Genomic DNA, 144,179 nt, shown 5'->3' on the forward strand with positions numbered 1-144,179 from the left:
ATTGTAATTACACGCCCCTGTTAAATAGGGGCAGAAAAATTGGGTCTTAGGCAGTGGTGGTGGTGGTGATGGCACAACACTGTAACCCCTCACAGATACTCTTGTTGGGTGCAGGAACAGGCCCTGCTGTGAAATATTAGATCAAAAATTGTAATTACACGCCCCTGTTAAACAGGGGCAGAAAAATTGGGTCTTAGGCAGTGGTGATGGTGGCACAACACTGTAACCCCTCACAGATACTCTTGTTGGGTGCAGGAAATGGCCCTGCTGTGAAATATTAGATAAAAAATTGTAATTACACACCCATGTTAAACAGGGGCAGACAAATTGGGTCTTAGGCAGTGGTGGTGGTGGTGGCACAACACTGTAACTTCTCATAGATACTCTTGTTGGGAGCAGGAATGGGCCCTGCTGTGAAATATTGGATCAAAAATTGTAATTACAATACAGTGCAGCCGTAGTGCAGTTGCTACTACTTTTCTGGTGCTGTACACAGTACACAATACAGTGTAGTGCGGTGTTGCAAAGCAAAATATACATCATTTCCAGGCCCCTAAGAGAGGCAGATGCTCACAGCAGGCCACTAAAAGAGGGCAAGCAGGCTCTGTGTCTACAGTCAACAGTGCTGGTCATGGACATGGTGCATCCTCTGCTGGTGGCCGTGGGGCACACTTGTCCTTTTGTTTCTGCTGCTGGCCATGTTATTGAGCCAGAACATGCAGAAGAGTTGGTGGAGTGGATAACAAAGCCGTCCTCATCCTCCTCATCCTCTGTCACCCACGCTCAGAGTAATTTTCCTCCCTATGCAGCTGCCAAAGCGGCCTATTCCATCGGCTGCTTGTCCACAGTCACTCCTTCCATAGCCCAATCATCATGCACGGAGGAGTCCCACGAACTATTCGACCACAGGGTCGGGTACATGCTGCTGGAGGATGCGCAGCGATTTGAAGGCTCCGATGTTGGTTCCCAGGTTGAGGAAGGAAGTAACGTGAGCCTAGAGAGAGGGGGTGCCCAAGAAGGCCAAGAAACTGGCAGTCATGTTTCCCCAGCTGCAGCATAGTGCCAAGTTTGCTCCAGTGACGAGGACGGAGGGGATGATGAGGTCTCTGACTCTACTTGGGTGCCTGATAGAATAGAGGAGGAGGAGGAGGCACAACTCCAATGAGGTAGGATGTCCTCTAGGGGGCAGCTTAAGGGCAGCCACCCTACTGCATCACACCGCAGAGCTCCGCAGGTGCAGGGCGCTGCTGACTCCTCGCTGATTTTGAAAAGTTCCTTGGTGTGGGCGTTTTTGGACACGTGTGCAGTAGATCACACCGTTACTGTTTGCAACCTACTGTCTGAAGCGGATCAAGCGTGGCCACAACCGCAGCCGCTTGGCAACCACATTCTTGACCAGACATATGACGACCTCCCATGCAGTCTTTTTCCCATATATTATATTTGAAATTTATTATCTCTCAGATATGATTTGGGTTAAATGAGAGTTCTTTGACCATGAGTGAAAGCTTTAACACAATAACAACATTTATTGGTGAGTAGTTGAAAGTCTAATACACAACCATCTATCTATAGTCTACAGCAAGGAAGAAAATATTATGTTAAAATAAGAGAATTACATGAAGGAATACAGAGTATATTCCTGAAAACATTAATCTGCAAACATATTGAGTTACTTACAAGTAAAATGCAGACCTTTCCTATAATTACCCATTCTGATGGTTGCTCTCCCATAAAAGTGTGTGTTTCCCTCCCATCTAGTCTGTGTATATGATTACATGCTAATGTCTCATTGGTTGGCATAGCATGGCTCTGATTGGTGAGCTTCCCTATTCCTGGTTAAGGACTGACTACATCTCCAATCCCTATACTTTGCATAATTCAGCCCCCTTTAATGCAAATCCTTGTGATTATTCTGAGCAGGAGTTTAACTTTAATTTTCCTGGGAAATTAAGTATTGATTATGAGTTGGTCTCCCTTCATTGCATATCCCAGCATGGGATCCTTTGAAGTGAGTATGTGTAAAACAATGAGGTTTGGATCCCATTGTTTGTATACACAAGCCTAGGCACCGACTTGTCTGGTCTACCAGAGATTTCGGTGAAGATAATATGTTCCGCCCTACATAGCTACAAGCTAAATTGAATATATTCATTAAATATAAATGAATTAAACATAAATTAAATATAAATTAAATATATTAATTAATTATAAATAAATTAAATATAAATTAAATCTATTCATAATTACAATATCCTACAGCAACAGCACTTCAAAATACACACATCAAAGAAAAATGCAGACTTCTCCTTGCTCCTCATCTGGGATTTCCAACCCTACTCCAGTCCTCTGGAAAACCTGTACTGAGAGGAATGAAGGTCTAGCAATAGGTGTCCCAAGTACTTGCAGCCAATCTGCTAGCAGTACTTCACCATCTGATTTTAGCAGGGAAATTACCCTACCCCAGTTGGTAAACATTAAAAAAGAAATTGGGCCCCAGCCATCCACATGCTCACTGAATGCTTCTGAATGCTAGCTTGAATGCCAGCTTTGCCAAATTGCTAGCACTACAACTACTGCCTTTTCAGCTGGTAGACTCTGCCCCCTTTCGTGAATTTGTGGAATGTGTTGTACCTCAGTTGAGGGTACCAAAATGCACTTTCTTTTCATGGAAGGCCATTCCAGCTCTCTACCGGCATGTGGAAGGCAATGTTTTTGTCTTGTTGGACAGGGTGGTCAACAGTAAGGTGTATATTACCACAGACTTATGATCTAGCAGGCATGGGCAGAGATGTTACCTTTCCTTCATGGCACACTGGGTAACTCTGCTGGCTGCTGGGAAGGATGCAGGACAAGGTTCAGTATTGTTGGAGCTTGTTATGCCACCATGCCTCTAAATGCTAGCGGTGATTCTGCCACAGCTCTCTCCTCCCCCTCCTCTTCTTCTTCCTCTATGGCCTTTTCTGCAGATTTGTTCTCTGAACAAGCTGTGCTCTGTAAGCATTCAAGGGGCTACGCAAGCACTCAGGCAAAAAGATGCCATGCTGTGCATGAGTTACATAGTAGGTGAGGTTGAAAAAAGACACAAGTCCATCAAGTCCAACCTATGTGTGTGATTATATGTCAGTATTACATTGTATATGTTATGGTCGTTCAGGTGCTTATCTAATATTTTCTTAAAACTATCGATGCCCCCCGCTGAGAGTGACCACTGCCTGTGAAAGGGAATTCCACATCCTTGCCGCTCTTACAGTAAAGAACCCTCTACGTAGTTTAAGGTTAAACCACTGCTTAGGGGACAGGAGCCACACTGGGGCAGAGATTCTGTCAGCTCTGCAGGGGCAGGCTAAGAGGTAGTTGACACCATGCCAACTTTAGCCAGGAAAGGTTGTATGCGACAATGGCACCAACCTTCTCTCCACCCTCCGACAGGGACACTTGACCCATGTTCCATGTTTGGCACACATCCTGAATTTGGTGGTACAGCGGTTCTTGAGCAGGTACCCAGGCTTACAAGATCTCCTGAGGCAGGCCAGAAAAGTCTGTGGTCATTTCCAACGGTCATACAATGCCAGTGCTCGGCTGGCTGACATTCAAAGGAAATGCAACCTGCCCACCAACCGCCTCATTTGTGACATGTCCGACAGGTGGAAGTCAACGTTGGCAGCGCTGCAGCGGCTGTAGACGCAGCAGAGGGCCATCATTGAGTACCTGTGTTAGTATGGCACCAGGACAGGGTCAGGGGAGCTTGGCTTCTTTTCATCACGCCAGTGGCTACTGATCAAGAATGCATGCACTGTCCTGTCACAGTCTTCAAGGGATGGTTTTCAGTCCCCAGAATCCCAAGGAGTTGTATGTGGCTGGGAGGAGGTTGTTAAGGATCATGTGATCCTTAGTGACCCAGAGGACTCGAATGAATCTGGAAACTTTCACAGGCTTTGCAGAATCAGGGAGGCCATGCAGCGTAAGGACCCTAGGATTTATGGTATCAAAGTTAAGGAATAATTACTCGCTGGCAACCCTTCTTGATCCATGTTACAGGGGTAAGGTTGCAGAACTCATCCTGCCTTCGCAGAGGGAGCAGAGGATGAAACATCTTCAGGAGGCCTTGAAGAAAGGTTTGAGCAATGCATTTCCAGACCCTGTGAGGTTTCAATTTCCTGGTGCTGGACAACGTGTTGCTGAGGCTTCTGTCAGGTCACCTGAGGTCAGGTGACAGATGCACACCGTTGGGGTCAGGAGTGCACAGTAAAGTTATTGGACCCTACAGCTGACTGCTGTGGGTGGGAGTGTAGGTGGTTAAGGAAGGCAGGTCTGCTGGAACACCAACATGGATCCCACAGGGGCTAGAGCATAAGATTCCCCAGGGCTCAGAGTCTAAGAGCCAGCAGGTGTTCACCAGAGCCTCTAGTGGTGAGGATGGACTGGGCTGCAACTGGATCAAGGTTGTAACCCCTAGGGTCTCCCAGCTCATGCCCACTGTAGGCTACAGGAGGACAGAGATAGTAATGGAATAAGCCAAAGGTCAGGGCGACTAGCAGTAGCAGACAAGGATAAACATAAAACACGCCAAAGGTCAGGGTCACAAGCAGGCAGGGATAGTCGAGAACAAGTCAAGATTGGTAACTGGAATCAGAGTTAAAGACACAGCAAGATGCACACGGAAGCTAAACACGCAAAGGTTGATCAGCAAGGCAGGCTTGCAATGCACAGGTTAATATAGCCAGGTGAGAGTGGCTGGCCTCTAAAGGTGAACACATGGAGGAGAGGTAAGCTGATAGACAAAGATTACTGCATAACCATGACAGCTTTGTCCAGTCAGAGGAAGAGCAGTGGAGAAGGTGGCCGGCTGACCGATGCCTTTAGACAATTTTTCAGTCCTCTGCGCCAAGGTCTGATCAGTTCAAGCAACCATCGCCAGCGTCTGCATTACATGGTTCAAGAATATCTAGGGGCAAGAGCAGACTTGGAGACATTTCCAGCAGAGCATCCACTGGGTTACTGGGTCTTGAGGATGGACCACTGGCCAGAACTAGCTCAATATGCAATTGATCTACTGGCCTGTCCTGCATCCAGCGTTCTTTCTGAATGCACATTCAGTGCTGCTGGAGGGTTTGTAATGGATCATAGAGTGTGCCTGTCCACAGACTCCCTTGATAGCCTGGATCAGCAGCAGCTATCAAGCACCTGATGCTGAGTGACTATCCTATTCCTTCTCAATCTTCATGATTCTAGCTTCCAACAATATTTTTAGTTTAGGGCACCATCACCACTGCCTAAGACCCAATTTTTCTGTCCCTGTTTAACAGGGGCATGTAATTACAATTTCTGATCTAATTTTTCACAGCAGGGCCCATTCCTGCACCCAACAAGAGTATCTGTGAGGGGTTTACAGTGTTGTGGCACCACCACCACCAAAGGCCCGATTTTTCTGCCCCTGTCCCAGCAGCAGAAAAAAAGGACAAGCGTGCCCCACGGCCACCTACAGAAGATGCACCATGTCCATGACTAGCACTGTGGACTGTAAACACAGAGCCTGCTTGCCTTCTTTTAGTGGCCTGTGAGCGTCTGCCTCTGTTTGGTGGATTTCCATACATGATGGGGATTTTGTATATATATATATATATATATATATATATATATATATATATATATATATATATACAAAATATATATTTATACGATATGTATATATACAAAATATATATATATACGAGACTGACTATATAAATATATATTAAATACACTGCAGCTAACTGAATTACCTGCCTGCCTGAAGTATATTACAAAGAGTACACCATGAACGGACTGCAGTGAGATATAGCTAAACTGTATGCAGTGGATATATACAGTGGGGACGAAAAGCATTCAGACCCTCTTAAATTTTTCACTCTTTGTTATGTTGCAGCCATTTGCTAAAATCATTTAATTTCATTTTTTTCCTCATTAATGTACACACAGCACCCCATATTGAGAGAAAAACATAGAATTGTTGACATTTTTGCAGATTTATTAAAAAAGAAAAACTGAAATATCACATGGTCCTAAGTATTCAGACCCTTTGCTGTGACACTCATATATTTAACTCAGGTGCTGTCCATTTCTTCTGATCATCCATGGTGGTTTATGGTTCTACACCTTCATTTGAGTCCAGCTGTGTTTAATTATACTGATTGAACTTGATTAGGAAAGCCACACACCTGTCTATATAAGACCTTACAGCTCACAGTGCATGTCAGAGCAAATGAGAATCATGAGGTCAAAGGAACTGTCTGAAGAGCTCAGAGACAGAATTATGGCAAGGAACAGATCTGGCCAAGGTTACAAAAAATTTCTGCTGCACTTAAGGTTCCTAAGAGCACAGTGGCCTCCACAATCCTTAAATGGGAGACGTTTGGGACTACCAAAACCCTTCCTAGAGCTGGCCGTCCGGCCAAACTGAGCTATCGGGGGAGAAGAGCCTTGGTGAGAGAGGTAAAAAAGAACCCAAAGATCACCGTGGCTGAGCTCCAGAGATGCAGTCGTGAGATGGGAGAGAGTTGTAGAAAGTCTATCACCAGTCAGGGCTTTATGGCAGAGTGGCCCGACGAAAGCCTCTCCTCAGTGAAAGACACATGAAAACCCGCATGGAGTTTGCTAAAAAACACCTGAAGGACTCCAAGATGGTGAGAAATAAGATTCTCTGGTCTGATGAGACCAAGATAGAACTTTTTGGCCTTAATTCTAAGCGGTATATGTGGAGAAAACCAGGCACTGCTCATCACCTGTCCAATACAGTCCCAACAGTGAAGCATGGTGGTCGCAGCATCATGCTGTGGGGGTGTTTTTCAGCTACAGGGACAGGACGACTGGTTGCAAATGAGGGAAAGATGAATGCGGCCAAGTACAGGGATATCCTGGATGAAAACCTTCTCCAGAGTGCTCAGGACCTCAGACTGGGCCGAAGGTTTTCCTTCCAACAAGACAATGACCCTAAGCACACAGCTAAAATAATGAAGGGGTGGCTTCACAACCACTCCGTGACTGTTCTTGAATGGTCCAGCCAGAGCCTTGACTTAAACCCAATTGAGCATCTCTGCAGAGACCTAAAGATGGCTGTCCACCAACGTTTACCATCCAACCTGACAAAACTGGAGATGATCTGCAAGGAGGAATGGCAGAGGATCCCCAAATCCAGGTGTGAAAAACTTGTTGTATCTTTCCCAAAAAGACTCATGGCTGTATTAGATCAAAAGGGTGCTTCTACTAAATACTGAGCAAAGGGTCTGAATACTTAGGACCATGTGATATTTCAGTTTTTCTTTTTTAATAAATCTGAAAAAATGTCAACAATTCTGTGTTTTTCTGTCAATATGGGGTGCTGTGTGTACATTATGAGGGAAAAAATGAACTTAAATGATTTTAGCAAATGGCTGCAATATAACAAAGAGTGAAAAATGTAAGGGGGTCTGAATACTTTCCATCCCCACTGTATATATATACTAGACTGACTGTACATACATATATGATATACACTGCAGCTAACTGAATCACCTACCTGCCAGAAATATAGTAGAAACAGTGAGTACACCAGGAACAGACCGCAGTGAGATCTAGTTAAACTGTATGCAGTGTATATATATATATATATATATATATATATATATATATATATATATATATATATATATATATATACTAGACTTACTGTATATACATTACCTTGCAAAATATTCACCCTCTTGGCTTTTTACCTATTTTGTTACATTACAGCCTTTGGTTCAATGTTTTTTTTTAATCTGAATTATATGTGATGGATCAGAACACAATAGTCTAAGTTGGTAAAGGAAATTTAGAAAAATATAAACGTAAAACTATTTTTCAGAAGTCACATAATTAGTGTAATGATGTCTACTGTGTGCAATCTAAGTGTCACATGATCTGTCATTACATATACACACCTTTTTGAAAGGCCCCAGAGGCTGCAACACCTAAGCAAGAGGCACCACTAACCAAACACTGCCATGAACACCAAGGAACTCTCCAAACAAGTAAGGGACAATGTTGTTGAGAAGTACAAATCAGGGTTAGGTTATAAAAAAAATCCAAATCTTTGATGATCCCTAGGGGCACCATCAAATCTAACATAAACAAATGGAAAGAACATGGCACAACAGAAAACCTGCCAAGAGATGGCCGCACACCAAAACTCATGGAGCAGGCAAGGAGGGCATTAATCAGAGAGGCAGCACAGAGACCTAACGTAACCCTGGAGGAGCGGCAGAGTTCCACAGCAGAGACTAGAGTATCTGTACACAGAATGACAATAAGCCGTACGCCCCATAGAGTTGGGCTTTATGGCAGAGTGGCCAGAAGAAAGCTATTACTTTCAGCAAAAAACAAAATGGCACGTTTTTAGTTTGCAAAAAAGGCATGTTGGAGACTCCCAAAATGTATGGAGGAAGGTCCTCTGGTCTGATGAGAGTAAAATTGAACTTTTTGGCCATCAAAGAAAACTCTATGTCTGGCGCAAACCCAACACATCACATCACCCAAAGAACACCATCCCCACAGTGAAACATGGTGGTGGCAGCATCATGCTGTGGGGATGTATGTTTTTCAGCAGTTGGGACTGGGAAACTGGTCAGAGTTTAGGGAAAGATGGGTGGTGCTAAATACAGGGATATTCTTGAGCAAAACCTGTACCACTCTGTGTGTGATTTGAGGCTAGGACAGAAGTTCAACTTCCAGCAGGACAATGACCCCAAACACACTGCTAAAGCAATACTTGAGTGGTTTAAGGGGAAACATGTAAATGTGTTGGAATGGCCTAGTCAAAGCCCAGACCTTAATCCAATAGAAAATCTGTGGTCAGACCTAAAGATTGCTGTTCACAAGCGCAAACCATCCAACTTGAAGGAGCTGGAGCAGTTTTGCAAGGAGGAATGGGCAAAAATCTCAGTGGTAAGATGTGGCAGGCTCATAGAGACTTATCCAAAGCCACTTGGAGCTGTGATAGCTGCAAAAGGTAGCTCTACAAAGTATTGACTTTGTAGGGGGGTGAATAGTTATGCACATTTACTTTTTCTGTTATTTTGTCCTATTTGTTGTTTGCTTCACAATATAAAAAAAAATCTTCAAAGTTGTGGGCATGTTCTGTAAATTAAATGAAGCGAATCCTCAAACAATCCATGTTAATTCCAGGTTGTGAGGCAACAAAACACGAAAAATGCCAAGGGGGTGAATATATATGAAATACACTGCAGCTAACTGAATCACCTGCCTGTCAGAAGTATAGTAGAAACAGTACACCACCAGGAACGGACTGCAGTGAGATCTAGCTAAACTGTTTGCAGTGGATATATATATATATGTATATATATATATATATATATATATATATATATATATATATATATATATATATATATATATATATATATATACTAGACTGACTGTATATACATATATATATATATATATATATATATATATATATATATATATATATATATATATATATATATATATATATATATATATATATATATGAAATACACTGAAGCTAACTGAATCACCTGCCTGCCAGAAGTATAGTAGAAACAGTACAACCAGAAATGGACTGCAGTGAGATCTAGCTAAACTGTATGCAGTGGATATATATATATATATATATATATATATATATATATATATATATATATATATATATATATACTAGACTCACTGTATATATATATATATGAAATACACTGTAGCTAACTGAATAATCTGCCTGCCTGCCTGCTCAATCTAAATGACACTCTCTCCGTCCATGCCGGCAACGACACACTACACGAGGCCGACGTGCAGTCAGCCTTATATAGTGTGGGCGTGGACTTAGTCCACCTGAGCCATGATTGGTGAAAGGCACCCTGCCTTTGGCCAATTATGGCTCTCTTAGCTGTGATTGGCCAAAGCATGCAGGTCATGGTACATGCTCTGGCCAATCATCATACAGCAATGCACTGTGCTCCCGCAGTGCATTATGGGCCATTACGTGCCGCTCGAATTTGGTGCAAACGGCCCATAATGTTTATTTTTTAAAAGGCAAACTTACAATACTGTCGTCCAAGTAGGGACTAAGCATATGACGACATTTGGCGTCCAGATGAGCATAAACAGTGTCAAAGCAACCTCAAATGCAGCAGTGAGCAGTAGTAAAGTTTAACCTACTGAGTGCTGGAACTATACTGCCAAAGCACATTTATGGCAGCAATGCTAGTCCTAGACCGACTGGGTATGCACTGTCCAAAAGAAAAGGAGGATGGTAGTGTAGAAGGCAGGGGAACAAAGGGGGCCTGCAGAATAATTATTATGGGAGGGGAAGTCCTTTGAGATGTGTATAGTGATCCTCTGCGCTACTACTAGTACCTAGTTACTACTAGTACTAGTACTAATACCTGCTTACATGAAAGAAGCAGCAAATGTGCCAAAGAGAAACAAACATTCGGCGTTCACGCCACCTCACATGTCACTTCCAGTCCACGGTATACTCTGACCCCACCCTACACATTACATCATGTCACGTGACTTCCTCAGGGACCCCTTATTTTTATTGATGGTCCATCTTCACTACTTTGAGCAATTGGACTACTTTTATCTATGGACTTCACTGCACACAAATAAATAATTTTGTCACTATTGTTTGGATGAACATCAGATGTAATTTATTTCACATTATTGCATTAATTCATTGTTTTTGTTGATTCACTTTATATATGGAAGTTTGTAGGATATGTGTAAGATCACTGTAAATTGTAACTAAGTCCTTTGAGATGTTCTTCTGTTGGTTATAGTTGGGGCCCTTTAGGAGCATTGGTGCACTTATTGACAGTCCAGGTAACCTGCATGTAGTAAAGTTACAGTATAGTCTTAGCACAGATGTATGATAGGTGCGATTCAGATATGGTAAAGGTTTTGTATAATGCGGTATAATGTTGGTGTAGATGCAGTCTAGGTTTGCAATAAGTGTGGTATATATTGAAGCATGGGTGCTGTAAGGATTGGGTGCACTTGATGTCCTGCTCTCAGTGGCTCAGTCCTTGCTAGCAGTATGAGCAATGGGCAAATAGCCATCTCACCAGAACCCAGAAGGCTGCAATGTCTGGAAAGGCACATTCCTGTTCTCAGGAGCAGAATGCCAAGAAGCTCGGTCCGTGGCCAATTCATAGGTGCGCATGCGCGCGAGAATGAGTGTGCAAACACATACACACGCCAGGCGGGCTATTTAAGCTGCACTATGACCTTGTGTCTCTTCTCTTTGGTCTACTACATTTCCTGAATGTCTGCTACCTGTTCCTGTGTTGACCTGATATGTTCCTGACTCTGCCTGAATGCTGCTTGTACTGACCCCTGATTTGTCTTTGGGTTTCATCTCTGCCTGCTCCTTCTGCTTATCCGCCCATCTGCCTGCTGGTACCGAACCTGGCCTGACTTCTGACTACTCTTCTGCCTGCTGCATTGTACTTGATCCGTCTATCAGTTGCTGACCCGGACTGCCTGACCTTGCTTACAGATTTCTTCCCTGCATCTGAGTCTGCTGATCTGTGCCAGTCTCCTGCTCCGGTCTACCAGCCAATACAGTTTCCAGCCTGTCTTCCTGCTACACCGGGACCCACAGCCCAGAGCCTGCTCTTCAGCAATGCACAGCCTGCTCTTCAGCAACACATGGCCTGCTGATCAGCATCCCGCAATGGAAGACCAGTCAGGCACTCATGGCCACTCTGTGTTCTGGTGGTCCTGTCACTTTACCAAGGCTCCTGAGCCAGAGGTTTAAGAGAAGCCTACCTCCACATATCAGGCTCCTCCATCAGATATGTTACATGCGGTGACCTTCTGCTGTAGAAGGGGGGCCACTCAGTCTCTCCCTAAAAGTCTCTGGTGATCAGCAGTGGGAGGTAGAAATGGGAAGACACTCTTTTATGTGTTTAAATCAGTGTTTTGCTGTACTTAATCACATGAATTGCATTATTCAATTAATATTTGGCAAAATATACATATTGATAATCAAAGTTCCAAAACCTAATATATTTTGATAAATATAAAAAGTCCCAATAGTCCAATCAGGTGAGTATTACAGACCGCGACTTCCTTATAGTGCTTCAACTCCACCAAGATACTTCAAGATAATTGTGATCCACCACCTGCCAAAGTGACCTCTCATCTTAATTGAAGACCGATACTTTCGGTTTAAATTCCTCCGGAAGTGACGTCACCCGGCTCCACCAGACGCATTGCATCACTAGACATGTGACTTCCTAAGGGTAAAGAATAGCAATTACTTGCCTACAATCCCCAGGCAAACTCTTGATCGCCATCACCCACAATTCTTCTTTTTGCCTGCCTTTCAGAATCTGGCTCACTTCTGGGTTTGGACACTGTGAGGAGTTACACAGGTGCACATTGTGCTGCACAAATTAATCTCAGTAAACAAAGTTAAACCTCTCCTATCCTTTCTGAAAGATATGAAGCTTCCTGGCATGGAACGGTTTTGAAATCTTCAAATTAAACACTGGCACCACCCATGTAACTACTACCTATATACAGTATACACAACAGTGGGCCTCTGACATAGGCATAGGTGAAACAACACCAAATCCAGTTTGCATAATATATTGGTGACTGAGACCCAATACTAGATCATCACATACTGTCATGTGTTGCCTGTTTGCCCACTATCTACTTAGATTTTCTCCACTCTTTCCAGGTTGAGCACATCTGGGAACTTTCTACCAAGTTTAGTCGATATGCCCTGCAGTTCAGCAATTTTGGGTAGAAGTCTTCCGTACACTGACCAAGTTGCTTGGGACCAGGATCTTCCCCAAATTCATACTTTTGAACATGTGAACATCTGGCCATCTAAAGGTATTCCATTTACCCGTCCATGTCCTGTCAGCTGCCAAGCAAAATCAGAAAACTATAGAAGACAGCTACTTTCTCTACTGCCAATACCAAGCCTACAGTCACTTGGGTCATGAGCAAATTGTAAAAAATTATGAAAAAAATTAAAGCTAGGGTCTCTGACATAATGAAAAAATATATAAAACACACGTTTGTGTTCACATTTGTGTCAGACAAAACCTTTGTTTGAGGGAGCCAAATGTTATTTTATACCTGAGCATTCAGGTGTGTGTTGAACTGCACAAACTGCTGATCTATCTTTCTATAGTTCTTTGTGTAATTCCATATGGAAAAGTACTTTTAAACTTTTGTCTGTGTGGTGCTACTGTATTACCTTTACGTTAAGCTATTGATTTGCCCTGTTATGTCTATGCACACAATACATACATTTGTATTTTCTTAGAAATTCAATAAAAAATATTAAATCATAAAAAAATGCCCAAAGAATCAGACTTGTGGAATCGGAATGATTGTGCAGAGCAGAAGAATACAGCAGAGGGAGCTGAACAGCAGCAGGTCCCAGAAAGTACAATAGTGGAATTCTGGGTATGCATAGGAAATTAAATGGAAAGTATCCACAGAATAAGCCAGCAAAGTCATTATAGTTTCCCTTTGAATTTCTGTTTAGGGGTTAGCTGCTAAAAGTGACACTGAGCCTTCATGATTCAAAGAACTGAACTCTAAATGATTAAAGGGGCAGGACTGGAATTGCAAGGCTGAGCGGGAAAAGCTAGATGATGATGCACTAAATGAAGCTGGATCTATCAGACTTTCTGCAGCTTTTAAAGGGTTAGTTCACCTTTACCAAAAAGCTGCCTATGCAGGTAGACTGAAAACAAACTGTGCAGCTTTGACTAAAATTGAGCAATACCCTTGCTATAGGTATAGGCCATTTATGTACTTCCTGAAGCCTGGCTGAAAAACTCCCAGAGATGGCACCTTTCTTCCTGCCTTTTTTGCTAGGATGTCTTGCATATGCTCTCTCTGCCCTGTCACAATATCTCTAAGTTTAGCAATGCTGCGATATTGATGATAGTGGACCACATGTTTGAGAGCTCAATCCTGTGATGGTGGAGTGAGTAGTAATGGTTGGGAGTGTCTTAGCAACATCCTAGCAACAAGGAAGGATGAGATGATGCCATCTCTGGGAGTTTTTTCACAAGGATTCAGGAGTTACATAAATGGCCTACACCTATAAGAAGGGCTGTATCTAACTTTAGTCAAATCTGCACAGTTTGTTTTTATCGACAAGGGTCCCTTACCTGCATAAGCCGTTTTTTGGTAAAGGGGAACTAAATTTTTAATGTCACTGTGAGGACCTCGGAGTGTGCAATTAAATCTGAGAAACCAATTTGTATACAGCAGAAGATATTGTATAAGACTAAGGGTAAGGGTGGATTTCAGCTTTAACCCCAGTCTCAGTTTCAATCAATATTAGGATCATTTTGTCACTAGGAAAAGTATAAAAATTCTTGTAAAAAGTTACAGTAGAATAATTTGCATGGCAGATGAGTAGGCACTAAAATCTACCACGTTCTATATTTAGGAACAAAAAAATGATATGCTTCTGGCAGGTTACCTAATCCAATAATTAATGATCTCTAAAATGTAGACCAGGTGTTGACTACCTGAAATAATTACATGTCAAAGAATAACTTGAATTTGCCGACAGGAAATAAAAAATAGCATATTGTTAGAAAAATAAAAAGGTACAATTTCAGTAAAACTTATGACAAGGTATTGCTGCTTTCCTTTCTTATACTGTATTTACATTGTGCAGGCTTGCTGATGACGGCTAACCATTCCTTATGCCTGTCATGCAACAGCCATGTGAATGCAGAGTCTATTGTCATGGCAATTAAAAAAAGCACAGAATTTATGTAAGCATTACTCAACAGATTTTGTAAGCAGCTATAGAAGTGGAAAGCATATAATGCAGTCAATTGTTAATCTCTGTGCATGCTTGGCTAGATCCACACTCCAGCAACCCCCCCCCCTGTTCACCCATCCTTTTTCTGCTCTATCCTACCCTGGTCTTCTTGCAAGTTGTAGTATAGCACTCTAATTCTCACACTGCAGGGGGGTCCTACCACCAATGTCCATATATATTAAATACCATAATGTCTGAATGCCTAGAATGTCTCAATTGGAGATTAGGGATGAGCCGAACACCCCCCCGGTTCGCATCAGAACATGCGAACAGAGAAAAATTTTGTGTGAACATGCGAACACCGTTAAAGTCTATGGGACACGAACATGAAGATTCAAAAGTGTTAATTTTAAAGGCTTATATGCAAGTTATTGCCATAAAAAATGTTTGGGGACCCGGGTACTGCCCCGGGGGAAATGTAACAATACAAAAAAAAGTTTTTTAAACTGCCGTTTTTTCAGGAGCAGTGATTTTAATAATGCTTAAAGTGAAACAATAAAAATTAAATACTCCTTTAAATATGGTGCCTGTGGGGTCCCCTTAGTCTGCCTGTAAAGTAGCACATCTTTCCCATGTTTATAACAGTAATGCAGAAAAATTACGTTTCTAAAAGGAAAAAATGTCATTAAAAATTGCTTGCGGCTTTAATGTATTGCCAGATCCTGGGAATATACATAAAAAATAATTGAAAAAACCAGCGTGGGTTCCCCCCCCCCAGTCCATACCAGGCCCTTCGGGTCTGGTATGGTTATTAAGAGGAACTCCACACCAAAATTTTAAAAAAAATGGCGTTAGGGTCCCCCCCAAAATCAATATCAGGCCCTTCAGGTCTAGTATGGATTTTAAGCGGAACCCCGCGCCAAAATAAAAAAAAATGGCGTGATGGCCCCCCCAAATCCATACCAAACTCTTATCCGAGCATGCAATCTGGCAGGCCACAGGAAAAGGAGGGGGAAGAGAGAACGCCCCCCTCCTGCACCATACCAGGCCACATGCCCTCAAGATGGGGAGGGAGTACTTTGGGGTCCCCCAAAGCACCTTGTCCCCATGTTGATGGGGACAAGGGCCTCATCCCCACAACCCTTGCCCGGTGGTTGTGGGTGTCTGCAGGCGGGGGGCTTATTGGAATCTGGATGCCCCTTTAACAAGGGGGCCCCCAGATTCTGCCCCCCTATGTGAATGGGTAGAGGTACATTGTACCCCTACCCATTCACCAAAAAAGTGGCAAAAGAGTAAAAATGACAGGAGACAGTTTTTTTAAAATAAAGGAATTGTCAAAAAGTGTCCCGTGATGTCCATCCATCTTCAGTCACGGCAAAAAATATAAAAAAATAAAAACAAAAATACTCTGCCTCAATGGGAGTGTCCCGACGACTGCTGTATTTTCGCTGTGACAGCTCTTATATAGGCAAGGGCAGGGCCACTCGCTGATATAAGCGGTTGATCCTGCCCCCCTCTGATGGCACATGACGTCAGAATGGGCAGGGTCACTTGGTTACATCACCGGGTGGCCCCACCCTTGCCTATATAACAGCTGTCACAGCCAAGAGACAGCAGTCGGTGGGACGCCTCCAATGGAGGTGGAGGTTTTTTTTTCTATTTTTCGGGTCTGTCTGGGCCATGAAGATGGATGGACATTGTGGGACATTTTTTTTTCTTTTTTAATAAAGCACTTGTCAAAAACTGTGTATTGTGGGTTTTACTTTTTCACACTTTTTTTGGTGAATGGGTGAGGGGAAAAATGATACCTGATACCCATTCACATAGGGGGGATCTGAGGGCTTCCAGATTCCGATAATCCCCCCACCCGCAGACCCCCACAACCACCAGGCAAGGGCCTGGTATGGTTTGGGGGGGCGCCTCGCCCTTTTCCTGGGCCTGCCAGGTTGCATGCTAGGATAAGGGTCTAGTATGGATTTTGGGGGGCCCACACCAATTTTTTTTAAATTTTGGCATGGAGTTCCCCTTAAAATCTATTCCAGACCCAAAGGGCCTGGTATGGACTGGGGGGGACCCATGCTATTTTGTTCTTATTTCTTTCAGTGGTTCCCCTTAACCACTTCAATACACTATATAATATATTGTACACTGCACTATATACCCTGCACTATTATATATACTACACTGACTGCACTATATATTCTGAACTGCAGTATATATACTATAGGCAGCATAGGCAGTCTTCAAGGATCCCAGATCCATAGCAAATTTGATCAGTTACATCAGTATGAGGTGCTTGATAGCTGCTGATCCAGGACTGATTCATTTTCATAAATGTGAGCCTATCAACTGTCTGTGGACAGGCGCACTCTTTGATCTGTTACAAACCCTCCAGAAGCACTGAACGTGCGTTCAGAAAGCACGCTGGATGCAGAACAGGCCAGTAGCTTGATTTCATATTGAGCAAGTTCTGGCCAGTGGTCCATCCTCAAGACCTAGTAACCCAGTGGATGCTCTGTTGGAAAGGTCTCCAAGTCGTCTATTGCCCTAGATATTCCTGCACCATAGAATGCAGACGCTGGCGATGGTTGCTTGAACCTATCAGACCTTGGCGCTAAGGACTGAAAAATTGTTTAAAAGGCATAGGTCAGCCAGGCACCTTATCCACCGCTCTTCCTCTGACCGAACAAAGCCTCACAAACACGTTGTTCAGCACCAGGAAATGGTAACTTCCCAGGGTCTGGAAAGACGTTACACAAAGTTTTCTCCAAGGCCTCCTGAAGATGTTTTATTCTCTGCTCCCTCTGCGAAGGCAGGGTGAGTTCTGCAACCTTACCCTTGTACCGTGGATCAAGAAGGGTTGCTAGCAAGTAATGGTAATGATCCCTCTCCTTGATACCACGAATCCTAGGGTCCTTTCGCAGGCTTTGCAGAATCATGGAGGCCATGCAGCATAAGTTTGCAGAGGCATTCGATTCTGAGTCCTCTGGGTCACTAAGGATCACAGTAACTAACTCCTCCCAGCCACGTACAACTCTTTGGGTTTCAGGGGACTGAAAACCATCCCTTAAAGACTGCTGCGTGTTATCTCTACATCCATGCTGACACAATCCTCCTCCTCCTCTTCTTCCTGTATGTTTGGCAGCCCCGCAGGAATGCTATTTGGTTAAAGGGGGCCTTGAGAGGAAAGGAAGTCCTCTTCTTCCTCCCGGTGTTCTGTCTCAAGTGCCCTGTCCATGATTCCACGAAGCGTGTGCTCCAACAGGAAGACTAGAGGGACAGTATCACCGATGCATGCATTGTTGCTGCTCACCATCCTTGTGGCCTCCTCAAATGGTGACAGGACAGTGCATGCATCCTTGATCAGTAGCCACTGGCATGGCAAAAAGAAGCCAAGCTCCCCTGACCCTGTCCTGGTGCCATACTTGCACAGGTACTCATTGATGGCCCTCTGCTGTATGTGCAGCCGCTGCAGCATCACCAACGTTGAGTTCCACCTGGTGGGCATGTCACAAATGAGGCGGTTAGTGGACAGGTTGCATCCCCTTTGAATGTCAGCCAGCCGAGCACTGGCATTGTATGACCTGCGGAAATGATCACAGACTTTTCTGGCCTGTTTCAGGATATCTTGTAAGCCTGGGTACCTGGTCAAGAAATGCTGCACTACCAAATTCAGGACGTGTGCCAAACATGGAACATGGATGAAGTGTCCCCGTCGGAGGGCAGAAAGAAGGTTGGTGCCATTGTCACATACAACCATTCCTGGCTGAAACTGGCATGGCGTCAACCACATCTGAGCCTGGCCCTGCAGAGCTGAAAGAATCTCTGCCCCAGTGTGACTCCTGTCCCCTAGGCAGACCAACTCAAGCACCGCATGGCATCTTTTAGCCTGAGTGCTTGCATAGCTCCTTGAACGCTTACAGAGCACTGCTGGTTCAGAGGAAAATTCTGCAGAAGAGGCCTTAGAGGAAGAAGAGGAGGGGGTGGAGCAGAGAGCTGTGGCAGAATCACCACTAGCTTTTTGGAGGCATGGTGGCAGAACAAGCTCCAATAACACAGAACCCTGTCCTGCATCCTTCATAGCTGCCAGCAGAGTTACCCAGTGCGCCGTGAAGGAAAGGTAACGTCCCTGCCCATGCCTGCTTGACCATGAGTTAGCGGTAATATGAACCTTACTGCTGACTGCCCTGTCCAATGAGGCCAAAACATTGCCTTCTATATGATGGTAGAGAGCCGGAATGACCTTATATGACAAGAAATCCAGTTTTGGAACCTGCCACTGTGGTACAGCACATTCCACAAATTCACGAAAGGGGGCAGAGTTTACCAGCTGAAAAGACAGCAGTTGCAGTGCTAGCAAATTGGCCAAGCTAGCATTTAGATGCTGAGGATGTGGATGGCTGGGACCGAATTTCTTTTTATGGTTCAGCAACTGGGGTCGGGAAATTTGCCTGCTGAAATCAACTGGTGGTGTGCTGCTAGCAGGTTGGCTGCAAGTACTTGTGACATCTATTGCTATACCTTTATTCCTCTCAGTGCAGGTTTTTGAGAGGACTGTAGATATAGTAGGGTTTGAGATCCCAGATGAGGAGCAAGGGGAAGTCCGCTTTTTTTCTACGATGTGGGTCTTTCAAGTGCTGTTGCCAACTGACTGCATGGCAGGACATCATATGTCTAGTAAAGCATGTTGTGGCCCAGCAGCTGCTGTTCTGGTCACGCTTCATCCGCTTCACACATAGGTTGCAAACATGGTACAATCTGCGATGAGCTCTGCGGTGTGATACAATAGGGTGGCTGACCTTAAGCTGCCCCCTAGAGGACATCCTGCTTCGTTGGAGTTGTGCCTCCTCCTCCTCCTCACTTTTCTGATCTCTTCTCTCAGGCACCAAAGTACAGTCAGTGACCTCATTATCCCTTCCCTCCTCATCACTGGAGCAAACTTGGCAGAAAGCTGCAGCTGGGGGAACATGACTGCTAGTTTCTGGTCCTTCTGTGGCACCCCCTCTCTTTAGGCTCATGTTACTCCCTTCCTCTACCTGGGAACCAAAATTGGAGCCTTCAAAACGCTGCGCATCCTCCATCAGCATGTAGCTGACACTGTGGTTGAATAATTCAGGGGACTCCTCCATGCATGATGGTGGGGTTACGGAAGGAGTAACTGTAACTGTAACTATTTTTCATGTTGTGGCTTAATAACACGGCCAGCAGCAGGAAAAAAGGACAAGCGTGCCCCATGGCCACCTGCAGAGGATGCACCATGTCCACGACCACCACTGTTGAGTGTAGACACAGAGGCTGCCTGCCCTCTTTTAGTGGCCTGTGAGCGTCTGCCTCTCCTTGGTGACCTTCCAGACATGATGTTTTTTGTTTTGTAACACCTCACTACACTGTATTATATACTGTGTACACCGCCTGAAGTGTATTAGAAACTATACACCACCGAATGCACTGTATATACAGGCTATATTGAATGCAGAGTATATATATATATATATATATATATATATATATATATATATATATATATATATATATATATATATACTGGACTGTATATACAGTATCTCACAAAAATGAGTGCACACCTCACATTTTTGTAAATATTGTATAATATCTTTTCATGTGACAACACTGAAGAAATGACACATTGCTACAATGTAAAGTAGTGAGCGTATAGCTTGTATAACAGTGTAAATTTGTTGTCCCCTCAAAATAACTCAACACACAGCCATTAATGTCTAAACCGCCAGCAACAAAAGTGAGTACACTCCTAAGAGAAAATGTCCAAATTGGGCCCAATTAGCCATTTCCTTCACCGGTGTCATGTGACTCGTTATGCCCCGTACACACAGTCGGATTTTCCGATGGACAATGTCCGATCAGAGCGTGTTGTCGGAAATTCCGACCGTGTGTGGGCGCCATCGGACATTTTCCATCGGATTTTCCGATACACAAAGTTGGACAGCAGGAGATAAAATTTTCCGACAACAAAATCCGATCGCGTCAATTCTGACCGTGTGTGGCCTGTTCTGACGCACAAAGTGCCACGCATGCTCAGAAGAAATTCCAACACGGGACAGCTCGTTCTGGTAAACTTAGCGTTCGTAATGGATACAGCACTTTCGTCACGCTGCAATGTTAAAAATGGTTTAATACAGCGCACTCTCTTCTTCTTTATAATGTGACAAGAATTAAGTCGTTTTTCTGCTCATATTCACACACACTTCTCACAAAGTTTTATTTGTGTTTTTTTAGTGGGATTCCCTCAATATATTGTTATTAGTTGTCACATCTGACAGTTTTATATATATATATTTTTTTTTTTTTGGATTTTCAGCCTTTTTTTTTCTTTAATGTTTGGATTTTTTCCGAGGCTGATCTTTGTTTAATGTTATTTTTATTTTTACTCCAGAATATTTTTGTGTGTGTTTTGTGTGTCAAGTTACCCCAACACCATTGATATCTTTTATTATTTAATCTCCAGGAGATTGTTTGGTGTTGGTGTCCCTTGTTCATTTCACATTGTATATTTGAAATGTACCTGAATCCTCACAAACCAACTGTCATTTTTGAAGTAAAACACATAGGAGAGTATAATTCAAAACAAAAATCCTTTATTAAGGGATCAGAACCAAACAAAGAGGAAGGCAACACTGGATCAACATGAGAAATTAGTGAAGCCTGGGACCCCCAGGGCAGACATCAATTCTTCAACATCAAAATTGGTGGCCTGAGGAGTCCAAATGTAAGGGAGGGCAATCTGGTCCAGAATTCGCAGAGATCCGGATAGTAGCAGATGACATCTTTGTCCCCAGGCTGTGGTACCACAAGAGGCTGCATCTTTTGGCCAACCAGACTGGATCCAGGGCAATCACTGTCTGGTCTTCCTTCCACGCTTCCTTCCGGGCTGTGGCTGTGCAGTTGGAGATGTGGCAGGAGGAGGAGTAGGACCTGGAGGAGGAGGAGGAGGACTGGGAGGACCTGGAGGAGGACTGGGAGGACCTGGACGAGTGGGAGGAGGAGGAGGAGGACCTGCAGGAGAAGGAGGAGGACCATCTCAAAGCTGTGTGTGAGGTGTAATTTGGCCCCTCATACCTTTCTCCAGAGCCTCTGATATGAGGGCCTCACACATGGCTTTTTGGCCCTCCTCCATCCTCTGCATTTTATATGCTATGAATGCAGCAATGTTCTCCTGCATGGTGTGGGGTGCTCCCAGGACCTCTGTAGCCCTCCAAAAGAATGCTATAGCCACCTCCTCTAGGGTACTCATCCTACTGCCACTTTCTGTTTTCAGGTGTGGTGGAGGGACCTTGATATCAGCCAGCCGGCTCGGCCCGGCCACCTCCTGGCTGAGACTTCCCTGTGTATGAATAAGGGACATGGTTGTAATGTTTTGCATCATCAATCACAATCCTAAATTAGTACTCCCAACTAACATCTAGTTAACATCATTGATTGGACAAGCAGAAATATTTAGAGGAATGCTATAACTGGCTCAATTTGGGCTCCTCCACATATGGCCTGGAAGGCCCAGGTTGGGCGTCAGAAGCCTCAGCCAGGGGGGAAGGAAGCGTGGAAGGAAGACTGGAGAGGGATGGCCTGGGTTCAGTCTGGCCTGCCAGAAAGTGCAGCCTGTCGTAGTACAACATCCTGGGGACATAGATGTCATCTGCTGCTCCGGATCTCTGTGAATCCAGGACTTTCTTGTGCTCCCTCAGATATGTGCTCCTCAGGCCACCAATGAAAATCTTTAAATAAGTGATGTCTGCCGTGGGGATCACCTGCTTCACAATTTCACACAATTGCTCCAGTGCTGCCTTCCTCTTTGCTTGGTTCTTGAAATGGGGGTGGGTAATCTCCCACAGACAGGGCAGCTCACTTAGCATATCAATGAATAGTGACATGAAGTCAGTATCTCTCATTAAGATATCCATGTTTACTGCAAGACACAACACAAGACAAAGCCTAATGTCAGACAAAACTCTCCTAATCTTGTTACAATATAGGCCTCAATCTAGAAGCAGTATAGGCACAAGTTTGTCTCTTACCTTCGTTCTTACGATCGGCGCGTCCAATGCTCCTTCCTCCGCTCACAGATCGTACGTAATACGCACGCGTGTTACGCTTTATACACACTGCGCATGCGTGTAACTCCGCCCGCCCCTGACATTCTTTCTAGTCTATTCCCCGCCCCTTTTCGTTCGGCGCAGTGGGTGAAGAGCACATGGCGGAGTTACAGCAGGTGCGTGCTAATTCTAGCAACGAGGAGGAGGAAAACCCGGATCCAGGCACGTCCCGATCCAGAAGGAGACGTTTTAAGGCCACAAATATTTCGTTTGGGGAGATGTTGGAGATGGTCGACATCATGAAGAAGTCCGACTATGACGGAAAATATGGGCCTTACCCCAACCCCAACATCCGAAAGGCCAAGATCATGGCGAAAGTGGTCAGGAGTCTTGAGAGGAATTTCGGGGTACGACGATTGAAAGATCAGCTCAGGAAGCGGTGGTCGGACCTGAAGTTGAGAGAGCCAGAGCAGTACCGAAAGATCTGGAGAGTGCTGCAAAAGAGTAAGTAGTTGTGCTGTGTTCCTATTCTTTCTGTCTTTATTCCGTTCGTTCTGCTCCATATGCTTTTAGTAATTGTAACGTTTAAAAAGGTCAACTTTAATGTTCATGGGCCCATTATTCGTTCGTATCAAACATTTTTCTTTCGGCCTCTAGAACACCATTGCATTTTCACACATTTTTGGGGGCCTACTTGGATGCCAAATATTTGTTTGTGTAGATGGGTTTGTTACTAGAATGAAATGCCAACTAGATTGTGTGTAAGGAGAGGACACTGAGCAGCTGTTTTCACATCTGGACACTGGAGCACTAGTGTGGGACCCCAGAACACCCTTTTTATTAGGGAGGCCACACAGGTGCTCCAGTGTATACTATAGGGGGGGCTACATCTGTGAAGCTTGTACCAAACAGGTAAAGTATTGCAGCTTGACAAAGGGCAATAAAAAATATACATCTTGGAACTCGGCTAAAATAGACAATTGTACCCCACTTCCAAGCAATGTTTCCTAGTTCTAGTTCTGCCATCAAATATCTGTGTGCTAATTATACCATTTTTGTTTTACATAGGGGAGAAAAGACTCGGAGGACACCCCTCATCCCAGGAGAACACAGACCCCCCCCTCTGGAAGAAGGGGAAATACCGCAAACCCAAGAAGCTGAGCAGGAGGAAGAAGAAGATGTGGTGGAGATTGGCACCACAACAGGTGAGTGTCTGCGACCACAGACTCAGGTAAAAGAGATGGATGGTGGCAGATTTTTGAGACCTTTTTTTTTTGTTCTTTATCTCTTTTTAGGTGATCGTGATCCAGAACGCTTTACATCTGAAAGTGCCCAGATACTCATCGGGGAGATCATGGGGTGTAATCTCCAATTGCAAAACATCCAGCAACAAATCACTGATGTTATTAAAAAAAATAATAACATCATTGATGTTTTGGGGCGAATTTAAACCCCACAAAATCACCTGTTTTATGTTACTAAAATTTTTACAATGTTTAGAAAAGCCAAATTTGGAGGATGCACACAGTGTGCCAACATGTGCTATCTGCCATCACGGGAGATCAATGGACGCGTTTTGGGGGTGCAACACCTTCCTCAATTATAAAGTCGCATTGAGGAAGGGCTTGCTCCCCCAAAACACGTCGCTTGATCCCCCCTGATGGCAGATAGCACATGTTGACATTCGTAAATTGGTGTGCATCTTCCAAATTTGGCTTTTCCAGGGGTGATTTCCCCCCATCTGAACGCTATATCAAACAAAGTTCCTAAATACTCATATCTGATATAGCCTTCAGGTTTTACCATATGTGAACTTTGTAAGTTCAAGTTTTTTGGCTTTCTTGTTGGTTTTACACAGGCCTGTTTTATCTGAAATGGATATTTCGATTTTTGATAATGCTACTGCAAACATTGTTATACAATAGGGATGAGCTTCGAGTTCGAGTCGAACTCATGTTCGACTCGAACATTGGCTGTTCGCAAGTTCGCCGAACAGCGAACAATTTGGGGTGTTCGCGGCAAATTCGAATGCTGCGGAACACCCTTTAAAAGTCTATGGGAGAAATCAAAAGTGCTAATTTTAAAGGCTAATATGCAAGTTATTGTCATAAAAAGTGTTTGGAGACCTGGGTCCTGCCCCAGGGGACATGGATCAATGCAAAAAAAGTTTTAAAAACGGCCGTTTTTTCAGGAGCAGTGATTTTAATAATGCTTAAAGTCAAACAATAAAAGTGTAATATCCCTTTAAATTTCGTACCTGGGGGGTGTCTATAGTATGCCTGTAAAGGGGCGCATGTTTCCTGTGTTTAGAACAGTCTGACAGCAAAATGACATTTTGAAGGAAAAAACTCATTTAAAACTACCCGCGGCTATTGCATTGCCGACAATACACATAGAAGTTCATTGATAAAAACGGCATGGGAATTCCCCAAAGGGGAACCCCCAAACCAAAATTTAAAAAAAAAAATGACGTGGGAGTCCCCCTAAATTCCATACCAGGCCCTTCAGGTCTGGTATGGATATTAAGGGGAACCCCGGCCAAAAAAAAAAAAAAAAAAAAAATGACGTGGGGTTCCCTCTAAATTCCATACCAGTCCCTTATTCGAGCACGCAACCTGGCAGGCCGCAGGAAAAGAGGGGGGGACGAGAGTGTGGCCCCCCCCTCCTGAACCGTACCAGGCCACATGCCCTCAACATTGGGAGGGTGCTTTGGGGTAGCCCCCCAAAACACCTTGTCCCCATGTTGATGAGGACAAGGGCCTCATCCCCACAACCCTGGCCGGTGGTTGTGGGGGTCTGCGGGCGGGGGGCTTATCGGAATCTGGAAGCCCCCTTTAACAAGGGGACCCCCAGATCCCGGCCCCCCCCTGTGTGAAATGGTAAGGGGGTACAAAAGTACCCCTACCATTTCACTAAAAAACTGTCAAAAATGTTAAAAATGACAAGAGACAGTTTTTGACAATTCCTTTATTTAAATACTTCTTCTTTCTTCTATCTTCCTTCATCTTCTGGTTCTTCTGGTTCTTCTGGCTCTTCTGGTTCTTCCTCCGGCGTTCTCGTCCAGCATCTCCTCCGCGGCGTCTTCTATCTTCTTCTCCTCGGGCCGCTCCGCACCCATGGCATGGGGGGAGGCTCCCGCTCTTCTCTTTTTCTTCATCTTCTTCTCTTCTTCTTTTCTTCTCTTCTTCATTTTCTTCTCCGGGCCGCTCCTCACACATGCTAGAATGGCGGGAGGCTCCCGCTGTGTGACGGCGCTCCTCATCTGACAGTTCTTAAATAACGGGGGGCGGGGCCACCCGGTGACCCCGCCCCCCTCTGACGCATGGTGACTTGACGGGACTTCCCTGTGACGTCACGGGGAATGCCACAGGGAAGTCCCATCATGTCCCGTGCGTCAGAGGGGGGCGGGGTCACTGGGTGGCCCCGCCCCCCGTTATTTAAGAACTGTCAGATGAGGAGCGCCGTCACACAGCGGGAGCCTCCCTTCATGCCAGCATGGATGCGGAGCGGCCCGGAGAAGAAAATGAAGAAGAGAAGAAGAGAAGAAGAGAAGAAGATGAAGAAGAAGAGAAGAGCGGGAGCCTCCCCCATGCCATGGGTGCGGAGCGGCCCGAGGAGAAGAAGATAGAAGACGCCGCGGAGGATATGCTGGACGAGAACGCCGGAGGAAGAACCAGAAGAGCCAGAAGAACCAGAAGAACCAGAAGATGAAGGAAGATAGAAGAAAGAAGAAGTATTTAAATAAAGGAATTGTCAAAAACTGTCTCTTGTCATTTTTAACATTTTTGACAGTTTTTAGTGAAATGGTAGGGGTACTTTTGTACCCCCTTACCATTTCACACAGGGGGGGGCCGGGATCTGGGGGTCCCCTTGTTAAAGGGGGCTTCCAGATTCCGATAAGCCCCCCGCCCGCAGACCCCCACAACCACCGGCCAGGGTTGTGGGGATGAGGCCCTTGTCCTCATCAACATGGGGACAAGGTGTTTTGGGGGGCTACCCCAAAGCACCCTCCCAATGTTGAGGGCATGTGGCCTGGTACGGTTCAGGAGGGGGGGGCCGCACTCTCGTTCCCCCTCTTTTCCTGCGGCCTGCCAGGTTGCGTGCTCGGATAAGGGACTGGTATGGAATTTAGGGGGAACCCCACGTCATTTTTTTTTTTAAATTTTGGCCGGGGTTCCCCTTAATATCCATACCAGACCTGAAGGGCCTGGTATGGAATTTAGGGGGACTCCCACATCATTTTTTTTTTTAAATTTTGGTTCGGGGTTCCCCTTTGGGGAATTCCCATGCCGTTTTTATCAATGAACTTCTATGTGTATGTCGGCAATGCAATAGCCGCGGGTAGTTTTAAGTTGAGTTTAAGTTTTTGAGTTTTTTCCTTCAAAATGTCATTTTGCTGTCAGACTGTTCTAAACACAGGAAACATGCGCCCCTTTACAGGCATACTATAGACACCCCCCAGGTACGAAATTTAAAGGGATATTACACTTTTATTGTTTGACTTTAAGCATTATTAAAATCACTGCTCCTGAAAAAACGGCCGTTTTTAAAACTTTTTTTTGCATTGATCCATGTCCCCTGGGGCAGGACCCAGGTCCCCAAACACTTTTTATGACAATAACTTGCATATTAGCCTTTAAAATTAGCACTTTTGATTATTCATGTTCGTGTCCCATAGAATTTAAAGGTGTTCGCGTGTTCGAACGAACTTTTTTCCTGTTCGCATGTTCTGGTGCGAACCGAACAGGGGGGTGTTCGGCTCATCCCTATTATACAACAAACATGTTGGTTTGTTTTAAAAACCTTTCATAAATGCACATGTGATTGTGCAGCTATAAAAAAGTGCCTTACTCAAGAATGTGTGGATTATTGTCTCAACACTACAACACTTTTGGGGTGATGTAATTGCTGTTTTATGCACAAATGGGGGTTATTTCCTAAGGGCAATTACACTTTGCACTACAAGTGCAGGTTCAGTGCAGTTGCAAGTGCACTTGTAGTGAAATGTGTTTGGCATTTAGGAAGTACCAGCCAACACTATTTTTTATAAGGTTACCCAATCACGACATTTTCTGCACTCAAAACATTTCTGTCAGGGTCAGCTAAAACAAACACAAGCAGTAAATGTCCACCAAGAATTTCTTTTGTTTGTTTTTTATTTGAAAAAGGTGTCACAGATTGTCTGGCATATTGATAGCCCCCCTACCCGCAAAGAACTCCAGGTAGCGTAACCGGACATCACGGGCATTCAGGGAGGGCAAGCCAGGACGGCCACTTTCAAGCGCCGTCAGTGTTGATGGATTTGGGATTCCGGCCTCAGGCCCAACTGAGCCAGCATAGTTGGCTGAATGTTTTCTTAAAAAATTATGGAGAACACAGCAGGCAAGTATTATATGGTTCAGTTTATACTCCGCCATATGGATGGGTGTCAGAAATAATCGGAACCGGCTGGCCAGGATTCCAAATGTGTTCTCCACCACTCTTCGGGCTCTGGCCAGCCGGTAATTAAAAACCCTCTGTTCCGGGGTGAGGGTCCTCATCAGGTGGTCCCCCAGCGCAAATGCTTCATCAGCAACGAACACAAATGGGAGACCTTCAACATTGTCCTCTGGAGGTGGCAAGTCCAAGCTGCCATTCTGGAGACGCCTGTAGAACTCTGTCTGGGCGATCACTCCACCATCGGACATCCGGCCATTCTTCCCCACGTCCACATACAAGAACTCGTAATTAGCCGACACCACTGCCAACATCACTATACTATTAAACCCCTTGTAATTATAATAGTACGACCCCGAGTTGGGTGGTGGGACAATGTGGACGTGTTTCCCATCAATTGCCCCTCCGCGGTTAGGAAAGTGCCACCGCTGGGCAAAGTGGGAGGCCACAGTCTGCCATTCCTGTGGCGTGGAAGGAAAATGTTGAGGAAAAAACAATAAACATTACTATTTTTTCACAGAAACATGGCAAGCAGATTATACACAAACATTATGGGGCAACCTCCAGATAGCATTTACTAAGGGGAATTTAACAAGGCCAAAGTATAAGGTACACCTATCATATTCCCCCTCCCCCCCTCTCATGGGCCATTTCTAACATTATAGGGGGGGGAACTCTTGGACAGGTAACCCTCTTCACTTCATTGAGAGATGAATGCCTAAATACAGGGTATTACTTGGAACAGCCCCTCCTTAGTTACACTATTAGCAGACCACTGGACAGGTAAGAAGTGTCTGAATACAAAGATATAAATACACATTGTACACATTTGAGGACATTTGGACATTCTGCTATTACCTATCAAGATAATAATAGGATACAAAAACTTTAAACAGTTCCATTGGAAAGTATACAGGCAGGCCCTTGCACTACATGCTTTGGGGAATTCATCCATAAATCTGACCAGTAAAGAGATGGGTATAGTGTGTATGGGTTTGGCAAAGTCAGCAGTTAGATGATTGAGGATAGAGAATTGGGATCAGCTGACTTAGCAGTTGGGGGGAGGGAGGGTTACCAAAAATTTGTGGACACCACAAAAAAAGCCTCTGGCACTCTGCCTGAATTTAAAGCTAAAATAACATTAACAAACATTTTAGGGGGTGTTTGGGGTAAAGCACTACTATAGAGCTGATAAAATACATTGTTAAGTGACTACATGAGGTGAATATAGGGCAGGAGACACCATGCTGGAGAGGTTATTGAAGGGCAAATATGTATGAAGGACATAAAATAATTATTACATAAAAATCCAGCATGCATGAGAACAAAGGGGACATTCACAGCATATTACAATCATGGTCGTTAGGGAATGAGGAAAGAAATACAATATATTAGCAAACATTCAATACAATAAAATGTGATATAAAAGGAAAAAAATCTTACCTTCATATACTCCTTCTGCAGGACCTGTATGATGGCAGAACAGGTCTCTGGGATGATGATACCCAGAGCCTGGGGGGGAGATGCCTGTCGAGAACTTCAAGTCCTGCAGACTTCTCCCTGTGGCCAAATACCGCAAGGTAGCGACCAACCTCTGCTCCGGAGTGATGGCTTGCCTCATGCAGGTATCCTGCCTGCTAATATAGGGGGTCAGCGAAGCCAACAAACGGTGAAATACGGGGTCCGTCATCCTGAGAAAGTTCCTGAAATCATCAGGATTATTCTCACGGATCTCACGGAGCAAAGGCATATGAGAGAACTGGTCACGCTGAAGCAACCAATTCTTGGTCCATGAACTCCTCCCCACCCTGTTCATGGACTGGACTTGTGTCAAGGTCAGGACCCCAACACCAAGCCCCCGCTCAGCACGAACTCTACGAGGAGTACGCATACGAAACATGGCTAGAAAACGGTCGGCTGCTCAGAACGAAGTAACAGAACGCACTGAAGAACAGCAAGGCCTGTGAAGAGCGACCTGAAAACCAGTAACGAACTAACAAGAATACAATGACTCCTTAAAGTCACGCGGAACTTGCTGCACGCACTGAAGAGCAGATACAAACCCACAAGCACAAACTGAACGGCAGAAAACGATCTGAAAGCCACGAGTCTGAAAAAGCGCGAATCGTCTCTCACCAGACTTTTACTAACACGAGATTAGCAAAAGGAGCCCAAAGGGTGCCGCGCTTGGTTCTGAACCGGCCTTTTCTAGTCTCGTCGTACGTGGTGTACGTGACCGCGTGGGGTGTCGATCGGAAATTCCGACAACTTTGTGCGACCGTGTGTAGGCAAAACAAGTTTGAGCCAACATCCGTCGGAAAAAATCCTAGGATTTTGTTGTCGGAATGTCCAATCAATGTCCGACCGTGTGTACGGGGCATTAGTGTTACAAGGTCTCAGGTGTGAATAGGGAACAGGTGTGTTAAATTTAGTGTTATTCACTCAGATCGATATGGAACGCATCCATAGAGCTCTCCGCCCTAAAGGGAGAGAATCGGACCCCCCAAGGGACATAATATGTCACATTGATGATTTCTCCATCAAAGAGGAACTCCTGCGGAAAGCCCGCGAAAAGTCTGTCTTGGAATACAATAGACAACCCGGCCACATTTACCAAGACCTTTCTGCTATAACGCTGCGCCATCGTAAAGATTTGTGCCCTCTACTGGACGTCCTGAAAACAAGAGGGCTAAGGTATCGCTGGAAGTTTCCTTTCGGTTTATCAGCTACACACCAGAGTCGCTCTGCCCTCCTCAGAGTACCGGAAGACTTGGAGGATTTCTGCCGTACGCTGGATATCCCTTACACCCCGGTCCCGAACTGGTACTCTGAATTCAACATACAATCCGACCGATCCTCACACGGAGAAGAACCCATGGATGCCCACAATACCAGCTTTCGCAGGCGGCGCTCTCCTTCCAATACCAGAACCGGCGCCTCTCCTGGATCACACCACCCACCAGCCAGCCCCATGACGGCACCCCTTCCTCGCAGAGCTCGCAGAGATCGCTGGTGATCCGAACAGAAGGTACCTAGATGACACTACCGTTCCTTCTCCCTTACAACTCCCCTGCCAATGACTGACATACAACGTGACAGATGAAGCAAACCAGAGGATTCTGAAAAGACATGACGAATCGAGACACAGGAAAATCACCTCGACCACCGGTAACCTTGACAGCCGATCCCTGCCAAACCAGCAAATCATCTCGACACACGGACGAGATTGACTCTCCCTCCACCTCCTCTACCCCCAGTGTTATGAACGCACAACCTCGGACTATGTCCCCGATCACATAATCCCCCTTGGACTGTTCTCTGACGACGCTAAACTTCAACAGGAAAGAAACCCATAAAATACAGATCAGCTTCATCGTACCCACACACTCCCCCTCACCGGACCACCGAGAGACATCACCACGATCAACCCCACCTCAAGAACCTACCAGACACCTCTCCGGAGTGCCATCAGACCAACCTTCTTTCATCTAGCAATCGATCCAAGTTTTATAGGTATTGTTTAGTATGCCTGCAACCTGTATACCATTCTATAAGATATTCTACCTCCCGATAAGGGAAGACACGTAGGCCCTTGGCCTCCTTCACCACATATAGTTTACTATCACTGTTACGTTTTTACTATAAGTTTTATATTGGTTAACTTCTCTGGCTTACCGCAACTTTTTAACTCAGCGATTGCGCCGGATGCCAGAGGTCAGGGCTATAGATGCCACATATGCACAGATACACCTCCCACCCAACCTATCCCCCCGGGATCGACCTGAGCTTAGCACACAATGTGGAAATGATGCTTATGCATCACCCACTTCATATCACCTTGACCGCACAAACGGGGGATGATGACACACATATTCTATTTCACCCCCATGATACTTACTATAATACACCTTCCACTAACAATAATCCCATTTACACTACAGTCCCAACAAAACTCCCTCGACACCCACACTTCTACAACACCCCTGTTTGGGTATGCCCAACAGCTTGCATACCTTCCCTTATCCTGTCCATACACACTGTACCGCTTCCAGTCCTATCATACGCGCACTAACATCATAACAAATCACCCTACCAGGGTTACTAACTGCGGAACCACACATGCCCCCCCCCCCAGGCTCCACCCACACCACAGAGACAGACACTAACACCATAAACCAGACCAGTTATCTCTATGAGGTCATCACACACTACACACCCCCCCGTCCCCAATCCGGGATTGCAGTCTGCAGACTCACTGCTAATCCATAGGTTATGCATTATTAAGTTATGCGATTATTGTTTGGTTTTATTTTACATATTTTCCTGTTTCTGTTTTAAAATATGCTGTCAACAAATTACCATATTAGATACCATGTTTTAAATACCTATTTGTTAAGCAAACTGTATTCTATCGCTGGTACATTGTCTATACATAATAACAGAAATTACCCATTATTAGGGGACAATACGTCTCCCCCAATGACCACCTCTATACCTCGCCTAACCCCGACCTCAATGCACTGAATCTCAGTGCTCTCCTATGGTGGGGTAAACATCAACCACGCAAAATACTCACCCCATCACAAACGTCTCTTTGACCTCCCACATGCTTTCCACCACTATTTGCTAACAGTGCCCTACATATTTTAATTCCCAACTTACACTGTTAACTCCCCGCCACACTCTTCGTACTTTAAGGCTGCAGGTGAGACAGACCTTTCAAATCTCTACCACATTCTTACTTTTTTCTACACCCAGATTCCTCGACAGACAAGCCAACCCCCACACGGTGGTATTAATACTTTAGCCAACTTTCGCACCCAACAAACAATTAGACCCACCGAATTTTACTGGCGAATATAATTTTAGTGGCATAGAACACCTGATTCGGTGATCTAATCGCCACACATTGCCAGTTTCGTCTACCCCTCCCCCCTGTTACGGCCCCTCTACCCCACCACCCTTTCCGCCACCCCTTCCTCCAGTGTCCTTCTCCCCCCTTACGCACCCCCCATCCACACCCAAGCTCCTTAACAAGACACTCTCCAATCACCTCAATATGATGCCGCAAACAAACGACGCAAAAACCCCAAGTCTTAAAATAGTCTCCCTCAATGGAAGGGGCCTTAATACCCCAGAAAAACGCTCCAAAATACTCCTCACCATGCACAAACTCCAGGCGAGCATAGTGCTATTACAGGAAACACATTTCCGCTCTGATTGTACCCCTAAATTGTCCAATGCCCACTACCCGACTGCAATACACGCTACCAACCCCCACCACAAAACTAAAGGAGTATCAATCCTTCTTGCAAAAAATTGTCCCCTGAATGTCACTGAAACTCTCAAAGACCCAGAAGGTAGATACCTATTCGTCAAAGGTTCAATGCCCAACAAAACTATAACATTGGCGAATGTATACGCCCCAAACAAACACCAAGTCCCATTTTTTAGATCTACCACTACAGCTCTCACGAATTTCCAAGAAGGTACTCTCATACTGGGAGGTGATTTTAATGTTCCCCTTAATCCTATCCAAGACACCTCAACTCACTCGTGGACACTGCCATACAAAGCTCTCAAAGAAATCAAATCTCTACTCCAACGACTATTACTTCACGACACCTGGCGCACGCTAAACCCAGACACCAAGGATTATACCTTCTACTCTACGCCACACGACCGCTACTCTAGGATAGACTACCTTTTCTTGACACAAAATGACCTACCCTTACTCTATCGAACTTCCATCGAACCCATGACTATATCTGATCATAATCCGATCTCCATGACCTTACGACTCCCTGATTCTACCCCCCGCTCTCGAATCTGGAGACTAGACTCCTCACTGCTTTCCGATCCCAACATCACATCGGACATAAAATCCACACTACAACACTTCTTCCAAGAAAATAACCCAGAAGACACGTCCTACCTTACTAATTGGGAAGCACACAAAAGCGTAATTAGGGGCACCTTCCTTGCAGCAGCAGCTAAACGTAATAAAGAAAAAAGGAAACAACATTCAGACCTATTGGACAGAATCCGCAAACTGGAAGGATTGCATAAACATTCCCAAGCACTTTCAACCCTTAACGACCTAATACAAGCTAGAAAAGACTTACTTGACCTACTGGACACTCAGATAAAACGTAAATACATACTCTCAAAAAAAAAATTCTATGAATTTGGCAATAAGGCCAGTAAAATGTTAGCGAGAGCATTACAAATCTCCCGGTCCAACAAAACGATACACCATATCACTGATCCCTCGGGACGCAAAATTACCAAGACACCTGAAATCGCTCACCAATTCGTACAATACTATAGCAAACTGTACAACCTAGCGCCCCCCTCTCTTGCCAATACTAGCACTACACGTCTCCAAATGATATCTGAATTTCTAAAACAATACAGCCCACGTCCCATATCAGACTCTATATCCCAAGACTTAAACGCCCCACTCACACACACCGAAGTCACTGACGCACTAAAACAAATGAAAGCGGGTAAAAGCCCGGGACCCGACGGCCTTACAGCTAGCTACTACAAGACCTACGCAGAACTACTTACACCCCATTTCTTGAAAGCATTCAACTCTTTTGCTCAACCCGTCCACCCTCCACGAGACCTCCTCACAGCTCACATAGCAATAATCCCCAAACCGGACAAAGACCTATCCCTAGTCACCAACTACAGACCCATATCACTGCTTAACGTTGACCTTAAATGGTATGCAAAAACTTTAGCCAACAGACTCCTACCACTGATCCCCCAGCTTATTGACCTTGACCAAGTGGGCTTTGTCCCCGGTAGGGAAGCGAGAGACAACACTCTCAAAGCAATCAATATACATCATTGGCTCACGTCCACCAACAACAAAGGTTTCATGCTCTCGCTCGATATCCCTATCCTCAGAAATATGCCAACAATGCAAACATAACTTCCCATTCACTTGGAATAGGAACTCAATCCCATATCTAGGCATTCAAATACCAACCTCCCTATCGGACCTATACGCCCAAAACCACTCCTCTCTCCTTCAAAAAATACGACTAGACTTAACTAAATGGTCATCGGGACAATTCTCCTGGTTCGGCAGAGCCGCAATCATTAAAATGAATATCCTTCCTAGAATTTTATATTTCCTGCAAACAATCCCGATTAAACTACCACCCTCATTCTTCTCCATATACCAAAAAACCTGTACGAAGTTCATTTGGGGGAAGACACGCCCACGACTTAGCTTCAAGAGATTGACAAACCCCAAACTTCTAGGAGGGAGAGGGCTCCCTGACGTACGCAAATACCAACAAGCATGTCACCTGGCTAGGATCGTTGATTGGAATGTTAATACTAAACATAAAGCTTGGATTCAAATAGAGCAATCACTCTCACATATACCCATCCACCACACACCGTGGATCGATCCTCAATTCTTACCCCCTGCTTACTCTCAACACCCGCTGATTAACCCTACATTAATATCTTTCCGAAATACATGTACTAAACACAACATCTCCTCAATCAAAGGCCCAATGACTCCGATACGCCTAAACCCAGAGTTCCCTCCGGGCATGCATATCTCCTTCTTAACGGATATCTGGCCCCATCAAACTATCAGAGCAAATCAATTTTTCGAGAACGATAGCCTCCTATCCCAAACTAACTTAGCCTCAAAATTACACATAGACGAATTTCCCTTCTGGACATATGTACAATTACGAAACTTCTTCAATAGACCTTCTCCTGCACCGAAATGGTCCCGACCTACAACACCATTCGAAAACCTATGTTTAAACGAGAACACGCTCACTCACCTGATCTCACAAAACTATAACTTCCTGTTTAACGACCTCACCCCTACAAAACACTGGACCAACCGCCAATGGGAACGAGATCTCTCCATTCAGCTGAACGACCAAGATTGGGCAAACATTTACACTTTGATTCACAAAGGTTTGATGAACGTGCAAATCCAAGAAAATGCATACAAATTATTCTCCAGGTGGTATAGAACACCACAACTTCTACACCAATTCAACCGAACACTTCCTTCTACATGCTGGAGATGTAACACAGACACTGGTTCCTTGTTACATATCTGGTGGTCTTGCACCAAAATCCAACCTTTCTGGGTGAAAGTCCACGAATTGATCACACATATAACCACTTATACCTTGGACTTTGAACCTCAAATGTTCCTTCTACACCATTCTAAGACACGACTACCGGCATACAGGCATTCTCTAGCCATGCATTTAGTGAACGCCGCAAAAATGTGTATTCCCCTTAAGTGGCGATCCACAGAACCGCCTACTATAAAAGAATGGTTCCGCCGCATTCAACAGACAAAGATCATGGAAGACCTTATCCATCGATCTAACGACTCACAGACTAAATTCACGAAAACATGGACATGCTGGATACATTTCACCACTACGAACGAATACAAACTAACAATGACCTAACTGACTATACCAGAAGGCAGCACACGCTAAAGTCATATCCCTTCATCACTGCCCCGATACTACTACCCATCGTTCACTTTACCCCCCCACCTTTTTCTTCATATGCCACAAGCATCTGCGCCATCCAGATAAACAGCACAAGATAACGGCTCATTCTTGGATACCTACTAACCCAGTGTCACCCCATAGGCTCTCCATCCTCTCTTCCCCGAGTACGTTTACCACCCCCTCTCCCCCTACGTTGTTTCCTTCCTTTTATTACATTATACTCTCTACATCCGCAAACACACTAGCAAACAAGATACGTTCAGTCTTGAAAGTATGGAGGTAACACTGAGCCATACATCCACAAAACCTCATAAAGACTTCCACCTCTCTCCACCCTACAATATAGTTATAATATTCCAGTTATGCATGACAATTTAAAAATCCCACACAATATATGACAAATGCTATACTTAACGTCTGCGTCTTGCCTTAAGAATGCACATACGAATGTAATATCTTATCACACAACTATTGCGGCTGCGCCCGCACTCTTGCATTTTCATGTACAATCATTTACTTCTTGCTGTACCTGTAAACTTTTTTCTGAAAAATTCAATAAAAACTTGTTTAAAAAAAAAAAATTTAGTGTTATTGCTCTCACTCTCTCATACTGGTCACTGGAAGTTCAACATGGCACCTCATGGCAACGAACTCTCTGAGGAGCTGAATAAAAGAATTGTTGCTCTACATAAAGATGGTCTAGGCTATAAGAATATTGCCAAGACCCTGAAATTGAGCTGCAGCACGGTGGCCAAGACCATACAGTGATTTAACAGGACAGGTTCCACTCAGAACAGGCCTCGCCATGGTCGACTAAAGAAGTGGAGCGCACAGGCTCAGCATCATATCCAGAGGTTGTCTTTGGGAAATGGATGTATGAGTGCTGCCAGTATTGCTGCAGAGGTTGAAGAGGTGGGGGATCAGCCTGTCAGTGGTCAGACCATACACCACACACTGCATCAAATTGGCCTGCATGGCTGTTGTCCCAGAAGGAAGCCTTTTCTAAAGATGATGCACAAGAAAGCCATCAGTTTGCTGAAGACAAGCAAACTAAGGACTAGGGATGAGCTTCGTGTTCGATTCGAACCCATGTTCGACTCGAACATCGTCTGTTCGCCCGTTCGCCGAATTGCGAACAATATGGGCCGTTCGCACCAAATTCGTGTGGCGTGTCACGGTCCATAATTCACTGCGACATCGCAGTGCATTTCTGGCTGATGATTGGCCAAGCATGCACTATGACCCGCAAGCTTGGCCAATCACAGCACCGTCTGAACAGAGAGCTGTAATTGGCCAAAGCTAAGGAGGCTTTGGCCAATTATGGCTCAGGGGATTTAGTACACGCCCCACACTATATAAGGCCACCTGCACGGCGGCCCTGTGTAGTGTGTGTTCCGGCATTGAGACAGAGATTGAGAGAGAGAGACAGTGTCATTTGATTTAAGTTAGATAGAGTAGGCAGGTCGAGTCAGTTAGCCGCAGTTGAGAGAGAGATAGATAGACAGAGAGACAGTATCATTTGATTTAAGTTAGATAGATTAGGCAGGACAGTCAGTGAGTTAGCTGCACTTACAGTGTATTGTGTATTTATATGCATCCCAGGTGTTGTATATATATATATATATATATATATATATACACTGTATTCAGTTTAGCTAGATCCGTTCCTGTTATCTTGCTACTGACTGGCGGGCTTGTGTTGTTACAGTATTTACAGCTACCTGAAGAAAATTGCTGGTGTTCTTTTGATCCTATTAGTACCACAGTCAGGCAGCTAGACTATTTAAAGTTAGTGTAGTGCGTCCTCCTCACAGTGTTCAGTTAAAGCTACAAGTTAGCTTAGTGAGACCTCTGCACAGTGTTCAGCTAAAGCTACAAGTTAGTGTGCGTCCTCTGAACAGTGTTCAGCTAAAGCTACAAGTTAGTGTAGTGCACAGTGTTCAGCTAAAGCTACAAGTTAGGGTAGTGCGTCCTCCTCACAGTGTTCAGCTAAAGCTACAACTTAGTGTAGTGCGTCCTCCTCACAGTGTTCAGCTAAAACTACAATTTAGTGTAGTGCAACCTCTGCACAGTGTTCAGCTAAAGCTACAAGTTAGTGTAGTGCGTCCTCCTCACAGTGTTCAGCTAAAACTACAAGTCAGTGTAGTTCGACCTCTGCACAGTGTTCAGCTAAAGCTACAAGTTAGTGTAGTGCGTCGTCCTCACAGTGTTCAGCTAAAACTACAAGTTAGTGTAGTGCGACCTCTGCACAGTGTTCAGCTAAAGCTACCTGTAGAAGGTTGGTGGTGTTTTCCTGATCTTATCATTACCGCAGGCAGCTAAATAAGCTACAAGTTAGTTTTTTGCGAGCTCTGCACAGTGTTCAGCTAAAGCTACCTGTAAAAAGTTGGTGGTGTTTTCCTGATCCTATCACTACCGCAGGCAGCTAAATAAGCTACAAGTTAGTTTTTTGCGAGCTCTGCACAGTGTTCAGCTAAAGCTATCTGTAGAAGGTTGGTGGTGTTTTCCTGATCCTATCACTACCGCAGGCAGCTAAATAAGCTACAGGTTAGTGTAGAGCATGCTCCTCACAGTGTTCAGCTAAAACTACAAGTTAGTGTAGTGTGACCTCTGCACAGTGTTCAGCTAAAGCTACAAGTTAGTGTAGTGCGTCCTCCTCACAGTGTTCAGCTAAAACTACAAGTTAGTGTACTGCGACCTCTGCACAGTGTTCAGCTAAAGCTACCTGTAGAAGGTTGGTGGTGTTTTCCTGATCGTATCACTACCGCAGGCAGCTAAATAAGCTACAAGTTATTTTTTTGCGAGCTCTGTACAGTGTTCAGCTAAAGCTACCTGTAGAAGGTTGGTGGTGTTTTCCTTATCCTATAACTACCGCAGGTAGCTAAATAAGCTACAAGTTAGTTTTTTGCGAGCTCTGCACAGTGTTCAGCTACAGCTACCTGTAGAAGGTTGGTGGTGTTCTCATACTACAGGCAGGCAGTTGATTTTGCTAGCTGCAGTTTCAGTATATATATATATAGCAGAGGGCCATCACTGAGTACCTGTGCGACTATGGCACCAGGACAGGGTCAGGGGGCTTGTTTTTTTTTCCACACGCCACTGGGCCATGATCAGGGATGCATGCACTGTCCTGTCACCATTTGAGGAGGCCACGAGGATGGTGAGCAGTGACAGTGAATGCATCGGTGACACTGTCCCCCTTGTCCACCTGTTGGAGCACACGCTGCGTGGAATAATGGACAGGGCACTTGAGGCAGAACAGAGGCAGGAAGAGGAGGACTTCCTTAGCTCTCAAGGCCCCCTTTATCCAGACAGTGTTCCTTCGTGCCCGCCGAACACACAGGCAGAGGACGAGGAGGAGGAAGAGGAGGAGGTTTGTGTCAGTATGGAGGTGGAGCCTGGCACTCAGCATCAGCAGCAGTCTTTAAGGGATCAGTCCCAAGAAACACATGGACTTGTATGTGGCTTGGAGGAGGTGGCTGCGGACCGTGTCGTCCTTAGTGACCCAGAGGACTCTGGACCGAATGCCTCAGCAAACCTACGCTGCATGGCCTCCCTGATCCTGCAAAGCCTGCGTAAGGGTCCTCGTATTTGTGGTATCAAGGAGAAGGACCAATACTGGCTGGCAACCCTCCTTGATTCACCTTACAAGGGTAAGGTTGTGGACCTTATCTTGCCATCACAGAGGGAGCAGAGGATGAAACATCTTCAGGAGGCCTTGCAGAAAGGTCTGTGCAACACGTTCCCAGAGACTGGGAGGTTACAAACTCCTGTTTCTGGACAACCTGTTGCTGAGGCTTCGGTCAGTCAAAGAAGGAGTGTTGGAGAAGGTGGCCGTCTGACCGATGCGTTCAGACAGTTTTTTAGTCCGCAGCCCCAAGGTATGATTGGTTTCAGCAACCATCGCCAGCGTCTGTTTTACATGGTGCAGGAATACCTAGGGGCAAGATCTGACTTGGACACCTTTCCCACTGAAAATCGTCTGGGACTGGGTCTTGTGGATGGACCACTGGCCAGAGCTTGCACAGTATGCAATTGAGCTACTGGCCTGTCCTGCATCCAGCGTTCTTTCGGAACGCACATTCAGTGCTGCTGGAGGCTTTGTAACCAATCACAGGGTGCGTCTGTCCACCGACTCGGTCGATCGACTGACCTTCATAAAAATGAATCAGTCTTGGATCACCACCAGCTAGCAAGCACCTGATGCTGATGTAACCAAATAATTTGTTTTGAAATGTCAGATCCCTTCAAAGACTGCCTATGCTGATGCTGTGACTATCCTGTTATGCTGAGTAATTATCCTCTTCCTCCTCAATGATCATGCTGATAGCTAGTAAGAAAATTGTTGGTTCTGGCCGCCACCAGTGCCTAAGGCCCAATTTTTAAGCCCCTGTTTAACAAGGGCATGTAATTACAATTTTTGATGCAATTCTTTGCAGCAGGGCTAGTTCCTGACCTCCAACAAGAGTATCTGTGAGGGGTTTCAGTGTTGTGGCACCAGCACCAGTGCCTAAGGCCCAATTTTTCAGCCCCTTTTTAAACAGGGGCGTGTAATTACAATTTTTGATGCAATACTTTGCAGCAGGGCTCGTTCCTGCGTTCCAACTAGAGTATCTGTGAGGGGTTGCAGTGTTGTGGCACCAGCACCAGTGGCTAAGGCCCAATTTTTCAGCCCCTGTTCAACAGGGACATGTAATTAGAATTCTTGATCAAATATTTCACAGCAGGGCCCGTTTCTACGCCCACCAAGATTAACTGTGAGGACTTACAGTGTTGTGGCACCAACACCAACACCACCACCACCAAAGGCCCAATTTTTCAGCCCCTGTTCAACAGGGGCATGTAATTACAATTCTTGATCAAATATTTCACAGCAGGGCCCGTTTCTGCGCCCACCAAGATTAACTGTGAGGATTTACAGTGTTGTGCCATCAGCACCACCACCACCACCAAAGGCCCAATTTTTCTGGCCCTGTTCAACAGGGGCATGTAATTACAATTCTCGATTGAATATTTCACAGCAGGGCACGTTCCTGTGCCCACCAAGATTAACTGTGAGGACTTACAGTGTTGTGGCACCAGCACCAACACCACCACCAAAGTCCCAATTTTTCAGCCCCTGTTTAACAGGGGCATGTAATTACAATTCTTGATCCAATATTTAACAGCAGGGCCCGTTTCAGCACTCACCAAGAGTAACTGTGAGGACTTACAGTGTTGTGGCACCAGCACAACCACCACCATCACCAAAGGCCCAATTTTTCTGGCCCTGTTCAACAGGGGCATGTAATTACAATTCTTGATCTAATATTTCACAGCAGGGCTCTGTGAGGGCTTACAGTGTTGAGTCCACAACAACACCTAAGGCCCAAATTTCTGCTGATTATATAGGGCAGGCCCCTACTTTCAAACATCCAACTTACAAACGACTCCTACTTGCAAACGGAAGGAGACAACAGGAAGTGAGTTGAAATCTACCCCCATAGGAAGGGAAATTCTCTCCTGTAAGAGTTAATATGGGAAAAACTTTTCTCCTTTCCACTGATGCTTTATCACCAATCCTTGTTTCACTAAAACCCCCAAATTTTCAAAAAACATTTGTCATTGAGACAAAAAGTAAGGTGAAATCTTCTGAAGAGGAGCACAGACAGCAAAACAAATGTAACAGGGGTGATAACCCTTCCCTATGTTTTCCAAAAAGCTTAAAAACAGATTTTTTGGCTGGAGCTACACTTTAAAAATGTACCAGTTCAAAATTACAAACAGATTCTACTTAACAACAAACCTACAGTCCCTGTACAGTATACTGCTGTTCAGAATATATAGGGCCTGGGGGCCCCACGCCTTTCCTTTTTTTAATTTGGGTGCGGGGTTCCCCTTAATATCCATACAGGACCCAAAGGGCCTGGTAATGGAATGGAGGATACCCATGCCATTTGTCTCACTGATTTTCATCCATATTGCCAGGACTCGACATTACATTAAAGCCGCAAGCAGTTTTAAATGACTTTTTTTCCTTTTAAAATGTCATTTTGTGCAGGGACTGTTCTGAGCACAGGAAACACGCACCACTTTACAGGCATACTATAGACACCCCCCAGGTACGATATTTAAAGGAGTATTTCACTTTTTTTTTTTTTTTTTTACTTTAAGCATCTTTAAAATCACCGCTCCCGAAAAAAACGGCTGTTTTTAAAAGTTTTTTTTGCATTGATACATGTCCCCTGGGGCAGGACCCGGGTCCCCAAACCCTTTTTAGGACAATACCATGAAAAACAGCCTTTAAAATGAGCACTTTTGATTTCGAACGTTCGAGTCCCATAGACGTCAATCGGTTTCTAACGTTCGTGCAAATTTTCAGTCCGTTAGCAGGTTCTGGTGCGAACCGAATCGGGGGGGTGTTCGGCTCATCCCTACTAAGGACATGGATTACTGGAACCATGTCCCGTGGTCTGATGAGACCAAGATAAACGTATTCGGTTCAGATGGTGTCAAGCATGTGTGGCGGCAACCAGGTGAGGAGTACAAAGACAAGTGTGTCTTGCCTACAGTCAAGCATGGTGGTGGGAGTGTCATGGTCTGGGGCAGACCATGAATGCCAACATGTACTGTGACATACTGAAGCAGAGCATGATCCCCTCCCTTCGGAGACTGGGCCGCAGGGCAGTATTCCAACATGACAACGACCCCAAACACACCTCCAAGATGACCACTGCCTCTAAAGAAGCTGAAGGTAATGAAGGAAGGTGATGGACTGGCCAAGCATGTCTCCAGACCTAAACCCTATTGAGCATCTGTGGGGCATCCTGAAACGGAAGGTGGAGGAGCGCAAAATCTCTAACATCCACCAGCTCTGTGATGTCATCATAGAGGAGTAGAAGAGGACTCCATTGGCAACCTGTGAAGCTCTGGTGAACTCCATGCCCAAGAGGGTTAAGGCAGTGCTGTAAAATAATGGTGGCCACACAAAATATTGACACTTTGGACATTTGGACATTTTCAATTAGGGGTGTGCTCACTTTTGTTGCCAGCGGTTTAGACATTAATGGCTGCGCATTGAGTTATTTTGAGGGGACAGCAAAAATAAAAACAATAACTCAACACACAGATAATAATGTCTAAACCACTGGCAACAAAAATGAGTACACCCCTAAGTGAAAATGTCCAAATTGGGCCCAAAGTGTGCTCACCATTATTTTCCAGCACTGCCTTAACCCTCTTGGGCATGGAGTTCGCCAGAGCTTCACAGGTTGCCTCTGGACTCCTCTTCCACTCCTCCATGATGACATCACAGAGCTGGTGGATGTTAGAGACCTTGCGCTCCTCCACCTTCTGTTTGAGGATGACCCACAGATGCTCAATAAGGTTTAGGTCTGGAGACATGCTTGGCTAGTCCATCACCTTTACCCTCAGCTTCCTTAGCAAGGAAGTGGTCATCTTGGAGGTGTGTTTGGGGTCGTTATCATGTTGGAATACTGCCCTGCGGCCCAGTCTCCGAACGGAGGGGATCATGCTCTGCTTCACTATGCCACAGTACATGTTGGCATTCATGGTTCCCTCAATGAACAGTAGCTCCCCAGTGCGGGCAGCACTCATGAAGCCCCAGACCATGACACTCCCACCACCATGCTTGACTGTAGGCAAGACACACTTGTCTTTGTACTCCTCACCTGGTTCCTGCCACACATGCTTGATACCATCTGAACCAAATAAGTTTATTTTGGTCTCATCAGACCACAGGACATTGTTCCAGTAATTCATGTCCTTAGTGTGTTTGTCTTCAACAAACTGTTTGCAGGCTTTCTTGTGCAAAATATTTAGAAGAGGCTTCCCTCTGGGATGACAGCCATGCAGACCAATTTGATGAAGTGTGCGGCGTATGGTCTGAGCACTGACAGGCTGACCCCCACCCCCACCCCTTCAGCCTCTGCAGCAATGCTGGCACCACTCATACGTCTATTTCCCAAAGACAACCTCTGGAAATTACCGCTGAGCATGTGCACTCAACTCCTTTTGTCAGCCATGATGAGGCCTGTTCTGAGTGGAACCTGTCCTGTTAAACCACTGTATGGTCTTGGCCACCGTGCTACAACTCAGTTTCAGGGTCTTGGAAATCTTCTTATAGCCTAGGCCATCTTTATGTAGAGCAACAATTCTTTTTTTTCAGATCCTCAGAGAGTTCTGTGCCATGAGGTGCCATGTTGAACTTCCAGTGACCAGTATAAGAGAGTGAGAGCGATAAAACTAAATTTAACACACCTGCTCCCCTTTCACACCTGAGACTTTGTAACACTAACGAGTCACATGACACCGGGGAGAGAAAATGGCTAATTGGGCCCAATTTGGACATTTTCACTTAGGAGTGTACTCACTTTCGTTGCCAGTGGTTTAGACATTAATGCCTGTGTGTTGAGTTATTTTGAGGGGACCTCAAATTTACACTGTTATACAAGCTGTACACTCACTACTTTACTTTGTAGCAAAGTGTCATTTCTTCAGTGTTGTCACATGAAAAGATATAATAAAATATTTACAAAAATGTGAGGGGTGTACTCACTTTTGTGAGATACTGTATATCAAATACACTGCCACTAACTAAATAACCTGCCTGCTTAATCTAACTCAAGCTATCTCTCCGTCTATGCCAGCAACACTACATGCAGTCGCTATGTAAACAGCCTAATATAGTGTGGGTCATGGACTTAGTCTCCCTGAGCCATGAATGGCCAAAGGCCACCTGCCTTTGGCCAATTATGGCTCTCAACAGACTGTGCTGTGAAAAAGTCGGATCTGAACTTATGTTTGGACTGGACATTTAGCTCATCCCTAGAAGAGAGAGGGGGGATGAGAAAGAGAGGGGGTGAGAGATGGGTGATAAGAAACAGAGGGGGCTGAGAGAGGGAGGGGGGCTGAGATAGAGGGGGTTAGAAAGAGAGTGAGGGAGAGAGAGAAGGGGGGCTGAGAGAGAGGGGTGAGAAAGAGGGAGGTGAGAGAGAGAGTGGGTGGCTGAGAGAGAAGGAAAGTGAAAGAGCAAGAGAGAGAGGAGTGGAAAAAAGAGAGAGAGGGGGTAAGGGGGGAGATGATAGGGGAGGATAGGTCTGTGTATGATGCCTGGTAACTGATGAACAGCAGCAGGCAAGGCCCAGTCTTTTTCTTGATCTGGGGGTGCTTTGCTCTTTCCATGCCTCCCTGGCAGCCTGAGCCTCCCGCCCTTCCTCATCCTCTGGGCCCTCAGTCAGCCTGTCCTCACTGTTGATGTTGGAGCGGAGAGGAGGTTGGAGTAGTCCAAGTTCTGGGAGGTGCTGGGGATGCTGTGCCCACTGCTGCTTGCCTCTTTTGGGGTCAGGGAGGCGGTGGAGCTCTTCTCCCACCCAGGCTCTTGCAGGTCTAGCTGCCCTCATTGTCCACCTTCCCCATGGCCTCCCGCATCCTGAGGATGCCCATTTTTGCCGCCACGCTCCCACCTTCACTAAACTCTCTATGATAACAAATGGCTCAAGGGGCAGTGCGTTAGGCAAATTAGACAGTCACAAGGCCCCTGTGAGTGCATGGTTTTAGGCGACCGCCTATTTTGCCTAATTAAGGAGCCGCCTGTGACATTGGATTTACATTGTGGGGCTTTTTATTTAACAAAGAAATAGTGTCCAAAGCTGTCATTTGCTGGCAATTTAAACTCCAATTTCTTTATTTTGTAAATGTCAGTTTTGCTGTATTAGGCTATATACAGTAGACATGTGCACACTGAAATATTTTGTTTCGAAATTTCGTTTTCATCCGAAAAAATACATTTATTTAGTTACTCCTGAAATTCATTTTTATTAATTTTGTTTTTCGTTAAAAATTGCATTCGTCCAAAAATCCAAATTAATTAAAGTTGAATCTGTCATTGAAGGCTCATCATGTCTGTTCAAAGAAGATTCGACTGAGCAGCTAAACTGTACGCGTACATTTCCGGTCAAATTTTCCACCTACAAGCTAGCTGTAGTAGAATATTAATGTTGTATGACTAGTAATAATTATATTTATTAATTATTTTATTAGTCAACCAACATTAGAATTTTTCTATAGCCTATGGGCGGATGCATTTGACCGGAAATGTACGATTGCAGCGTCGTACAGTTTAGCTGCTCGGTTGAATCTTCTTAGAACTTTCGATGTTCGTTGCTTTGTCAAATCTTCGTCATTCATGTTGAATGGTCTACTCTACCCAACAGTCAGCCAACTTTCACATTCGTTTCTCAATCTCCAAGTGCAATGGCGGGCGCGGCATCCAACGTTGTGTCAGATATTGATATGGCATTAACATATAGAATCTATAATAATAAAACACGGGCAGCCTCTGAGGATATCACAACACTAGCAACACCAGTATCACTATCAAGTTCAGAACACTAACACAATAGCAGCAGATTATTATGAAAAAGTTAAGTTGAACTGTAGCTTGCTTCACTATTGTTCTGCTGCTGTGCTTATGCTTAATTGCTAAATAATTCAGGTTCTCTGACAAACAGACCAGCTAAGATTGACTGTCTTCTGAAATGATTCAGTGTGTGTGTCTCTCTCTGCTAGCAAATCGTAAGTGAAAGTAAGTTGGCTGTACGTGTGTACTTAGTTCTAGATATTTTACTGCCCCTCCTCTTTGGTTACCATCGGCCAATAACATTCATCATCATCATTATTTTTATTTTACTTCCCCCACCCAATTCCAGCAGCGATCTTTTCTCTCTATGTCGAATCTTTTCTCTCTATGTCGAATCTTTTCTCTCTGTGTCGAATCTTTTCTCTCTATGTACAATAATCTTGGACTAATAGAGTTAAGGTTAGGCACATTCGACCACAGGTTCGATAGACACAGATTGTTATTGTCAGCGTCATGTCGAATCTCCTATCTATATCGAACTGTTGTCGCAATGAAAATGAAAATAAAGCATTTGTTTATGTCGGATCTTTCGGTTTTCGTATTCTGCACTTTCATTATCATTTGTTAAAACGATAACGAAAATACCTGAAATTTCAGACGAAAATGCATTTGGACGAAAACAAATGCACATGTCTAATATACAGTAGATTTTACAGATGTGCCATTTGACAGACAGGTTAAGGACACCCTTCAAAAATGTTATTCAAGAAATTTTGCAATTTTAAGGCTACCCTTAAAGGAATATTAAAATTGCTGCTCCCACCAAATGACACATTTTACATTTTTTTTTGTTTTGGTACATGTGTTCAGGACAGTGCCGAGCCCCCCATGAAATTTGTTTCACAATCCCTTGCATATTATCCTTTAAAATGGCCATAATTGACTTTCAAGATTAGTCCTCATTGACCTAAGGGGTTCTCATTAAAGTTTGAAGTTTTAGATGAACAGCAGATGTACAGAATGCAAGCACATTTGCTCACTCCTACACTACTGTACATGAATCCTACAGTCACTTCCTGAGAAAGTCAGGGGAGCAGTGGGATTTCCAGCTGATGAAATGTGTGACATTGTAATAAGGTAAACAGTGTAAATAAAAGAACAGACCCTTATGTGCTGCCAAAGTGTTGTCAAAATGGGGGAACAAAGCAGAGCAGAAAATGCCATTTTGTTTTCCTCAATGGGATTCCGATTCAGCATCTGAATTTCACTTAGCTTTCTGCGAACCTGTCTTGAACCGAACCCAGGTACATTCCATTCAGTTAATACCTAGTCTCTTGCCTTTTCCGTACCAAGGAGTCAAGGAAAATCCTTAGAAAATACGGACCACCACCTTCCTTCAGACTTGGAACTCAGTGTGCTGTCTGCATAAACTAAACTCTATACTGTAAAACTCAGTTTTCAACAAAATAACGTATCTGTTTCCATAACAAATTTAGAAGGGATATTTGTTCTTCTTTAAAAATGTTCAGTGGTTCTAATCTCCTCTAGAGGTAATGATTAGTTTCTTCTCTGACCTAAGCCTCTAGGAAGCATTCTTGCTCCTTCGAAGGGTGAGTTCAACCTAAATGTCACCTAAATGGTTCTTTCCTTTGACCTCATACTTGCTGAATAAATTTCTTCTCAAAAAACAGTTTTTTTTAAAGTGCTGCATTTGACTTCTCCAACAACTCTTCATATTCCCCCTTTGTAAGGGCAATCTGAGTTATAAGACACATCCTAATCAACAAACAGGGTGCACTCTACATGCATATATCAGGTCATATACACAAGTTCTATATGCAAGTGAATTAATCAGAGAGAGTAACCTCTGAAAACTACAGGGGACCAGGGGCGTAACTACCACCATAGCGACCCATGCGGGCGCTATGGGGCCCGCAGCCGAGTGGGGCCCAGTGAGGATAAGAGCACCGCCAGCACAGTCTCCCAGCCAGGGGAAGAGAGAGGAAAGGAAGAGGCGAGCTGTCCATATCAGCAGAGAGCTGAATTGCCCGCTGTAAGAGCTTTCATTAGAACTTCCAGTGTTCCCGGGGCTCACGTCACATAGCTCCACCTTTTGGCCCGGTGCCTTTGATAGACAGAACGCCGATCCAATGCGGGACATGTGACGTCATCAAAGGCGTCGGGCCAAGAGGTGGGGCTATGTGATGATGAGCCCCGGGAAGACAGGAAATTCAAATGAAAGCTATTACAGTGGGCAATCCCGCTCTCTGCTGATCCGGGTGGCTTGCCTCTTCCTCTGCATAGGTGGGGCTGTACAGGGCACAGGTCACTGGGGCACAGGTCACGCTGTATTGGGCACAGGTCACGCTGTATTGGGCACAGGTCACGCTGTATTGGGCACAGGTCACGCTGTATTGGGCACAGGTCACGCTTTATGTGGCACAGGTCACGCTGCATTGTCACTAGGGCAGCTGTGGGGGGCTGTTTTCAGGGGGGGCCCATACAACATTTTGCTATGGGGCCCTGCTATTTCTAGTTACGCCCCTGCAGGGGACCCAGGAGACTGACACCCTCAGACATATCAGTTTCCTTTTGTGCTTCAGCCTTGGATTTCTCACAAACTAAGCAGCATTTAGACATTGAAGGCAGTGGTTGACTCTTTTTCAGATTTGGTTATTTTGAATTTTTATATATAAAAAAATGGTAGCTTTAATAAGGGACTCAACAAGTATTTTTAAAGGCTTACTTGTAGTGTTTCCTTTTCTTAAATTATGTTTTAATTCACTCACAATGTGCCTTTGAACCTGTTACTTATTGAAGAGCCGTCTCCTTCCTTGCATGTCATAGCCCTGCCCTCTTATTGGATACTTTAATTAATGTTGGCCTAGCTCTTCTGCCTCTTCTCTCACCTTACTACATAAAATTTTATGTAGCAGCTGAGGAGGAAGTTAGGAGGAATACCATAGAATGTCACCTGAGTGACAGTCTGCTGAGGATGACATCACATCCAATATGGTGGCACCCAGAAGAAGTCTCAGTGCTTTTGGATATCTGCAGAAAATGAGATTACGGGTAATTAACATGTCTAAAATATGTGTTGAAATGGAAGTAAACCCATCCATAAAACACTTAATTTCCGGTACGTGCCGGAAATGTAACACTCCTATTGGTTGTGCTCTCAACCAAACTGTCAAACCATCCAATGGCTGATCACACGTGCAGCATCTTGGCAGTTGTAGATTAAATAGAGGCAAAAATGGCAGCTTCCTTGGCTGAAAACGATAGTGGGGTTTATTTACACCTTAAGTGCACCAATAATTTTATGGGAAGATTTTTGTTAAAATCAATTGTCTGGTGACAGGGTCTCTTTACTCCTTGCCTACTGGGGCAATTTTTTTTTTTTTTTTTTTTGCACACATGTTAAAATCTTCATTTTGGCTAGAAACTATTGTAAAGTCCCAAAAAAGTACATATTTTTTCAAAGCAGAGACCCCAGAGAATAAAATGATGGTAGCTGCACGGTATTTGTGCAATTATTTATCAAACACATATTTTCAGGAAAAAATACACTAAAATAAATTTTAGTTTAAACAAGCACAATAATTTACCCATTTTTAAGTAAAAATTTTGGGATGTGTCAAGCAAATAGATACCAAACATGTCAAATCTTAATTTGCTGTAATTGTAAATTACGTATGTCTGTTAAAATGCAAACAACTATAGCACCCACAATTCTCCATAAGCAATGCTTTAAAAGCTTTTACAGGTCATTAATGTAGAGATAACTGTGAAATACTAGAATTATCACTCTCACTTCAATGTTTGCTGCAACACCTCACACATGTGGCACATTGATGTTTACATACATGTGCTCTGCCTATGCTGCTATTTTTTTATGTGGTGTGTGTGGCGATAAAAAGGGGTGCTTTAAATGTTTTTAATAACTTTTATTTCTTTTATGTAATTTTTTTTTTAACCAGTTTTAACCCACCAAAATTCCCCACTCTAACTCCCTCTCCCTCCCCCCTGACACTTTTGCAGCATTTTAACAATTACAGAATCACATTCTATGCTAATAACTTTTCCAATAAGGCATTATTTTACCCAAGGAGTCTGTAGTGCACCCAATCATCACATAGTCAGATAATTATTTGTTCGACATTACATGGTCAATTTATCCAAGGATGGAGAGTGCTTTTGTTAAAGCACTCCCCCAGCGTGGCAGGTCAGATCAGCGTGTCCTTGGCATCAAGCCAGCATTGCCATACTTTCTCATATTTTTTTGGACAACCCCTACTTAAGTATGTTGCTTTGTAAAAGGGTATCGCTTTATTGATTATGTCTTTCCAGTAGGACAGTGTGGGTGGTTCAGGTTTTTTCCAACACAATAAAATAGCTTTTCGTGCATAAAAAAGGAGAGAGAAATTATGGTTCTTTGAGCCCTTCATGGCGCCAACTTCTCCACCAGGCCCAGCAAACTAACCGAGACCGTTAAAGGAATCGGCATCGAAAGCAATTTCTGTATAGTGCGTGTTGCCCCCGTCCAAAACTCCCATATTGGCTGGCACTGCCTGAATATGTGATCAAAATCAGCATGGTTAGTCGTGTAGTGCCAGCACTCTGCTGCACCAGTACCATATACTGTATACCAGCTATCCTCGCTGGGGTATAATAAACCCTGTGCAGCATTTTAAATTGAATGAGCCTATCTCTAGCCAACACCAGAGTCCAGAACAGGTGATCCCACATATCGTCCCAATCCTCCCCCCCAAAATCTGTTACCAGTGCACTCCATGTATCCTTGCATTTGTTGAGCATTTTTGGCCTTTCCACAAATAATTCTTTGTAAACTTCCGATAATGGTTTTTGTAAGACTTCATTACCCAGCATGTTCTCTAATGGGGAGGCACCCAGCTCAAGCGTATCTGAGCTAAGCTGAGTCAGGAACGCATGTCTTAACTGAATATATCGGAATAAATACCAGTTGGGATGATTCTCCTTAAGTTGATTAAACGTAAGTAATTTTCCCCCCTGACTATATGTTTCAGTTGTTTAATGCCAACCCTGGCCCATATTATTGAGTTAGGGATTGCACCAAAGTGGGGTAATCTAGGGTTGAACCAGAGGGGGTATAGTGACACGCATCGAGCCAGTCAGAGACTGAGAGGCCTGGGGTTCCCTGTATACTAGGTAAAACAGACTCTCATATGATCCCACGAGTGCTGCCTCTAACACTGTTGCTGAATACCCATCGTCTCTTGTAAGCCAACGTCTAGCAATCACCATTTGTCCCACTATAAAGTATTTGAACAGGTCTGGTAGCGCTAGCCCACCCTGACCCAAGGGCTCCTGCAGGGTACGGAGGCTAATTCTAGCGTGTGCAGTGGACCATAGGAAGGAGCTAAATAAGCTGGTCACCCTTCTAAAAAAAGAGCAGGGGATCCAGATCGGTGTGTTCCATAGGAAATATAGGAAGACTGGCAGAATCTTCATTTTAAGAAGGTTAACCCTTCCAATCAGGGACAATGGCAGATGTCTCCAAGCATCTAGCTGTGATTTGATCTTGGCCAGTAAGGGGAGTAAATTTAGGGACATGAAATCACCTACTCTAGGCTATATACATATGCCCAGGTACTTGAACTCCGACACCCAGGTAATGGGAACCATTTTGGTTACCAGAGCCTGGGCGTCCGTGTCAATAGCCATTACATTGGATTTCTCCTAGTTCACTCTCAGTCCTGAAAAGGTGGTGAATTTATTTAATATCTCGAACACCGCCTCTAATGATGACTTTGCATCTTGTAAAAAGAGGAGCATGTCGTCTGCATAAAATGCAATACATTCCCGCATACCTCCTACCTCTAGTGCTCTCACATCAGGCGACTTCCTCAAAGCTATAGCCAGTGGTTCTATTGCTAAAGCAAATAGGGATGGCAAGAGCGGGCACCCCTGACGCGTGCCTCTACCCACTGGAAACTGGGGGGAAACCGTGGTGCCCAACTTAATGGCCGCTTGGGGTTTACTATATAGTGGTGAGATCCAAGTCATGAAAAGTTCCCCAAACCCCATATGGCGTAGTACTGCTAACATATAATTCCAGTCCACGGAATCAAGGGCTTTGGCCATGTCGAGGGACACCACCACCCTAGTCTCAGGGTTAGTATGGCCAATCTGCCAGTGAGCAAGCAGTCTGCGAAGGTTAGTGTCCATAAACCTTTGAGGTATGAAACCCATCTGGTCTATGTCCACTAAGGTAGTAATAACTTGTGAGAGTCTTGTGGCTAGTATCTTTGTCAGAATTTTGAGGTCCTGATTTAAGAGTGCTATGGGTCTGTATTAGGAGCAAGTCAGTGGATCCTTGCCTGGGCCTCTAACAGGGAGTCCGGGAGGCATTTATGTTTTAGACAGTAATGACAAAGAGCCCTCAGTCTGGGAACCAAGTCCTCCAGATGTAGCCTGTACCATTCTAAACAGAAGCCCTCTGGGCTGGGTGATTTGTGAGGAGGGAAAGCTCTAATAGCCGTTTTAATTTCTTTTTCCGTTATCTCAGCCTCTAAAATATCCCTATCTGGCTCTGACAGAACCAGAACATTCAAAGACGATAATAATGCTTCTAAATTTTGATCATCATAGATCGGAATAGGAGCATACAATGCTTTGTAGTACTCCACAAACGTGTCCATAACATCAATTGGGTTTGTGAGAATGTCCCCTTGATCATTTTTAATACATGGTATATTCGTCTGTAATCTCTGTTCTACCACTAGTATAGCTAGCAATTTGCCGTTTTTGTCCCCCTGTTCAAAAATGGACTCAGCAGTTTTTGCCCTAGATGTATGTGTTAGTTCAGTGAAGTGTAGTGCCAGCGTGCAGCGTGCCCCTAATAATTCTTTATACGTCACATCAGACTGATCATTTGCATGAGCAAGTTCACAAGTCCTTTCCTTATCTTGCAATTCTTGTTCCTTTCTATTGTGAGCCCTACGCGCCTGCTTAATGGCCGAAATGTAGTGTCCTCGCATGCAAGCCTTGAATGCATCCCATACAGTAGGAAGGTCAGCCGAGCCTAGGTTGCCCTTCCAGTAGCCAGCAAAATGTGGCGCCACCTGGGAAGACACCTCTTCTACCTCCAATCAGCCAGGGTTCAACCTCCACACCCCCCCCCCGAGTGCCGAGGGAATGCCAACATGTACAGATAGGGGTGTACGATCTGAAATGCCGCCAGCTAAATAATTGGCTCCTTCCACTAATTGTAACATTGGTGTATTGGCAAAGTCAGATCAATCCTTGAGGAGGATCTATGTGTTTTTGATAGGTGCAAGAAGCTCCTGGTGGTAGGGTTTTTCCATCGCCACAATTCTGTCAAGGAGGACGTAGCCACCCCAGGGAGAAAGGTCGGCAGATGCTGCTCTAGATACAGTAGATGAATCCAATGCGGCAGACAGTATGGCATTGAAATCCCCTGCTATAATAAGAGGGAGATGCATGTAAGGGGCCAGTTTACCAAGGAGGTCATATAGGACCTGGACCTGAAAAGGAGGAGGTATATAGATGTTTACCAAAACCATCTTGCATCTGCTAATATCTGCTATAACAATTAGGAAACGACCACCAGGATCTGAAATGACATGATGTATGGTACAGGGTACCGCCTTGCTAATTGATTGACACTCCCCTGGCATAGGTGGAGTATATTGCGTGCAATGCCCACTGTATCCAGGCTCTATGCAAGGCCAGCACCCTGTTCCCATCCAAATGTGTCTCTTGTAAAAACACCACGTGGGGTGTGATTGTCTTCAGGTATTGGAACATCAAGGCTTGACAAAATTTCTCATTTAAGCCTCGGACGTTCCAAGAGACCAGATTAACCATTGATCCTGCCATAATCACATTTCAACTTAATATACATTGCATAGTGTACCAACATTATGATAAAAAAGTAATGAGGAAGTTTATGCGAGCCATGTGTGCACCAGAGCATTAGTGTGACTGTGGGTCTAGTGTGAAAAGCTGCACTTGTTGAAAAAAACAGTTCCAAAACCCCTGTAACTCCCTGCTGCTGTGTAACAAACCAAAACAAAAAGTACATGCAGCTTTTTCGAAAACTCGTCCAAAAAGAATCCTTGAAAGGGTGACCACAGAAAAGTTCAGGACCAAACATAAGGAAAAAGTCGATCAGTCTGAAGACATAGGGGTTGATTTACTAAAGGCAAATCCACTTTGCACTACAAGTGAACTCCAAGTGCACTCAGAAGTGCAGTCGCTTTTAATCTGACGGAAAGATCTGAAATAAGGAGAAGCTCTGCTGATTTTATCATCCAATCATATACAAGCAAAAATGCTGTTTTTATTTTCCTTGCATGTCCCCCTAAGATCTACAGTGACTGCACTTCCCAGTGCACTTGTAGTGCAAAGTGGATTTGCCTTCAGCAAATAAACCCCATAGTGTCCGTGCATTAATCGCTCCATGTCTCTGCAATGGATACCCGTCAGATCCCCAGTTGGGGGGAATGTGTCCCCCTCCTTCCTCCAGGATTTGTGTTGTTCCTACAGGGGGAGATGTACAGGGCCTTAAAAGCAGACCAGGATTAGTGGCGCAGTCTGCACGTTTTGTAGTTGCGTGAGCATGATGTAGTTCCCCCACCCCCCCACCCTGAACAGGAAAATCCAGAACAGTTTTAACAAATGATAGGAAACAAAACAACTTCAGCCTCAGTCACTGGCTTCCATAGGTGTGTCAAAGAATCGCACGGTGCCTTTGTACGGGATTCGCAATCTGCTGGGGTATAACATACTGTATTTATTGTCTTTTCTCTCGGCTTGCATCTCACCTCATTAAACAATCTGCGTCACTTCTGTACCTCAGCCGAAAAATCCAGAAAAACATTACTTTAGTATTTTCATATGGTAATTCTGGATGCTTGTGAGCCTCGGCTAAAATCATATCCCTATCATGGTAATTAAGGAACCTGACTAGGAATGGCAGCGGTGGGGCCCCTTCTGGGAGGCGGCCCGTAGGGACCCTATGGGCTCTTTCTACCACATAGGTGAGTGACATATCGGGCAAGTTCAGCAAACTTTTAAACAGGGATTCAGCAAAGATTACCGGACGGGAGCCCTCCTCACCATCTGGTAGTCCCACCATACGTATATTATTACGCCTCTGTCTGTTCTCAGCATTGTCCACTTTATGGACTAGCGAGTTCACCAGGGACTGCAATTCAGTGATCTGCGAGGAGTGGGATCCCTGATGGTCCTCCACATTACTTATCCGACCCTCAGCTTCGGTGAGTCTCCCTCTGATTTTTTTCTAAGTCATGGCGGATGAGAGTGCATTCAGATGCCAGATGTTCCACCTTTACCATGAGCATGGATTTAAATCCCTCTATTGCTGCCAGGATGGGCTTTGTGATTGCCTCTGGGGTTGCCTTTACCAATGCAGGGGATAGAGGAGCCTCAATCTCCACTGCAGGAGACGCCATGGCCATAGGAGATCTCGTTGGGCTCTGTTCCTTCCTCCCTCTGCGCTGTGCTCCAGAAGTAGAGCCTAAGATGGTGCCCGGAGAGCTTGCAGCCTGCCCTTCTGTCTTGGCGGCATTTTGTGCCTTTCTACGGCCTTTTGTGGACATAATTGCTGCCGTCGAGGAATCCAGGATGTGTGGAGAAGCTGAGGGGTGTTCTCCCAGCAGGAAACGAGTGGTTTAACAGGGCGAATCTACAGGATTATCACGGAGCTCTTCAGGCACGTGTCCTCTCTGGCTCACATCCCGGCCATGCCCTTGGCGCTGTTGCAACTTGAGTGACAATTGTGCGGTCATGCAACACTGTACTCAAACTACATTTTTATATAATTTTTTTCACACAAATAGAGCTTTCTTTTGATGGTGTTTAACCACTTCCGGACCACCTCCCGTACATATACTGCAGCAAGGTGGCTCTATTGCGCAAAATCCTGTATGTGATTTTGGCAATAGCCACTGGGGGGGCACATGCACGTGCTGCCGGAGCCACGATCACACGCTGATTGGCCACAGGGGGAGCCAATCAGCGGGCCCAGTGGACACGATGTCCGCTGGCCACCCGTGATCGCTGTCCACAGAGACAGCGGTCTGCCGATGTAAACAAGCAGACCGAGCATGCTGTCAGGCATGGACACAGTGATCTAGTGTTTCTGCTAATTAGGAACACGGATCACGGTGTTCATGCAGTGAGCCCCCCACCCACAGTAAGATAGCATGATTAGGCAATACATTTAACCCTTTAATCTCCCCTGATGTTAACCCCTTCCCTGCCAGTGTCATTTATACAGTGTCAGTGCATATTTTTAGCACTGATCACTGTAATAATGTCATTGGTTTCCACAAAAGTGTCAAAAGTGTCAGTTAGGTGTCCAATCTGTCCGCCACAATGTCGCAGTCCCACCAAAAATCACTGATCACCACCATTACATAAGTAAAACAAAACGAAAAATGCCATAAATATATATCCCCTAATTTGTAGACGCTATAACTTTTGCGCAAACCAATTAATATACGCTTATTGGGATTTTTTTAATTTGATTTTTTACATTTTTTTATTGGATGTGTTTTATAGCAGAAAGTAAAAAAATATTTTGTTTTTTTTTTTTCAAAATTGTTGTTCTTTTATTTTGTTTATACCGCAAAAAAAAAAAAATGCAGAGATCATCAAATACCACCAAAAGAAAGCTACATTTGTGGGGAAAAAAAGGACATCAATTTTATTTGGGTACAATGTCGTATGATCGTGTAATTGTCAGTTAAAGGAACGCAGTGCCACATCGCAAAAAATGGCCTGGTCATTAGGGGGTAAAACCTTCCGGGGCTGAAGATGTTAATCACCACTGTTTTTGTTTTTTTTTTTTTTTGCTAAATAAACAAATAAATACTGAAAAGTCTGAGAAAAAAAATAGTTTGTTATAAAATTTTAGAAGCAGGTAATTTTTTCTTTTAGGCTGGTTTCACACTGCCGACGCATGCAGCACGCAGCAGGGGTCCATTGCGTCCCTGTTCTCCATTTTAGGGATGAGTCAGGGCTGAATCTTTGCCTGAATTCGGCCCCGAAACAGAGCCAAAGACGCACAGGACTCATGTGCAAGCCGCTCTGCAGCCACAATGGAGATATGTGAACCGTCTTCATAGAGAGCCAGTCATCTTCTGTCATGCAAACTGGATGTTGGGAAACCCACATTCAATTCACACTAGTGTGAACCCAGCCTCACTGATGTGCATTGATGAGGTTGCATTTATGGGCACTGATAGGCTGCACTGCACTGACCCTTCTTTATACTTCTCCATAATGTTACCCCCGACCTGTCTGGTGTATTCCTTGGCATTGATGATGCTGTTTGTTCACTAAGGTTCTCTAACAAACCTCTGAGAGCTTCACAGAACAGCTGTATTTATACTGAGATAAATTACACAAAGGTGGACTCTATTTATTAATTAGGAGACTGCTGAAGGGAATTGGTTCTACTAGATTTTAGTTAGGGGTATCAGAGTAAAGGGGGCTTCATACAAATGCACACCACACTTTTCAGATATTTATTTGGAAAAAAAATTAAAAACCATTTATCATTTTCATTTCACTTCACAATTATGTGCCACTTTGTGTTGGTCTATTACTAAAAAATCCCAATAAAATACATTTATGTTTTTGGTTGTAACATTTCAAGAGGTATGAATACTTTTACAAGGCACTGTATATGCAGTAAAGCATGCTTGTTAAACTCACTGTGTAACCTAAGGGGTTAAACCTCGGCATTGTGTAAAAAGGCTGTTTGATCCTGTCTTCTCCCCTTCTTCCGCTGTCCCCAAGCCATCTCCTGATAGTAAAGAGCCTTATGAATCAGTCTGTACATGCTCAGTTTGGTGTGTTTTGCTAGAGAGTTTTTTTTTCTTGGGAGGGTACATGTGATCATCACGGGGCCAATCAGCACTGTCCAGACAGGAGGTCAGGGGTCCTGCAGCCTCATAGGACAGTCAGAGTATAATGAATACTCCTCCTACAAGCTTTAACCAGACACTGATAAAAGTAACATGACTGCTATATACTGCTAATGAGAAAATATATTTAGCAGTTTATATTTACTGAAAGATCATCTCTTCAGAGAAGCTAATCTGGCCCCCACCTAACAACTGTACATTTATTTTCTATATCAGCACATCCCCACAGTTATTACCTCTTGTATTTCTTGACCCGTCCTCTTAAACTGTAAGCTCCAATGAACAGGGCTCTCTGATTCCTACTATATTAGTGTATTGGATTTGTACTGTCTACCCTCATGTTGTAAAGCGCTGCGTAAACTGTTGGCGCTATATAAATCCTGTTCAATAATAATAATGTACTAAAATGTTGCATTTCATGTTCTGTGTACTGTGGGACAGCTGATATGGTGAATGCAGGGTTCTGGGTTTAGTAACACTTTAATTCCAAAATCAAAAATGTAATATATTGCAGTTTACTAATCATTAGAATTAGTGACTGCATCAGTTTTCTTTTCTTAGGCTTGCCGCTCGCATGGGCGTGAGTGATGTCATCGCAGCCCTGGCCATTCATACAGACAGAGCCCACGAACCTGGAAGGAAGACAGGGTGAAGATGGAAGCAGGAGGGAGCTGTGAAAGAGCTGCCCTGGAGGGCTCCATGTACATGCGGTGCATACTAGCATATTAGAACATTATCTTGCAGGCACCAGATGTTTTTTTTTTTACTTTTGTGGCGGTTTACTACCGTTTTAATAATACTTAAACAAGAGCTGAACTGTCAAAGCTGTGGCCAAAAATGCAGATAACAAGCAACACATTAGTATTGTCTGTGTTCTCCCTGCTGCTGATCTTTCCCCATTCATAACTTTCATACATTTTTTGCCATGAGTATGTCTCTGTGTGGAGACAGTCATCTTGATAAAGCCAGAGCATTGCTTCCTCACGCTTTCAGGAAAGAGAGCTGCACATTAGTGGCTTTACCATATTTGATGAGACTAGCAGTCAGAGGCAGCAGATGCCTCAGATCTCACAATGTAGATATACAACTAGCATGTGATTGCCTAGGCACCTTTGCATACCTGTAAGTGTACTATTTTCCAGCATGAAATCCAGAAAATAAGTAGATTTTTAGGGTACTACCTAGGCACAGTTAACATTTCTACATTTTCCGTATAACATAGCAAATTTGCACTTTTTAAGATCAGTTCCACTTTTAAAACCTTATGTTTTAACTCAGAGTTAACTCTGTAGCTAAGCCACCACAAGAAGCAAGAACACACCTTCAGCTTTCCTTGCACAGCTAAGCTTTGACTGAGACCCCCAGATATCTTATGCAAATATTAACTTTCAGAAAGTCAATAAATATTTGAACACTACTATGGATACTAGTTTAGGTAATGAGTGCTGCATTGTGGGAAGAAAAAATAGGCAGGATTGTTACCCCCATATTATGGAATTCAGGACTGCACTTGCATATAGAAGAGCCTTCGAGAACCACCAATGATATGGTCTTGTAACTGTACAGAATTTTTGTCAGTATACAAAATGTTTCTTAAAACATATCTTAAAGCACAACTACTTCTAGTGGGGAAGGATTGGAACTCCTGTCTGGTTTTTACTGCCTTTGCAGGTTTAGCTAGAGAGATTCTATAACTGCCTGCCTGGTAAAAAAAAAAAAGATGCCCCCAGGACAGGAAGTGAGGAAAAATTCTCTTTAACAGCAATACAGACAGAAGTAAAAATGCCTTGTTAAACCTTTTATTCCCAGGACAAATAGGTAAGGAGAAATCTCTATAACAGAGCTGAAATAGCTGTAAAACTTGATAGGGGTTTTACCCTTTCCTCATTCTGTGGCAAAAAAATTGTTGTAAATACACTTCAAATAAAAATTCACTTTAAATCAGTATCCAGATGTAATTCTGTTGGAAATTTTTTAAATAATAAAAAAGCTTAGGATCTCCAATTCATGTATAAAGTGTTACCACCATCATGCATGCAAGAAAGGAAAATTATTACAATTTTAATGTGCTATTTTTCAAAGGTCAAACCTTGCCCTAGTGAAATTCTACTGTCGTACAAACAAGCTCGAGCTTCTGCAGATGACTGATTGCACAGACACTTCTTGCATTTCTATTTCTAGTCCTTGAAATAAAATATATTCCACATTGTATCATTTCCATCCACCATTATGATCACTGCTTTTGAAAAACAATCACTTTGATTGGCTCATTTTCTCATCACAAATACCATACAATGTAATTCTTCGGATGCCTAAAAAAAAAAAAAATCGGAAAAAAGAAAAAGGGAATTAATAATAATAATGTACATTGTATATTTGGTGATAATAGTCATAGATAATCTTCCTCATGTATATAAAGGAGGACTATATGATATAGGTGACTTAAACAGAGTTGAGAACTCTTGATTCAAAACAGTGGCATGAAAGGGAAAAATGGGGAAGATTTCTGCTGCCAAGTGTGATTGGCTGACTTCCCAAGTACAAGAAATTATGATTACGTTAATTGCGTGACTTCCTTCAGTGTAGTTTGAAAAAGTGCTGGGCAAACAGATTTTCCCCAATGTGCTAAGTAACACCCCTAGGGAAATGTATTAAGACTATATTTAAATACTTGAATTAACTTTTTCACATTTTCATATAGATCAAAAGTTCTGGTAGGATGAACCGGGTGAGTTCATTTACATTGGAAATGGTTATGTGTAGATGAGGTTTAGAATCTTGCAGCATAGCTAGAAATGCCTCGTGTAGCTTAGTGGTGGCTGGAGGACATGTCGCCTAAAGGTAAATAAATCTTGAAAAATATATACCAAATTTATGCAGATATGTCTGTTCAATCTATTCCATTAGTGACATCTCTTCATGATCTTTCACATTATTTAAGTATTACCTCCAACTCCCTGATTCAATCCTTGTTCACAGTCCTTAGTGATAACTGTTACTTTAAATTCCCCTAAGCACTCTAAATTTGCAGAGACATATACAGTATACAGTATATACTGCATGACAGGTCTATTCTTAAAATTATCGAATGTATACATTTCTGTTATATTTTAAGATATACACATGTTCCTTCCTCCTTATTGGGAATGTATATCGTTTTTATAGATCTATTTAGGCTCTTTTTATGTTTTCCAGTTTCTTCTTATCAGAAGATGATAAAATTGTACTGTTAACAGGGATCAACAGCTCAAGCTGTAATTTAAAACAAATAATGCTACGCTAGGGATAATAAATGTATCCAACCACTTAGTGTATCAATTCTCCTGTGCAAATATGAGTGCCAACATAATAACATGTGCAAAAACAATTTGATACAATTATGTGTATTTCTTCTTGTAATAACATAAATCCCGTGCTTGAGTGCAGTCAGATATTAAATTAATGAAAATATCAGAAAAAAGTTGTAACTTGTCGAGTCTTTACAAATTCTCAAAAATCCATGCTCTGTACCTTTTCACCTCAGTGCTTCCCCATAAGAAATGCGCTCACCTCACAGAGTGTGACCTCACACTTAAGTTTGGTCAAATAAAGCTTTTTAGTAACAGATCATGCTTTCCTCCTTAGAGCTCCATTGATGTGCCTCCATTATGACTCGATATATATGAGAGAAAAATTTTTTTTGAAAGTATACATTTCTGATATATTTTAAGATATACACGGTGTTCCTCCCTCTTTATAGGGAATGTATATAGTTTTTATAGGTCTGTTTAGGCTCTTTTTATGTTTTCCAGTTTCTTCTTATCAGAAGATGATAAAAGTGTGCTGTTAACAGGGATCAACAGCTCAAGCTGTAATTTACACATACAAGTGAATGAGTGTAAGAAATGTCTCATTCCCTTCCCTCCCTCCTAAAGGACTATGTCTGATATTTTAATGAAAGACAGAATGCCCTAAAGGGGATAACTACTGTTGTTTTCTCTCTTTACAAAACCCACACAGGAGAATTTAAAAAATCATTTATGACAGGTTCCTGGTGATAGTTCCCTTTAAATCTACCTGCATCTAATTCAGGAAAGCAGTTGTGCCAGTTTTGGTACAAGTACTGACATGTGCAACAAAAAACACTTTAAGAACCTGTTGCTATGACACCATCAGATTCTTAAAGAATTACTGCCAATTTGCTGATTAGGAAACCAGCAGTAATCAAGACCAGTTCTGAGCTGGCATACAGAGGTACACCAGTGCTCAGAGTGGAGCATATTTTTGTGGGGAATCTGTCACAAATATAAAATCTTCCCACACAGGGCTTTATACCTGCCCCCATTCAACTGCCAGCTGGGGTATTCCCTGACTGAAATCTGGATGCAAACTAAGGAACTCAGAATACAGGTGAATTACGCAAATATCCATTACGCATATATGGCAATGCTCATAATGATTAGTAACAGGGGAGGCAGAGCTGATGGGAAGCTAGTCCCCACAGCTGCAACGCCTGTTGGGTGGGTTGGACCTGATGGGTAACTGAGAGACTTGTTCTCCATCAGGTTTGCCTTGCTTCTATATGTAGTGCTACCCCTGTAGGAGCCGCTGTAAATAACTCTCCTTACAAACTGCTCAGCATCTGCTATGCCTCTCTGCCAATCTCTCCATTAGCTTCCACTCACCCACCAAATTAAATTCAAAATACTAACAATAAATTACAAAGCCATCCACAACTCTGCCCCCAGCTATATCACTAACCTAGTCTCAAAATACCACCCAAATTGTCCTCTTCATTCCTCCCAAGACCTCCTGCCCTCTAGCTCCCTCATCACCTCTTCCCATACGCGCCTCCAAGACTTCTCCTAAACTTCTCCCATCTTTTGGAATGATCTCCAACTCTATCCACTTTTAGGCAATACCTGAATACTTTTCTTCTCAGAGAAGCTTATCCTGCCCTCACCCAACAACTGTACTTTTATTTTCTTCATCAGCTCATCTGCCACAATTATTACTGTTTGTATCAGTTGACCCTCCGTCTTAGATTGTATGCTCTACAGAGCAGGGCCTGCTGATTCCTCCTGTATTGAATTGTATTGTAACTGTACTGTCTGCCCACAACGTTGTAAAGTGCTGCACAAACTGTTGGCACTATTTAAATCCTGCAGATAAAGGTAATGATAACTGCAAGCGCATATACAAAAGATGCATACAATACTGGGTATATATTAAGTTAGCCAAGCATAAAGTCCATGACCACTGGACACTCTTTAGTGAGGGAGAGGGTAATGCCCACAATCCCACAGGACAGCTAGCCCCTTTTCAGCTTCCACTGGGCACTCTTCAGATCTTTTTTAGGTGAAAATCCCTTGATTAGCTTCATAAAGGGATTTTAGAAGTAGCCCCCCCAGCTATGCCACAGCTTGGACCTCAATGAATATCAGCCAACTAGAATCAGTAGAACAGCTGCTCGGGGAGGGGGGCTTAGCCACCTCCCAGACAGGTGGAATCCCTCCAACAGGAAGATCCTGCTGTTCTAAAGCTCAGGCTATTTATATCAAGCCACCTGCTGGGCACACATTCCCACGAATTGGCTGAAGCACAATAAATATTGAGGCTTCTCTTTTGAGTTTCTTGCCCACTATATTCTAGCAACCTATCTAGGAGGGTGCTACATCTAGACAGTGGGCAGCAGTAAAGAGATTCAAAAGCAGCTATTGGACTGAATAACGGCTATGAATCTGCCCACTGCTATGTGCTGTCAATCACAGGTAAGGGGGACCTGATAGGAAACTAGTCTCTGCAGGCTCTTCCTACCTCACGCTAAAATGCCTCAGTCAGGCATTTGTCTGTGTGAGGCACAGTGGCTTGGGAGGGAGTACACTGGAAAAAGAGTGTCCAGTATATATGCTGCTCTCCAAAACAGATTCATGTACTTGCTTCTGACGGGTACAGTACATGAACGTGAAACAAACATGAACAATTTTGGTGCAGAGGCTCAAGACTCTTTTTGAATTCTCTTCTAGCATTCTAGAAATCATTTGACATGTTTTAAAAAAGAAAAGGATATAAAACAAAATTATCCCCAAACCAATATAATATCCCTTTGAAGCAAAACCATATTCTGATTTAACCACTTCGGCCTCTGAAGAATTGGCCCCTAAATGACCAGAGCATGTTTTACAATTTGGCACTGTGCTGCTTTAACTGGTAATTACAATGCTGTACCCAAACAAAATTTGCGTCCTTTTTTTCCCACAAATAAAGCTTTCTTTTGATGGTATTTGATTGCCTCTGCGATTTTTATTTTTTGCAATATAAAACGGGAAAAGACCGAAAATTTTGAAAAAAAAAAAAGATATTTTCTACTTTTTGTTATAAAAAAAATCCTATAAACTCAATTTTATTCATACATTTAGGTCAAAATGTATTCAGTCACATGTTTTTGGTAAAAAAAAAAAAAAAAATGTCAATACGCATATATTTATTGGTTTACTCAAAAGTTATAGCATCTACAAACTAGGGTACATTTACGCAACTTAGTTTATGACTGACTATCTAATTTCTTGAGGTGCAAAAATGGCAGGGCAGTACAACCCCCCCCCCCCAAATGACCCCATTTTGGAAAGTAGACACCTCACACATGCCATGGTTATATGTGGAATTACATCCCAAAATACATTCTGCTGCTTCTCCTGAGTACGGGGATACCACATGTGTAAGACTTTTTGGGAGCCTAGCCGCGTACAGGACCCCAAAAAACAAGCACCGCCTTCAGGATTTCTAAGGGCCATAAAATACCAAGATAGCAAAAAACCTCTCCAAATTACCCCATTTTGGAAAGTAGACACCCCAAGATATTTGCTGAGAGGCATGTTGAGTCCATGGAATATTAATATTTTGCCACAAGTTTCGGGAAAATTACAAACTTTTTTTTTTTGCACAAAGTTGTCACTAAATGATATATTGATCAAACATGCCATGGGCACATGTGAAATTACTCCCCAAAATAAATTCTGATGCTTCTCCTGAGTATGAGGATACCCCATTTGTTGAGACTTTTTGGGAGCCTAGCAGTGTACAGGACCCTGAAAACCAATCACCGCCTTCAGGCTTCCTAAGGGCGTAAAATGGTGATTTCACTTCCTCACTACCTATCACAGTATCGGAGGCCCTGAAATGTCAAAGATAGCACAACCCCTCCCCCAAATTACCCCATTTTGCAAAGAAGACACTTCAAGCTATTTGCCGAGAAGCATGTTGAGTCCATGGAATATTTTATATTTTGCCACAAGTTTCGGAAAAATTATTATTATTATTATTTTTTTTTACACAAAGTTGTCACTAAATGATATATGGTTCAAACATGGCATGGTTATATGTGGAATTACACCGCAAAATACATTCTGCGGCTTCTCCTGAGTATGGGGATACCACATGTGTGGGATATTTTGGCAGTCTAACTGCGTACAGGACCCCGAAAACCAATCACCGTCTTCAGGCTTTCTAAGGGCGTACATTTTTTATTTCACTCCTCGCTACCTATCACAATTTTGGAGGTCATGAAAAACCAAGATAGCACAAACCCCCCCCGAATTACCCCACTTTGGAAAGTAGACACCCCAAGCTATTTGCTGAGAGACATGTTGAGTATTTTGCAGATCTCGCTTTTTGTAAGAAATGAGTGCTGCAAAATACTCACCATGCCTCTTAGCAAATACCTTGGGGTGTCTATTTTCCAAAATAGGTTCATTTGGGGGGGGGGGTGTTATCTTGGAATTTCAGGGCCTCCGTAACTGATAGGTAGTGAGGAGTAGAATCACCCTTTTACGCTCTTAGAAGACCTGAAGGTGGTGATTGGTTTTTGGGGTGCTGTACGCAGCTAGGTTCCCAAAAAGTCTCACACATGTGGTATCCCTGTAATTTTCCCAAAACTTGTGGCAAAATATAAAATATTTCAAGTGTCTACTTTCCAAAATTGGGTCATTTGGTGGGGTTTTGTGCCATCTTGACATTTCATGGCCTCCGAAACTGTGATAGGTAGTGAGGAAGTAAAAACACAATTTTACGCCCTTAGAAAGCCTGAAGGCGATGATTGGATTTTGGGGTCCTGTACACGGCTAGGCTCCCAAAAAATCTCACAAATGTGGTATCCCCGTACTCAGGAGAAGGAGCATAACGTATTTTGGGATGTAATTTCACATATGTCCATGGCATGTTTGAGCAATATATAATTTAGTGACAACTTTGCGCAAAAAGAATTAAAAAAAAAAGTGTATTATTTTCCCTGAAACTTTTGGCAAAATATAAAATATTCAATGGGCTCAACATGTCTATTAGCAAATTACTTGGGGTGTCTACTTTCCAAAAAAGGGGTCATTTGGGGGGTTTTGAACTGTTCTGGCAATTTATGCACAACATTAGAAGCTTATGTCACACATCACCCACTCTTCTAACCACTTGAAGCGTTGAAAATTGCGCAAAAACGTGCAGCGGCGACAAGCTACATACATTTTTAAAAGCCTTTACAGGTTACTACTTTAGATTTAAAGAGGAGGTCTACTGCTAAAACTACTGCCCTCAATATGATGTTCACGGTGATACCTCATATGCATGGTGCAATTGCTGTTTACATATGACACGAGACCGACGTTTGCGTTAGCCTTGTCGCTATCACGGGTTACAGGGGTGCCTTTTTTTTTATTACTTATTTTGCTTTTTTATTTTATTTTTAAACTGTTCCTTTCATTTTTCTTTTTTTTTTTTTTTAAATCATTTTTATTGTTATCTCAGGGAATGTAAATATCCCCTATGATAGCAATAGGTAGTGACAAGTACTCTTTTTTGAAAAAAATGGGGTCTATTAGACCCTAGATCTCTCCTCAAAGCATCTGACCACACCAAGATTGGTGTGATAAAATGCTTTCCCAATTTCCCAATGGCGCTGTTTATATCCGGCGAAACCTAAGTCATGAAATGCTCAAAGCTTCCGGTTTCTTACGCCATAGAGCTGATTGGAACCATTCTGGTCTCAGATCAGCTCTATGGTCAGCTGGCAGAACCACTGGCTGCAATCTAGGGTTCCCTGGTGGGACAGGAGAGCCCGAGAAAAACATGGAAGATGGCGGGGGGGGGGGGACGTTCCCTCCCACTGCTTGTAAAAGCAATCTAGAGGCTAATTCTGCAAGGAGGAATGACAGATCTAGATCTGCAAGGAGGAATGGCAGAGGATCCCCAAATCCAGGTGTGAAAAACTTGTTGCATCTTTCCCAAAAAGACTCATGGCTGTATTAGATCAAAAGGGTGCTTCTACTAAATACTGAGCAAAGAGTCTGAATACTTAGGACCATGTGATATTTCAGGTTTTTTTTTTTTTTTTTTTTTTAATAAATCTGCAAAAATGTCAACAATTCTGTGTTTTTCTGTCAATATGGGGTGCTGTGTGTACATTAATGAAGAAAAAAAAATAACTTAAATGATTTTAGCACATGGCTGCAATATAACAAAGAGTCAAAAATTTAAGGGGGTCGGAATACTTTCCGTCCCCACTGTATATTGTAATGTTCTTTTTTTCATGCAACCTGTGGGCTGCATGAAAAAAAAAGAGAGTGATCGGTGGGTATGCCCACCATTAGAATACCACCCTTCATCCACCCATTTCTAATGATGGACATACATGCACTATTTATTTTTTTAACTGTGGTGGTGGAATCACCTCCTACAGAGCTGGAGTCGCTGATTTACGTATGGTGAGAGCAAACGCCGTTGCTGTCAAGATAAATAAATCAGTACTGCAGCTGAATGGAGTAACTGTAAAGCAAACAATGGTAACAATAAAACATTAACTGAATAAAACTTATTTTTCTATCGCAATATGTGCCTAAAAAATATATGCCAAAGCATGGGGGCAATCCGCCTCTAATGTTAGGAGCAAATCACCCCTCCACCCCTGCCACCATGCTTTGACATATATGCTCTTTTTTTTAACTGTGGTGGTGAAATCACCTCCTACAGGCTGGAGTCACGACTTTACGTTTTGTGGGAGCAAATGCTGTTGCTGTCAGAATAAATAAACCCACGCTGCAGCTGAATGACCTACCTGCTAAGCAAATAATGGTTAACAATAAAACATTACAGTATAACAGTAAGACATAACATACCTGCAAAGCAAATACAATAAAACACAGTAAAAATAAAACATTACAGTTCCAAAATACAGTAACAATAGAGAGAGAACAAAATATATAAAACAATAGAGAGCAAACAATAGAGCGGCAATAGAGAGCGAACATAAGAGAGAGAACAATAGAGAGAGAAGAAAAATAAAACAACAACTTTTTTTTTTTTTTTTTTTAATAAATTGTTTATTTATCAATGTTTCAAAACATGCAGTTATAATTGCACATTTCAAAGTAAGATAAAAAAAACATCTATATAAACAGAAAAAGTTTCATCAATCGTAGCAATTACAGATACAGAGAAATATAACAAAGAAAAAACAGTAATAATAATACATCATGGTATAAATGGTTTGGCTGTGAAGGCATAATCAAAATGAATCTGGATAGCTCTTGATTTATAGAAACCTAGAAAAGTTAGCACTAAGGTTATATTATTAAGGCGTTGAAAGTTGCGCCTCAATGTGATATTTGGAGTTGTCCCATTTCCCCCATATGCCATCAAACCTCAGTAGGGAATATCTATAACTGCTGTTAGACGTTCCATTCTGCGTATGTCGGCTATGGCTGAGAGAAACTGCATAAAAGTGGGAGGGGCAGTGGACAACCAGCATTGGGGTATTGCTAGTTTGGCCGCTAGTAAAATGAATGGCATCACTCTTCTGGTAGGTTTGGGGGTATTCAGAAGAGGCAAACCTAGAAGAAGGTGCATGGGGTTAAAGGGAATGGGTATGGCAAGGACCTTTTCCAAAAGGTTGTGGACCTGTGTCCAGAAAGGTATGAGGGTTGGACATTCCCAAAATATATGATAATGGGTACCTAAGGTTAAGCCACATCTCCAGCAATGTCCAGATGGTGTCATTTTGCGAGCCAATAGGAAGTCTGGGGTCCTATACCAAAACATAAGTATTTTGTAAATAGTTTCCCTCTGTGCCACGCACCTTGAGACTTTAGATGTAGATTCCCAAATTTTCCCCCATTCACCAAGGGAGATAGGTCGTTGCAAAACGTGGGGCCATTTCATCATGCAAGAGTGACTATTTTCAGTCAAGGGGGGGTTTTCATGTAAGATTTTATAGATAGATGAGATCAGGTGGGGTTCATGGGAGCCTCTAGAACATAGCAATTCAAATTCGGTTGGCATATCTAGGGTCACACGTGGAGTCTTGGTGGCAAAAAAATGTTTCATTTGTAGATAGTAATATAAGAGGGATTTTGGAATTTTATGTTTGGTTTGTAAGTCGGAGAAGGAGAGTAGCGTGCGTGTCACTGGATGTACCAAATGGCGTAGCTGAAATATACCAGCTTGGGTCCAAGGCAGCATAGAATTATAAAATAAGCTGTCAGGTATTTCCAGATTAAAACAAACATTTACTAGTGGTGAGCATGTAGAGGAGAGGGAATATTTACTGGAGCAGCGTTTCCAAATTAAAATTGTAAATAGCATCAGGTTCAGGCAAACACTATGCAACTGAGACAAGAGTTTGTCAGATGATGACCATAGCATGTAGCATGGGTGGGCAGGGACTGTGATTCCCATTTCAATCTCTGACCACCTATTTGGAGCACATCTGGACATCCAGGAGGCAATAGCTCTTATGTCATAGTAGTATTTTAAGCCCCCCCCCCGGTCCGTAGAGTTTGGACTATTGAGCTTGCTATCCTATGGGAGGTATTGTTCCATATAAAGTGTAAAAAGTTCCTCTGAAGCGCTTTTAATTGGGATATTGGAATTGGTACTGGCAAGGTTTCAAAGAGGTATCGTAATTTAGGGAGTATTGACATTTTGAGGACATTGATCCTCCCAATAAGAGACAAGGGGAAGTTTGTCCATGTTTTCAGTAGTCTATTTATTTCTGTAAAGGGGGGGGGGATTGTCTTGAAAGAGTGTGGAGTATGAGGGGATCAAGTGGACACCTAGGTATTTAAGTGTGTGCGAGCACCCTCTATATTTAAAGTTCCCCTGTAGAGATGTGAGTGTGTCAGTTGGAATGTTTATGGGGAGGGCTTCAGTTTTAGTTGGGTTAACTTTAAATCCTGAAAGGCTACCAAATGATTGTAGAATATCATGGAGTGATGGGAGTGAGGTTTGGGGTTGTGTTATTGTAAAACGGCAGTTTTTTAAATTTTTTTATTGATACATGTCAATGTATAATAGGTTTCCAATCTCTAGCAAGGGCCAACTGGGGATTAGCACCGATGAATTGACCAGCATACAAATTGCTTTGGTCCACAAAAGATCTACAGAGAAAAACAGTGAATAAAAATCAAGTGACATAAAATCAACTGTTTCCACCTGAATTCCGGGTTGGCTACTGAATAGGGGAAGTGCTGCAGAAGTGGTGGGCTCCCAATTCAGATTGGCAAATGCAGCGGGAAGGGCACTATGGGCTCGATGGGCCTGCGTTTGTCTTCTTGGTGGCTGCGGGACACTACTTGTGCAAGCCACTGCACCAGCTTGAACTGCACTTATGGGACTCGCCACATCACCAACTGTTACAGCAGTGCTGAATGTACGACCACGATGTACTAGGCCACTGGTGCTTGCCAGTTCACCAGAAGGATGAGCGGCACTAGTACTGGCTCTCTGCTCCATACAAGAGCCCTGCGGTTCTTGCACCTCAACAACAGAAGAAGAATGGGACCAGGTATGCCTGACCTTGGCAGGGACCACTATTCCGTCATCAGAGCGATCTGTCAGGATGCCACTGCTGTCTATCGGTTCAGATACTGAGCCTGAATCTGACAGATGGGTAACTTCCTCTTCATTCTCATTTGTCATGCTCAGAAATGTGTAGGCCTCTTCACTAGTGTACCTTCGATTGGACATAGTGGCCTCTAAATTTATTGGTACAACTAGTGAAACTCACAGGAAAAAAGAGCACCTGATTGTCCGCGACTGCTTGAAACGCTACCAAAAAAACTGGTAGAGTTTGCAGGGATTAGGCCTGACTCTGCGAATGCTGCAGTTATGTGTTTTGTAAGGGACAGTGATTAATTGATACTGCACTTGGGTGGGCTGGGCTGGGTGGGAGGGGCTAAACACAGGTGCTAGCAGGTATCTGGGCCAATCCTGCTAACGCTTTGTTTTTTGGGAACCCTAAATTACTGGGGATGCTAGTATAGATCTGATCAGATCAAATATATTGATCTGTTCAGACACTATACTACTAAGGGAGGTGTATGGTACGTGCGTGGATGTTAGCGCTACTGGCACTAATCTGACGCTGCCTGGGGCTGACACAGACCCTGACATTAAACCTAGTACCCCAAGTACCCCAAACAGGTCAAGGAAATCCTGTTTTTAGGTTTTCCCTTCATCATGCACATTATTGTCATTTAAATAATTGTCAATGGCATTTATGACAGCTATTTTAGTCAAGGGAAACTCCCAAACATGGCCTATTAAAATGTATTTGAGGACTAAAGTTCAGGAACAATGTTCTATGCAAACACTTTGTACTCATCATAATTTCCCATTACTGATGACTTCTTACTAATTCCTGCTATGGCTTTCAATACCCGCACCATGTAATGCTTCCTTTTTGGGCCTAGTAACTGCCATCAGTGGACAGCTGGTTGTAGAATAGGAAACTGAGAACTTTTCAGTAGCTACTAGAAAATCAGGCTCCAGAGGAAAAACAGGTAGTTAGCCAAGGCAAAGGTCAAATCAAGACTATAGCACATGCTCACTGAAAAGGCATAGTTTTGACACAGAGCCATTAATCAAGGGAAAAAAAATGTAACTTAATTTGCCTGTATTATCCCCATTTCCTGATGGCACCATGGCAGCATACTAGTGATAGGCTCCGGCTCTCTTCCACTCCTTTAGCACCAGTGAATTGCATAAATGAAAGGCCTAGTTAGGCCCCACCCCATTCTTCTTTTTTTCCTCATACCTCCACGCACCAGTGAAGAGTAAGCAGTACTAGGTCCCCACCTCTGCCTCCGTGCAGTATCAGGCTGGGTTGAGCCTCTCCCAGTGCAAAGTCCCAGTTCTCGGGCCGCTAAATTGCACTAAACAGCCTGGGAACCCCTTCTGTGGGTCTTGAATGAAATCTGTCAATAAGTAAGTGTCTGTGGGTTGAGGCCTGGGGAAGCCAGCTAGTTCATTCATTTCACTCCTTTGGTCTGGTGTATCTCACAGGGCTGCCTATCCATTTTGTTTTTCTTTTCTGTCTCCCTATATATTTCCCCTTTTTTACTTTGTTCTTTTCCTTTTCTGTGCTTTCTTTGGCTCCATTTTTTGATTATGTTTGTCCTTTTATTATGTCCTTTTGTTTTATTTATTTTTTCAGGTACTTATATAGCGCTGTCAATTTACACAACGCTTTACATATACATTGTACAATCACATCAGTCCGTACACTCAAGGAGCTTACACTCTAAGATCCCTAACTCAAATTCATACATACACATACAAGGGACAATTTAGACAGGATCCAATTAACCTACCAGCATGTCTTTGGATCCTGTGCTGGACTGTTTTCTCTGTGCTGGAGGCGTTCTGGATGACATCATCGGGATGCGCCAGTCTGCACATGCACACTGGTTGGCGGGAGGAGAGTACTGACCGCTATTTTTCTTTTAGGAAAAGCTGCCCTCTTGTTAATAATGAGGGTCAGAGTCACAGGGTAGATCTATAGATCTCCAGGGATAATTGGAGGGACTCAAAATGGCCCCGGAGGTTTGGTCAGGCAGAGCCTCCTTTGCCTGGCTCTAGATCGCTCTTCCCTCTGCTTCCTGGGACAGGTGAGCTTTCCTTCAATGCCCCTGCTGTTTGTTTCAGGCATGGCACAACAAAAACCTCTGTATTTGTATATATGTGTGTATACACATATTCGTATGTGTATGTATGGGCAATAATTTATTTATTTCCCTTAGACTTTTGTTTAAAAAGAAAAAAAAGGAACACTTTTTAATTTTTTTGTATATTTTTCTCTTTCATCTCAAAACCTTTTGCTCTCTGATGCTATTTTCCTTTTCAGCTATCCTTGTTTTTTTCAGCTGGCCATCCTATTTGTCCTCAAACCATGAGTTAGTCACCATTTATACAAAAGACTCTTAAATTCAAAGGTGGAAGACCATCATATGGTAAGTTTCAGGAAAAGAGTGCCTCCCTTTGCGGATTGCTTTGAATTTTTTTCAGGCCCCTATGCGCATGCTCATGCTCTCTAAGTTCAAGAGCCACGGAAGGCGGATGTTCTTTGGAGGAATGTAGCGCTAGAGGCTGCTCCCTCTCAAGGGGAAAGTTCTAAGGATGATATCTTATTGCTTCTTCCTAGAGCAACACTACCATCCCAGCAAAAGTCCTGGAGTGCCTGTTTCGCAATACCTATGCCCAATAGGCTGGTGAGTAAAGACTGCCTGGAGTAGTCCGCAGTTGATAGGTAACACTCAAGTATCATTTATTGAAGAGGGTGGCGTGAGATTTTATGCTGTACTTATTTTTAATTATCTCAGCCAGGCAGATCCCTCCTAGTTGCTTGTCACTAGAAGAGCATCCTGGCACCTCAGCAGGTGACATTAACCCACTTAGTTCCGCTACTCTGGTGAGTGGACAGCCTATGGACAGTAGTAGCTCCTCTTCATCAGAGGAAGGCCTGGAACTGCTTGGCTTCAGTTTTCCCTCCATTGAACTATGTATCCAGACAGTCAAGCAGGCCAATTGTATGGGTAAAGTCATATTCACCCTTTCTTCAGAACGGCAAAGTCCGGAGAGAAAATCTCATTATTTGTCTATACAGGTTTTATAGTCGTATCCATTCCTCCATTTTGACAATGAGGACCTTGAGATTTCGTGGCCATTCATCTCATGTGACAGAAGCCAATTCCCCTTTGCACATACGCAGGTCGTGGCTGCAAACAGGAAGACTGATAGGGGAAGCTTGAGAACCTAGCCTGCAGCAGGATGATCTCTACCTTGTGGCGTGTGAGAAGGCACTTTACTAACAACATCTATGCCAAAATCTGGAACAAGTTTGCGTTATTTCTCAGCAAGGCGATATATTGACACTACTGCACCTCCTGTGACAGCTGTTCTGTACTTCTTGTAGACCAGATTAGACATGAGCCTTAGCCTATATTCCTTGAGATTGCAAATGTGGACTAGGTTGTCAATAACAAGGCTTGAATGTCCTGGAAATGAAATCCTTTTGTTTGCACTAATTTTGAAGACAGGAGGTTTCGACCACCATGAAGGAGGATCTTTCCCAGTGGAATCTGCTCCATTTGCTCCAACAGAACAGTGTTCAGTTTGTGACATTATCTACTAGGCAATATCTATCGCAAGATCTTCAAGCAGAAGGATGTCTGAGATTTAAGCTCCAAGAGCTTCAGAAAAAGATATTATTTTCTTTCCAGAAGGAGTAGACTTGTGTCTGATAGATCATCTTGTATCAAGGGTAGGGATGAGCCGAACACCCCCTGTTCGGTTCGCACCAGAACATGCGAACAGGAAAAAAGTTTGTTCGAACACGCAAACACCCTTAAAGTCTATGGGACACAAACATGAATAATCAAAAGTGCTAATTTTAAAGGCTTATATGCAAGTTATTGTCATAAAAAGTGTTTGGGGACCTGGGTCCTGCCCCAGGGGACATGGATCAATGCAAAAAAAAGTTTTAAAAATGGTCGTTTTTTCAGGAGCAGTGATTTTAAAAATGCTTAAAGTCAAACAATAAAAGTGTAATATCCCTTTAAATTTTGTAGCTGGGGGGTGTCTATAGTATGCCTGTAAAGGGGTGCATGTTTCCCGTGTTTAGAACAGTCTGACAGCAAAATGACATTTCAAAGGAAAAAACCCATTTAAAACTACTCGCGGCTATTGCATTGCCGACAATACACATAGAAGTTCATTGATAAAAACGGTATGGGAATTCCCCACAGGGGAACCCCAAACCAAAATTTAAAAAAAAAATGACGTGGGAGTCCCCCTAAATTCCATACCAGGCCCTTCAGGTCTGGTATGGATATTAAGGGGAACCCCGGCCAAAATTTTTAAAAAAATGACGTGGGGTTCCCCCTAAATTCCATACCAGATCCCTCAGGTCTGGTATGGATTTTAAGGGGAACCCCGCGCCAAATAAAAAAAAAAAAACGGCGTGGGGTCCCCCCAAAAATCCATACCAGACCCTTATCCGAGCACGCAACCTGGCAGGCCGCAGGAAAAGAGGGGGGACAAGAGTGGGCCCCCCCTCCTGAACCGTACTAGGCCACATACCCTCAACATTGGGAGGGTGCTTTGGGGTAGCCCCCCAAAACACCTTGTCCCCATGTTGATGAGGACAAGGGCCTCATCCCCACAACCCTGGCCGGTGGTTGTGGGGGTCTGCGGGCGGGGGGCTTATCAGAATCTGGAAGCCCCCTTTAACAAGGGGACCCCCAGATCCCACCCCCCCTGTGTGAAATGATAAGGGGGTACTTACCCCTACCATTTCACTAAAAAACTGTCAAAAATGTTAAAAATGACAAGAGACAGTTTTTGACAATTCCTTTATTTAAATGCTTCTTCTTTCTTCTTTCTTCTTTCTTCTATCTTCCTTCATCTTCTTCTTCTGGTTCTTCTGGTTCTTCCTCCGGCTTTCTCGTCCAGCATCTCCTCCGCGGCGTCTTCTATCTTCTTCTCCTCGGGCTGCTCCGCACCCATGGCATGGGGGGAGGCTCCCGCTCTTCTCTTCATCTTCTTCTTCATCTTCTTCTCTTCTTCCTTCTTCTCTTCTTCTCTTCTTCTCTTCTTCATTTTCTTCTCCGGGCCGCTCCGCATCCATGCTGGCATGGAGGGAGGCTCCCGCTGTGTGACGGCGTCTCCTCGTCTGACGGTTCTTAAATAATGGGGGCGGGGCCACCCAGTGACCCCTCCCCCCTCTGACGCACGGTGACTTGACGGGACTTCCCTGTGACGTCACGGGGCCAGCATGGATGCGGAGCGGCCCGGAGAAGAAAATGAAGAAGAGAAGAAGAGAAGAAGAGAAGAAGAGAAGAAGGAAGAAGAGAAGAAGATGAAGAAGAAGATGAAGAGAAAAGCGGGAGCCTCCCCCCATGCCATGGGTGCGGAGCGGCCCGAGGAGAAGAAGATAGAAGACGCCGCGGAGGAGATGCTGGACGAGAACGCCGGAGGAAGAACCAGAAGAACCAGAAGAAGAAGATGAAGGAAGATAAAAGAAAGAAGAAAGAAGCATTTAAATAAAGGAATTGTCAAAAACTGTCTCTTGTCATTTTTAACATTTTTGACAGTTTTTTAGTGAAATGGTAGGGGTAAGTACCCCCTTATCATTTCACACAGGGGGGGGGCCGGGATCTGGGGGTCCCCTTGTTAAAGGGGGCTTCCAGATTCCGATAAGCCCCCCGCCCGCAGACCCCCACAACCACCGGCCAGGGTTGTGGGGATGAGGCCCTTGTCCTCATCAACATGGGGACAAGGTGTTTTGGGGGGCTACCCCAAAGCACCCTCCCAAATTTGAGGGCATGTGGCCTGGTACGGTTCAGGAGGGGAGGGCCACTCTTGTCCCCCCCTCTTTTCCTGCGGCCTGCCAGGTTGCGTGCTCGGATAAGGGTCTGGTATGGATTTTTGGGGGGACCCCACGCCATTTTTTTTTTATTTGGCGCGGGGTTCCCCTTAAAATCCATACCAGACCTGAAGGGTCTGGTATGGAATTTAGGGGGAACCTCACGTCATTTTTTTAAAAATTTTGGCCGGGGTTCCCCTTAATATCCATACCAGACCTGAAGGGCCTGGTATGGAATTTAGGGGGACTCCCACGTCATTTTTTTTTTTTAATTTTGGTTCGGGGTTCCCCTGTGGGGAATTCCCATGCCGTTTTTATCAATGAACTTCTATGTGTATTGTCGGCAATGCAATAGCCGCGAGTAGTTTTAAATGGGTTTTTTTCCTTCGAAATGTCATTTTGCTGTCAGACTGTTCTAAACACGGGAAACATGCGCCCCTTTACAGGCATACTATAGACACCCCCCAGCTACGAAATGTAAAGGGATATTACACTTTTATTGTTTGACTTTAAGTATTATTAAAATCACTGCTCCCGAAAAAACGGCCGTTTTTAAAACTTTTTTTTGCATTGATCCATGTCCCCTGGGGCAGGACCCAGGTCCCCAAACACTTTTTATGACAATAACTTGCATATAAGCCTTTAAAATTAGCACTTTTGATTTCTCCCATAGACTTTTAAAAGGTGTTCCGCGGCATTCGAATTTGGCGCGAACACCCCAAATTGTTCGCTGTTCGGCGAACTTGCAAACAGCCAATGTTCGAGTCGAACATGAGTTCGACTCGAACTCGAAGCTCATCCCTAATCAATTGTAGCGACAGCCCTCCATCTAACAGTCATCTGGGCATTGCCTAACTTCCCAGAGGATCACTCGGGAGGGTCACACAAAGTGGACGTGTACAGAACTTGAAGTCCCTATCCACAATTGCCCTCTTCAGATCATGTAATAAGCCTTTCATCTATCCAGCTGGAATTTGTCAGGGAAAAGAGTTTACCTCCTGGACTTAGTAGGTTTGGTCTTGCATATAGGGCAAGGGGTCGTGAACCTCCTTCAGCAGTGGATACATACCCTCTCAGAGCGGTTTTCGGTCTCATGGGCTGCCTATTCAAAGGCGTCCATGGAATCCATCTGCAGTGAAGTATCATGGTCACCCCAGGATACCTTTTCAAGCAGTACGGAGTAGATCGGAGGTCTTGCCATTAGTGGACTGCGGAGGAAGGACTGTTCCGTCTTCTGTCCCATTCTAATTAAAAATTGATTCAGCAAGTAGAACCCACCCTGTCAACTAGTTATTTATCACCAGTATGCTGCCATGGTGGCATCAGGAAAACAGAAAATTGTATTAAATACTTATCATAATTTTCCTTTCCTGACGCCAGACCATGGCAGCATACGGACCCACCCTTGTACGTTTCGGTATGTAGCTAATAACAAAGAATGAGGTGGGGCCTAAATAGGCCTTTTATTTATGCTATTTACTGGTCCTGAGGGAGTGGAAGAGAGGCGGAGCCTATCACTAGTATGCCGCCATGGTTTGGCATCAGGAAAGGAAAACTACAGTAGGTATTTGATACAACTTTCCATTTTCTTTAGAACTTAATAGGTTCATCATTACTGAGTTAACTCAGAAGTAACCACATGAAAAGTCCTTCCTTTATGTGGAAAAAAAAAGAAACAGGAACTAGGAAAGCCCTTAAAATTGTCACTTGCAAAATTTAGTAAAACCTTTAGTGGAAGAATCAGATACAGTCTCCCTTCTTTCGACCAGTTCAAATGGCTAATCAAACAACCTAATCTTTGCTTGTATGTTTTTTTAGCAAATAATCATAGAAACCCCATGTACTAAAGATTGCTAGTTGCTAGAAACTGTTCCATAAATAAATAACATTTCTTTTGCAGTTGGAAAGGATGTCTGTCTTCAAATGGTTTGCAGTTCTAAATGAATGCCTTACAATTCAAGATAATGGACTTAATATGGTAAAAGCACTTACTTATTGTATGCCTCAGAAAAAAATAAAAACTCTCTTGTTGGTGTATTACACAATATAGGAATCTCCTGTACAATAAATCTGTAGATTTCTTTTTATCCGTTAGTTGTTTCTTTTCTTAAAGTATACACTCAGACTGGTTTGCCGCTGTGTTCACTTGCTGTCAGTGAAGTGATGAAATTCATTGTTGTGTTGCTGGGCCCTGCTGCTAGTCCATTAGCAAGTGTCTGTAGGAGGAAAAGACAAATTGTGTCAATGTTCTGTGTCAAAGGACCACACTGCTTCTTGCCACGTTGACTTTAAGATAAATAGTTATCTTGCAGTGTGACAGGTGCAAGGCTTGGAAGTTTAAAAGCACATAATTCAGCAATCCAGTAACCTTTTGATGTTGTCATTTATTGGATAATAACACAGGTTTAATCAATCCTCTTTGCAGTTTATAGTGAGCATTCTCGCCTTTGCAAGGCTTTCATTATTTCCCAGAAGATAAGTAGTAAGAGAAACAATGAATAGATAGTAAAGATCTCAACTATATTGACTTTTACATCAATACATGAGAATTTCTACTCATGACTATTTAACTGTATTGAATCTAACACATACACCAATGCTTGTGGTTTGACTTGCATTTCTACCACTGAAATAAAGTGACTAATCTTCTTTATAACTGCATATAGAAAAAATGTAACATTGAATAGGTTTTATTAGGCTTATACAATAATCAGAGATGTCCTTATGCACCAGACATATGTTAGATAGGTACAGTACATGTTAGTGTTTGTGGTAGCATTTGTGGTATGGTTAGCATGAGGGTAAGGTTTAGGGGTTAGGGGTTAAATTGGAATTCCAGCTTACATCTAACTAGCCTTAAAACTATCCCCTCCACTCTCCTAACACCTATGCTAACTAAACTGTGTAAAAAAGATGTACATTATATTGTCAAAAGTATTGGGATGCCTGCCTTTACATGCACATGTACTTTAATGGCATCCCAGCCTTAGTCTGTAGGGTTCAATATTGAGTTAGCCCACTCTTTGCAGCTATAACAGCTTCAACTCTTCTGGGAAGGCTGTCCACAAGGTTTAGGAGTGTGTCTATTGGAATGTTTGACCATTCTTCCAGAAGTGCATTTGTGAGGTCAGGTACTGATGAAGGCCTGGCTCACAATCTCCGTTCTAATTCATCTCAAAGGTGTTCTATCGGGTTGAGGTCAGGACTCTGTGCAGGCCAGTCAAGCTCCTCCACCCCAAACTCACTCATCCATGTCTTTATGGACCTTGCTTTGTGCACTGGTCCAAAAAATTTGGTGGAGGGGGATTATGGTGTGGGGTTGTTTTTCAGTGGCCCCCTAGTTCCAGTGAAAGGAACTCTTAAGGCGTCAGCATACCAAGACATTCTGGACAATTTCATGCTCCAAACTTTGTGATAACAGTTTGGGGATAGTCCCTTCTTGTTCCAACATGACTGCGCACCAGTGCACAAAGCAAGGTCCATAAAGACATGGATGAGAGAGTTTGGGGTGGAGGAACTTGGCTGGCCTGCACCACAGAGTCCTGACCTCAACCTGATAGAACACCTTTGGGATGATTTAGAGCGGAGACTGCGAGCCAGGCCTTCTTGCCCAATATCAGTGCCTGACCTCAAAATTGCGCTTCTGGAACAATGGTCATACATTCCCATAGACACACTCCTAAACCTTGCGGACAGCCTTCCCAAGAAGAGATGAAGCTGTTATAGCTGCAAAGGGTGGGCCAACTCAATATTGAACCCTACGGACTAAGACTGGGATGCCATAAAAGTTCATGTGCGTGTAAAGGCATGCATCCCAATACTTTTGAAAATATAGTGTATATACTTACCTATTTTGAGTCTTTTCCAGAAAGTCATGTGATCCAGCTTCCATATGCCAGCTAGCAAGGCTGCAGGGGAGAGGATGGAGCACCTACAATGGATGGTCCATTGAAGCCTTTGAGTGACTGCATGCTCCCAGGCATTACCAGCCGTTGTTGAAACGCTCTCTCCTCTCCCCTGCAGTTGCTGCTGGCTAACACAGGAGACTAGACCAGGACAGCCTGAAAGAAGGTAAGTATTTACATCTTTCTTACACAGGTTAGTCAGCATAGGTCTTAGGAGGGAGAGAGGACAGTTTAAAGGCTAGTTAGATGTAAGCTAGAATTGCACTTTAAAGTGTATCCAAACCAACGAACATACATTTAATGTATTGTAACTTACCAGTCCTTAGATGTTGTAGCTGCATTAATTTTTTTTTTTTTACCTGGTGATCCTGCCAGTAAAGCTTAATTCACACTAGCACTCCTGTGTTTAGCTTTTTTAAATGTAGGAATAGTCATCTGGAAAGTATAAAAAATTCTATGGCTACCCTGATCACTTTATCCTGCCTTTGGATATTCCTGCTTTAAAGCATATTTCCCAGTTTTTAGTAGCATTTACTTGCTTTAACATGCATGTAACTGTGTTTAGAGTGTCTAATTGGCTCCTGGATGCGCAGAATTCAAATTTTTCCAAACACAGTTATACTGATTGCACCTAAACCCATGTAAACACTCAGGTGAATGGCATTACTGAAAAAGCATTGCATTGTATTTATAAACAGTGTGCGTGTGTATAAAGGTCCGCTAAATGCTTATAAACACAGGTTTGACAGTGCCAGCGTGAAAGAGATTGAAGACACTTCCTGTCCTAGGATGACAATGCTCATTCACTATATTGTATCAACAGAGCAGCAATATTGACATCCCAGGCTGCTGATTTAGACTACAGAACATCCCCTCCTCATCTCTATAACATAAGAAGTTGATGTACTATAGTTCATAGAGGTAACAGGGGTAGAGCTAAAAAGACTCCTTGGGATTTCAGTGCAGCAGAGGCACCGGGGTGTCAGGTCAGGTCACTGGTTTTCTTTGCTCTTATTGAATAGATATAGTAAACAGCTTTCAATGTTATCTTCAACAGACCAAATGGAGGACACTCAATGTTCACTCAATTCCCTGCAAATTTGCATCTCCACTATAACCCTTTAAAGCTGCAGCAGTTATCTTGAGCCCACCTTAATTTCCTGTCTAAATGCCTATTATTTGATTTAGAAATGTGTATAATTTATTGATGGGAGGTTTGGGGGACAAGGGAAGGTAATATATGTGTAGCGCTACCCCCGGAGGAGCCGCTTAAGTATGTTTGGTTCCGTACTCTGCCTCTCAACCCAAATAACAGTCTCAGCCCCCTCTGGCAGCACCTGGCAATAGTGTAAGTGCAATGAGAAACACACACATTATAATAAAACACAGAATTGTCTTTACTGTGAGGTTTCTCGGCTTTTCGGACGAAAAGATTATTGGTGTCTCTCTCCCCTCCATCCTGGACATTTTCCATACACGGTGCTCCAGCAAAGCTACCAGTATCGTGAGGGATCCTATCCATCCCTCCCACAGTCTCTCTCAGCTCTTGCCATCAGGTAGAAGGTAACGGAGTATCAAAACCAGGACTGTCAGACTGCTCAACAGTTTTTTTCTCCCAGGCTGTGAGAGCCCTCAACTCAATCCTCTTTGAAACCTTTTCTACAACCTATAAATTGTGACCAGGAACGTCTCACGTCCCCTCCTTTTTAATCTTGAATATGCACTAGACACTTTTATAAACACTTGCTGCTACAAAGACTTTTGGAAACATATAGTATATGTACAGTTACATAGTTCCCAGATGTGTATAGGTTTTTTTTTATTGGTGTTTTTATTCTTTGCATATTTATTTATAATTATGTTTAATTTGTATGTAGCACCGTGGCCCTGTGAGATACGACATTTCATTCTACTGCATGTTCTTACGTGTAGTAGAATGACAATAAAGCTTGACTTGACTTCTGTGGAAAAGTAATGAACGGTAACAATGCACATATGTCAAGTGAATCAGTTGAAAAATAATAACTAAGACCCAGAACAATAAAGCTCAATACTGAATTCAGGCTGCTATCAGGGGATTCCCAACCAGAGAATATCCCCAAGAGCAGAGGTAAACACTTAGCAATGACAATCCTATAGCAGATTGGTTACCTCTAAATGAAGTGGGCTCTATGAGTTCAGGCAGGAGAAGAGCAGAAGAATGACCCTTTTTTATGTCAGACCTCTATCTTCTGACTCCTGGCACCACAGGCCCAACAACAAACACTGTATTCAAATAAACATTTAATGGCTTAGCTTCCTAGATAAACTATCCTGCTCACCGACTACATATACAGAGCCCTGAATATGTATGTGCGTGCCTGTGTGGCACCAGTAACTTCAGTCCCTTTAAAGAAGGATGAGGCCTTGGATCTTTAGTTAGCCACTCTTGTTTGTGCACTTAAAATCCTGAATAGCAGGGCCAAACAGTACAACTGGCCCAGGACATCAAATAAAGGATGCAGGATCTTCCTGAGCGAGGTGAATAAGGACAATGGTGTCTGTATACAGTGTCTTTGATTCTGAATGGCCTTGTGTCCTGTGGCACTACAGGTGTCAGAAAGGTGACTAAGAGCAATGATGTCTGTATATAGTGTTCATAAAGCTGGATGGGCAAAGTGAAACAACTCTGTCTGTGTGCAGTGTCCTTGTTTCCTGCAAATGGGCAAATGCCCTCTCATCAAAACCTGCGGTCAGGCACAAAACGAACCTTCTGGAAACAGACAGGCTTCTCTGGTGACTCGGATACCAACAAAGCCTGGGGAACGCTCAGGAAAAAATCCAAGCCTACTTACCACCAGCTCGCAGACAACCAATTAACCTGTCTAACAGTATGCGTTAAAAACAGGGGTTTAGTCCGCACGCATTTGCAAACGCATGCGTAAGTCAAAAAGCCTTGTCACGGCACCCTGATATCTGTGGTCCTAACACTAAAATATGAGTGTCCCCACAGTGGAGGCACATACATTCTGATGGATAAATGAGGGCAGGTGGACTGAAGGGGAGCCCACCCCTTCTTAAAGGTACAGGAGCACACCAAACACCCAGCAGGTAGCACAATGGCTGCAAAGGTGCTGGTGCGTTGCTGGACCAATATACACACCAACCTGATCATGAAAAACTTGCCACCACCCTCATTTATAGCTGGCTATTGCAGTAAGCGGCATTGGAAGGCTACAAACAGATACCAACAAAGCCTTAGGGAATGCCCAGGAAAAAATCCAAGCCAACTTACCACCAGCTTGCAGACAACCAATTAACCTGTCTAACAGTATGCGTTAAAAACAGGGGTTTAGTCCGCACGCATTTGCAAATGCATGCGTAAGCCACAGAGCCTCGTCACGGCATCCTGATATCTGTGGTCCTAACACTAAAATATGAATGTTCCCACAGTGGAGGCACATACAGTGGGGACGGAAAGTATTCAGACCCCTTCAATTTTTTACTCTTTGTTATATTGCAGCCATTTGCTAAAATCATTTAAGTTCATTTTTGTTCCTCATTAATGTACATACAGCACCCCATATAGACAGAAAAACACAGAATTGTTGACATTTTTGCAGATTTATTAAAAAAGAAAAACTGAAATATCACATGGTCCTAAGTATTCAGACCCTTTGCTCAGTATTTAGTAGAAGTACCCTTTTGATCTAATACAGCCATGAGTCTTTTTGGGAAAGATGCAACAAGTTTTTCACACCTGGATTTGGGGATCCTCTGCCATTCCTCCTTGCAGATCCTCTCCAGTTCTGTCAGGCTGGATGGTAAACGTTGGTGGACAGCCATTTTAAGATCTCTCCAGAGATGCTCAATTGGGTTTAAGTCAGGGCTCTGGCTGGGCCATTCAAGAACAGTCACGGAGTGGTTGTGAAGCCGCTCCTTTGTTATTTTAGCTGTGTGCTTAGGGTCATTGTCTTGTTGGAAGGTAAACCTTCGGCCCAGTCTGACGTCCTGAGCACTCTGGAGAAGGTTTTCGTCCAGGATATCCCTGTACTTGGCCGCATTCATCTTTCCCTCGATTGCAACCAGTTGTCCTGTCCCTGCAGCTGAAAAAACACCCCCACAGCATGATGCTGCCACCACCATGCTTCACTGTTGGGACTGTATTGGACAGGTGATGAGCAGTGCCTGGTTTTCTCCATACATACCGCTTAGAATTAAGGCCAAAAAGTTCTATCTTGGTCTCATCAGACCAAAGAATGTTATTTCTCACCATCTTGGAGTCCTTCAGGTGTTTTTTAGCAAACTCCATGCGGGCTTTCATGTGTCTTGCACTGAGGAGAGGCTTCTGTTGGGCCACTCTGCCATAAAGCCCCAACTGGTGGAGGGCTGCAGTGATGATTGACTTTCTACAACTTTCTCCCATCTCCCGACTGCATCTCTGGAGCTCAGCCACAGTGATCTTTGGGTTCTTCTTTACCTCTCTCACCATGGCTCTTCTCCCCCGATAGCTCAGTTTGGCCGGACGGCAAGCTCTAGGAAGGGTTCTGGTCATCCCAAACGTCTTCCATTTAAGGATTATGGAGGCCACTGTGCTCTTAGGAACCTTAAGTGCAGCATCAATTTTTTGTAACCTTGGCCAGATCTGTGCCTTGCCACAATTCTGGCTCTGAGCTCTTCAGGCATTCCTTTGACCTCATGATTCTCATTTGCTCTGACATGCACTGTGAGGTGTAAGGTCTTATATAGATAGGTGTGTGACTTTCCTAATCAAGTTCAATCAGTATAATCAAACACAGCTGGACTCAAATGAAGGTGTAGAACCACCTCAAGGATGATCATAAAAAATGCACAGCACCTGAATTAAATATATGAGTGTCACAGCAAAGGGTCTGAATACATAGGACCATGTGATATTTCAGTTTTTCTTTTTTAATAAATCTGCAAAAATGTCAACAATTCTGTGTTTTTCTGTCAATATGGGGTGCTGTGTGTACATTAATGAGGAAAAAAATGAGATTAAATGATTTTAGCAAATGTCTGCAATATAACAAAGAGTGAAACATTTAAGGGGTTCTGAATACTTTCCGTCCCCACTGTACATTCTGATGGATAAATGAGGGCAGGTGGTCTGAAGGGGAGTCCACCCCTTCTTAAAGGTACAGGAGCACACCAAACACCCAGCAGGTGACCCAATTGGTCACCTCCCACTGGAACGCTGCAGGTGTGCCTGGATATGCACCTGGGATCCCCTCTCTCAGGCTGGATGTTCCCGCCCAGCTGTGGAACTTGTAAATGAGCTGTGGACCAGTCTCCTTTTCTTTCTTGTGGTAACTGAAAATATCCTCAGATCAGCAAGATGGAGTCTCTAGTTCCTTTTCCCACAGAGCATGCTGGCTCTTGTAGTTCCATACAGTTCAATCTGAATGTGAAACTTGAGTCCTGAGACTACTATCCCCTGTATGATTTGCTCTCTGGTGGTAATCACTCTGCTGACAGGATGTGATGACACAGAGTCTTAGCTGGCACTAGAGGGAAACAGTCTCATTGCAACAACAATGAGAAGAGAAACACATGCAGCAGCTACATACTGCTGCATATGTTGCCCTTCTCATGTCTGGTACCACCAAGTACCCAGCCATCTAGTGGTAGAAGAGAAAAGTGCAACAAGGCCAAACTTAGGGAGAAATCAATAGATCTCTATCAACCAGGATAACTACTCCAATAATAAGGGGGTCTGACAGAAAAAACTATAAGTAGGTGTGCCACATCCCAATATGTTATAGAAAAAAGAGGAATACCCCTGCGGTGGGACTTTTAGAGGACTACCACAATAAGAAGAAAGTATATATAAATGTAGAAATTTTATTCCAAAAGAAAACACCTATCAAAACATATCAAGGAAAAATATATATGATAATTGTACATAAATATACATAGATGTGGATACAAATAAAAAAACGTCAATGAGGAATACACATATCTCCCTGAACCAGATGCGTTTCGGAAAAATCCTTTCCTTCATCAGGGTTCTTATGGAGAAATTTTTATATTTTATTCATTGACACTACACATGGGTATCCACATGGTTAAAAGAAAGTATTATGCAACCTCATGCCTGGCTCCCCACACACATCCCTCCAATGTTCAACTTTAGGTCTCCAAAAATATTTAGGGATATACTAAAGGGGGATTAAATCCCAAATGGCATCGAAAGACACTGGTGGTTATTTACTAAAGCTGGAGCGTGCAAAATCTGGTGCAATTCTGAACAGAAACCAATCAGCTGCCAGGCTTTATTGTAAAAGCTTAATTGAACAAGTTGAGGTTAGAAGCTGATTGGCTACCATGCACAGCTGCATCAGATTCTGAGTGCTCCAATTTTAGCAAATCTACCCCACTGTGTCCTGAGCCCAGGCACAGCGCTTGTGTGTGTGCTGGGGTCCAAACACAAGAAACCTAAGCACAGAAATGCAAAAGTATATTTTTCCTTGATATGTTTTGATATGTGTTTTCTTTTGGAATAAAATTTCTACATTCATATATATTTCTTCTTATTGTGGTAGTGCTCTAAAAGTCCCACCCCAGGGATATTCCTAATAGGGTGCAAGGTGGACAAAGTTATTGGGCGCCAGAGACTTCTTGGATGTTTTATTTCTCCTAACAGTCCTTTTTATATTTTTGGGGGAAAGAGGGTTAGGGCCAGGACATCCTTAAGTAATTGTAGATTCAATTGGCAGACTCCAAGACTTTAATAGGAGGACAGCCGTGCAGGGAAAGGCCCCAGCAAGGCGCCACATCTGCACATGCAGGAATGCTGTCTCCTATGGCAACAGTCTTTAACAGTTCCTAACTCAAATGTAACAGTTCCTTCAGCTTCACTACAACTGCCTCTTGTTGTTCTTCAACACTGAGCTCCTGGTCTCCTACTAGACTCTCTGATTTACTGTCTCGGAATCCATTGAGCTCCTCCAATCTTTGCGGCGGTATCTCCCTCAGGCGTCACCCTGGTTTCCTTTCTGGGCCCTAGCTTGGCACTCCAGATACTTCTCAAGCTTTACCCCCGCTGACCGGCTTGGTCTCTGGCTTGACACACAAGGCTGCTCTGCAAGCATCACCTCCGCTGGTTGGGTCCCTGAATTGATCACCGCCTGAAGTTTCCCGATTCTCCACCGTGCTCATTTGGTGAGAATGTTGCTCTGGTACTTGCTTCAGTTACTCACTGTGGTTCCTGGTAATAGGGTGGTTGATCCCTTTGTGGCGACAGCTTCCCTTCTACCTCTGACCACTGGCCGGTTCTCCGGCTGGCTGAACGATCACTTCTGGTTGGACTGCAAGCCGCAATCCCAACCCTGCGCTGCTCTCTTACTTCTGGATAGGCCCTCACACAGCCTAGCAGCCAGATGTTCCTGGGATAGGCCCAATCTCTGGTCTAGCAGCCCGAGGCACATGACACACATCCACCCAGACAGCCGTCCAGGTGGCACAGAACATAGATCACCTGACTCCACACAAATATATAGGTTCTCCTAGGTCAAGGGATTCAAGAAAACCCCTGCCCATTGGCTGAGATACCCCACATACCCATAACTTGACCTTGGGTTGCCCTTCAAATGTCTAGTACCACCAAGTACCTGACCACCTAGTGGTAGATAAGAAAAGTGCAACAAGGCCAAACTTAGGGAGAAATCAATAGATCTCTATCAATCAACCAGGATAACTACTCCTGGCAAGTAAATGTGTGAGGACCTCCCTGCCTAAACTACAGGGTGCTACACATACATTGCACTTCAACTTTGAGGGCTAAAATAATTGAGCTGCCCATAACATCCAAATGTCATAAAAAAAAAACATTTTAGCTGTTGGTTGTTCTGGGCAACTATTTTCCTTTGATTTAGGCATCAGTCACATATGGGTTATTTGGAATGTAGTTCTGCTAATTCAGTTCTGCTCAAGATTCCAAATTGTGGCAAAACATGCAATGCATTTGGGTGCCACACATCTTGAATGGCACCCTAAATGCTGCTCAATTATGCCGTGATTTTCGTAGGACAAGAGTTACGGCAAAACACAAGTGTAAAATCGCTTTGGCTCAGGCCAAGAATTTGGTCCCTGAGCTTCTTTGGAGCAACAATTGTGCCCATTCAAGTAAATTGACTGCCCTATGTGCATCACGCAAATTCCCTTTACTCGTATTGTGAACAGGGACTAATGCTGCGTACACACGACTGGACTTTACGGCATACTTGTTTTGGCGGACCGGAGTCCGTCAGACAATTCGATCGTGTGTGGGCTCCAGTGGACTTTTTTCCCCTAAAAGTTTGACGGACCTAGAAATGAAACATGTTTCAAATCTTTTTGACGGACTTGGGTTCGGTCGAAAAGTCCGCTCCTCTGTATGCTAGTCCGACGGACAAAAACCGACGCTAGGGCAGCTATTGGCTACTGGCTATGAACTTCCTTGTTTTAGTCCAGTCGTACGTCATCATGTACGAATCCATCGGACTTTGGTTGATCGTGTGTAGGCAAGTCTCTTCATTCAGAAAGTCTGTCGTAAAGTCTGTCGAAAAGTCCGCAGGACAAAGTCTGCCGTAAAGTCCGCTCATGTGTACGCGGCATAAGAGGATTTCATTTGGATTATGTGGCCGATCATCATGAGGACACTTAAATAATTGCATATGCATGAGCCAACCACTGAGAGATCCCTTTTTTACTTACTATGTAAATCCACTGTTTGGTGCGTGTTGATCAGTCTTTCCATTACCTCACTTTGGGCTCTACAGTGGGGCACTGCCTTATCTTTTTCCTATATGGCCAAGCTATAACCATGAATTTCTCTAAAACTTGCTCTACACAGATACAATTTTTACCATTTTCTACAAAATCCTCAGAAATGTAATCCATGGGTGGACCTGCCGGCACCACACAGCTCAAAAAACTTTTATCTGATGATTTAAAGATGCTGGATGGAAATTATCAACAGAGCATTGACTGCAGCCAATCAGCTGCAGTCACTGTTTGGTATATAAAGTGAAGGTAGTGCTTCGCTATGAACCTAATTACTGTGCATAATAAAGTGCAAAGGTGCTCAATAAAAGATGTAGTTGAAAGAGGCAATGTTACTCTTAAGGCCCGTACACACGATTTGACTTTTTGACAACAAACATGCAAATTAGCTGTTTTGGAGCAACATCCGACCGTGTGTATGCTCCATCGGACAAACTTTTTCTGTTTCCATCAGACTTTTGTTGGCTGTACGAACGCACAAACTTTCCGGCAACAAAAGTCAGAAGAAGCAAAGTCCGATCAAGGGTACACAAAACCATTGGACTTTTGTACAAACTACAGTACGCAGGGGCGAGAATGTTTCCAGCGTGAATCCATCGAGCTGGTTCTCGGCGGCAGGGTACTGTACATCTCATGCTGGCTGCAATAGGAAAAACACATTTTCCTATTGCAGTGAGCGCGAGAGGGAATTCCCCTCTGGGGGCATACCAGGCCCTTAGGTCTGGTATGGATTTTAAGGGGAACCCCTATGCCGAAAAAACGGTGTGGGGCCCCCCAAAATCCATACCAGACCCTTATCTGAGAACGCAGCCCGGCCGGTCAGGAAAAGGTGTGGGGACGAGCGAGTGCCTGACCCCTCCTTAACCGTACCAGGATGCATGCCCTAAACATGGGGGTGGGTGCTTTGGGGGAGGGGGGAGCCCTGCGGGCCCCCCACCCCAAAGCACCTTGTCCCCATATTGATGAGGACAAGGGCCTCTTCCCGACAACCCTGGCTGTTGGTTGTCGGGTCTGCGGGCAGGGGGCTTATCGGAATCCGGGAGCCCCCTTTAATAAGGGGGCCCCCAGATCCCGGCCCCCCGCCCTATGTGTATGAGTATGGGGTACATCGTACCCCTACCCATTCACCTAGGGAAAAAAGTGTCAATAAAAAAACACACCACACAGCTTTTTAAAGTAATTTATTTGGCAGCTCCGGGGGTCTTCTTCCGACTTTGGGGTTCTCTCCGGCCTCTTCTCCTGATGTCCGGTTCTTCTGCCGGGCTCCTCCTCTATCTTCTGCTCTTTTGCCGCTCTTTTGTTAGCGGTGGCCCGGTCTTCTTCGTCATCTTCTCCCCTCTTCTCTTCTTCCGATATTGACACGACGCTCTCTCCAGCTGTAATGCTGTGTGGAGCTCTCAGCAATGACTTATATAGGTGGTGACCACGCCCCCTATGACGTCACAGTCCCGGGGCATGCTGGGACTGTGAGGTCATAAGGGGGCATGGTCATGTCATCCTATGGCCACGCCCCCTTATGACCTCACAGTCCCAGCATGCCCCGGGACTGTGATGTCATAGGGGGGCGGGGTCACCCTTATTAAAGGGGGCTCCCGGATTCTGATAAGCCACCGCTAGCAAAAGAGTGTCAGAAGATAGCGGAGGAGCCGGCAGAAGAACCGGACACCGGTAGAAGAGGTCGAACACCGGGAGAAGAGGCCGGAGAGCGGGATAAGAACCGGACACTGGGAGAAGAGGCCGGAGAGAGTGGCGAAGTCGGAAGAAGACCCCCGAAGTCGGAAGAAGACCCCGGAGCTGCCTAATAAATTACTTTAAAAACCTGTGTAGTGTGTTTTTATTGACACTTTTTTCCTTAGGTGAATGGGTAGGGGTACGATGTACCCCATACTCATTCACATAGGGTGGGGGGCTGGGATCTGGGGGCCCCCTTATTAAAGGGGCTCCCGGATTCCGATAAGCCCCCCGCAGACCCCGACAACCATGGCCAGGGTTGTCAGGAAGAGGCCCTTGTCCTCATCAACATGGGGACAAGGTGCTTTGGGGGGCCGCAGAGCGCCCCCCTCCCCCAAAGCACCCACCCCCCATGTTGAGGGCATGCAGCCTGGTACGGCTCAGGAGGGGGGGCGCTTGCTCGTCCTCACCCCCTTTCCTGACCGGCCGGGCTGCATGCTCGGATAAGGGTCTGGTATGGATTTTGGGGGGACCCCCACGCCGTTTTTTCGGCATAGGGGTTACCCTTAAAATCCATACCAGACCTAAGGGCCTGGTATTCTCTTGGAGGGGAACCCATGCCGTAAAATTTTCATGGAGTTCCCATTCAAGATTCAACAGGTGGTTAATGAACCAAACCTAGCCCTGCCAGGAATCAGGACATAACAAAAGGGTTTTGTTCAGAACAGCAACAAAAAGGTGGACGATTTGGATAACGCCGGGTTGGAGGAGTTGGACGCCACCACTTCACGGTCCCCGCAGATGGCAAAATCTGCTTGCTTGTCAGACCTTGCTAATAGGGAGGTCCACCATTCAGGGTAAGGGTCCACCTTCAGCATTTCTTTGGATTTATTTCAACAGAGAGTCACATCTTTATACTCCTCTCTTCTCCCTTCACCTATATGGGGTACGGTGGGAGGGAATGTGGATGTGTCTCCCTACTTTTATGAAGTTGATACACACTCATGGAACTTTTTTGCTCTTCAGTTTATGGACTAAAATCACTACTTTTACGTATTTTCACCACTGATGAATTTCACTCTGTTTAGTGATAGTTTGAAGTGATCGCTCATTCAGTATATGTTATATTTGAATTGTGGATATGTGTGTTTTTGCACACAAGTGCACACTCTTCTCATGTCATTTATTTTATTGCACTTTTATTCATGCACTTTCAATTAATCAATTTTTTATTCGATTAATTTCACTAGTCTTTGTATACAGGCTGTAAGTGCACTTATTTAGACCTTTGAACATTGCCTCTTTCAACTATATCTTTTATTGAGCACCTTTGCACTTTATTACACACAGTATTTAGGTTCATAGCGCAGCACTAACTTCACTTTATATATTTTCTGGGTTCTGATATTTCCTTCAGTGTTGCAGCATATTGTTAAAAAAACACACACACTTGGTAGCGCGGGAATATCATTGTATTATATATTCTGATAGGGGCTAGCTGCCAGAATATAATAGCTGGCAGGGAAGATTCATCGATCCATGCTGTTTAGCATGGATGGAGCAATCTGTTTCATTTCTTTTGTTCAGCCCACAGGCTGAACAAAAGAAATCTGTGTGTGTATGGCTAACTTAAGACTCAAGACTGATGGATTTTTTTAAATTTTGTCCTGTTTAACTAACATTAAATAATGATGTGGACTGCACAACATGGGATTTAATTTTGGCCACAATAGCAGTTTACTTACAACAATTAATAATTCAATAAATAAGCTTAAAACAAGTGCCAATGTGCATCTGAACATCATCTGCTTATCAGGTACAAACCTCATTAACCCTTTCTTGGTCTACTTGTGCCCCTATTCATGTAGCCTATTGTATTTCTTTTGATATTCCTGTAACTGTTGCATGTTGTATATTATAAAATTATTCTATAAAAATAAATATTTACAATTGGTTTCATGCCAAAAACCCTTTCCCCTGTAACCACAGCCTGTAGTGTTTTTTTCCTTAAATAGCAGAAGAGAAAAAGCACTGTTAAAAGGAATTTTATTTTACTGCAGATATTCAGCTTTTGTTCTTGGCCTATGCTTTTAATTTTGGTTAAAGACAATGTGCAACGTGATGGTCTTTAATGTGGTTTGGCAAGATGCAACAAATGGATATTACATAACTGAACAACATGGTGTGTGCAACAAATAGTAACAAATAGGAATAGTCATTTTTTAAAATGTATTTCTTAACATAAGATGTTAATGTTTTTAATGCATTAATAATTTTAATTGCAGAGTTAAACAAATGAGTACAATGGTGCAACGAATGTGTGCTCTATGAAAACTTGTATTAAGAATGTATATGAACCCAAGAAAAATAATGTAATATATTATAGCTTTCCAGTCCTGAGGTGTAATGGTTGTATTAGTTTTATGTCTTTAGGCATTCTTTCCTTAATTTTACCTGATTATCCTGCCAGGAACACACTTCCTGTCCTAGGGTGACAGCCCTTACTCAATGAACTTATATTGTCACTCTACATTGCTCTACTGATTTCAGGGCCGTTTTTAAGGCAGGGCAAAAGGGGCAGCTGCCCTGGGCCCTGTCATTGTTGTGGGGCCCAAAGCAGCTGCCTCATACTTGACAACTATCCTGGATTAAATTCCCTCGTCCCTTGAGGTTTTAGTCCTGTGCTGTGTCCCAATATCTCAGTGTGAAGTGCTGCTACTAATGCTGCCCAGCTCTGCCCTATTGTTGTGTACAGATGACTCACCAGCAGACCCTGTGTTTACATGTAAATTACAGTCATTCATATGTAAATAGCGGCAGCATTCATATGTAAATAGCGGCAGCATTCATATGTAAATAACGGCGGCCAGCGGCATTGATATGTATATCATGCCCCCCTGAGGCCATATCCACAATAATCTCTAGCAACCAATCAACAAGCAGAAATCATGTGCTGTAACCTCTAGCAACTAATCAGTGAGCTGTAATGTGTGCTGTAACCTCCAGCAACCAATAGCTGCCTGTTCTGATTCATTATACTGATTTTGAGTCTAGCTGCTATTTATTGTATGTCTCAGAGCAGGTGGAGAGCAAAACTGCATGGGGGGGCCAATAAAAGTTTTGCCCACGGTCCAATCAATATTAAAGATGGCCCTGACTGATTTGGATTACAAACATCCCCTCCTCTCCAATAAATGAGAAGGGGAGGTTGTGGGGGTGGTGGTAGGGGTTTGCAGCTCAGAGTAGATGGCTGGGAAAGCTAATAACATTATTTGAGATTTTCAGTTTCATGAACAGGATATTACAAAGATATTGGATTAGTATCAGAATCAATAGGTATTTGCAACAAATGTACTTGTGCCTGAAAAATAAGATACAAAATGCAGCCATGACATCTAAGCAATATAATTTAATTGGGTTTATAAATACTTTCAGGATTCATATACACTGCTGATTAGAACTGTACACCACCAATAATCAGCATATTTCTGCAGCAGGGAACACAGGTGTTCGCAATCAGCCACAGTCAGGAAGCCTATACAAATCAGTGATAGGCTGACAAGCACTGCGGCTGTCCACCATCATAGAGCCAATATATGCAATTAGGGACAGATTACCAGTCTGGACCCAAACTGAGTGCAGGGCTGCTCATCTCTCTAACCACACGGAACTGTTCAATATGCTAAGGGAAAAATCACCATCATTATTTAGTACAGGCTTCCTGGCTGTGGCTGATCACAAAAACCTCCCCACCACAGAAATACATTGATTATTGCCATTTTATGGCATTATTGACCATGCAAATGGGGCCTAAGGAGACTCTGACACCTATCCATTCATTGACGAAGTGACAGAGGAAGGGGTTGATTTACTTAAACTGGAGAGTGCAAAATCTGGTCCAGTTCTGCATAGAAACCAATTTTTTTTTTTTTTGTCAAAGCTTAATTGAACAAGATGAAGTTAGGTCTGATTGGCTACCATGCACAGCTGCACCAGATTTCACACTCTCCAGTATTAGAAAATCTACCCCACAGTCTCTTTCACCACTTGCTGACCAGTTCGCATACATTTACTGCAGCAAGTCAGCTCTCCGGGCCCCGCAGACTCCATATCCCATGATCGCTGTGTACAGATGCAGAACGGGGAATAGCCTGTAAACAAAGCGATTCCCCGTTCTGCCTAATGACACGTCAGAGATCTTCTCTTCCCAGTGATTGGGAACAGTGATCTCTGTCATGTCCCTGGCAGCCCACCCCCCCTACAGTTAGAACACACCCAGGGAGCACAATTAACCCCTTCCCTGCCAGTGTCATTTATACATTGATCAGTGCATAGAGTTGCCACCTCATCCCTTTAAACCTGAACACATATGAATTACACAGGTTCTGGGGTTAATTAAATGAAGATAAGGCAACAAGTGAGTTTAATTACCACCTTAATCAGTCACAGAACCTGTGTAATTCATATGTGTTCGGGTTTAAAGGGATGAGGTGGCAACTCTATCAGTGCATTTTTATAGCACTGATCAATGTAATAATGTCACTGGTACCCAAAAAATGTAATTTGGGGTCAGATTTGTCCACTGCAATGTCACAGTCCCACGAAAAAAAGGTCCCTAAATCTATCCCGTAGTTTGTAGACACGATAACTTTTGCGCAGACCAATCAATATACGCCTATTGCGATTTTTTTTTACCATAAATAAGTAGAAAAATATATATCAGCCTAAACTCATGAATACATTTGTTTTTTTTAATTTTTGGGGGGATATGTATTATAGCAGAAAGTAAAAAAATAAAAAGCTTTTTTTCAAAATTGTCTGTCTTTTTTTTTATAGCGCAAAAAATAAAAACTGCAGAGGTCATCAAATACCACCAAAAGAAATCTCTATTTGTGGGTAAAAAATGATGTCAATTTTGTTAGGGTACAGCGTCGCACAACCGCGCACTTGTCAGTTAAAGTGGCACAGTGCCGTATCGCAAAAAATGGCCTGGTCATTAAGGGGGCAAATCCTTCCTGGGCTGAAGTGGTTAAACATTCACACTGATCCAATAATAACTGTAAGTGCTCACTTTGGTGTTGTTATTTTCCTTTGTGGTGTTTTTCCTGTTGACCCTCTTTTGAATTATTGCATTCTGTCCAGTCTTTACTTGTATCTTTCCCCTCTGTGTGCTCGACCTCATTTCTACTGTATTTTTTGTGAGTCCCTCCTGTTTCTGCTGTTTCCTCTTTCTGTACATTTTTATGTTCCGAAAGCCCTCCTATTGACATTGTCACTCTCTGTGCAAACCTCCTCTTTTTACTGTTTAGTCCATTTAATCTCTCTTTACTTGTGGATTACCAGTTGGGTAAAGCAACATTTAAACCATGCAAGATAGAGGTAGATTAACCAGGGGATAAATATGGTTTGCTGCACTGATAGAATTCCAATTTTCTCTAGTGATATAGAAGACACCTATTGGCTTTTCACCTTGACCAGATGCAATACATGAAGGTCGTTTTTGTGTTGCCTTGCACTGTTTGTCCCTTTGGGACTGTAGATAGTAAAAAGATTTGGATCAAGTAATGTATTCAACGTGTTGCAGAATGTCAGCATGGGATAGAACTAATATTTAGACCATACAAGACAGCAGATACACAAGACTGGTGTTATAATTTTGCACAGGTTCTGCAGATGGCATCGCCCATGGGCTTTTTATGTTTTTAAAAAAAATTTTCAGGAGCCGTGATTTTAATGATGCTTAAAGTGAAACAATAAAAATGAAAAATTCCTTTAAATATCGTGACTGGGGGATCCCCTTAGTCTGCCTGTAAAGTAGCACACTGCCACAGCAAAATTACATTTCTAAAGGAAAAAATTTAATATAAAATTGCTGGTGACTGTAATGTATTGCCAGGGGCCGGCAATATAGATAGAAATCAATGAAAAAAATGGCGTGTGCCCCCCCCCAGTCCATACCAGGCCCTTTGAGTCTGGTATGGACATTAAGAGGAACTTAGCAGCCATGGCAGGCCAGGAAAGGGGGGAGATGACTGAGCACCCTCCCTCCTGAACCATACCAGGGCACTTACCCTCAACATGGGAAGGGGGATTTGGGGTCCCCCCAAAAGCACCTTGTCCCCATGTTGATGGGGATAAGGGCCTCATCCCCACAACCCTTGCCCATTGATTGTGGGGGTCTGCGGGTGGGGGGGGCATATCAGAATCTGAAAGCCCCCTTTAACAAGGGGGCTCCCAGATCTTGCTCCCACTATATGAATGGGTATGGGGTACATCGTACCCCAAAAGTAGTGAAATGTGACAAAAGACAATGCCAGTTTTCCTTTATTAAAAATATCTTCTTCTTCCTCCATCTTCCACCGGTCTTTCTTCAATCTTCTAGATTTGTCTTCCAGTCTTCTTTCTCCACCGCTGCTGCTCCCACTGAAGATTCAAAAAATGAACCTCCTCCGATGATGCAATGGGGCGGATGACATCATTCCGAGACCCCGCCCCTTGTGACTTCACCGCCCGGGGCATGATGGGTCCGTGATGTCACAAGGGGACGGGGTCTCTGGCTGATGTCATGCATTTGCCACACCCAATAGTTATATATGAAATGTGCGCTAGGAAAGCGGACAGATCGGCTGGCGGAGGAGGGTCATTTTTTTCATGTTCAGCGGGTTGGTGGCAAAGGAAGAAGAAGAAGAAGACCGGAAGAAGAAGTGGGGAAAGAAGAAGCTGGAGGAAGAACGAAGGAAGAAGGAGAAGACAGGAGGAAGAAGCGGGGAAGAAGAAGACATTTTTAATAAAGGAATTGTCAAAAAATGGCTATTGTCTTTTGTCACACTACACTACTTTTTTGGTGACTGGGTAGGGTTACAATGTAGTGAATGTAAAAAAAACAAAAACTTGCTGGTCGAAAAAAAAAAGCACAAAAAAAAACGGTGTGAGGTTTCCCCCAGGTCCATACCAGGCCCTTATCCGAGCATGCAGCCTGGAGGACAGGAAGGTGGGGTGAGCGAGAGCCCCCCACCTCCTGAACCATACCAGGCCACATGCCCTCAACAGGGGGAGGGTGCTTTGGGGTCCCCCCACAAGCACCTTGTCCTCATGTTGATGGGGACAAGGCCCTCATCCCCACAACCCTTGCCTGGTGGTTGTGGGGGTCTGTGGGTGGGGGGCTTATCGGAATCTGGAAGCCCCCTTTAACAAGGGGGCCCCCAGATCCTGGCGCCCGCCCCCTATGTGAATGGGTATTGGGTACATTGTACCCTTACCCATTCACCAAAAAAAGCAGTGAAATGTGACAAAAGACAATAGCAGGTTTTTGACAATTCCTTTTTATGTAAAATAGCTCTGAGCCATCTTCTCCCCAGAGCCATGTCTCCCACCGCCATCTTCTCTTGCCGCCGTCACTAACGCCACCATTGTCTCCTGCCACCATCTCTCCCGCCTACTTCTCCCACTGCTGTGTTCTTCCTCGCCACCGTGTTCTTCCCGCTGCTGTCTTCCTCTGTTGTGTTATCACCCACTGTCTGGCGTCTCTTACATAGCTATGGGACGTGACCACCCGATGATGTCACATGGAGAGCCCGCCCCCTTTATTAACAAGGGGGCTATTAACAAGGGGGCCCCCAGATCATGGCCCCCTTCTATGTGAATGGGTAGGGGTACATTGTACATTGTACCCCTACCCATTCACCAAAAAAAGCAGTGAAACATAACAAAAGACAATAGCAGGTTTTTGACAATTCCTTTTTTTGTAAAATAGCTCTGAGCCGTCTTCTCCCCAGAGCCATGTCTCCCACCGCCGTCTTCTCCTGCCGCCGTCACTAACACCACCATCGTCTCCTGCAGCTGTCTCGCCCACCTACTACTCCCGCTGCTGTGTTCTTCCTCACCGCCGTGTTCTTTATTAAAAAAAGGGGGCAGGCTCTCCGTGTTATGTCATCGGGTGGTCACGCCCCATGGCTATGTAAGAGACACCAGACAGCGGGTGACAACACAACAGAGAAAGATGGCAGTGAGGAAGAAGACAGTGGTGAGGAAGAACACAGCAGCAGGAGAAGTAGGTGGTGGCTGGTGAGACGGCGGCAGAAGACGATGGCGGCCAGCACGGGCAGTGTGAACCGGCCCTAAGGCCCTTTTCACACTTGTGCAACTTGTCCTGCGATTCCAGCATCCATAGACCTCAAGATTACACAGGCATTGCTTAAAGTCGCATCAAATTTGCGTCAAAAAGCACTGCAATTCAGGCTGCACAAGTGTGAAAGGGGCATTATGGACCTCAGGTTGCATGAAAGGTCACGCAAGTGTGAAAGGAACATAATGAGATTCAAATAACACCTTTGAATTAGGCCCAATTTGGCAAAAAATTCTAAGTCGTGGCCATGTTCTGTAAATTAAATGATGCAAATCCTCAAATAATCCGTGTTAATTCCAGGTTGTGAGGCAACAAAACATGAAAAATGCCAAGGGGGTGAATACTTTTGCAAGGCACTGTAGATCAGCACCATTGATAGTATATAGATCAGCATTACAGATAGTATATAGATCATCACCACAGATAGTATATAGATTATCACCACAGATAGTAAATAGCAGCCCCCCCGTGAGTGGCTCGCAGCTGCCAGTACCCCCCGACTCACGGCACACTTACAGCAAACACTCCACCCTCCCAAGTGTGTCAGTGGCTCGCGGCTGACAGGAGGTCTGGTGGTTTACCATCACAATGGAATATTTTTCCGGAAAGAAGGCCCCGCTCAGCCTGTGCGATTCATTCACTAAGCGGCGACATCACTTCCGGCTTCTCACTGGCAAAGAGCAACCAGAAGTGACTACGTGGGAAAGCACCACCCATGTCCTACGGCGGTGCCAATCAAAACATAGACAGTGAAGAATGACATGGAAGTGAATGAATGGGAGTGTTGTGGCACATATCATTGCGCCACAATGCAGCACAAGACCCGCAAATGAAGCGTTTCGTCTGCACATGACACATGATTGCATTGACATCACGCTTCCCATAGTGCACTGTGTCCGGCGCCGGAACACAGTGCACTTAGAGGACATTTTTTTTTTTTTTTAAAGGGCCTTTTTTTTGTCACTAGCTTTGGGGGGGCGGCACTCATGCGACCCCTATGGACAGGCTGCCACTGCATCCACCCCCACATTGAGTAAGCACAAGTACATATCCTACCCTTACCCAGTAAATGAGCAGCACCTCCTCTTTGCTAAAGAGGGACCTCACCATGTCCGCCTAAATGGAGATCCTGACCAGCACAGGAACGTCCGAATGATTACAATGACTAATTTCTGGGTCAGAGGGTGAAACCACCCTCTTTTTGATGGCAGCTGCAAATATTTGATCGCAACCACGATTAGAATTTTTTATTTTCGTTTATTTGCAGATATGGGAATCTGTATTTCTACATCTAACGATATTTGAAGGCAAACTTAAGGGAGTTTGATAAGAAATGGTGTCCCTGGGATAGCAGCAGATGAATTACAAAGACAAAGGCCCAGTTTGAGCCCTGGTTCACACTGACAGCGGGAGGAAATCATGCTGAACTTGCACGATTTCATTCCCGCATGTTAGTCCCGACTACGGGGGGAATTTCAGATACATCTGTGCGGGTTCCTGCACTGATGCCAATGAAAATCGCACCCTGAAGTCGCTAAAAGTAGTACAGAAACTACTCTTGGAAATCGGTGCGGCGCCGCACCGATTAGGATGGTGCCATTGCCACCGATTTGGCATGCAATTTTGACATGTCAAATTGTATGCCAAATCACACCAATGTGAATCAGGGTTGACACATACAACATTGCCTATCCACCAGCTGAATTTATTTGGTGGAGGGGGGTTTATGGTGTGGGGTTGTTTTTCAGGGGTTGGGCTTTGCCCCTTAGTTCCAGTGAAGGGAAATCTTAACCACTTAAGGACCGAGCCTCTTTCTGAGATTTGTTGTTTACAAGTTAAAAACATTTTTTTTTGCTAGAAAATTACTTAGAACCCCCAAACATTATACATTTTTTCTAACACCCTAGAGAATAAAATGATGGTCGTTGCAATAATTTCTGTCACACTGTATTTGCGCAGCGGTCTTACAAGCACACTTTTTTTGGAAAAAATACACTTTTTTTGAATTAAAAAATAAGACAACAGTAAAGTTAGCCCAATTTTTTTTATATTGTGAAAGATAATGTTACGCTGAGTAAACTGATACCCAACATGTCATGCTTCAAAATTGCGCCCGCTCGTGGAATGGCGACAAACTTTTACCCTTAAAAATCTCCATAGGCGACGTTTAAAAAATCCTACAGGTTGCATGTTTTAAGTTACAGAGGAGGTCTAGGGCTAGAATTATTACTCTCCCTCTACCGATTGCGGCGATGCCTCACATGTGTGGTTTGAACACCATTTTCATATGCGTACGCTACTCACGTATGCGTTCGGTTCTGAATGCGAGCTCGTCGGGACGGGCCACAGAGATCACTTTTATCTTGAAGCGGACCGCCCACTGAAGACAAGGATACCGGGGTTATGGCAGCTCACTGCTGCCATAACAACGATATCCTTCTTCAAACAGCCAACGTATAATGACGGCGGGCGGTCCGTAAGTGTTTAAGGCGTTGGCATACCAAGACATTTTGGACAATTTCATGCTCCCAACTTTGTGGGAACAGTTTGGGGATGGCCCCTTCCTGTTCCAACATGACTGCGTGCCAGTGCACAAAGAAAGGTCCATAAAGACATGGATGAGCGAGTTTGGGTGGAGGAACTTGACTGGCCTGCACAGAGTCCTGACCTCAACCTGATAGAACACCTTTTGGCTGAATTAGTGCAGAGACTGCGAGTCAGGCCTTCTCATCCAACATCAGTGTCTGACCTCACATGAAAACATTACACATTCTAGCATTCTTAAAAACAAAATGGATATAAAATAAGCAACATGAATGCAAAAACAATTTATTTTAGAGAAAGATACATTTCATCTCAACATGAAAAGTACTTATTTGGGGAAGTTACAATTGTACCATTAGAATTAATGGCTGAAACTTGCATTGGGCTACATAACTCTAATTTTTACCCCCAAAAAAACGCTCTTTAACCCAGCGCTCATTTTGGATTTTTATTATAACTCTTGATAAAAAAGTCATGGGAGTTAAAATGAGAGTAGTTTGCAGGTCTGAGCATGCTCAGTTGTGTTGGCACCTAGTTGTAAAGAGACAGGGAATTTATCTCTTCTCAGACTTTTAAAGATATTTCAGTGTAGAAATCACTTTTTCACACAGTTTAAAAGCAGATTATCTTTAATCAATATACCGCATATTTCAGTACCATTTAGGCAATCATGGTATATCATGCTCTAAACATTATTTCCATGTGCAATAGTCGTGGTCTTAACAAGAGTCATGGTTTGGGCGCTATTGGTTTTCAGGGAGCTATAGTAAATGCATTCTTGAGAAGAATACCGTTTCAGCGCTAATTAGTGCGATTAGCACTAATTAATGCTAATTTGCTGTAATTAGCGCCAGCACTATAGTAAATGACCCCCATAGTCTTATGTTTCAAATTTTCTTGTTTTAAAATTTAGCACTGGTTTTCATTATTTATTATCTACTGTTGGTATCACAATTGCACTGCAGCTGCTTTATTTTTAATCTGTTGTTGACCTAGAGCGGATGTATTCTGGTTTTATTTTTTGCTTATCACTGTACTTGTTGAATTTCTATTTTATGAAGGATGTGTAGCACTAACTCTGGGTGGAGCTGCTGGTTTAAGTGGGCTTGTTACCTTCACTCTCGACACCCCTGTTTCACCAGCACCGGGTCTAGGGTTCCGTTGAGTTTACCTCTGGACGATTTAAGCACCAACAATTGAGTACGTTTTCAATGCTTTATTGAACCAAGTAACGAAGGAAGTAGCAGGAAAGAGGCAGGAGGGAAGCTGCAGGGAAGCTCAAATACCTTTCTTTAGGATTCTTGAGAACGTCCTTTAAAGTTGAATATTGTAATCGGATGCAATCCCCTTGTGGGACCCAATCTTTGCTCACCTGGATAGGCCTCTCTCACTAGCCTAGCAGCCAGTACGTAGCACGAACAAAAGTCTCTGCCACAGACTTGCTTGAAATAAACCCCTACGATCCTCTGCCGCAGGATGTATTAATTTTTGCAGTGAATGTCAGACACAGTACTTGGACCTCTAAGCCAACCCGGCAGTACTATGCTGTAGAACTACTTTAGGATATGTCCTCCAACCGAGTCACCAGGCCCCTCTCCAGTCCAGCACTCTGCATGATCCTTCCATGAAGGGTCCTCCCCTGGGATCTTCTCGGTTGTCCAGCTTCTTCACTCTGTATAGACAGCTCAGGACCATTCCTCGGCTGCTGTCGTAGGCCCCAGACATGCTTCTGGGCCCACCCACTCGCCGCAGCGGCGCGGGCCTCCGGAACGGAGGACCACGAGGTAGCACTCTAATGCATACCTGTCGGCCAGGAGGGCCAGCAGGTGGCTGTAAAACGAACACCAAAACATGGCGTCTGTCCCTTAAATACCCTCTCCCAGAATCCAACTCGGAGGACCACCTCCACTGAGTTGTCTCCGGGACAGAGGAGCATCCATACGATTCGACATTGCCCTTTCAACACCAGCCAATGGTAACAACAACACCCACCGGCTCAGTGTGGAACCACACGCAACATCAGCCAAACTGGAACAGAGGCAAATTTAACTTCCCTAATGAGAAATTCACTAAATTTACCTATCAGATGGTAGATCATAAATCTACCAGTGCTTCAGATGTAATATAAGAGATGAGGTATTGAAGGAATAGTCAGGCCTTGCCAACAGGTGTAGAAGAGCATACGCCTATGCGAGAGACGTATTTGGTCACATGGGGATGCACAGGTGTTCCAAGCATCCTCATGCATCTAATTCCATTCATGTCAATTGGGAAACAGTGGCTGCACAGACAAAGCCATTGCTCCTAATTTACCAGTCATGTGGGTGCATGGCCTCAAACGCAGACAGTGTACATTTGGGGTAGTGCACCTGCACCTGCACTGCTGTAAAATTGGGAGCAGTGGCTGTGTCCATGAAACCTCTGCGTCCCAATTGACATGAATGAGATTGCCTGCATGGTGATGCCTAGAACACCTGGTGTACACTATAGTATGTCCATGTGAATGAAGCATTAAACTGTGGCTTGCTGATAAAGCTGATTGGTGTTCATCTTTTAAAAAAAGTCCTTTTTTGAATTTTGCAATGCAGTAAAACACTAGTGTATTGTTGACTTTGATTTTACATATCAGCAGTTTAGATCAGCCTTTTTCAACCAGGGTGCCTTCTGGGTTCTTCAGGGGTACCTTAGCAAAATGCCAAAAAATTGTCCAAAATGTTTTTGGAAAAAGTGTACATATAAGAGAAACTGTGTTCTCCAGAAGACTTGCCACATTACAGACAAGGCAATGCCTATTCAGAGGTAAAATGAATTTATTGTGTTGCACTGTCAGCCTTTTTTAACCAGCATGTCAACATTTTCCTGGGTGCATTGGGAAAATGCCTAGAAAATTGCCTCTAATTGCCCAAAAAAATGTCAACAAGCCAGTGGGTCAAGCCTGCTTCTTTGTTACACAAGGCTACAGGTTTTTATTGTGCAGCATTACAACCTTGGGCACCATGCAGGTCCGCTGCCGGTGTCCTAACAACCAATGACGTCATAGGTTGATAAGGTGGATATTGGATGTCTGAGGTCTTCCTTGTTTGCCCCTCTCCATCAGTACTGGGGTCAAGTTAGCCAAGTGAGGAAGAGAAAATGAGGGAAAAGGGAAATGCTGGAATACCAGTCAGTACCAGTGTGCATTGTTATGCCACGTACACACGGTCGAAATTTCCGATGGGAAATGTTCGATGTGAGCCTGTTGTCGGAAAGTCCAACCGTGTGTATGCTCCATCGGACATTTGCTGTCAGAATTTACGCTAAAACAAATGTTTGAGAGCAGGTTCTCAAATTTTCCGACAACAAAACTTGTTGTTGGAAATTCCGAGCGTGTGTACATAAATGGAAAAAATATAATACTGCGCTAACAATCAAAAATGTATAAGCAGCGACTATAGTGTTATACAGCATAATCAGATAAATAATATAAAAAAGTTGCGCTAATAGTGTGATGAAGGCAACAAGTGAATGCCTCAAGACCTCATGAAAGATAAATTATAAACAAGTGATGTTCAATGTGCAAAAATATAAACAAGTGATGTTCAATATGCAAAAACCAATCTAAAAGACGCAAATAATGTCCATATATCTGTGCACAATATGCGGAAAATAATTATAAACGTAATAGTCCCAAAACAAGGAAGTCCATAAATTGAAAGTGTATTAAGCAAAAAGCAAAAAACAATATCCCCAAGTGACAGGTGAAAAAACTTTGCTGAAGTGAATGGGGTGCGTAGATGAAACCTCCACCTTCAAAAATGCTGCCGCTTACCAGAGGATGTTGGTCCCTTGATTATAGGGGACCTCTCTAGGCAGACGGCTGTAACCCCAGCCCGGGATCTTAGAGACAGGCACTGGATACCGTCATGTCCACAGGAACCCTCTCCACAGACCGCAACAGGATGGTGTGTCAGCGTGAAAAACATAAATTGCTCCACATAGCATAAAATCTTCACATTTATTGAATAAAAGCAAGCCAAATATACACTTACAAACAGCAGATGTAAATCGGCAGAAGAAAAAAAGCCGGCCGGCTCCAGAACAGCCCGTAACTCCCGGGACTAGATGAATGGTGGTGTCGTCAGGACGTAGCTCCTCCTCCCTACGTTGTTTCGTCGCTACAGGACGTGGTAACGGGATAATTCCGATGCACAAAAGTCCATGCATGCTCGGAATCAAGCAGAATAGCCGCACTGGCTATTGAACTTCATTTTTCTCGGCTCGTCGTACGTGTTGTACGTCACCACGTTCTTGACATTCGGAAATTCCGACAACATTTGTGTGACCGTGTGTATGCAAGACAAGTTTGAGCCAACATCCTTCGGAAAAAAATCCATGGTTTTGTTTTCGGAAAGTCCGATCGTGTGTATGGGGCATACGAATGAATCACCTCTAATATTTTGTGTCCTATGTGTGTGGATGATGCTGTGATACTTAAAACTATTAGTTTAGCTTTTTACATTTTGGAATGAGGTGCCTTAAGATTGTGTAATATTTAACAGGGTACCACAACTGAAAAAAGGTTGAGAAACACTGGTTTAAATATTGAATCACAGATTTGCTTGTGCCATGGACCACTTCATTCCTATCCTTGTAATAGCAAGTCAAAGTATATTGCTATGGTTTAGTCCAATAGTTGTTCATATTTCATCGTATGCATTTAATGTGCCCTTGTTTCAAAGTATAGTAAAAGAGGAGATGCACATTATATCAAACATAAATGCCTATAATCTTGGCAACGCTTAGATTTTCTCGTGTCTAATGTACATGACTATTTAAGCCCGATGTGAGTCATAGTCTAGAAGTTGTTCTTACTACCTAATGGGCACTAAATGGTTTTCATAAACCTTTCAAATATATTTTAGACAGACAGGACTCCATGGGAGACACTTACAAAGTGCACAGAGCTGATGGAACTGTATTATTTATCAAGATAAAGAAAGTAAGCTGAATTGTGAAAGAAATAACAAAATAAAATGTAGACTAAACAATGTTATTGAAACATAACTTAAGTTTTAAAGTGGTTGTATAGACTAAAGTTTATTTATTTATTTCTTTTCTTATATCTTAATGTATTCTCTGCTTTAAGATAAAAAAAGCTTTTAGGTGCAGCTCCCCCCAATTCCCCCCCGAAATACATACTCAAGCTCAATCTCGGTCCAGCACTCTCTCTCTCCCTCCTCACTGGACTCAGCCATTGACTCCTGCTGCTGTCAATCAAATACTGTAAAGGGGAGTGGGGGAGTGGGGCTGAGCTGCACTGTGTGCGTCAATAGAAGCTCAGTTTAGTAGCAGTTTAGTTGAGACTGAATGTCTGTGTGTATAGTTTGGGACACACAGTGTGAAGGACCCTCCAGTACAAAGAGCTCTCTAGCTGAATTTTACACCAGCATAGTATGTGCATTTACCAAACAGTAACCTGTCTGTAGAGTATGTGCATTAAAGTGTTACTAAACCCTCATCTTTTTTTATACATTAAAATAACAAATATATTATACTTACCTGCTCTATGCAATGGTTTTGCACAGAGTGGCCCGGATCCTCCTCTTCTTGGGTCTCTTCCTGGTGCTCCTAGCCCTTCCCTCCTGCCAGGTGCCCCACAGCAAGCAGCTTGCTCTGGAGGCACCCAAACAGCTGCGCTCCCGAGCCACAGCTCTGTGTGTCCATTCACACACAGAGTCATGGCTTGGCCCCGCCCCCTCCGTCTCCTGATTGGCTCACTGGCTGTGATTGACAGCAGCGGGTGTATGCATGAAGGTAAAAAACCTTGTGCCTTTAATCTCTCAATGACTCAGAATATTAACCCCTCAATGACAAGTTGTTAGTGTATGTGCATTAACCCCTCAGTGACCTGTCCTCAGCCTATGAGCATTAACCTGTAGTCCTCAGCCGGAAATTTTGTACATATCATCAAATATTTCCTATTAATTTTTTCTTATATATTGTATAATATATATAATATATAACCTTGTTTTCTTCGTTCAGTATCATATAACCTTTGTTTGCTGCCTGAGGTATAGCTGTAGAATAATAATATGAATATTAACACAGAGATGTTATATGTGTGTATATATATATATATATATATATATATACACAGTATCTCACAAAAGTGAGTACACCCCTCACATTTTTGTAAATATTTTATTATATCTTTTCATGTGACAACACTGAAGAAATGACACTTTGCTACAATGTAAAGTAGTGAGTGTACAGCTTGTATAACAGTGTAAATTTGCTGTCCCCTCAAAATAACTCAACACACTGCCATTATTGTCTAAACAGCTGGCAACAAAAGTGAGTACACCCCTAAGTGAAAATGTCCAAATTGGGCCCAATTAACCATTTTCCCTCCCCGGTGTCATGTGACTCGTATCTCTCATACTGGTCACTGGAATTGGTCTGCATGGCTGTTGTCGCAGAAGGAAGCCTTTTCTAAAGATGATGCAGAAGAAATCCAGCAAACAGTTTGCTGAAGACAAGCAGACTAAGGCATGGATTACTGGAACCATGTCCTGTGGTCTGATGAGACCAAGATAAACTTATTTGGTTCAGAAGTGTGGCTTAACTACAGTCAAGCAAAGTGGTGGGAGTGTCATGGTCTGGGGCTGCATGAGTGCTGTCGGCACTGGGGAGCTACAGTTCATTGAGGGAACCATGAATGCCAACATGTACTGTGACATACTGAAGCAGAGCATTATCCCCTCCCTTCGGAGACAAGGCCGCAGGGCAGTATTCTAACATGATAACGACCCCAAACACACCTCCAAGACAACCACTGCCTTGCTAAAGAAGCTGATGGTAAAGGTGATGGACTGGCCAAGCATGTCTCCAGACCTAAACCCTATTGAGCATCTGTGGGGCATCCTCAAATGGAAGGTGGAGGAGTGCCAGGTCTCTAACATCCACCAGCTCTGTGATGTCATCATGGAGGAGTGGAAGAGGACTTCAGTGGCAACCTGTGAAGCTCTGGTGAACTCCATGCCCAAGAGGGTTAAGACAGTGCTGGAAAATAATGGTGGCCACACAAAATATTGACACTTTGGGCCCAATTTGGACATTTTCACTTAGGGGTGTGCTCACTTTTGTTGCCAGCGGTTTAGACATTAATGGCTGTGTGTTGAGTTATTTTGAGGGGACAGCAAATTTACACTGTTATACAAGCTGTATACTCACTGCTTTACATTGTAGCAAAGTGTAATTTCTTCAGTATTGTCACATGAAAAGATATAATAAAATATTTACAAAAATGTGAGGGGTGTACTCACTTTTGTGAGATACTGTATCATAGTAAATGATAAAGTCCGATGCAAAAAAATTTCAGGTGACTGGTGATCTATTGACACGATGAAAAGGTGTATACCAGAAGGGACAGACTTCCAAATCCCAGTGAATCACCACAGTGAAGGTAAGGTGGGGGTTTACCAGATAATAATGACCGTCATCGAAGAGAAGTCATAAAGGCATTTGTAAATATGTGCTGGCTCCACAGGACCTCCAGTTCACTCACTACAATTGCAGCAGAACAGTATGAGTCGCAATGTGGCATGACATACGCTGGACATCCATGTGCCGATATTACCATGAAAAAAAAAGAGCGCTCTCCATAGTGTAAATCAATTTAAAACAACAACAGGCATACAAAACAAAGCAAGCTCGCTACAGTCTTTCCCACAAACAAGATAACACATATGACGAAGCGAGTAGGTTGAAGCCGGAATACACGCCACTACGCATGCGTCAACCAGCCGGGGCCACCTTTTTTGGGGTAAAGACCGCAGCTTGCTTTATTTGGTATGCCTACTTACTAGACATGTGCACCGTCAATAAATTTGTTTAGTTTCATTCTGTTCCATTTCGTATTAGCCATTAATTCGTATTTTGTAATTCGTGTCAGAAATTCAATTTGGATTTGTACGAAATACGAATTTTCGTTAGGTTAGTTAACTTTTCATAACAATTACGAACGTTTGTTATGATGAATTTAAAAAGCAAAAAATACCTTTCTCGATATTGCAGTCGTCGACTCATTATGCTCATTATGAGGGGCTCCTACCATCCCTGTGCTGTGCTGACTTCCTCCTGGGGCTGTACCCCTGCTGTGCTCATTATGAGGGGCTTTCGCCATCCCTGTGCTGTGCTGACTTCCTGGTTTTGTACCCCTGCTGTGCTCATTATAAGGGGCTCCTACCATTCCTGTGCTGACTTCCTGGGTTTGTACCCCTGCTGTGCTCATTATGAGGGGCTCCCATCATCCCTGTGCTGTGCTGACTTCCTCCTGGGGCTGTACCCCTGCTGTGCTTGTTATGAGGGGCTCCCACCATCCCTGTGCTGTGCTGACTTCCTGAGTTTTTAACTTCATCATAACGAATAATCATAATTATTATGACAATAATAAAATGATATTAACAAACATTCTTATTTTGTCCGATTCTGAATCTCCTATCGACTACCAGTACCAGTCTCCCACTCCCATATTAAAAAAGGTAATTTTCCCAACCCTCACTCAGCACCAGAATAAAACCTCTGATTGGTCAACAAAACACCAGTCACATCAACGAAATTTTGCATTTCATATACAATTCGGAAGCATAGAAATTCATATTTCGAATGCTTCCAAATGAACAAATTTTCGGAACTTACTACTAATTTTCGATTCATACGAAACGACGGAACCGCACATGTCTACTGCTTACACTACAGATATTGTAAGTGCAACTCTTTTGTTAAACTCTGTTGTTTTAAATTGATTTATGCTATGGAGAGCGCTCTTTTCTTTTCATGGTAATGTGTGGCACATGGAGCCCCAATGTCCAGCGTATGTAGTGATACATTGCAACACATACTGCTCTGCTGCAATCGTAGTGAGTGAACAGGAAGTCCTGTGGAGCCAGAATATACTTACAAATGCCTTTATGACTTCTCTTCAATGAAGTTCATTATTTTCTGGTAAGCCCCCACTCTACCTCCACTGTTGTGTTTCACTGGGGTTTGGAAGTCTGCCCCTTCTGGGATACACCTTTTCCCTGCACTAGCGTCAAAATCACGGCAAAACCCCTGCAAAGCCACGCGACTTTCAGATGTGAAATGGGCTTTATGCTCCGTACACACGATCGGAAATGCCACCAGCAAAACTCCGATGAGAACTTTTGGTCGGAAAATGGGACCGCGTGTATGCTCCATCGGACTTTTGCTGGCGGAATTCCAGCCAGCAAAAGATTGAGAGCATGTTCTCTATTTTTCGGTCGGAAAAAGTTCCTATCCGAAAATGCAATCATCTGTATGCAATTCCGACGGGCCAAAAATCACCCATGCTCAGAATCAAGTACAAGACAGAAGCGCTCGGTCTGGTAAAACTAACGCTCGTAAGGGAGCCCATTCTTTTGTTCTTTATAATGCTAGAAGAATGAAGTTGTTTTGCTGCTGATATTCACACAAAGTTCTCACAAACGTATTTCTTTATTATTTCTCGTGATCTCCTGAATAATTATTTTTGTTTTTAAAGCCAGATCTCCATAATAATGTTTAGAATTATTTTTTATAGTCATTTTTTATTTTTAATCAAGATCTCCTGTTTTTTGGATTATTTTTAAATTATTTTCTAGTGATCTCCATAATTTATTTTTTTGGTGTGTCAAGTTTTCACAACAACATTACTGTCTTGTATTTTTATAAAGCTCAAGGAGGTTGGTTGTTGTCCCTTGTTAATTAGACATTGTATTTTGGAAATGTACCTGCCTACTCACAAACAAACTGTCCTATGTGAAGAAAAACGCAAGTATTTTCATATAAAAAAAAACATTTATTCTGGCTCATAACAAAATAAAGAGGAAGGCAACGCTGGAGAAACTGCTTGAATTAGCGAAGCCTTTAGCCCCCAGGGCACACATCAACTCTTTGTAAATTAAAATTGTTAGCCTGAGAAGTCCATATAATAGGGAGCACAATCTGGTCTAGAACTCGCCGAGATCATGAACACCAGCAGATGACATATCTGTCCCCAGGCTGTGGTACTACCACAGCCTGCATCTTCTGTCAGACCAGACTGAACCCAGGCCATCACTTTCTTGTCTTCCTTGCAGCCTTCCCTCCATGCTTCCCTGCAGCCCTCCCTGCAACCTTCCTTGGAGGCACCTAAGTGCATGTTATCACTCATTTGGCCCCTCAACCCCTTATAAATGGCCTCAAAAATAATTTTCTCAAAGATGACGCTTTGGCCCACCTCCATTTGCTGCAATTTGGCAGCTACATAGAAGCCATAGGCCTCTTGAGCATTGGGGGGGGCTTTTCAGGGCCGCAATAGCCTCCTTATTGAGGTCCAGTGCTGCCTCCTCCACATTACTCCCCTTCCTGGCCCTTTTTGTTGGAAGGTGGAGGGGAGTCACCTGGGATTGGGTGAGGCTCCTACTGTGCCCAGCCACCTCCTGGCTGACACCTGCCACCGCCACCTCCTGGCTGACACTTACCCCCACCTCCTCCTGTGTGTCACATTCCAGAGCCTCATCCTGGCTGAGGTCTTCCTGTGTATGAAAAAGGGACATAGTTTTAGTTTTTGGTTCATCAATCACACACAATTTCAGCTCATGACTGTTGCAAATTGAATGTTAAATAGAAAAGACTATCATTCTGAGCCCAGCATTTTTCATTCTTGTCCCAATCATTTTTGGCCCCTACTGTCTATTGATATGTAAAACACTTTTTGTTAAATCATTCATTTGTTATCAATAATAACATCTAGTTAACAACAATAATTTTCAGACAATAAATATGTTAAAAAATACTATACCTGGCTCCAGCTGGGCTCCTCAACTTCTTCCAGGATGGAAGGCCCAGGTTGGTCCTCGGAAGCCTTGAGGGAAGGGTTGAGGGAAGGCTGGATGGAAGTGTAGAAAGTGATTCCCTGACTTCCATCTGGTCTTCCAGAAACCACATCCTGTTGTAGTACCACAAACTGGGTACATACACGTCTTCTGCTGCTGCTCCTGATCTCATGGAAGCCTGGACCTTATTAAGCTCCTTCCTATACGTGCTTCTCAAGCTACCAATTTTCCTCTCCACAAACTCGATGTCTGCATTGGGGACCTGCGTGTTCACAAATTGCAGCAGTTTCTCCAGCGATGCATTCCTAGCTGGTTTATTGCGATACAAGGGGTTTTTAACCTCCCACAAATTAGGCATATCCCTGTATTTGTCAATGAAATGGCCATAAAATGAGGGTCTTTGAATTGTTTCATATTTGCTGCAAGACAAAATACAAGACAAAAATACTAATATCAGGCTAAACTCTCCTAATCTTATCCCAATATAGGCCTCAATCTCCCTCACTATGATGGGAAGTATGGACCTTACCTGAAACCCAAATGTGAGAAAGGCCAAGATCATGACTAAAGTTGTGAAGAGTCTGCATCGGAATTTTGGGGTACGACGATCCAAGGCGCAATTGAGGAAACGCTGATCAGACCTTAAATTGAGGTAGCAGGATCAGCACAGAAGGATCAAGAAAGTGCTTCTAAAAAGTAAGTAGTTATCGTGTGTTCCTATTATTATTATTACTTGCATGCTGCTCCATGTGCTTTCCTTTACTGTCGTACAGTTTAAAATGGCAACTTTCAGGCTCGTGGGCACAGTAATCGTTCGCAGTAAACATTGTTCGTTCACCAACTAAATATGATGTTCTAGGCAGATACAGGGTTAACTGCATTTGGTCATGCTAATTTGTATTAAAAGAAGTTTAGGACATTGTTGTCTAGATGTGTTTGTAACTAGAATGAATAGCAAACTTGATTCAGTGTAATGTAAGGAGAGCACACCAAAAAAGGTAAGTATTGCAGCTTTGTTAAGGGAATAAATAATGTCTTCAACTTGGAACTCTGCCCAAACAGACAATTGTACCCCACTTTCAAGCAATGTTTCACATTCATATTTGTGGACACAAATATCTGTGTGCTAAGTATATCTTTTGTTTCATTTTCATAGGGGAGAAAAGACTCGGGACGTCTGAGGACTCCAGGAACTCCCCCCCACCTCCTGAAGAAGGGGAACAGAGGACACAACCTCAGGATGTGGAGGAAGGAGAGGTGGTTGAGATTGTCACCACAACAGGTGAGTGTCTGACACCACAGATTCAGGTAATAGATGTATGCCTGCAAATTTATAATACATGGTGTGTTTTTTTTCTTTTAGGTGATGTGGAGGTTTTGGAAGAACAATCTACTCATTTCATGACTGACAGTGCACAAAGGCTAATCCAGGACATAATGTGGTGTAGTCGGGATTTAGACCTCATAAAGGAAAAAAACAAGGAGATTGAACAAAGAATGAAGAACATGACTGATGTATTAGGGAGAATCTAAATCCCAAAAAATAACAACTTTTTTTTTAATAGAAAATTTAAATAACCTTTTTATAAATGTTAAAAGTCAAATTTGGAAGATGTACACAGTATGTCAACATGTGCTATCTGCCATCAGGGGATATCAATGTACGCATTTTGTGGGTGCAACCCCTTCCTCGCAACTCTAGTAGGTGAGAGTAACGGATTGCACTCCCAAAACACATCTATTGATCTCCCATGATGAGAGATAGCACATGTTGACATTAGGCATGGGATCAGGAGGGAAATCTCCATTTTGACTCCCAATTTGTGTGCATCTTCTAAATTTGGCTTTTACAGGGGTGACATCACCCCATCTGATGAAGGCAAGATCAACACATTTTTGACACTATAATGTCTGATATTGCCTTCAGTTTTTCAATGTTGAACTTTGTAAGTTCCTGAGTTGTGTATGTTATTTTTTGAAACATGCCTGTTTATGTAACAAAAAAATTTTTTTAAGGTAAAAATTTATAAAACTAAGATGTTATTTTTTTACCAAAAAAGGTTTTACAACACACATGTGAATGTGCACGGAGTAAAATGTTTTATACTCAACAATGTGTGGCTTCTTCTTTCCATGCTCAATACCAGTTTTTGCATTAAGTTGGTGTTTACAGTGACAATGGGTTTTATTTAAATAATGGAAAAAACACTTAGCACTACAGTGCACCAGGAGAACCTAGGATACAGATAAAAGAAACACAAGCAGTAAATCCAATTCAAGATTTTATCATATCATTTTTTTATTTTGCTAATATTTAAAAATTTGCTGGCATAGCAATGGCCCCCCTACCCGTAAAATATTCCACATATTTTTGACGCACTTCACGGGCGCTTTGGGGGGCAAGCCAGGATAGCCAGCTTCCAGGGCCGTCATTGTTGGTTCATGAAGTCTGGCCTCAGGCCCAACTGAGGCAACATAATTAGTAGCATTTCGCTTTAAAAAGTTGTGCAAGATGCAGCATGCTAACACGATGTGGTTAAGTTTGTACTCCACCATATTTATAGTCATTAGAAATAGGCAGAACCGGCTTGCCATTTTCCCAAAGGTGTTCTCCACAACTCTTCTGGCTCTGGTCAGCCGGCAATTAAAAACCCTCTTCTCCGAGGTGAGGGTCCTCTGGGGGAATGGCCTCATCATATGATCACCCAGACCAAACGCTTCATCAGCAAATAAAAACAAATTGGAGTCCTTCCACATTCTCTTCCGCAGGTGGCAATCCCAAGCCACCACTCTGGAGACGTTGGTAGAACTCCGTCTGGGCAAAGACTCCACCATCTGACAGCCGGCCACTCTTCCACAAGTCCACATGGAGAAACTCGTATGTCGCTGACACCACCGCCATCAACACGATACTATTGAAACCCTTATAATTAAAATAGCATGACCCCCAGTGGGGTGGTGGGACGATGTGGACGTGCTTCCTATCAATTGCCCCTCCACAGTTGGGAAAGTCCCAACGGTCGGCAAAGTGGGATGCCACAGTCTGCCATTCCAACTGTGGAGTCAAAACATAAAAAAAGAATTAGTACTTTTGCACATAACATTGCAAGCAGATTAGACACAAACATTCTTGGCCAACATCAGTATAACATTTATTTTAAGGAGTATTTAACCACTTCAGCCCCGGAAGGATTTACCCCCTTGCTGACCAGAGCACTTTTTACAAATTACAATGCGCCGCTTTAACTACTAATTGCGCGGTCATGCAATGCTGTACCCAAAAAAAATTTGTGTCCTTTTCTTCCCACAAATAGAGCTTTCTTTTGATGGTATTTTTGATCAAAAATTTTGAAAAAAAATGATATTTTCTACTTTTTGTTATAAAAAAAATCCAATAAACTCAATTTTAGTCATACATTTAGGCCAAAATGTATTCGGCCACATGTCTTTGGTAAAAAAAAATGTCAATAAGTGTATATTTATTGGTTTGCGCAAAAGTTAGAGCGCATACAAACTAGGGTACATTTTCTGGAATTTACACAGCCTTTAATTTAAGACTGCCTATGTCATTTCTTGAGGTGCTAAAATGGCAGGGCAGTACAAACCCCCCCAAATGACCCCATTTTGGAAAGTAGACACCCCAAGAAAATTGCTGAGAGGCATGTTGAGCCCATTGAATATTTAATTTTTTTGTCCCAAGTGATTGAATAATGACAAAAAAAATTACAAAAAGTTGTCACTAAATGATATATTGCTCACACAGGCCATGGGCATATGTGGAATTGCACCCCAAAATACATTCAGCTGCTTTTTCTGAGTACAGGGATACCACATGTGTGGGACTTTTTGGGAGCCTAGCCGCATACGGGGCCCCGAAAACCAATCACCGCCTTCAGGATTTCTAAGGGCGTAAATTTTTGATTTCACTCTTCACTGCCTATCACAGTTTCGGAGGCCATGGAATGCCCGGGTGGCACAACCCCCACCCCCAAATGACCCCATTTTGGAAAGTAGACACCCCAAGCTATTTGCTGAGAGGCATGGTGAGTATTTTGCAGCTCTTATTTGTTTTTGAAAATGAAGAAAGACAAGAAAAAAATTTTTTTTTTCTTTTTTCAATTTTCAAAACTTTGTGACAAAAACTGAGGTCTGCAAAATACTCAACATGCCTCTCGGCAAATAGCTTGGGGTGTCTACTTTCCAAAATAGGGTCATTTGGGGGGGGTTTGTGCCACCTGGGCATTCTATGGCTTCCGAAACTGTGATAGGCAGTGAAGAGTGAAATCAAAAATTTACGCCCTTAGAAAGCCTGAAGGCAGTGCTTGGTTTTTGGGGTTCCGTACGCGGCTAGGCTCCCAAAAAGTCTCACACATGTGGTATCCCCATACTCAGGAGAAGCAACAGAATGTATTTTGGGGTGTAATTTCACATATTCCCATGGCATGTTTGAGCAATATATCATTTAGTGACAACTTAGTGCAAAAAAAAAAAGTTTGTCTTTTTCCCGCAACTTGTGTCACAATATAAAATATTCCATGGACTCGACATGCCTCTCAGGAATTAGCTTGGGGTGTCTACTTTCCAAAATGGGGTCATTTGGGGGGGGGGGTTGAATTGTCCTGGCATTTTATGCACAACATTTAGAAGCTTATGTCACACATCACCCACTCTTCTAACTACTTGAAGACAAAGCCCTTTCTGGCACTTTTTGTTTACATGAAAAAATTATTTTTTTTTGCAAGAAAATTACTTTGAACCGCCAAACATTATATATTTTTTTAAAGCAAATGCCCTACAGATTAAAATGGTGGGTGTTTCATTTTTTTTCACACAGTATTTGCGCAGCGATTTTTCAAACGCATTTTTTTGTGAAAAAACACAATTTTTAAAATTTTAATGCACTAAAACACACTATGTTGCCCAAATGTTTGATGAAATAAAAAAGATGATCTTAGGCCAAGTACATGGATACCAAACATGACATGCTTTAAAATTGCGCACAAACGTGCAGTGGCGACAAACTAAATACATTTTTAAAAGACTTTAAAAGCCTTTACAGGTTACCACTTTAGATTTACAGAGGAGGTCTACTGTTAAATCATTGCCCTCGATCTGACCTTTGCGGTGATACCTCACATGCATGGTGAAATTGCTGTTTACATTTGACACCAGACCGACGATTGGGTTCGCCTTTGCGCGAGAGCAGGGGGGGGCAGGGGTGCTTTTTTTTTTTTTTTTTTCTTTATTATTTTTTTGCTTTTTTATCTTATTTTTAAACTGTTCCTTTCATTTTTTTTTTTTTTTTTTTATCATTTTTATTGTTATCTCAGGGAATGTAAATATCCCCTATGATAGCAATAGGTAGTGACAGGTACTCTTTTTTGAAAAAATTGGGGCCTATTAGACCCTAGATCTCTCCTCTGCCCTCAAAGCATCTGACCACACCAAGATCGGTGTGATAAAATGCCTTCCCAATTTCCCAATGGCGCTGTTTACATCCGGCGAAATCTAAGTCATGAAATGCTCGTAGCTTCCAGTTTCTTAGGCCATAGAGATGTTTGGAGGCACTCTGGTCTCTGATCAGCTCTATGGTCAGCTGGCTGAATCACCAGCTGCATTCTCAGGTTCCCTGTTGGGACAGGAGAGCCAGAGAAAAACATGGAAGACGGTGGGGGGGCATTCCCTCCCACTGCTTGTAAAAGCAGTCTAGAGGCTAATTAGCCGGTAGGATTGCTTTTACATGAAAGCTGACCGCTGGCTGAAAATAATGATACCAAGATGATACCTAAACCTGCAGGCATCATTCTGGTATAACCACTCAAAGTCCAGCAACATACCAGTACGTTGCTGGTCCTTGTTGGGCATATATTGTAGTCTTTTTTTTTCATGCAGCCTGTGGGCTGCATGAAAAAAAGATATTGATCGGTGGGTATGCCCACCATTAGAATACCTCCCTTCATCCACCCACTTCTAATGATGGGCATACATGCACCATTTATATATGCCGAAGCATGAGGGCATCCTCCCGCCAAAGGTAAGAGCAAATCGCTCCCCCGCCCCTGATGTCCCCATGCTTCAGCATATATCACCTCCGACAGCGCTGGAGTCACAGCTTTATATATCATGGGAACAAACGCTGTTGCTGTCAAGATAGATAAATCTGGGCTGCAGCTGAGAATGGCGTACCTGAAGACAAAAAAATGGTTAACAATAAAACACAGTAAACGGTAAAGTATAAAAAATTGCATACCTGAAAAGCAAACATGGTAAAACATAATAACAATAAAACATTGCAGAATAGAATACAGTAAAAAAGAGCAGAACAATAGAGAGAGGATAAAGATAGAACAATAAAACAACAACTATTTTTGTTTTTATTTTATATTTTTTTTTGTGTTTTTTTTTTTTTACACTTTTTTTTGCAACTCTAACTTTTGTAACTGTAATCGATTCCAGGTTCGGGTCTCTCAAAATGCGATGGCATCTTGGGAGACCCTGTGTTAGTGTGCCTAGTCTGTGCAATGCTGTACGCTAATACTCAACTAGTGTATGGTAGCGTTCAAAACATTCACCAATGCAAAGACCAGGATTGTCAGGACAGGAGGGACAATAATAGCGGGTGTCACGCCTATATCCGCGCTTGCTGCAGACACAACATCTTTTTTGGGGGGTTCGTTGGGTAGGGGTACTCGGGAGGATATAAAGAAAATGCCTCTCATGCAGCCGACTGTATTTGGTTGGGGATGTGAATGGGGGAAGTACGGGTGCTGCAGAAGTGGTGGGTTCCCAATTAGGATTGGTGAATGCAGCAGGAAGGGCATTATGGGCACGATGGGCCTGTGTTTGTCTTCTTCTTGGTGGCAGCTACTTGTGCTTGTCACCTCACCAGCTTGAACTGCACTTATGGGACTCGCCATGTCACCAAGTGTTACTGCAGTGCTGGTTTGACTACGACCGGGGTGTACTAGGCCGCTGGTGCTTGCCAGTTCACCAAAACGCTACCAAAAAAACTGTTAGCGATCGCAGCGATCAGGCCTGACTCTGCAAATGCTGCAGTTATGCGTTTAGTGTTTTGTAAGTGACAGTGATCGACTGATACTGCACTTGGGTGGGCTGGGCTGGGCGGAGGGGCAAAACGCAGGTGCTAGCAGGTATCTGGGCTGATCCCGCTAACACTGCATTTTTGGGAACCCTAAACTGCTGGGGACGCTAGTATAGATCTGATCGGATCAGATATTGATCCGTTCAGATACTATACCACAAAGGGAGGTGTATGCTGCGTGAGTGGGTGTTAGCGGTCGGGCGATCATGGGGCTAAACCTTTATCGGTAATAAACGGTGGGTGCTCTGACACTATAAAAAATAAACTAACTAACCAGCGTCACCGGTAACAGTTATACGGTGATCACTGGTGAAAGGTTTAACTAGGGGGCAATCAAGGGGTTAAAACCTTTATTAGGTAGTATATAGGGGTCTCTGATGCTATAAAACACTGACGGCGAACCTAAATATTTACCTCCCTAACTAGCGTCATCAGTGACATTAATACAGCGATCAGAAAAATGATCGCTTAGTGACACTGGCGACGGGGGGTGATCAAGAGGTTAAAACTTTATTAGGGGGGGTTAGGGGGGTACCCTAGACCTAAAGGGGGCTAACACTAACTGCCCTACCACACTAACTGTCACAAACTGACACCAATGCAGTAATCAGAAACAAAAAAAAAACTGCTTGGTGTCAGTGTGACGGGGGGGGGGTGATCGGGGGGTGATCAGGGGGTGGTCGGGGGTGAAGGGGGGTGTAATGTGTGCCTGGCATGTTCTACTGTGTGTGTTTTACACTCACATCGATGTCTTCTCTCCTCGGCGCCGGAACGGAAAATACTGAGCCGAGGAGAGATGACATCATTTCCTCTGCTGTTGTCTACTATACAGCAGCAGAGGAAGGATTTCATTGGCTGGGAGCGATCGCGACGGGGGAGCCACAATGGATGGCCTAACCTCTCATCACTCCCGGACAGAAGCCGACCGCCTGAAGGGTCTGGTATGGAATTTAGAGGGAACCCCACGTCATTTTTTTTTTAAATTTTGGCCGGGGTTCCCCTTAATATCCGTACCAGACCTGAAGGGCCTGGTATGGAATTTAGGGGGACCCCCATGTCATTTTTTTTTTTTTTTATTTTGGTTCGGGGTTTCCCTGTGTTGAATTCCCATACCGTTTTTATCAATGAACTTCTATGTGTATTGTCGGCAATGCAATAGCCACGGGTAGTTTTAAATGGAATTTTTCCTTCGAAATGTCATTTTGCTGTCAGACTGTTCTAAACACGGGAAACATGCGCCCCTTTACAGGCATAATATAGACACCCCCCAGGTACAAAATTTAAAGGGATATTACACTTTTATTGTTTGACTTTAAGCATTATTAAAATCACTGCTCCTGAAAAAACGGCCGTTTTTAAAACTTTTTTTTGCATTGATCCATGTCCCCTGGGGCAGGACCCAGGTCCCCAAACACTTTTTATGACAATAACTTGCATATAAGCCTTTAAAATTAGCACTTTTGATTTCTCCCATAGATTTTAAAGGGTGTTCTGCGGCATTCGAAGTTGCCGCGAACACCCCAAATTGTTCGCTGTTCGGCGAACTTGCGAACAGCCAATGTTCGAGTCGAACATGAGTTCGACTCGAACTCGAAGCTCATCCCTACTCAGGAGTGATGGCTTGCCGCATGCAGGTGTCCTGCTTCGTAATATAAGGGGACAGCAAAGCCAACAGATGGTGAAAAACGGGGTCCGTCATCCGGAGAAAATTCCTGAAATCATCAGGGTTATTCTCCTGGATCTCACACAGCAAAGGCATGTGAGAGAATTGGTCACACTGGAGCAACCAATTCTTGGTCCATGAACTCCTCCCCACCCTGTTCATGGACTGGACTTGGGTCAATGTAATAACCCCAACACCAAGCACCCACATAGTACGAACTCTATGATGAGTACGTACCCGCAACATGGCTTCAAAACGGTCGGCTGGTCAGAACTGACAGAACGCACTGAAAAACAGCAAGGCCTGTGAAGAGAGAGCTGAAAATAAGAAACAAGCGGAAAAGAACGCACTGAAAACAAAATACGAACTGACTACACGCACTGAAAACCAGATACAAACCCACAAGCACAAACTGAAGAGTAGTAATGGACTGAAAAGCACGAAAGCTGTAAAGCGTGAATTGTCTACTTCTATTATCACGAGATAAACATGAGATTAGCAGAAGGAGCCCAAAGGGTGGCACACTGGCTATTGAACTTCCTTTTTCTAGTGCCGTCGTACGTGTTGCACGGCACCGCGTTCTTGACGGTTGGAATTTGGTGTGACCGTGTGTATGCAAGACAAGCTGAAGCGGAATCCCGTCAGAAAAGTCATCATACCAAAATCCTGATCGTGTGTACATGGCATTAAGGAGGATTAGGTTCCTTTCAGGCAAACCTGCCCTTAATGTATCCACTGCTATATTTGCCCTAACTTGGAGACTCTCAAAAATATAGAGTTAGGACCACAGTACACAAAGGAGCCTTGACTGTGGCTTGCACATGTATTTGCATATGAGTGCAAATTGAACCTCTGTTTTTAATGTGAGTTGTTAGACAGGGTCAATTTGTTTTTTTTGTTTTTTTTTGCAGGCTAGCTGGTAAGGGTGCTGGGAAACTTTTGTTTGTTTGTGTCAGAAGGGAGCATGTCTCTGTCGGATCATCTTTGCAGCTGAGCCTGGAGACCCAAAGCTGTTAACACCCACAACACTGGAAGTTCAGCAGCAGGAAGGGCAGTCCTACAGTGAAGATTTCTACAGATTCCAGCTGTCTGCACATCATGGGGCATATTTCATTACAGGTAAGTAAAGTAACTAAAGCTGTAGTGAGAAAAAAAAATGTTGTTTTTTTTTTTTTTTTAAATACAAGCACTTTTATTGGAGAATAGAAAACAATACAGTTCAAAAACAACATCATATTAGAGATATTGAGTACAACGCATGTAAATGACTCAGACTCCGAGGTTCATATGATGTACTAAGCTAAATATACTGTCATGAACCAACTATGCCCTTACTAGGACCAGCCTAAAATAACGACATGAGCAGTATTAATAGCAGTCTTGCAATATGGGTATAAATAACACAAAAAGTAAGGAAAGAAAAAAAAGAAAAAAATTGACACTATATGCTACATCACAGTCAATTGTCGATTTCCTTATAGAATACGGTAAGAAGACCACATCTCCCATTTAAATTTTCAAATATAGGCATAGTGTCCAAAGTAGTTTGGTGCATTTTCTTCATCAATTTAATGGCTTCCATTTCTTTGTAGTACCAGAGACCAAGGAACTGTAGAGGTATGCCAATTGAGGGCAATAGCCCATAGAATTGCACTAAAGAGAGTATGAGCATGTTTTTGGTTTGGGATTGGTACGTTTGATAAGGGAGCAAATAGTAGACATATTGGCAATGGCAATGTCAATGTTAGTTGAGTCCCAGTAATTTGAGCTACTTTAGATGCTGTCTGTTGCCAAAGGGGGTTAAGAACCGGGCAACTCCAGAATATGTGGAGAAATGTGCCACTGTCAGGGCAACCTCTAAACAGTGGCTCTTTAATTAGGCAGATTAGGAGGTTGTGGGCTGTTGGTTGGCGGGCCACTGGTCAAGTGTGGGGTGCTTGGTGCCTTTCCAGCAAATTTGAAAGCATCTGCAAGGAGGGGGCGCAGGGGAGAGGATGACCAAAGCCTGCAGGCAGTAACAGGTTAGTGTGCATCACAGTCAGTCAGACACTCTATATGTGGGCACACATAGGCGTGCACCCCAAAGCTCAAACACACATGTGTATATATATATATATATATATATATATATATATATATATATATATATATATATATATATATATATATATATATATATATATACTGTATATACTATATTGTCAAAAGTAGATGCCTGCCTTTACACACACACACATGAACTTTATTGGCATCCCAGTCTTAGTCCGTAGGGTTCAATATCAAGTTGGCCCACCCTTTAGAGCTATAATAGCTTCAACTCTTCTGGGAAGGCTGTCCACAAGGTTTAGGAGTGTGTCTATGGGAATGTTTGACCATTCTTCCAGAAGCACATTTGTGGGGTCAGGCACTGATGTGGACGAGAAGACCTGGCTTGCAGTTTCCCCTCTAATTCATCCCAAAGGTGTTCTATTGGTCTGAGGTCAGGACTCTGTGGAGGTCAGTGAAATTCCTGCACCCCAAAATCGCTCATCCATATCTTTATGGACCTTGCTTTGTGCACTGGTCCAAATAATTTGGTGGAGGGGATTATGGTGTGGGGCTGTTTTTCAGGACTGGGCTTGGCCCCTTAGTTCCAGTGAAAGGGAACTCTTAAGGCATCAGCATGCTAAGACATTTTGGACAATTTCATGCTCCCAACTTTGTGGGAACAGTTTGGGGATGGCCCCTAACTGTTTCAATATGACTGCACATCAGTGCAAAAAGCAAGATTCATGCTTTGAATGCAAAAATTCACATTATAATAGTAACTAAAATATATAAAATTAAGTGTAACAATCTAAAAAATAAAAATATCAAACTGCTATAATGGTGTGAACCTCCCAACTAAAAAGTTATTTGTATTGCAAATATCTGTAGCAGGGTTTCCACCATCCCTGCTAAGTTTTTAAAAAATGTATGACTTATTAAAATTTTGATGTACATTACATGTGAAATCAAATATCACTGGAATTTTCGCACTTGAAGTTAATTTGTATGGCAAATATCTATAGGAGGGGTTTCCAGCATCCCTGTTAAGTTGTATTTGTTATGTCTTTTTTTCAGTTTGATGTGTATTATATGTGACGTTACATATCACAGAGACCGGTATTGTGGTAATATTGAAGTTTATTGAGACTTACATATATTAGAGGGTTTCACCATTATTGATCAGTACGAGGAGGATTTGGATTGTACAAGGAGGATTTGGATTTTGTGGAATTTCAGAGACCTGGTTCAACAGCTCTCATTATTGGCTGGCAAACATTCAAGGGTATACCCTTTATCGCAAGGATAGAGGGAGTAAAAAAGGGGGAGGGGTATGCCTATATATGAAGAATAATATACAAGTGAATGTAAGAGATGACATCACTAAGGGAGCTAGGGAGGAGGTGAAATCCTTATGGGTAGAGCTCCAAAGGGATGAAGCTAAGGGAAAAATAATACTGGGAGTATGCTATAGGCCCCCTAACCTGAGGGAGGAAGGGGAGACAGATCTCCTATCACAATTTGGATTAGCAGCAAGGATGGGAAGTGTTATCACAATGGGGGATTTTAACTATCCAGACATAGATTTGGTGGAGGGAACCGTGCATTCCTCTAAGGCTCGCCAGTTCCTAAATGTCTTGCAGGACAATTTTATGGGTCAGATGGTAGACGCACCAACTAGAAATAAAGTGTTACTGGATCTACTGATTACCAACAATACATACCTGATCACGGATGTGGAAATACGGGGCAATTTAGGTAACAGCGATCACAGGATAATTGGCTTCAGTATAAATCACACAAATAGAAAACATAAGGGGAATACAAAGACACTGAATTTCAAAAGAGCCAACTTCCCTAAACTACGAACCTTGCTAGAAGGCATAAATTGGGATAAAATCTTAGGAACAAAGAACACAGAGGAGAGATGGGTTTGCTTTAAGAGCATATTAAATAAGGGTATTAGCCAATGCATCCCATTGGGTAATAAATTTAAAAGAGCGAACAAAAGTCCTGGATGGCTTAACTCAAATGTAAAAATGCATATAAAAGCAAAGGAGGACTTAAAAAAAATACAAGATTGAGGGATCATCATCAGCATTCAAGCTTCATAAAGAATGCAACAAGAAATGTGAGGGTGCAATAAGGATGGCTAAGATAGAACATGAAAGGCACATACTGGAGGAGAGCAAAAAAAATCCCAAGAAATTCTTTAAGTATATAAGCAGTAAAAAAGGGAGGACAGACCATATTGGCCCCATAAAGAATGAGAAAGGACATCTGGTTACAAAGGATGGGGAGATGGCGAAGGTATTGAATTTATTCTTCTCCTCAGTCTTCACAAGGGAATCGGGGGGCTTCAGTAACCAAAACTGCAGTGTATATCCTCATGACACAGCACAGGAAGCACCTCCATGGTTAACAGAGGACAGAATTAAAATTAGACTTGGGAAACTTAACATTAATAAATCACCGGGACCAGATGGCTTGCACCCGAGGGTACTTAGGGAACTCAGTCAAGTAATTGACAGGCCCATTGTTCCTTATTTTTACTGACAGTCTACTGACTAGAATAGTACCAGCTGATTGGAGAAAAGCCAATGTAGCACCAATATTTAAAAAGGGGCCAAAATACATCCCTGGGAATTACAGACCAGTTAGCCTAACATCAATAGTATGTAAACACTTGTAGGGGATGATAAGGGACTATATACAAGATTTTAGTAATGAGAACAGTATCATTAGCAGTAATCAGCATGGATTCATGAAGAATCGTTCTTGCCAAACTAATCTATTAACCTTCTATGGGGAGGTGAGTTGCCATCTAGATAAAGGAAGGCCCGTAGATGTGGTGTATCTGGATTTTGCAAAAGTATTTGACACAGTTCCCCATAAACGTTTACTGTAAAAAATAAGGTCCATTGGCATGGACCATAGGGTGAGTACATGGATTGAAAACTGGCTACAAGGGCGAGTTCAGAGGGTGGTGATAAATGGGGAGTGCTCGGAATGGTCAGGGGTGGGTAGTGGGGTCCCCCAGGGTTCTGTGCTGAGACCAATCTTATTTAATTTGTTCATAAACGACCTTGAGGATGGGGTAAACAGTTCAATCTCTGTATTTGCGGACGATACTAAGCTAAGCAGGGCAATAACTTCTCTGCAAGATGTGGAAACCTTGCAAAAAGATCTGAACAAATTAATGGGGTGGGCAACTACCTGGCAAATGAGGTTCAATGTAGAAAAATGTAAAATAATGCATTTGAGTGGCAGAAATATGAATGCAATCTATATACTGGGGGGAGAACCTCTGGGGGAATCTAGGATTGAAAAGGACCTGGGGGTCCTAGTAGATGACAGGCTCAGCAATGGCATGCAATGCCAAGCTGCTGCTAACAAAGCAAACAGAATATTTGCATGCATTAAAAAGGGATTAATTCCAGAGATAAAACAATAATTCTCCCACTCTACAAGACTCTGGTCCGGCCGCACCTAGAGTATGCTGTCCAGTTTTGGGCACCAGTCCTCAGGAAGGATGTACTGGAAATGGAGCAAGTACAAAGAAGGGCAACAAAGCTAATAAAGGGTCTGGAGGATATTAGTTATGAGGAAAGGTTGCGAGCACTGAACTTATTCTCTCTGGAGAAGAGACACTTGAGAGGGGATATGATTTCAATATACAAATACCATACTGGTGACCCCACAATAGGGATAAAACTTTTTCACAGAAGGGAGTTTAACAAGACTCGTGGCCACTCATTAAAATTAGAAGAAAATTCAAGGTTCAAGAAAGTTTAAGGTTTAACCTTAAACTACGTAGAGGGTTCTTTACTGTAAGAGCAGCAAAGATGTGGAATTCCCTTCCACAGGCGGTGGTCTCAGCGGAGGGCATTGATAGTTTCAAGAAACTATTAGATAAGCACCTGAACGACTGCAACATACAGGGATATACAATGTAATACTGACATATAATCACACACATAGGTTGGACTTGTGTCTTTTTTCAACCTCACCTACTATGTAACTATGTAACTATGTTAGCGCTGCACTTTTTTTTTGTGGTGTGGGAACACAAAACAGTGCTTAGCGGCAGGCCTTTTACTGACACTTTTTCATTTTACCTCTAGTAGTTTATTGTAAATAGTAGTGTGGTGATTACCAATTATACTAAAGATTATACTAAAGATCGGCATGTGGCATTAATAAGTGCCAACAGATTTTAGCTGTGCCCCAACAGGCCGGCCCCCCCATGGCCAATATGCCTGGGGAGATGGGGGATGGGGAGATGGGGTTTATCTCCCCATTCCTTCATTCAGTGCTCTGATGGGCACTGATTGGCAGCATTGATGGACACTGATTGTCAGCACTGATGGACACTGATTGGCAGCACTGATGGGCACTGATAGCTGCCACTGATTGGCACTGATAGATGCTACTGTTTGGCAGCACTGATAGATGGCACTGGTGGGCAGCACTGAACCTCTTTACACCAGATTCCACAACTTTCCTCTTTACATCAGGGTCCGCAGAGTTCCCCTTTACATCAGGTAAAGGGTTCACTGATGTAGGAGGGTTCGCAGAGTTCCCACATGCACTGTAAGGCAAACCCTGCAAACTCTGATGTACTATAAAGGGGAACTCTGATGTAAAGAGCGTTCTGGGAATACTAGGATCTCTGATGTAAGGGGGGATTCTAATGTAAGGGCGTAAAAGGAACCCACTGCAAAATATGTGAAAGGGTCCTGCTGCTGGACCATAATAAAGGGCCCTGCGAGGGGCGTGTCTGGACGTGCGCGGGAGAGGACGTGTCTCGGCTGAGCTCCTTCAAGGCCTGGTCAGTCCAGCACCATCCAGGCTCCAATCCTCCCTGGGAGCCTAGTCTTACACCTGGGCGGCATCCTGGGCTATTCTGCTGCACAGCTGGAGAACTATTTCCCGGATTGCTTCTCTCTCCCGGGCCTGCAGACTGCTCCGCGCCGGAGAGGCCCGCCGCCATCTTGGGGCCTACGTCCCGATCGCTGCCTCTGGCAAGCCTCCCCCTGTGAACCGGGCATTGTGTGACTGATCGTCCCGGTCGGGCAACCCTCCGTCCCCCCGGGATAATAAAGGGAGAAAGCGCCAGCGATCCCGGCCCTTCTGTCCGGCTCCACGGAGGCCTAGTCCCATCCCGCGGCCTGCAGACTATCAAAAGCCTCCAGAAACATCCGATCTGCTCCATCTGCATATCGGAGCTAGCGCACAGTGGATCTGCATCGCTTTGGGCCGCAGTGAGTAGCAGTTTCCCCCCTTACTCACTCCACATTCTCTAATAACAGCGGCGCTCACCCGGCCGGTTACAGCCGTTAGGAAAGTCCCCGGCTTCGGCCTACCTCTGGAGGACGGCGGCCATCTTGGTACTCCAAGTACCCCTCCAGCCTCTCTGCTCCACTGATTTATTAAATCTCTCCCTCTACACTCATCCTACAGCAAGATCCTTTATACACACAGCTTTGTTGTTAATCTAAATCTGGATACTTATAATATCTTAATAGGCCTGTGTGGGGACGAGATTCTATACACACCTTACCTGTCTTGCTCTGCTCGCAATATACCCCTGCACTATTTAAATGGTGATCTGAGCACATCTTACACCACAGTACCTCAAACACTCCACCCTACAGTGTCTCAAGCAGATGTAATTAACGAACGAATGATGGCAGTTCCGCTGAGAATGAACTATGTGCATTAAATGAGCTTGGAGACCCGTTTGCTCACTGAAACCTCTGCTACGCCATATTAAGCACCTATAGATTCAGAGGTAAGCTAGATTTCCTGCCACAACTCCTCCTTATTACATGGGCAAAGTTGGCCAACAACAGCGAACATATAAACCCCTATTCGGGTCACGTGAAGGTCCAAATATGGAACGCTATGTCACCAGAACACAACTTATGACCTCAAATACCCCCTCAGACCCCTCTATGGGGATGGACATACCCATGGGAGCAGAAAACACTGTAAACTTATCTACTGTTGCTCAAGGTCCAAATCTCGACTCTTCTACCCCACGTGAGATTCTTACCCCAGACATACTAGACGCCAAGCTTGATGCCAAGTTACAGCTCCTGTTACAACAAATTACAAATAATGTCTCGTTAGAGGTAAATAAGTTAGCTACGGAACTAAGAGGAGAGATTGATCAAATCGGTGAACGCACTGATACACTCGAAAATAAATTTGATGAGATGATAAATTATGTGCAAGCAATTGAAGAAGAAAACCACAATTTGCGTCTATCAGTTTCTCAATTGCAGTTACAGCAGGAAGATTTGGAAAATAGAGAAAGGAGACAAAACTTACGCTTTCGTGGTATCCCGGAGACGGTGGGAGACTCAGATCTACGTACCTACCTTCTGGGTCTCTTTAATACTCTGGCCCCTACAGTGGTGGATATTGACTGGCGCCTTGATAGGGCACATCGGTCCCTGGCCCCCAGACCTCCGGTGGGAGCCAGACCCAGAGATGTCATAGTGAAATTTCATTATTTCGAAAGCAAAGAAACACTCATTATTGCCACCCGCAACAAACCCCAACTTACATACAAGGGGGCAAAACTTCAAATTTTCAGCGATCTGTCTCCCATTACCCTTGCCAAACGTAGGAGCCTACGCCCAATCACACTCCACCTACAACATCACAAGATCCCATATTATTGGGGCTTTCCATTCCGTCTCACCGTATCAAAAGATGGAGTACAGCATACTCTACGTGAGTTATTGGAAGGTGAGGCATTTTTGAAAAGTCTGGGCCTGCCACCGCTCCCGGAAGAGGACTTAATCCCCCCAAATAATCAGGCTCGTCCTCCTCCCAATACACCCAGCCGCATCTGGACCCCGGTGAGAGACAGGTCCAGAAAACGCTTCTCTACACCTCAGCGTCTTCGTAACTCCAAGCAACCTCCTTGAAAGCACAACACTTGTTTTCCATGGATCCATACCCACTGCACTACTCGGAACATTTTACATGTTTTTAGAGTGGTAGAAATTAATACTCTGATCTGTTATGATTCTTTTGGCACTCACCCTGCTCCCTTTGTTTTTTTTTTTTTTTTCTCGTAAGTCTTATAGCTAATTCTCATTTTTCTTCCCGGTCATGAGTGACTTAATTGACATACCGTTTAATACACCTCGTTAATTTGCTAATCACTTTAGTAATGGCAGAATCTATTTTTACGCTAACGAACGCATAAGGTGAGCGGCGGGTACTTCCTGGTTCTCTACCTGGAATCTCCTGATGGGAGTCCGTATACGCCCCTACCTGGCCTTGACATCTGTTCAAGGCCTCCTGAGACGCAATTGCCTCTCAGGCCTGAGAGAATTTTTGTTTTTGTTTTTACTGTTTTTCCAGTTGGTTCTTGTTTTTTTTTTCTTTTCTCTCGTTTTTTTCATGTTCAAGGATATCACTCTGGTGCTAAGGATACAAATGTTTCGTTCTTACTTGTCTAACCAAATGCAGTTTTATTATAGGTTATGTCTGCTGACATGTGAGTGTGTCTCTTTACCCCTTGGTGTCTGCAACCTTACAAAAGCGAATCTATTGGGTCTATATATATGGCTTTGAAAATTATGTCGTATAATGTCAAAGGTCTGGGTTCTGTTCGCAAGCGCTGGATGGCCCTGAAGGATTTCAGGGCCTCTGACGCAGATGTGGTAATGGTTCAAGAGACCCATTTTAAGTCTACTGGTACGCTTAAATTTGCCTCAAGGTTTTTCCCCACTTCCTTCCTTGCCTCGGATCACTCGGGCAGGGCGGGAGTGGCGATTTTGATTAAGAAGGCATGTCCCATTAAGGTAAAAAGATCTTATGCTGACCCTCTCGGTAGATATCTTATCCTAGATTGTGATTATGCAACTACATCGTTTTCTCTCATTAATGTATACGCTCCTAATACTGGCCAGATTGAATTCCTTAACACATTATTTGATTCTCCTCACTACCCATCGCAACCTTTCATGATTATAGGAGGGGATTTCAATCTGGTTATGTCCCCCAATAGAGACAGACAAACCCTTTTTAATACCGTGCCTTCTAAAAAGATTTTATCCCAAGCTAACTCTTTTCGCAAATGCATTAGATCTCATGGTTTGTTCGACTCATGGAGGATCCGACATCCCTCCTCTAAACAGTTCACCTTCTATTCCCCAGCCCACAAAATGTATTCACGCCTTGACCATTTTTTTATATCGGCCCCACTCATATCTTATGTGACTGAGGTTGATATATCACCTATTACATGGTCAGACCATGCCCCCATCATGTTACATATTGCGCTTTTTCAGGCCCACCCTAAGTCATGTCATTGGCGTCTAAATGACCATCTACTACAATCTGAAGTTTCACGTAATATACTGGCAAAAAATTTTGAAGAATTTTTCCAACACAACATAGGATCAGTTTCAGACTTCTCCACACTTTGGGAAGCACATAAAACTGTCTTTCGCGGTGCCTGCATATCCGAAAGCTCTAGGATAAAGAAAGATAGAAACAGTCTTTTACAGTCTCTTACCGCTGCTCTGGTTGCTGCAGAGCAGAGATTGTTGAGAGGCCCTACAGTATCAAAATTACGAAGGGTAACCTCTCTTAGGGAGCAAATCAAATCACTTCATCTAGGTAGGGCAGTCAGATCTTTGCTATGGACAAAACAGAAGTTTTACGAGTACTCAAATAAACCGCATAGAATGCTAGTTAACAAACTCCGTCCACGCCCTTTCAACTCATTCCCTGATTTCCTTCAGCAGACAGATGGATCTAGAGTTTACTGCCCCCGTGGAATGTCTAGTGTCTTTGGCAATTTCTACCATAAATTATACAACTGCCTCACTCCTGAGCATGGTTTTAACTTTACTCAAGAAAAATTTAAAAATTTTTTTTCTAAGATAAAACTCCCGAAGCTAACTTCTGCAGACTTAGACAGTTTGAATACAGATATAACAACTGAGGAAGTTCTGTCCGTAGTTAAGAAACTCCCACTACATAAATCGCCCGGCCCTGATGGTTTACCCTACTTTTATTACAAATCTTTTTTTGATATTCTATCTCCACATATGCTAACCCTCTATGAATCCCTGCTCAAAGGTATATCCCCTATCTCACAATTCTCTCATTCAGTTATCTCTGTCATTCCAAAGCCAGGTAAGGATCCCTCTATCCCAGATAATTATAGGCCGATAGCTCTTCTAAATTCAGATTATAAGATTTTTACAAAAATTCTTGCATCCAGGTTATCTAGGATTATCCCCAAATTGATCCATGGGGACCAGGTGGGTTTTGTGCCTGGCAGGCATGCGGGGGACAACACCCGTCGTACAATAAACTTAATAGACCTTCTAGATAGAACCTCTAGACAAGCGTTGATCTTGAGTTTAGATGCACAAAAGGCCTTTGATAGGTTAAGCTGGCCCTATATGTTCAATGTTTTAGAGATGTATGGCTTTCGGGGTCCTTATCTGAAGGCTTTGAGGGCTATATATTCAACAATCACAGCTCAAGTACAGATGTCATCCTTCATGTCGCCAAGCTTCCCTATGACTAACGGTACTCGACAGGGCTGTCCTTTGTCGCCATTACTTTTTATTCTCTGCCTGGAACCCCTGGCCGAGTCCATTCGCACCCATCCGGATATTCAGGGGGTGGTTATGCGACAAGGGGAATATAAACTATCACTCTTCGCAGATGACATCTTGCTCACGATCACTAATCCAATGATTTCCCTCCCCTCTCTACACAAACTGTTGTCTTCCTTTGGGGCCATCTCGGGCTATAAAATTAATACTTCTAAAACTGAAGCTCTGCCCATACATATCCCATTACCCATACTATCACAACTCAAAGAGTCCTATCCCTATAAATGGTGTAAAACCTCTCTCAAATATTTAGGTATCCTTCTCACCCCATCCTACTCTTCTCTATACTCTGCTAATTTTCCTCCCCTGGTTCTGGAAATTAATAAATCCTTGAGGTCTTGGACTAAATACCCATTATCCTTATTGGGCAGGATAAATGTTTTAAAAATGTCTATTTTACCTAGACTATTATACTATTTTGAAACTTTACCAATTGCTTTACCCTCATCCCAATTAAAGACACTTCAACGTAACTTTCTAAAGTTCATATGGGGCGGAGGGGCCCATCGTATAGCCAGTTCAGTGGTGTTTGCTCCGAGGTCCAGGGGTGGAATGGGTGCCCCGGACATTTTCAAATATTATTATGCTTCACATTTAAGGCCTATTATTTCTTGGACATCCCTCTTTGCTCCAAACCAGTGGTCCGCTATTGAGAAGGGTGTGATATACCCGGTTTACCCATGTACCTTGGTTTGGGATGATTCCCTTCCTATAGATCCCACTTTTAGACACCAGTGCACTGGCCCAATGAATTTTACTATAACTATTTGGCGTAAATGTTTCAAAAAATACCAACTCATCTCACCCTGCTCTCCGCTCATCAATGTACTGTTAAACCCACTCATACCAGATAGTCTCTCCTTGAGCAGGATCTTCCCATGGCTCAACGCCTCCCTTTTTCAACTTCAAAATTTAGTAAACCCGGTTACGCGAAAGCTACATTCCTTTGATAACTTACGTGAGAAATGTAATATCCCCAACCAACTTTTTTACTTCTACCTGCAGGTCAGACACTTTTTCCACTCCAAATCTTCATCATTATCACTCGAAAGTCCAACTAATTTCGAATACATATGTGCTCAGGGACCCCACCAGTTACACCTAATATCCTCCATCCATCGTGTCCTTCATGAGTCGACACCTCTGACTGAGACCACACATCATTATATGGGAAAATGGTCCCATTTATTGGGCAGAGCTATATCAATTCAACTATGGGACAAGATTTGGTCTTCTGTCTCCAAATCTTCTAAGTGTGTGACCCAACGGGAGACTTCTATGAAAATTCTTATGTTCTGGTATAGAACCCCTGATGTTATTCATAAATACGACCCCTCAGTCCCGCCGCGCTGTTGGCGTTGTGGGATTGACACGGGTTCTTTATTCCATATATTTTGGCAGTGTTCAAAGATACAACCTTTCTGGGGGGAGGTGGGGCTCCTGATACAGAAAGTGCTGGATAAATCTCTCCCATTGGACCCATTACACTATTTGTTGGGCCTCCCTTTCCCTGACTTAACCAAAAGAGCTAACCGGCTTCTTTCTTATATACTATTAGCTGCCAAACGACTTATCCCCCTTTGTTGGCTGTCCGGTGCTCCTCCCCCTTGGCCCAAATTTTTACAATTAGTAACTGATATCCGAAGGATGGAATATCTAACGGCCTCAGTACATGATACTATCCCCCAATTTGAAAAATTGTGGAAACCCTGGGATGAGTCGGAATTTGGGATTCCTATGCCAAACACCGTTCTTTAAGTTATGATATCCCAATCCCCCCCCCCCCACCTGCCACCTGCCCCATTTTCATATGTTTTACTTAGAACTTAAAATCACATACCACATGTCCTCCATAGAATCTATGTTCCTCTCTCTTATGTAACTAAATTTTACACTTCTGATCCTGCACTTTTATTTTAGGAATAATATTTTTCTGTATCCTGGACAAAAGTACAGAGCGGTTTATGCTCTGTAATTCTGAACTTTGTTCTTATGTACTTATTTTGTTTTTGCTATAAAGATACTATCAAAACTTTATATTTTATATTTTATATTGTACAACACTACTGCTGTACTTGTTCATTGTATATTGTTAAAATCTAATAAAAATACAATTATAAAAAAATAAAGGGCCCTGCAATGGGAGTAAATAGCCACGGAATTGGGTCGGGGGGGGCTGTTTTTTTCCACCAGGGCCCTGAAGGTTCTATTTACTCCTCTGCCGCATGACTTTATTTTATAGGTGTCAGAACACCTTAATGATGCTGTGTGCAGGCAGTGTTAAGTCCTGTCACACTCACCTCTTGCGTAACCCAATGCCGAATACACACGATCAGAAATTCTGCCAGCAAAAGTCGGATGTGAGCTTTTGGCCAGAAATTCTGACCATGTGTATGCTCCATCGGACTTTTTCTGGCAGAATTCCAGCCAGCAAAAGATTCTCTATTTTTTGGTCCGAAAAAGTTCCTATCTGAAAATGCGTTCGTCTGTATGCAATTTGGACGAGAAAAAAATCACGCATGCTCGGAAACAATTCGACGCATGCTCGGAATCATTGAACTTCATTTTCTCGGCTCATCGTAGTGTTGTACGTTACCTCGTTCTTGACGGTCGAAAGTTCAGAGAACTTTTGTGTGACCGTCTGTATGCAAGGCAAGCTTGAGCGGAATTCCGTCAGAAAAACCATCCAAGTTTTTCTGACGGAATTTCTCATCGTGTGTAAGCGACATAAGACTTCTGGAGCTCTGAGGCTTATTTTTCCTATTATGGGCGTGAGTGGGGCCTTATGTCTAAGTTTTGCCTAAGGCCTCACAAAGCCTAGAGCTGCCTGTGCCTCTAAAGTCTCTGGAATATTCTAGAAGATCCAATGCAATTTATTAGGGATAAGATACCATCTTGTATGGAGTTTTACCACTGTCTCCTTAATGGTCATAGAACGTGTACATTTATGCATATTTGTAAGCATATCCATCCAATCCTCCATAGAGATCTGTTGACCTATCTCAGTCTCCCATTGAGCCATGGAAGAGGATTTACCTGGTAAGTATAGCCCATTTAAGTAACCATATATCCTTGAGATTGCACCCCTATCACGAGAGGAATTATGGCCAATCCTTGAGCTAAATGAGTATTGAGATGTGTAAAAAAGTCTAATCTGTAAGTACATATAGAATTTAGATTGTGGTAAGCCATATTGGTGTTAAAGATGTTTAAAAGAACAAAAATGGGACCCTTAAATCAGGGAGTGTAATATAGTCAGGGTGTTTGTCTCCCACCTTGAGAAATTATTGGCCATTTGAAAAGCCGGGGGAAATCTCAAATTCCCCCAAAAAGGAAGACAGTGGAGGTGTACTAGAAGGCAGTTTGAATTTCTGATGGAGTAGTGCCCATAAATTCAATGATTGACATACTATACTATTTAAAGGTATCATATACCTGGGCCCACAGTAATGGACCACAACACGCCTGGAAGGTGTAATGCGCGGATTGATCTCAAACTGGTGCTAAGAAATCTGTGCTGGAAGGTATGCTACTGCACAGTTTGAGCCAATCTGGCTGGTAGATAATAGAGCCAGAGGTTAGGCATTCCCAACCCGCCTTGAGACAAGGGTCTATATACTAAAGATTACCAAAGCAGGCTTTTTTTATCTCTCCAGATAAATTAATTTGCTGCCCTTTGAATTGTTTCAATTGTCTGATGGGAAACATAGATAGGCAGGGCTCTAAAAAAACTATAGCAGTTTTGGTAAAATGGACATCTTTATGGCTGTTACTCTCCCCAGTAAGCAAATAGAAGAAGTAGACCACAACTGCAGCCACTGCCTAACATGGGAGAAGACTTGTGAGTGAATAGAATTATACATAGAACGTAAGGCAGGAGCTAATCTAATACCTAAATATGTAACTGAGCCATCACAGATGGAGAAGCCAAAGGTATCTTTAATGCTAGAGATTAAAGGTTGAGGTAAGTTAATAGGGAGGGCTGTACACTTAGTTAAGTTAACTCCTAAACCAGTGAGATCATGGAAGACCTTCAGGTTGTGAGAGAGATACTGCTGGGTTCAACAGAAACATAAGCACATCATCTGTGTACATGCTCAAAATGAAGCTCTGGCCAAGGGTTCTATCTCCAAGACAAAAACCAGTGCTGATAGTAGACAGCCCTGTCTTGGCTAAGTAGTGTACTGTGGGGGGGGGGGGGGGGGGGATAGTTTGCTTAGGAGGGCAGAAATCATAAATATAACCCTTCCTAACCTGGAATAGTCCATTCGTGGGCACCAAGATAACAAATGTTTTTTAAAGAAGTTTTAAAGAAGTCTCATCTCTGAAAATAATAGCATAATGCAGAAGATGGAGACATTTCATTTGTCTAATTTGACTACAGTGGATTGAAAATGGGTGATTGTTGTTCTTAGATGGTAACACTTCCATATCATGACTGCCTCCTTGATTAGTTGAGCAGGAGTTTAAAAAAATTGTATTTTTGGTAGATACTCTTTTGCATTTTTTTCTCTTCTCATATTCGTATTTGTAAGAAAACATCACTTTACACATTTGTATCTGTTATATATGCTGTAAGATTTGTTAATGTCTCTGTCTTTTTTAGAAACAATTACAGCGACTGGCTTTTTAAAGCATGAATAGAACAGCCACATTAGGTCTTCACAGACACAGACATAACACATATTCTATTATTCATAGATAACCCAGTCTATGCAACTCTATAACATCTGCTCGCAAACTAAAGACAGTAATGAATTATTTAAAAAAAAATCAGAAGGAATTTCATTTACCAAGGCTATGACCCGGGATTAGAGACACAGACTAATTCTCAGACATACATACTCATATAGCTAGAAACCACTTGTACAATAAATCACAGTAACTCATTTAAAATACTACTCGGTGTAGTGGTGCAGGAATATGCTATAAGTTTCAATATGCATAAGTAGTTATTTCTTTTATTACAGTATGTATGTAGCGCTATCCCCGCAGGAGCTGCTGGTGAATATGGTTATCTCCCACCCTGCACAGCCAGGCACATAAAGTTTCCACTCACTCTGGAGACAAGAAACAGTCCTTGCAGCTTTGTTTTGTTTTTTTTTATTTAGGGGATTAAATTTGATGAAAGGGTTATTATAGGATGCCCATTTGATCAGCAAAGAAACTCTTCAGGGACTCAACTATATACATCCAGTATATACACACTTCTCCAATTCTACCTCCAGCACAGACTTGCTTGTAAAACTACATCTTCCAAGACCCATGACCAGCTAGCACTGAAAGGATGGTCTGACAAGAGCGTAATCAGACCATAGAAAATGCCCTTTGCAGGCAGGGACTGCAGGCCGCCCCTTTAGTAGTGTTACAAAAAGAGAGGTCTTTGGTGCTAACTGTCCTATTCATTTGGCTACTGCTCCCAGTACAACCTTTTCAGGCACTGCCAGCTGCCCTTTTCACTAGCCCTCCTGCAACTTTTCCACAGCATTCCCAGACTGATTCTGCATCCATCCCAGACTGCTTGCACCCAGTCCCTTTGGGCATGCCTCTCAGTCCTCTGACTGCAACACTCACCAGCCCACATGGCTGTCTTCCTCCCTGGAGATTTGCCCGGCAGTGTTCTCCTGCTGCCCACTCCTTGCTTCCATGCCTCCTGGTCAGGATCCCTCCATGTGTCGTGAGAAGGGGTCCCTTCTGCACCCGAGCCCAGGCCTGAGTCCACCCCCCCCCAGACTAGAGGTCTACTCTCAAAGGTCTCTGAACGTCTAACACTGCATCTCCCACTCAAACTCCACTGCCCCAGATAGGCTGACCCTGAGTATTTGAGGGGGCCTGCCCCTTGCCAACCCATCTGTTGGGGATTGGTCAGGGCCCTCAGAACACTCCAGCCAGCACCTGCTAGACCCCTCTTAAATGCTTCTGGAACCTTCTCCAAGTTTCCAGCAAGCAGGGAGGAGTCACCAGAAAAGTCTTCCAGCCTAGCCAGAATTTACCTACACTAACCTAATAAAAAATCCTATCACTTGCACTCTAGCCATGCTAGGGGGTGCTACATGTATCATTTACATAATACAAGCAAATTGCTATTTGGTTACCAATATAACTTTTTTTACATGACCATGAGAATTAGATTTTCCTGTTTTCTAAGTTTAATTCTTTGAACACTTACCCACTGGGTCAGGGTAAAAATAATTTCTTTGAAGCTGAACTTCACTGATGCAGCTAATTATACAGTTCAAATACAGACATGGGATTTGGTTTGTGATCCAAGTACCCATTCTTACCCATCAGACTTAGATAGGTTCTTGATTTCCACTGCAGGATAGCTTAGTCAAAACATAGTATTGGATTGCTGACTGGACAGTAAAATACCCAAATAACTATGTTAAATTGAGATATTTCTGATTTTGCCTGCAGTTCAATTCTAATATTTAAATCATGCACAAGTCTGGCCATGATTCTGTCTACACTCCACATATAATATCTTGCAACATGTCTAATACTTACAGTAAGTATTGTAACATGCCTTATAACATGTGTTATGTATCATGTCTTATACTGTGTATTATGTGGCAACATTTAGCTAGAAAGGCTTTGCTTAGTGGCACTTTTATAGATTACAATACACATAGTCACAGCTAATCCACCATTGATTACACCAACGGAAAGCATATGTTCTGATATGATATCATAACTTTAGAAAGGGTTTTGACATGATAGTATTAGGTGACCTGTTGGAAGAGAGCTCTATATGTAATGTCAAGAGGCAGTGTGATTTCCTAATTTTAAAAATGAATGGAGTACTTTATTCTAATGTATTGATATCAATGAAAATTATTTTTATATTATTCCCGAGTGGTACCAGTAAAGTCTGTTTCATTTTTTTCTGCATTCTAGGTATAGCATGGATGTGGTACCTTATGGACTAATGTTTTTGCGATACATGATCAAAACCTTTCTGAAACAATTTCTTATCCAGTATGATTTAGGGGTGCTATGCTCTTCATTTACCCCAGCATGTTATGCCATAGATCTGACTAAAGTATCACATTCTTCTGCAACCTTCCAAAAATGAAATGCAACTTTCAGTTGTGGCTTTCCAGCATATTTAAATGTGTGTCCTTGTCCATGGTTTGAAAAATAGAAATAAAAAAAAAAAAAAAATGTAAAGAGAAAAAAGTGATATCGGGTGGGAATATGCTATAGAGCAACCCAAGTCAGGAACGTTGCACTATGGAGAAGTTGCAATGAATGTTTTTCTTAGTGATCACATTTATTAGGCCATAACAGTGTATGTTTTAGGAGGAACTCAAGAGAAATTGTGTCACTAATCCCTGCCTTATCACAGCTCACCACCCTTCAAAAGGAGCCATTGTGCCATAAACACACATAAGGGAAGGAGGTCGAAGAGTAGGAGGAGGAGAAATTGGGTTTTTTCAAGGTAAGGCTCACCACCTAATACTTATATGTGACAGCACCCATCTCCTTCAGGCTGCCTGTCTTTTTTTTTTGGACGGTCTTGATATGGGGAAGGGTGAGCAGCCTATGGTTGTAGGGTGCTATAGTTGCTGCTGCTTGCCCTTTCCACTGGCTGTAGGATATCTGACTTCTATTTGCTGCTGCCTGCTCTTCCTCCTGCATTTTGGTCCTGCTCTTCCCTTCTTGCTACCAAAGTGCAGTCTTATACAGTACATCAGGGCTCAAAATTTCAAGTCCTGAGCTACTAACCAGGCCTTAAGGGTTACTCGCCACCAATTGCCCCACCCAACCCCTATCCTGCCCCACCCCTAATTCCACCCCTAATCACCCCCCTTATAAAGTATCTCATGAAATGACACTTAAATGTTGTATGCAGAATTAAGTTATAAAAATAAATATTAACAACTTTATTAGTGCCCATTAGTGCAGCCTCACCTGTGCCCAACAATGCAGCCTCATCTGTGCCCAACAATGCAGCCTCAACTGTGCACATCAATGCAGCCTCACCTGTGCAGGGGAAGAGAGGAGAGGAAGAGTATTGCCGGATGGATCATGAGAGAGCGGGGAACATCAAAGTAACAGCTTTCATTTGAATTGCCGAGGGTTCCCTGCGCTCGCTGTCACATACAGCCCCGCCTCCTGGCCCAGGTACTTTGATAAATGTCACACATTCTGGATTTGGACCTGTGTACTTTCTATCAAAGTACCCAGGCCAGGAGGCGGGGCTGTACGTGACGGCGAGTGCGGGAAACACTCAGCAAATTAAATGAAAGCTCTTACAGCGATGTTCCCCGCTCTGTGATGATCTGGCTGCCTGCTATCATCTCTCTTCCCCTGGGCAATTGCTGGGAGAAGGGCTCCCATTCAACCCTGCCAGCTTGCTGGTGGTGCTCGCCCCCCCACTCCGAGGGGCAGCCCACGCTTGCCAGCAATTATTTTCAGCTGGCAAAATGCGAGTAGGCGAGTGGCAAATTTGAGGGCTGCATTATATCTATGCCTCCAATTAACCCCCCACACCCCCATCCATCATACCTATTCCACCAATTAACCCCCACCCTCTCCCCCAATTCATTATATCTATGCCTCCAATTAACCCCCCCAATCCATTATACCTGTGCCTCCAATTAACCCCCCTGATCCATTATACCTATGCCTCCAATTAACCCACCCCCCAATCCATTATACCTATGCCTCCAATTAACCCCCCCCCCAATCCAGAACATATGTACTCTTACTCCCAGCAAACTTCTTGTTCAATCCCCCATTATACCAATGCCTCCAGAACATCACAGCACAGTCATATTTACCTTTCTTATGCAGTCACAAGGGTCAGGCATCTGTGCACACTGAGGGTGTCTTGCAGAAACATGCACTGTCCCTCTTCTTAGATGTGCAACAGGAGGGAGATGGAGAGGGGTGGCCCCAGGCGTCTGGTTAACTTTTATTGCAATGCTCACGCTGCAAGCCTGTGCAGTGCGGGGATGTGCAGTAGGAGGGAGGTGGAGAGGGGCAGTCCCAAGATAAGGATGTCGCTGCTGCATAGCTGCTTTGGGCTCCTTAAGAGCGAAGACAGCCTTTAACCCCAATCTATCTCACTCCTGTCTATTAATAATTTGCCAATGCCAGTCCTCCTTCTAAGAACAAAAGGAGCGGTATCCCTTGCACCTTATACAATAAAGCAGAAATAGAATTCGCAAAAAATTTAATCTTTAGCAGATGTGGAAAGTTTAAAGGGTGGTGGGATATGAATAGTGAGGGGTCCAAGCATATTAATAATTAAGATTGGTATATAGAAAAGATAGAGTGTTAAGTTTAGAAAGATACAGTAAATAGATGGGGTTCTGGAGGAGGAATAGTGTGCATCAACCATGTCAGTTTTCCAGTATTTCTTAAACTGATTTAAATTAAATGTAAGTAGATTGGGGTGCTGCTGCTCCAATAGCTTGCCTATTAGCTTTGAAAATATTCAGACTTTAGTATCAAGATTCACCCCCATAGACTTATATGAATTTGCTGCAAAGTTCAAATTTGGTGAATTTCAAACCGGATTTGATTACCCCATCACAAATTGAGATGGGCTGAACACCATTAGGTTCAGTTTGCACCACAACTCCAAAAAATAGCAGAAGTTCTGACCCGAACTCCAAACCTTATTGAAGTCTATGGGACCTGAATGTGAAAAATCAAAAGTCCCCATTTTGAAGGCTTATATTCAAGTTATTGGTCATAAAAAAGGCTATGGGGGCCTGGGTACTACCCTGGGGGACATGTATCAATGAAAAATACTTTAAAAAAAGATTGTTTTTAAAGGAGCAATGATTTTAATGATGCATAAAGTAAAACAATACAAATGAAACATTTCTTTAAATATAGTTCCTGGGGGTCCCCTTAGTTTGCCTGTAAAGTTGTGCATCTGTACCATGTATAGAACCTACTGCAGCAAAATTGACATTTCTAAAGGAAAAAAAATGACAAAATTTCCAGCAATGGACAATACCATTGCTGGAAATAGAATAATCAGGGGGAAAAAACGGCGTGGTGTCCCCCCAAAATCCATACCAGACCCTTATCCAAGCATGCAGCCT

This window comes from Aquarana catesbeiana, linkage group LG01 (genome assembly GCF_042186555.1).
Source record: "Aquarana catesbeiana isolate 2022-GZ linkage group LG01, ASM4218655v1, whole genome shotgun sequence".
NCBI classification, from domain to species: Eukaryota; Metazoa; Chordata; class Amphibia; order Anura; family Ranidae; genus Aquarana; species Aquarana catesbeiana.